Source organism: Leiobunum rupestre, chromosome 4, assembly GCF_980474605.1.
Source record: "Leiobunum rupestre chromosome 4, qqLeiRupe1.1.hap1, whole genome shotgun sequence".
NCBI classification, from domain to species: domain Eukaryota; kingdom Metazoa; phylum Arthropoda; class Arachnida; order Opiliones; family Sclerosomatidae; genus Leiobunum; species Leiobunum rupestre.
In genome coordinates this window covers 43,994,558-44,138,736 of record NC_143387.1, presented here as the reverse complement: position 1 = coordinate 44,138,736, position 144,179 = coordinate 43,994,558, and the positions used below count along the sequence as shown (strand labels likewise).

Genomic DNA, 144,179 nt, shown 5'->3' with positions numbered 1-144,179 from the left:
AATTGACTATTATAAAAACTCGTTTCGTTTATGAAGTTAAACAACTAGGTTTAGGATCAAACTAACCTCGCATTAATTTTGAGTATATAGTGTGTTATACATTTGGCTTCCGAACTTACGATTTCTCAATAACTCAATGACAGACTACATTAACTTATGTCTAGAGTGTTACTTTTTTTAAATTACACTTTTTCAATTTTTAAAATTAAATTTTTTTGTGGCTGTTTTAGTTAAGAGATCTAAATAAAAGCGCAATCATGGTACGAACTCTGTAAAAGTGTTATTTATTTTTGTTTTTATAAAATATTCATTAACAAATAAATTTGAAGTCAATAATTATATTAAATTATGTTAAATGAATTATTAAGTTTTGGGATGCATATATTGCCGAAGAATCATATAAACATCATAACAAGGGGTTGGTGTGACCCCTCCCCACCCTTGGGTGTAAATTTGACTGTACTCACGTTTCACCCATCGTCGCCGCCCTCCGAACTTTCATTTAAAGGGCAACGCAAGTGACCATGCAGGGGGGTTAATTATCTTACAGATAAAAAGAACGACTGCGCATGCGCTATCTAGCTGCCTTAGCCTTTCCCTCTGTAAAAAAAGCAGAACCATATTTGCCTCGAGCCTGCCTGGACGAACTTGTGAATACGCCACCGTGTCATAAACCACAGTAAACTGTTGATCAATCAAATAAGCAGTTAAGCCAAGCACCAGACGGTAGTTCTTGAAACATCTTGACCAGAAGCGTATATTGCTTGATTATAATTATCATCATAAGTAACATTTAAAATATTTGGATAAGAAAAATCGATAACGTTTAAAGACAGATTGTCACAAAACGATAGAGAAGTGGAAACTTTGGAACCCGGTGTTCGTTTCTATTGAAAGAAACAACAGTACCATTGTGGCATTGAGTATCTTTTATCGATATTTTTCGAATAAAATCATCTGGCAGACAAACCTTTGCTATCCTATAGCATTCATCCGCATAATAACATCAGAGATAAACGTTGAAGTGTTTCATTGGCTATAGTCAGGGAGAAAAGTAAGATGCAATTTCACGTAGAAGCAAGCTTATAGGAGCGTCGTAATTGAACTTTGGAAATGTCAAATCCCGGAATACCTAGGTTTTAAATTATTATCTAACATTAAGGGAAATACAATAGTGCAATAAATTTCTTCATATCATTTTCCCAAAAAAGGATTTTTTTAAACAGATAACGTACCTTTTTCAATAAGAGAGGCACCAGAAAAAAAATGTAAGGAAAATAGATTTTATTTCCTAATGTTCAAACATTCATATTTTTCACAAACACATTTTCTATCGTTAATTTATGTTCCTGGATTCGATAGGGCCTGCTAAAGGAATATTATTTTCAAGGAAGTTCGAAAAGAAATGTTCGATAGACCAATTATTTTATTGTTTAATAACATTTGAATTATAATTTTGGAAATTAGTTTATTTAATTGACTGCATATTCTACACATAACGCTTAACGGTAAAAATCCCTTTTTAGATCTATCGAATCTAGAAACATCTATTAAAACTTAAAGACTAGATTTATCAATTGACTAATGAATTTTTTTAAATCACATTTTCACTAGATATGTTTCTAAATAATTTAGTCAATGGTATTTTTATTTTTTTAAATTTAAATGGAGGATATGTTTACTGAAGGCTGTAAATAGTCTCAAGTTATGTTCACACTGTGTAACTTTTCTGGGCCAACTTTGTTTTCACAAGGATGGCTAAGCGTGAAAACGTTTGTCACTGCAACACAAAAATTTATTTTCACAATGTATTTTAATTGTTGGACAAGCTGGTCGAAAAAAGGTTATGAAGAGTGAATCTGCACAGAGAGAAAAAACTACTCGTAAAACAAATTTGAAATTCAATAAAATTACTTCGCCGCGTAGACGTTAACAATTAGGGCATATATAAAAAGAAATTTAACGAAATAAACTAATTGACAGAAGAATTTGACGGATTTGATTCCATTTAAAACATATAGTCAAAGGACCTTTTTGTACCACATTGGTTGTCTTTTTTCAAACTAAACAAGCGTGAGATACCTTGAGCATATATAAAAGGGTTAAAAATATAAACAATTACGTTGTGTATAAAAATTTTTCTTCAGAAATCAAGCCCATAAATGATTTCGGGAGAATTTTATGCTTGATTTCTTTTCTTTCTTTATCTCTTCTCTCTAAATTTAACACTTTTCTTCTTGACACAAAGGGTTTTTACTAACAAATTTGACGTGCCTTTACCCAACGCTGTAGCTACAACATCGAATATTTGGTATTGTTATAGAAAATATATAGCGAAACAATTCCACCATCGTAATATTCGCCACTGAATTCAACTAAACCCAAATTAGGAAACAAACAATAACTAACATGAGCGTAAAAATATTCGATCAAGAAATCCGTCTTAGATCCAGCCTAAGAGATAACCCGTTAATGATGATAATTTTTTCCATAAAATATTATTGAAATAAAGTATCGAAAACGGTATGATTAACCGCGTTAATTGAAACAATCAATCAACGACATTTTTTAAGTAATCTTTCAACGTTATACATTTTGATTTAAATTTATAGTATTTAATTCATCATATTTTAGTCTTCTTCAAATACCAACAAAAATAGACAATTTGCGGTCTTTGGCACTAAATTAGAAATATCACTTATTGGAAAAATATTTTAAAATAAATTATTGCGGCTCGATTAACAAAGGTATAAATTTGTACATTTATCACAGTTTTCGTAGTAACAGCGAAGTCACTCTTTAGGAGAGACGCAGTAACAGTACTTTCTGAGTTTGGCATCAGAAACGCAGGACGATTGGTTACCGTAAAGATTCAATCTGGAGACGTCTCCCAAAAGAGTGTGTTCGTGTTTGTAAGGCACAAAGCGAACGGTACCCTCGAATTTCGCCTCTCCAGGCAACGTTTCGATTTCGATGGTGTAATCCAGAATGTTACTAGTGGGTCTTCGTTCCGCGTGTAGCTTGTTCTTGGGAGTTCTTAAACTGGCTTTCAGCACCCGACGGAGTTTTAGTTTTGAGCATTCGGGATGTCCGACGAACATATCGTTCAATTTCTCTACTAGAAATTCGGATACATGAATAACCTCCTCGTCCGTCACGTCTACGGGCTCGGATTGGTGGCAAGTGCACCACGCTTCGTCTATGGCCGCGGCTTGACAACTCCGATTCACCCGTATGGGACCGAATAGTGATTTCGCCCGCTTGACGACCGCAGCCCGAATCGCTTGAAGATGAGTGTCGTCCGCCACCGATTCCGGAACCACGATAGATGCGCTTCCTCGGAAACGCAGGATATTTTGAATCGTGGCGTAGAGATCAAATGGTGTTACTAGTCGGTTGCCGTTATCTCGCAGATTACGAAACAGTTCCGGATACTTACCTTTAAAGTTTTTGGGCGGGACCATTATCAACATGGGCAATCTTTCCTCTAATCTGCCAATGTGCGTCTCACGAATTTCCCCCCATCGAAGTCCGTGATCACCCATCAGGATGATAAACGCGTTATCGAGGTGAGAATTATTATGGAGGGACTCAAAAAAGTTGGCGAAGAAATGGTCTCCGGCGGAGGCGCTGTTCAAGAAGTCGTGGCTCATACTATTAATCCATGACATTGCAAAATAATTCCTGAGGAAAGATACAAAATTGCTTAAATGTAATTTAAGAGGTAATTTCCCTTGACCTGCCGTTAGGTTTAAGCCCTCGTCATAAACAAACATAAAAGTTTGGAACTTCAGAAAAATTATTCAACAGGATATTAACCGTTAAAAACTTATATACTTGAAAATTTTAGCTGATTTACCTGCTTCCGAAATTGGATACAAATCTTTGAGCGTAATCTAAAATAGCTTCAGCTTCGGCCATTGCTCCAACGCATAAATGACAGTTCAGACGTTTGTCTCGTCCAAGATCATCTTCGTAAGGGTGGATCATGGTACGATAGTAATAGTCCGTCGGTTGCGTGTGGAAACCAGGTTTTAAATAATTAAAAGTTGATATGTGTGGCGTATCTTCCGCGTAGAAAGTGCGGTATCCTTCCTCCGAAAAACCGTCCCAAATGAAAGTACAAGCATCCATGGGATCAGATCCGTTTCTGCAAACCTTGAAATATAATAAAGAATAGACAATTGCAATCAGCTATGATAGAATTAAAACTTTACGTGGTTTTATATTTTACCTGTGGTAATTCTCTCTCGTCCACTCCCATCAGAAGAGGAATTAAATTCGGAAAAGTGTTGTCACCAACTTTATTGAAACCTTTCATTTCAATACCACCCATTGTCTCGGTCAAATATTTAAACGTTTTCTTTAATTGACGATGCATATTTATTCGGGACATGGCATCGGCACCGACTATTACTACGTTGTACTTATCGAATTTAGCAGAGTCAGAGGTTCGATTTTTCTCTTGACAACGTTGTTCCGTTTTCGGCTTGTCCATCACGAAACTGTGATAGTTTTTGAACAATACTCCCGGCGTACCTTCAATCCTACAACGAACTAGGGCGAACTCTATCTTCATTTCTTCCCCACTTTCAAAAACGGTACAGTTTTTCGAAAACCTGTAGGGAAAAAGAAAGAGCTTTAAACATACAAAATATTTGGAAATATGACTACATTGTAGCTATATAATTTGTTTCGCGCCAAAACAACGGGGCCATTTCTTCTCACTGTGTCCTTGAATGTCCATCAAATAGAATTGTTTGTAGGAGGTGATCAGTGGCGGCGTCAGGATAGTTTTAGTTATAGGCTATCACGGATCGAACCGAGCCTTAGCCTGAGGACTCGGCCAATTAGAAACATTAATATTGCCTAAATTTATATAATGAAATTTTATTTTCCTCCGTATCTAAACTATCTATTAGGGTTTTTATTAACTGTTTTTTTTATTCGATAAATAAAATACAATTGGTCGAGCTCTAAATGAATCTATATTTTGTTGTATTCTTTTTATGTATAATTTGGAAGATTTATGTATTTATTTTTGCACATGATTTTGCGACCCTAAGTTAAACTGTTGCATCGGCCTCGGTGCCGAGTCGAACATTTTTAAACCCTCGGCCCGAGGGAGTTTACGAACCCTTAATCGATCTTTGTAGGCTAATACTTTTTGTCAATTATGAGCACCTAATACATTTTTACTATTTACACCAAATAAAATGAGCTGGCATGGGCGCCCACAAAATAGCTCGAATTCTTTCTTTGTAGTGTCACCTGAATTAATGGCTTTAAAAGTCGCTTGATGACTTAGGCCTAAGGTGGTGCCTTGGGTATTAGACAATAATAATAATAATAATAATAATAATAATAATCAGTTAGGCTAAGTGAAAAAAAATAAGTTACGTGATTTTTGTAGCCTACCACTTACGCCTCCACTAGTGATGATTTTGAAAAATTAATCCTACAGCAATCCGACATGATTCTATACTAATGGGCAATTGGGCATTCCAGTTTTAAATGTAGATACGAGTGAAAAACGCTTTCTCATTTATCGGGTAAAAGTTTTTCAAACCAATAACGATATGTAATTAATTTTGTAATAATTTCCATTTATAATATTGCTATATTTTGAAGCATACTCTATTAACGTTACCTAATTACTGGAAATCGATCTTCTGGTTCGAGATTTAAATATACCAAATTAAAGTAGGAAATGCGTTTTTTGTTGCTGTAACTAGATGGAAAGAAAAATATACAGTTTTCTAACATAATAGCAGTATTTTCGGTATTTTTTTTTAAATGGATTTTCCCGAGTAAGAAAGTCTATAGACTTAATTTTAACTTTGAATTAATAGGTTTAATTTATTCTTTACGGAAAAATATTTTTTATTCTATCTGTCCCGGAAAGAGTAAAGTGCTGCTAGCGAACCACATTGCTAAGGCACTGCACACAAAGGGTTCATTAAGGACCTTTTATTAAACTGTACGTGACTTACTACGCTTTCCTTCCCCCTTTCCTCCCAAAGCGGGAAAGGCTGGAACCTCATTCATGATTCCATTACATCCTCATTGGTACAATACGCCTATTTCAAAACATATTTTGAACAAATAATGTGACGTCATTAAAAAATTCCATGGTTGTAAAAGGGGGAATTAATTGCACGTGATATTTAAAAAAATAATACATCATTTCTATGAGAGCTGAACAAATACTCTACTTAAGCTGAATATTGCTTGGTCTATTCATTTACATTTAAAAAATATTGTAATAAAAACTTCTGTTATGTCAATTTAAATCTATACCATGCGATATATGACTCTGAATATTTAAATTAAAATCAATATCTGTCATACCAAGAAACTTTGAAATATTTATAAACCAGTTGTTCAGTGGTGTATTAAATTCCTATCATTCGAGATATAAATCGTTTGAATTAGAAGTTTGCCCAGTCTGGGGAATATAATGAGAGCCAACTCAGCCAATTTCTTGAAAGGTTCCTGGTAGAGCTGTATAATTTTACGCTCCTGATAAAGAGATGCCGTTAGTTCTTGTTCATCTGCTTTTGCAATTTACAACCAATTCGCTGATTCGCGCTATCGGTATTTTCAGAAATTTCCATACAAACACTTAAAAGGCAGAGTTAGTTCAACTAAAAGTTTCTCTCTTACGATAGAAGTACCATCTACGCCAATAAAATGAAACAAGTACCTTCGCAACCTCGAGGATCTTTTCAATGAGTTAATATTTCCCGTCGACTTGCGGATAAATACAACATATCACGGTTCAAAATATACCACGTGTATTACTCCGTCTAACGACGTAAATTTAAAAATAGCACTTTAGATATATAAAAAAATCATCGAATTTTCCGGTTTTGAATTGCTTTACAAAGCGCCTATAAGACGTATTTCGGCCAAAACTCTTGTTTGTTCCAAAACGTATTTTAAAATCAGCCTGCGAAGGTGGGTGTGTCAAGTAAATAGCATAAGCAGTGTAGGAGATGTAGACTTCTCTCGTGTGTTATAGACTGAATTTTCTACTTATTATTCATCCACGTAAATATCCCGTAAATTCGCGCTTCTGTAAATTAACGCGGTCAACTACCCACCGAACTTTCCTTTCATTTTAAAATTCAGTTGGTTACTAAATGTAGTCGTAGTTGCATTCAATGGAAATATACAAGGTGTTTATTTAATTTAATCAAACTTCGATGGAACTTACCCAACCGCGTTATCCGAATAACCGTCGTTGGCTCTGAAAACCTCGTGGTAGCAGCAAATTAGGCTGCCGTTGGCGGACGTCATATTCTCTCTCTTCTTCCAATAGTCCACCAGAGATTCGTTTATTCTCAAAGCGTTTCCGTTGACGTACGTCAATGGCAAATAGTTTTTGGCACAATCCAGCGGCGGCGAGGTGGCGATCAATTTCCGAACCGTGGGATGATAGGGGTCCACGTCCGGTATCTGACAGGCGTCCGAATATACCAAGAAACCTTTTTTAACCTTCACCGAGGACGTTTCATTAAGTTGGCTTCCCGCGGTGGCAGCAATCTCCTTCGAGCCTTCGTCGGAGGGAATCGTGTAATTTTCCTTGGCTCCGACTAACTCCAAGGTGAACTCTTTCGAGGGTGCCCACTCCCGCTGGGGCATAGCCGTCGTAACATTGTGACCGTGTTCGAGTTTCGATCCGGCGTCCCTGGCCGGATTGTCGTTCCCCACCGTTTCGCTTTCGGACGATTGCCCTTTGGGGCGATTAGAATCGACACGGTAGAAATCCTTCCCAATCTCCGGCGGATCCACTCTATTTGACTCGGAATCCCTCGACTTTCCGGGGAGTTCCGCCGTGTTTACGGCCCCGATCTGAGATCTGTAGAGAAGCCCCATAAACGGCCGACGCATCGAGTAATCCTTTTCGAAGTCCACAGCCAAGAAGAAAAGCACCACGGAAAATAATATGACGAAAAATATCAATCGGCGTGAAATGCCGTGAGTGCCGCAGAATTCTAAAATGAAAAAATACTTCGAATTAATTCGAGATAATAAAGTCGATTTAAAAGCGCATTTCGTGTTTATTACGAAATCACTTCAATCGCGTGATTTATTATCGTATGCTTTAAACAGTTAGCTAGGAAACAGACTTACTTACGATACTCTTCAATTTATAAACAACTTGTTCGAGAGCTAACATTTTCGAAATTTAGATCGTGCAATAAAAAGAAAGATCAGGGAGACTATTCTCTAAAAATGAAAAATGACAAGAAAATCATGATTCGTCAAAAATGACAGTGCTCGAGTGCAGAAGAGGCTGCTATCGAAATATCAAACTATCGATAGTATTGGTCAAATTCAAAATCCTGGCGGTCTATAATGCCGACGTAAGTGATTTTAATGAAATGCTTCGACATACGGTCGATGGTGCCAATTTAAGCCTTGGGCACCAAAAATAAACATTTACGTCCTCTTAAGCATTTACTTTATGATTTGACTATAATACCGGATATAGCGTAACATACTGCCACTACTTAAAACTGAACTTACACAATCGATAATTTGATATTTCAATATCCGCCCCTTCTCCACATGCGCATTGCCATTTTTGACGAATCGAGATTTTTTTGTCATTTTTGATTTTTACAGAATATCACTCCAAAATTAAACCGTAGTTCTAAAATTATTACCAACTCAAAATATGTGATGCTTGATTGTAGAACGTAAACTAACTAAATATTAAAAAATTATACAGGAAAATATGTTACTTATGTCAAAATATTTTACACCAAAAAGTCGAGATATTATACCCTATTAAAATTAACAAATAACTGCTTTGGAGAATTGCATTTAAAATAAAAATTAAAAAATTACACTAGATAATTTTTTTAATGATGTAACATTGAAAATTTTTAAATCAAAGGTTTTTCTTGTTTATGGCATAATCGAGAAAGCAAAAATATTTAAACCTTTTAATAATTAAAAAACCATGTACTCTATGCAGTTCAAATTTCCAAAATGAAAGTCAATAAAATACTGACAATTGGAAAGAGAGATTAAGTATCGTGCAATGAAACGTGTCGGGAGAACGCGAAAAGCAAAAAAATATCATTACAGTCATAAAATTAGTTTCTTTGATTAACACGCTTCATTTCCTAATTGAGATTATTTAAAAGAAATTTCAAGTTTTAAGCTATGTAGCGAGCTGCCTACACGGTTTAACGTAGTGCTTATTTACCCTCCATTATTGATCAAAACGTTCCAAAGTGTAAACAACGTGATTCGTACCTGTCATGATTGTAATTACGCGAGCCAATATTCCCAAAAAATGCGCTCTTGCGCGAAGATCCGTTTCAACTTTATTAATCAGCCAGCCGCTCTCCAAACTCGCAATTATACGTAAAAAGAACGAATCGGAATTTATAGTTTTAACTTAAGCCATTGTTTGAACCGCTGTGTTCACAAAAGAGCGACTGACACGGATCGATCTTCCTCATTCGAATGAAACCAGCGAGCGCGATTAAAGATAAAACTCTTAATTATAACCGCGTAATGCTTTTAAACGGGAGTTAATGATAGGTGCGAACGGAGTTTTGTAGACCATGGAAGCTAAACAAAATCAATACAGATGCTTAACACACGCTGGAAGGGAAACACTGATGCACGCCGACCCGTTTGGACGGCGATAACGTCCACTTTCGAAGGTGGCAGGCGAGGGAAATAGGCCTCCGCATCCATTCCGTTGCCCATTCTAGTTCTGATATCGAAAACAGAGCGTAGCTGGAGAAAATAAGACCAAACACAAAGGCATCGCTAGAGACTATTATAACTATCGCGTGAGGGGATCGGAATCATGGACGGAGAAACCCGCGGATGAACTCGCCGCTTTCTCTCTGAAGTCGTACAAAGCAAATATCATGGCTTGTTCTACTTCGTTTCGCGCACATGTGGCTGGCCTAAAATCGAGTACAGCAGCATTATGTTAAAACACATATATATTTTGTATAGCGGCTAAAGCGGCTTTCCGATTTGAAGACACGTATACCGTGACGATAGGACGTAATTACTTAGTCCCTCAGAAGAGATCTTTGTTCGTGATGTAGGCGATATACCAGCTATTTAGAGTGTTCAGTTGGCCTTTGGTTTTATTGCGCCTACATAGACACCAAAGACGTTTCCTTATTGATTAGATGACAGCGAGAGAATCGGCTCTTTCACAATCTCGTCAATTTATATTTGTTAACGCCATACAAAGGGCAGCCTCTCTACAATGAAGAGTTTTATTGCTTTTTGTACCCTTATTGCGATAGATCATTATTGTTTTATTCCGAGCAAAACAAAATGTCGTTGTCTTATCCAGCAGAAATTATTCCTTTATCTGCAGAAGCAAAAGCATTGACTGTTTCGCCTCCGAACGAGAACTGCGCCTTTAGCGCCATTTCCTCTCGCTGTCTCCGCCATTCCCCGTCATCTGACATTATTGTAGATGGTGATTTTGGAAAATTCCTCCTATAGTCCAACAAACCGGAGTCTGTTAGAATGATTAGCCCCTTTAAATTTCTTGTTAACAAATCATTAATTGTTTAAACAGTAAACTAACGAGTTCTCATTTATTGCATAAATATTCCATTTATAATATTTCTAAATAGAAGAAAAATTATCTTCTGATTTGCGATTTAGAAATGTCTTGCTGAAACTAGGCGCAACGAAAATATACTGCCTACTAACAAACAGCCATGAAATCAAAGTTTCCGTTCAGGGTTTTTAAAAATGGCGGCGCCCACTTTTTATCGCGAAAGTTTATTGACAATGGCTATAAAGATTAGGCATGTTTAATAAAACGCGTGCAATCGTTCAATACAACTTGTACAATTAGTACATTTCATTACACGAAATGAAATGTTTATGATTATTTCTTTATTGGTCCCTGAATGAAATTTCCCATTAAAAGCAAGAAATGGAGATAGCTACGCGCTCTCGGGACGCGTCTAATGGTCGTGTTTAATCTCGAAAAACGGCAACCGGCATTCTTCCACTTATGCGAATGTTGATAATGCTTTTGGGGGCGGCTCTGATATATTTCCGTTTCCTTTTTTATAGCGAAGAACGATCAGGAAACAGATACATGTATTTACAAAGCTACGATTCACTAGAATTCTAGACTTAAAATTCAAAAACGAAAACAATTTAGAATGCATTACTTTTTAAAATGAATGAAACGACGAAACTACCTTTATTTAGCGTCATTAGAGGACCTTTACTCACAGAAGGGTAAGACTCTTATGGTAATAAATTAATAAATTGTTTATATTTTTGATATGGTTAAGTTTCTTCTCATTATTTCTATTCGTGACCGTGTTTATTTAATCGTTGTATCAACACAATATATTTTATTATTACATTTTTTAGCAAACAAGTATCACTAAAAGATCAACTGCTAGTATTAAAACTGCTATTTTTATACCTAGAACTATACCACTATATTATTCGTTGGTACAGTCCGTAATGTATTATTTTCAAATTAAAAATTACGATAGTACCAAACGATGAATGTTTCTTCGACGCAAAAAGTTTGTATTGGGCGTAACGGAATTTTTTGCACCGACGCTGTCCGTCGTGTCATTTAGCCCTAGTGAAAACCAGCCCTGGTAAATATAATGACACCAGAAGTTACTGTTTCGGGTAACGGTACTTTTTGTGACGATGAACTGTTGTGCCGTAAATGACTTGGCACTACCTTTCTAAGCATTGTAACTCGGGCCCTTGGAATAATGGCAAATGTTACAAGTCGTTGAATAACTTGCTATTGCGAGGCCTTAGGTATTAGCCTAGATAATTATCAGTGGCGTAGAATGGGGGAATGGAAAATATTGCAAAGCGCCAAATCGGTTCGAAAAGGGCATCTAATGGAGTTGGGAAACTGCTAAAATGCGTTCTACGTCGCATAAAATCGAGCTGTTGCTTCCACTCGTTTCTCGAAGCGTCTGACGAGACCACACGAGCATCCTTTCCTTTCTATATCTCATCAGATTGTGACGTCAAGTGTTTGTTTCATCCCTCTCCTAAAGTTATCTCCCAAAAATTCAACAATGGTTTGTTGTAACTTTTTTACTATTGTGTCCTTAGGACACCAAAATCAATATCTATCCCCGAATTCCAAATTTGTTATTGTTAAATACGTGTAGGTAAATTTATGAGTCATGAGTTCAATAGCGTAACTCGGCCAATGCACACAATGCAATATATTAGGGCCAGCGTTATTTATAGTTGACCACAAGCTTAGCCATCCGCCACGACGGGTGAACCGTCAATAACGTATGTATAGAGGATTACCCTTTTTTACACTGGGCCCAATTTTTTCCCTACGCCACTACGATAGTTTATTCTTAATTTCTAATAATTACGCAAAATCGAATAAGTACCAGATAGGTCTAGCTTTTGTAGCCGGTGACCTTAGCGTTCTTTGCTCATGGGACTTTTCTCATTTGGCGTCTTTCCCGCTCAAGAGATGATCGGGCAGATCCTGAATCTAATACCGACGTCACATTTTAAGGCAGACGAGTGCGACCCTAGCGCCATCCTTTCCCAGCGGTAAAACGTTTTTACCCGATCTTTTTTTACGTTGTCCATTAGGTAGAGCGAGGGGAAACTTTTCGGTATTGGTCCAGGGACGATTGGTGGCCCAACATTATTATTATTATAATTCTGGGGCCCTAGACGTTGGCGGCTTTAGAAATTCCGGGAGCGGTAGGTAGCTAAACGAGTTACTGACCCCAGCAAAAAAAATACGAAGAAAGTGGGACACGGAGAAGCTATTCATCTCAGAAAAGGTTTAGTTTGGAAAGAAATGTCACCTTAAAAGCTACACTCGTATTAGCCCTCGATTGCTACACTGTACTTGATAAAAGTGGTTCGCACATACATACATACATACATGACGTTTCCTATAAGTAAAACAATTTAAAAATTAACCACTCATTTTACAATATTTAGTGAAATATGACTAAGAAAACAGTAATTTATTTATTTATATACAAAGACCACTAAGCCACAAGCGACTTATGTGCGGTCCGAAAAAGGGGGTGGGGGATCGATAGTATATATGCATAAAGAAGGAAACAGAAAAAAAAAACATAATATAGAACAAACAGTCAAGTAGATAAACAACAATTAATTTTGAAAATAATGAAGAGGAACAGAATTAATGTGATCAAATTTGCAAATCCAATTGGTAACAGCCTTTCTAAAGACCGTTTTTGACGGCGATTGTAAAATCTCCAGTGGCAAAGCATTCCAATAGTTAATCACTCTACACGCTAAATGACGTTGACGAACAGAGCTTTTAACTAGAGGTTTAACTAATTTAGCAGAGTGACCTCTAGTATGGGTATTGGGTGACAATACGAATAGCTCTCGAAAAGGATCGCAACTTGGCAATTTCAGTGAACGCGAATACAAATCAAACACGTAGACCAGATCATTAATGCGGTGTCGAGTTATCGGATCTAAAATTCTGAGGGCATTGTTTCGGTCTACTGGGGACGATTTGTAGGTCAATTCGGAATGTCAGTGGATGAAGCTTTCCTCCCCCATATCTCGGGAAGAGTCGTTTCCCCTACGTCATAGTGTCGTCTTTCCGTGGCACGGTGGGAAAGAAGACGCCGGAACGGAAAACTGACTTTTGGTATCGACCTATTCCCACCGCACAATCTTTTAGGAAAATTTGCTTGTCAGTTTTCATTTCGACGCGGAATTTGAAAAACCGGCCATGACGATAGTGTGTCAGCGTTTTGGAAATGTTATAGATTTCGGTTCTCAAAGTTTTTAATTTTCTATAAGCCACTTCACTACTTAAAGGTTCATTTCAGTTCACGTTTAAATACGAATTTAGCCGTCTGTTTATATACAAAGGTACTATCAGAAATTTCCCAGACGTACTTTGGATTGATTAATACCCTTTTGTTTAACGGTCTCCGTTTGGTACGTACGGCACATTAATTTAATGGAATTATTGATTTAATACAGGCAATCTTTTTCGTTTTTTTTAAAGCCTCCACGTGTTCCGCAGCTTAGATCGCGATAGCGAGATAAATTGTCCAAACATCTGCGAAAGTTTCGTAGACGTCCGTACGTTTCCTTCGAAGCTAGTGCCAGAGCTTAATCTCTCCATAGAGCCTTACACGCGTATTAAATAAAATATTTATAATCGTGTAGAAGACCTTCCTTTTTAGGAAAGTATAACGGAAGTGGTTGTCGAAGCGCTGCCATGTACATACATTCGATAAATATAATAAACATATATATATATATATATATATACGGATCAAGGTACAGTTGTGAATGGATTGTAATTTTAATAAATTATTCAAATACATATTCAAAATAGTGGGCAAAAGTACTTACGGAAAGCGTTGTGAAGCATTCTTCTTCTTAATTATATCCGATACCCAGCTCAGTTCACTAGCTAGTTACGACAACGATGGACGTTTTATACATTGGACCGATATAAACAAACAAATGTTTTAAGTCATGGCGAGTAGAGCGTTAGGCTTCAGCGTACGACGCTTCCTCGCCCTGTGGCCAGCGATGGTCAAGACACTGTTCGTCGAAAACGCGAGTGTATTACGAGCACCCGCGGATGCAGACCGTGAGGAAAGAAGCTACTCCGGCAGCGGCAACATCTCTCCGGCTACTTGGGACGTCGCGCCTATGTGTTTAGAGAAGTACGAGGCAGTTTCCATGGCAACGCTCGGAGAGCATGCGCTCGGATTGTCGATCGAGCTACTATAAAACTCTTTCGGAGCCCCCCGAAAGCTTCGGATCGTAATAGCTGGGAACGACCAAATACAATATAGCCTTATGCCGTCAGTATTTATTCTTGGCCAAGAGAAGGTGGGTAATAGATGAAGGCTTGGATTTTTATCAGTTTCTTTTCTTAAAGATAAAAAAATAAATAGCAGATTTTATTGATCATGCCCGGCGTGCGACTCTACTGAATTCCCGCACTTTATCAAGGAATTTTTTTATTTGGATTAGCTTGTTGCGTACAAGCGAGTGCCTATGAAATAAGTTCTTGGTATTATCAAAAGCGGATAAGAATTGGGGGAAGTTGAGCCGTCGGGGTTATTTGTGGGGGGGACTTTAAAGCTAGTATTTACACAGCCAATCACGAAGCTCAAAAAAATAATTTACGCAGCGCAGATTTCTGGTAAGAGAACGAAGGATAATGCACAGAGGCCAAGAGTGGTTTTCTTATAGTGTCTTATTCGTTTCGGGTCTAGGAGAAGAATATTTATTTCGCCGAGCTCCTTGATTGCATGGTACCCAAACGGGAAAAAAATAAATAAAAGCAAGAATAAAACTTAAACTTTAAACCGCGAAAATAAAAATAATCGCTAAGCGATAACTTAATAGTTTTAGACTTTGAACAAATGATAAAGTTTAATAGTAATAAAAGTAAATCAGAGAAAAACGTGCCTTTAATTTAATAATTTTAACATGGACGTAAACGTGAGCTGTATGGCAGAGGGAAATAATACAGTACATTTAACACAAGACAGATATCCCGTACCTATCCCCGTAGAGAGTTTGTCATTCTCAGCTTCCGAAAACGCTCCAAAATTACGTATTTCCACTACGTTGAGAAGGCGTGTTTTTGTTGTGGATAGCTGTCATGTTACGTTTGCTTATGTACGTGAAAATAATTAAGCTTTTTAATTTAACCCGGATATGTTTTATTTCATATTTATACTAGAATTGTGTTCCAAAACGTTTCCGTTGAAACAGTTGAAGAAATTTCGAGTCCATTTCTATTTTATAGTCAGAATGTATTGAAAAATAAGCTGAACTACATTTTCCACGTATGGCGACCGCTATCACTTCTTACGGCCACGTTATCTCGTGTAATAAAATTGAATAGCTACATTCATAAAAGAGAACGAAACTCGGTAAATGGCAACTCATATTTCAGCATTATATTATTGTGTTCATTAGAACGACGTAAATCCGTTCATAATTTCAAACTATATAGTCCACTCGGCAAACCTTTGCAGCTATTGTAGCTACATTTCATTTTACGGAATAATGCGTGTGATACAGTTTCGTAGTTAGAGTTAAGGTAAGTTGGTTAGCAGTGACCCTAATATTCTCTCAAGTGTAGTAAAAACGTTGTCATTGCTCGTTTCCAAGGTAACTCGCTGTGTTTTCATCGCGGGCTGCTGCGCAGAAGTTCCCAGCGGAAGCTACGAAAGTCAATACGCGTGCCATTGTTGCGCGTTTAAAGTCATTCCAGTTTCATTCTTGAATTTCACTATCCCGGTATGTACCGGTAGTCCTTGGGATTTGACAATGGCTTACGCGGGAGATAGGCGCGTATTGCAAATGAAAGAAGACAAGGTTCTGGTAAGTCAAATTCGAAACACGCTGACTTACCCTGGATAACATATTTTTCACGAATCTAAATTTCACAAGTATCGAAAAACGTAAAACAGTTCAGAGAGGCTTTTTGAGTTACCCGTTGAATACTACACGCTTTTGTTTGTTGGACATTTATTTTTTACAGAGGCGAGTTTATACCACTTCAGGACACTAAGAGCAGTGTAATTATGGGGCCAATTTGCACCCCTCTCAAGATCTTACCAAAAATATCTTTAGCCCCCCTCCCCCTTGAATGAGCAGAATGGGGCCCTTAATAATTGGGGGCCCTAGGCGCGTGTCTAGTGTGCCCAGCCGTAAAATAACCCCTGTATTTATGTCAGCTTTTAAGTTTCAAAGTGGTTGTTGAAAATATTTATTCATAGATGTCAGTCTTTTATAATTTGAAAATGAAAAATGTGTTCCTCAATAATATGTATTGCAATTAAATACATCTACCTATTTGCTTTGTATTGAAAATAGGTTCATAAGTAATAGCAAAACGCTTACTAAATGTTGCTAAAACAGTTTAAAAAGTATTTTGATGTATGATCTAGGTACCTCTATCTCGATTGAATTTATCCTTCGGACCTCCAGCGGATGAGTCCCTTTCGATACCGAAACTGAGGTTTACTCCTGGAAACTACACCGACACTCGACCACGCGTCGTAGGAGGTGTTCGGCCAAAGACCTTAGTACGAGGATTGGTAAGCTACGTTGTCGCTTACTATTTACGTATTTTCCAATAGTGTATTTGACCTATATTCCGAAAGGACTGTGATCAATAAGATCTCTTAAACTGCTAGAAACAAAGATCTAGGGATCCAGACTTGAAGCGGAGGGCCGAAGAGTACATGGAAAGCCGTTTTCCGTCGTTCAAACAATCTCGATATTCCTCGGAGCTTCCGAGAATAGAGGCTCCATCGGTCACATCGGCTCCCCGGAGAAAAGATAACCAAACAGGGGCACCACCACGAGCGAGTGAGATACGCGAACCCAAATCAACGTACGGGACATGGTTGTTCAACGACAGGAGAAAGGTGGCCCATAAAAACTCGTCTTATTCCAAGAAATCCGAACAGTCCAAAAAATCGTACTTGACAATTCGCAAAGAAAAGGAACAATTCAGAATGAAGATCCTCGAGATATTAAGGTTGGAAAAGTCTTACGAACTAACAATAATAATAAATATAATATTTTTTTTATCAAAAAGGCCGGACAGAAATTGCGAAGGCAAAGAATCGAATTGCAGCTTAACCATGAATGAAAAGGATAAGCTGGTAAGAGACCATTTAGTAGTATAGGTTTTCCAAATAAGAGTTAGTACTCCTACATTTGACGGAACAAACGAAAAGTCACGAGACGGTCGGTCATTTTCGGTTTTCTCACAAAAAAATAATCTGCTATAGTGCTCCGTCAGACCGAAATCTTCAACCAATAAAATTGAGATAAACTCGCTATTAAACATGGTTTAGCAAAACAAAGTATCTAAAAAACAGAACCGAATTTTGGAGAAAAAGATTTGTAGCTAAAATACCTATAGAATTCTCTATTTTTGACCGAAACCAACCAAAAACGTCTATCGACATAATTTGACGCGTTTGCTTTAGATACCGAAAACATTTCTCAAATGAAGCAATAAGCTTCGCTTTTAATTTCATAAAAAAGATAAAAAGTGATTTTGTACGCAGCGTTACTACTACTACATCCATTGTGGAATATCGGCAGAATTGATCTCTCCGATGCAGCACTCTTGGAAGGAGAATATATTACATTTCATCTCTCACGCGTTACAGGTATGAATGATCGATCACCAGCGCTGCTCTAACGAATACAGAAAGTAAAACGCGCTCCCCTCTTTTGTGTTTTTGCGTCGCAGAGCGGCATGTCAGCCGAAATTGCACGTATGATGAAAGAGGTTTCGGACGATTACTTATTTCACGTCAAAAAGGCAACGGGTAATTTTCGATAATAAAAATTAAATTAAATTCTCTGAAAAGAGGGAAGTTAATTATGGGGAAATTGTTGATAAAAATCTATAAAAGTTGTTGAGGGATAAAAAGTTATAATGAAATCTCTCAAGCTGTCCAACAATTTCCATAGAATGATATAGAAGAGGAATAACAAAATTAATATAGCTTCGATAAATCTTTGTATTCTATCTGGCGGCTTTAAAACATGGGTTAACACGTATTACAAAATAAACTTAATAGTCTTTAAGAACCGCGTGGAACGTCACTTTAATGTGACTTTGTACTATTTACTCCGGTTACCGCGGGAATCTGGAATCCTGCTATGGAATGGATGGGAATCTGAATATTGGGATGAAAATAGTAATTTTGAGTTTACGAACTCTTCTAAGTCAGTGGAAAGGATCGAACTGCTCCTTGGCCTCAGCCTCGGCCTCGGCCCGATGGTCTTCTAAATGTAGCCAATTAGGAACCGAGGATCATACGCGCTTATTAAAAACATGAATATTGCCTTAATTTGAATAGTGAAATTTTATTTTCCTGCGCATACTCCTTGGTTTCTATTAAGGGCTATTTATTAACTTTGTGTTTTAAGTTTTCTTCTAACAAATGTGTTTTTATTCGATAAATAAAATAAACTTGGTCGAGCTCCTAATAAATCTATATTTTGTTTGGTATTCTTTTTATTTATTTATTTGGAAGATTTATTTATTTATGCACACGATTTTGCGACCCTATGTTCAACTTTTGCTTCGTCCTTGGCCTCGGTGCCGAGCCGAACATTTTTAACCTTCGGCCTCGGCCCGAAGGAGTTTTCGGACCCTTGTTCGATCTTTGGCCATGGCTAACCCATATACTAAGGAAGAACCTTCCATAGTCTATAGTTAACCAGTGGCGGTGAAAGGAAAATAGTTGCTGGGGTACAAAAGTAAAAATCCGGACCAGCCCACAGCGCTCCGAGAAAATTACGTTCTTTTTTTAATTCAAAAACGCTGATGATTTCGTTTTTTTTGTTTTTGTTTTTTTTTTTAAATTTGTATAGCATATGGGCTAGTTTTCAAATAGAAACTATTCAGTATTTAATGAAATCATTTTCTTAATTTAACTGTTGTTAACCGAAACGAAACTTTATTGACAGTGGCCTAGGTCTTGAGTTTTTCTTTTACAATTCATAAACATTAAACAAATCCTTACCATAATGGTTGAAATTTTTTGTTTCGTGAATGGGAACATCTTGAATGGATGGGAATGAGAAAACTTTGGTAAAATGGAATTGAGCGGAAATGGAATAAAAATGCTAATTTTGCCAGAAAGAATGGCAGCGTCTCTGCTTCAAATGTAGCTCTCTAAGTCAGACGATAACTCGATCTAGTAACTATTTCTCTTCTATATTTTGTAAGCGGTTACCAACCAAAACATTAACTTCTTTGGAATGGCAAAATTAGAGTTATTTCCCGAGTTTCTAAGAGATTCGGGAGAAAACCTAAAGGTTTTGAAATTCTTACTCAAAATTTGTACTGAATTATTCAAATTGTCCGAGTGTCTCATTTCATATTTATATATACGTCCTTATATCAAGTGGATTTGGCTCTCAACAACCCGTATTACAACCCGGATAACCATCCGTCCACATTGGCTTCCAATCAACCTCGCCTGCTGCCCGTCCCAAAATCTTGGCGCAAGGGAATTACCGCCAGCAAAAAGGCTTTCCAAAGTTTCGATCATCTAGTAAATCCTTTCCTGCACCACTTAATGGGAGTTTGGGAAAAGCATTTTTCATCGTTTAACTTCTTCGAGATGGAGCACTTCGCCGACTCCGCAACGTCCTTTTCGTTGAAAATCTTCCTGACCGATATTAAGAAGCAGATTGCGGTCTCTCACAATACTCTGCTCAGAAAATGGATGGAAATAGTCAAGGAATCGATTCTGAAAGGCATCAGGCTCAACCGAATTCCTGGTCCCACCAGAATCCACCAGATGGTCGTCTATTTGGATTACATAGACGCGTTCCTCACGCTACGGCTTCAGACCGCTTGTCTAACTAGCCTCAAAATGTACGAAAATCTCTTGCTTTTGAAAAAAGTAAGAACGATATTTGAATAAAGTATTTGGTGGCGCTAGAAGCTTGAATGATCAAAATGGTTTAAACTTTCTCGCGAAAAGAGGTCAATGTTCGAAGTTTTCCTCTCAGTCAGGGATAGTAATATCCATGTCAATCCCGAATTATCACTTTTCGAAGAGATTATACTCGAAGTTACCAACGACATCGTTGAATCAGTTTCGAACTTACCATCGGCCAAGTCAATGATTATCAATAGCATGGTAAGAACCTACGCTCAACATTTAAAAATTATAATATAACAATATAATAATATGAAAATTATTATATAATTATGACAAAATAATAATCGTATTTTATAAGCTGCATTGTAACCCGTGCTATTTTCGAATAACAATCATTTTAATCAATCTATTTGGAATTTTTCAGGAAAATAATGCTCAAGAAATTAGAATTGTTCTTCAACCGACTGTTTTGCCCGAGATTCTGGAGAAAATTAAACAAAATATAAAGCTAGTTATTATAGAGGAATGGAATAAAGCGGAAAAATACACACTCGAATTCAATAAATACATATTTTTATTAAATGGCGACGTGAGTAATCCCAGAGCTGAGCAATACCACCTTTCAAAATGAAGCTTGAATTTTCGTTCTTTTTTAATTAAAAAATATTTACAGCATTTTTATTGGATGGTATTGATTAAACAAAAATTATAATATTAATAATTTAAGCTGGTTTGATCATTAAGGCAAAAAATATGGCTACAGAATTTATCAGAAATGAACCAACCTTCCAAGATTTACTCGAATTTATGAAACGAAAAGAAACATTGAAATCTAAACTTCTCTACAGCTCTGGAAGAGTGGTAGAGTTAGGAGTCATGAAACTCAGTTGTATCGAGCTTTTAGATACACTAGCAAATCACGTAGCACTTATCATAACCGACGTGTTGCAATGTATGGGACTTATGTTTAACAACGAAATGAAAAGGTAACATTAGAAAGGTAATACCAACACATGCCTAACTATTGCTTAATTTTATTTATGTTTTTAGTCTTTGTGAACAGTACAAAGCTATAGTTTCGAAGGCACTAACCGTACCTTCAAGTACTAAAGAACTGATGGACTCCAAGGTTTAATTTTCTGTTTTATTTATCAAAGCCTGTTGATTTTGGTCGATGTCAAGAACGAATTTCATTAAAGGCATTTGTGAAAACTGCTCAAAACACGCAGCTAGCCCGACTTGAAGAAGAACTGAGAGTCGCTTGCAAACATCTGGTGTGCTTAGCCGAGAAACGTAAGCTCACGGAAGAAGAAATTGAACTGAACGCAGATACATTTCATTGGCACGAGGATATGTCCGATGTCTTGGCGAAACATCAAGCCATGTGCGCTCATAAAGAAGTTGAATTTCAAGACGCTCTAAAAGTGAGTCGACCATCTTTAATAATATTTACGTACATGTACACGTAGTAAAGTCCACAAAATTCGTAGGAAGCTAGGAAACGGCTTTATGAAGAATTAGATAACTGCGCGTTGGATATTCAAGGTCTAGAAAAATTAGGGCAAGTAGAAGAAGTTACAAAGTATTTGAAAACGGCGAAACTAATCGAACAAAGATTGTCTGATGCTGCCGTAACAATGGATAAAATAAATTCAGAAGAAGAAATGTTTGGTTGGGACACCAGCCAATATTCTCTCAGAAATCAGTTGATCAATAAAATGAACCCATATTTGAAACTATATCAGACTGCTGTAGACTTTTCGATGAAACATAGGTTAGTAAAATTGGTTGTAAACAACACACGGATAAATTGGTAATAAACAACTGATGGATAAATTAACTTTTATTTCTTCAGTTCGTGGCTAGAAGGTCCGTTGGAAGCAGTTAACCCAGATCTTGTGGAAAACGAAGTTGGTAATTTCTGGAGGACAATTTATAAATTGGAAAAGATATTCTCAGATATACCGGCACCAAATCGAATTGCGCAAAAGGTAACGTAGTTTTCAAGGTTATGAGAGGTCCTTCTAATAAATGTAGTTCCTCAAGTTAGGAATATTCAACTGCCATTTTGTCGTATAGCGAACGCGATACGTCGCGCAAATTGAAGCACACGAAGCCCCATTGGTTAACAGCTAAAATATAATTGAACCTCCGCCCTTAACCCATGGTGTGAAATTGTGAAACTAAATGGGTGCTGGAAGACGTGTGGTAGTCAACTAAAATTAACATAATAATAAACATTTTATCAGCGACTTTTCAATTTTACCGATAAACCAAAGGGCCAGAAACGATCCCTTTATATATTTTATCAATGACGTCTCCTGTTGGCATGCGGTTGTCCGATGAACAAAATTGAATACTCTTATCTTCATGGAACTGTACAACATCGCGATATTTAATTATGAGAAACTCGAGATATTTTTATTTAACAGTATAATTAATTTATTTGAAGATAAAAAGAAAAATAGAAATGTTCAAGGAGCATTTACCGTTGATCCAAACACTATGCAACCCTGGTCTTAGGGACAGGCATTGGGAACAAATATCTGATGTAATTGGTTTCCCACTCCGACCCAACTCATCAACGAATTTCGCAAAAATACTCGATTTAAATTTAGAAGACTATATCCCGCAATTCGAACTCATTAGCGAATCAGCGAGCAAGGAACATAGCTTTGAAAAGACGATGGATAAAATGGTCCACGAATGGGACGAGGTTATTAAATCACGAATATGCTTCCGGGCTTTTAAAACAGATTGAACTAATATTTTACATCACGTGATAAAAAGGTGGAGATCGCACCAGCTAGTTACTCCGAAAGTGGTACCTTCATACTGTCATCCGTTGACGATATTCAAGTCCTGTTGGACGATCATATCGTAAAGACGCAAACTATGAGAGGATCTCCGTTCATAAAACCATTTGAGAAACAAGTCAAGTAGGGATTACGCTAAAACTCAATACCGTAATTCCTTTTCAATATGGTTACCTCAACATTTTAGAGAGTGGGAACGAAAACTTCTACTATTGCAAGAGATTATTGATGAATGGCTAAAAGTTCAATCCATGTGGCTTTATCTAGAACCTATTTTTGCATCGCCGGACATTATGGCGCAGATGCCAGAGGAAGGAAGGCAAGCTTTTCGTTATCATAAGCAGAAGAATAATTGGCTTTACGCAGTAGCGTCGCTATGGGGTGAGGTGACTGTGAACTGTGCCGGGTGTCATCTTCATAGGGAGTGGCAGCACCTTCAGAATAAATGAGAATAAAATGACGAGGTTGAATCTGCTATATGTAGCTACTGAATCAAAATCTTGTCAGGACCGTATATGGTGGGGCGCCAGGGGATACTCAGCACCCCAAAATGAATACTTGAGCATCCCCGACCCGACCGACCCAAAAAAATATGTATTTCTCAACTACGAATTAATACCATATAACATCGGTTACCTGTATTTTTAATAAAATATTATGTTTTCAACGAATTTAAAAGTAACAAAATAAAGCCAATTTCGGTATATTTACTAATTTCAGGAGTGGGAGTTAAAAATTACGATTTTTAGTATCACGGCATTGGCGCCCCACAAAAAATATTTGAGTGACCCCGAGTTTTGGTGGCTGGTTATGGGCCTGAATCTAGTAAAGAAATTCACTCCCTTCACTTGATATTCCAATTAAGGATAAAAACGGTATACAAGTAGGTCCATGCAATGACACCCTTGAGCTACAGCTTTGTGTGATACCGACCTTAGCGTCACCACTGCCTTTATGTGTTTATATATAAATGTATAAACACTGAAACACATACGACACGAAAAATTATCGCGATTAAACGTGTAAGCGAAAATATGTGTCCATCTTTTCACTAACGCCCCCTAAAAATACAAGATGTCACGGACATTTAAGTACACACAATCCCTCCGATGTATTAACTATATTTTAAATATTAAATTTAAATTTGAACAACTTTAACTTAACAAACCCAAGAGGAATTTTATCGTAAATTTAAATTAATTTTTAGACAACACGAATTTTTCGAGTTACTTGGTTTTGGAAATAAGGTAGCGAAACGTGAACAAATTTGTTTGGTGTTAGATGACGCCTAAGTCAATTGGTACGACATCCAAATATCACAATAGCTCGTACGCGGGTTGGTTGGGTCCCGCTAATTGGTCAGAAATCTCACTTAAAATTAAAATTTGTTAATGCAACCAAAAACGTAGTTAAAAAATAATCAGTACTAACTAAAAATATAATTTATAACAATGTCGGATTTAATTTAAAAAAAGTTATGTACATTTCAAGTCGAAAATCGCCTGAAATAAAATTTCCAACAATTACTAAAATGGGCAAATGCCCCACTTCCGGGGCCCCGATATCACAAATGTTAGCAATGCCGGTGAGGATATGATATTTGCAATCGATTGACGTATCAAGTGTCTTTGTCCCTCTACCGCCCCGCGAGAAATCGTGCGAACACTGGCGGCGGCGGACACCATACGTTAAACTAATACACACAAATCCTTTTGGATTGTGTAAAAACCAGTAAATTTCTCTTATAATATGAACCCCGAGGTTAACAAATGTTTTATTTCATACACTACGTAGACGATTTACAACTGTGGATAAAAATTGGAGGGATATCATGAAAGTTGTCAACCAAGACAAGCACGTAATGATAGTTATAGAAATAGAGAAACTACTTGAAAAACTGAAGAAATCAAACGAAATGTTAGAGCTTATCCTAAAGGTACAACCGAGAAAATTTAAATGCAAGAAAAAAACGTCTAACGCAACAATTGACTCTCAGGGTCTGAATGATTACTTGGAAAAGAAGCGATTGTATTTTCCAAGATTCTTTTTCTTGTCCAACGAAGAGCTTTTGGAAATATTGTCCGAAACCAAAGATCCCAAAAAGTAATGTGATAGCTGAATGTTCTTCCAGGTGCTGGGAATAATTGAAATAATTATGGTAGAGTTCAGCCGCACTTGAAGAAATGTTTCGAAGGAATAGCCGAACTTGAGTTCAACGACAAACTCGAAATAACTCATATGCGTAGCAGCGAAAACGAAGAGATTGAACTAATTGATATCATTAAAACGTCAGACTCTAAAGGACAAGTAGAAATGTGGCTTTCGGATTTGGAAGACTCTATGAAAAACAGTATTCACAAAGTAAACTTGAATAATGTTATATTCTTGTAAGTGGCTCTAGTACAACCTTTTTATCCAGGTTACCAATGAAGCTGTTCTGGAGTATCCTCTGAAAAAAAGACCCGAATGGGTAAACAACTGGCCAGGTCAAGTTGTTCTCTGCGTTTCTCAAATTTTTTGGACCGCGGAGGTCCACGAAGCAATAAGACATGGGAAAAAAGTACTCCAATATGCACAACCCCATATCAAACGTTGCACATAACCTTATTAAAATTCGCACTGCAGATACATTTATCATTTTTAAATTACTGAAATTATAACAATTCACCAGGCGTTAGAATCATTCGCGGAAAAATGTACGAAACAAATAGAAGACATCGTTGAACTAGTTCGGGGTCCCTTGTCCACTCAAAACCGTATTACGTTGGGAGCGTTGGTTGTACTCGACGTTCATGCCCGAGATGTAGTGCAAACGTTGATTGAGAAGGGCGTCACTTCGGAAAATGATTTTTCGTGGTTGAGTCAGCTACGTTATTACTGGGAGGTATCATACAATCATTTTATTCGTTCGATTTTTAAGAAAAAAATTACAAATACGAGAAATTTAGGAAGGCTGTGTTGTGACCAGAATGATTCATTGCTCTCTGAATTATGGTTACGAATATCTTGGAAACACCACTCGGTTAGTCATTACTCCGTTGACAGACCGCTGTTACCGAACCCTCTTCGGCGCTCTACATTTGCATCTCGGAGGCGCTCCCGAAGGTCCAGCGGGGACTGGAAAAACCGAGACCACTAAGGACTTGGCTAAAGCTGTCGCCAAGCAATGCGTAGTATTTAACTGTTCCGATGGGCTAGATTATATAGCTCTGGGAAAATTCTTTAAGGTACCAAGAAATATTACGGGAATTGAAAATGACGTAGTGAACTCTCATTTTAACGATTTTTTATAGGGTCTGGCATCTTGCGGGGCTTGGTCTTGCTTCGACGAATTCAACCGTATAGACTTGGAAGTTTTGTCGGTGGTAGCTCAGCAAATTCTGACCATTCAAAGAGCCATTAACGCTGGAAACAAAACCACCCTGTTTGAGGGCACAGAAATTAAGTTGGACCCCACTTGCTCCGTATTCGTCACAATGAATCCCGGATATGCCGGGCGATCGGAGTTGCCGGATAATCTCAAGGTTATATGAAAAAAATAAATAGAGTATTTTTAGGTTATGTACCGTAAATCATTTTTATCTTCTCAGGCGCTATTTCGGTCAGTGGCCATGATGGTTCCAGATTACGCCATGATAGCCGAAATTGTACTTTATTCATTTGGTTTCGTAAACGCTAGAAAATTGGCCGTGAAAATTGTGGCTACCTATAAACTTTGCTCTGAACAGCTGTCCTCGCAAAGTCACTACGATTACGGCATGAGAGCCGTCAAAAGCGTCCTAACAGCGGCTGGAAGTTTGAAGGTGAATATGTCTTCTCAGCAACGGTTATCAATTATCCTAACATTCCTAAAGAAACATAGTTGGCCAAAGAGAAATAGCAATTTCTGAAATAATAAAATAATAGTAATAATATTCAGATAGCTAATACGAAAACGACTTCTTAATGCCATTAATTAACAAAGCGGGTGTGAAATGAAATGATATAAAATAATGATAGATTCCTATTTCAGTTAAGGTACCCAAACGAAGCCGAAGATATTCTAATTCTAAGATCAATTAAAGATGTGAACTTGCCAAAATTCTTGTCCCACGATCTACCCCTCTTCATGGTTCGTGTTTTCTATATTTTGGATTCATTTGGAGCGAAGACACGAAATTTAGCACCGTGTTTTTTGTTCACAGAGTATAACATCGGATTTGTTTCCCGGTATTAAATTACCCGCGCCCGGTTACGAATTATTAAATAAAGCCATTGAAGTTAATTGCAAAAATATGAATATACAATGTACTCCAGCGTTTCTGGAAAAGACACAACAAATTTACGAGATGCTGAGTGTTCGTCACGGGTTTATGATAGTTGGCCGTTCTTTTGGAGGCAAAACGAGTGCCTATAGGGTACTAGCTGCTGCGTTAGGAGACCTTAACAAACAAGTTGGTGTTTATCCGCGAAAAACGCTCTCCTATACCAAGTGCATAGTGATATGTTGATATATCTTTTATCCAGGGTCTCATGAACGAACAAAAAGTTCAAATATCAGTTATGAACCCAAAAGCAATAAGCTTGGGTCAACTATACGGGCAGTTTGACCCAGTTTCACACGACTGGTCAGATGGTGTTTTGGCCGTCAGCTACAGACAATTTGCCACATCGAAGGTAGCGTATTATACAGGGTGCTGCGTTGCCTCTTGGACTAGCCTGCGCTGCCACTAGCCCTTGTTCCATGGTTCTGTTCGAATACGCATTTCAACTTCAGGATGATCCTAATGTTTTCTACAAACTTACACTACATCGGATAGTTATGAGGAAGAATGGGCCGGTCCAAGGGGAAACCCAGCAATAACTATTTTCGCGTTACTACGGGAGTCGACGTAAATACGGTATAAAACACATTGGCTTAATATAGAGTCCGGATCATAAGTGGCTGGTATTCGATGGCCCTGTTGACGCTGAATGGATTGAAAACATGAACACCGTACTTGATGACAATAAGAAGCTCTGTTTAATGAGCGGCGAAATAATACAACTGTCGCCATCGACCAACCTGATTTTCGAAACGATGGATCTCGAAGCAGCCTCTCCAGCCACTGTTAGTTTATCAATTTTGCCCCACTCCCAACATTGAATACGCGGTACATAGCATTTAAATTATATTATAGGTCTCCAGGTGTGGAATGATATACATGGAACCAACAGCTCTTGGATGGCAACCACTATTTTCGTCTTGGCTAAATACATTGCCTCCCGCGATTAATAAGAACCACAAGAAACGTTTCACTGATCTGTTTAATCATTTTGTACCTCCGCTCCTATTGCTTGTAGAGCAAAATCCAAATTGGGTAAATATATTTTCTCAAAATATCCGTAGCAATCCATACCATTATTGCAATAAACTAAGCTTTAGTCTAGATAGTACACATTACTTTTAATGCCATTTTTCATTTTTATATTTAAAACAATTTAGGAATTGTCCTCCACGTCGACAACAAACCGCGTGAAATCCTTGATGAACCTAATTGAATGCATGTTCAGTGAAATAAATGACCCCAAAATATTGAAAGGAGTGAGCAGTGACGTCCTGCAAGTTTGGTTGGAGGTAAAGTTTAAAGATGACGCTCTTCCTTGACGACCAATTTTAACTAAGAAGCGCTATACATATTTCATAGTGTTTCTTCCTATTCTCGGCTGTTTGGTCATTAGGAGCAACAATCATACACGCCGGTCAACGAATTTTCGATTCAATCTTTAAAGAGCTAATGGTGGTAGGTTTAATTTTGATTAACGTTTTCAGATAAATTATAGATTTTAGACACTATAGTAATATTGACTGACTCATTAGGCAGTATAAGCTTTCGAAAACGTGGTGTGGAACTTGTAAGAATTTTATTGCATACGATAAAGCTGCATGCTACTTATAAACGTTTCTAAAATGTCAAAAGAAACTCGAATCAAATAATTAACAATTTGAAATAGTGGAATATGAATCGAATGCTGGAATCGCGTATCAAAGCGGAATTGAGAACCGAATCGAAGGATTTCCCAAGATTCGGTCAAAAACGAATGCAACGCTGTCGAATTATCGACTATTAACTTTTGAGATTAATTGGTCCAAAGCTGTCAAAAACTACTTTTACGCTATGAGGTGTAAAAAACATTGTGGCATGTCCACCCCTTTATTTTCGCCACGAGGGAGGGTGAGATCTAGACATACAAATAAAAGTTTTTAATCCTTATATTTTCGACGGACTTATAGAGTGTAACGAACCCACACATAAAATGATTTAGTTTTGGGGCTTTAACATATAACATTGACAAGTAGGAGTTTCAAGTGTCAACGATAGTTATTGAATGTCTTCGAAACAGGGTGTAGCATTTACATAGGATTGATTCATACGAGTAAACATGGGTATCTCAATGTTTTCTAAACCAATTTTTCTTTTTCGTAGTCGTATCTAGTTCTAATACGATAATATCCTTCAACAGAGGCTTAACGAAGAGTCTCTTTTTGAGTGTGGCGAACCTTTCGCCAACTCGAGCCCAGACGGGGTGCTGTTGTAACATTTAGGAGTTCGATACTCAAGTGTGAGGTCCTAATTTCCATTTCGTCATCACCTCAAGTAGTATTAACGTGCCCCTGTATACTATTGTTGTAAATTCCAGCTAAATCTGCGTTAATGAGATAGATTTAAACCTTTACCAGCACCCATACGAATTTACGAAAGCGTATACGTGATTCGATTGTTCATTATTTGGGTTTTATTTTCGAGTATTCGCTTCGTACACATTTGTGAAATAAATTTGATATCGTATTCGGTTCGAGTATTTTGAATCCTGAAGGTCGTCGTATCTTGGATTAATTAACGCATTGGGATATTCCGGTTTAGAAAAAACCTGGACACCTATGCTATTGCGAGAATATGCAAAGCTATATCTGCGCAAGCGTGAAAAACGGAGCACAAATATATTCAGAAAGTACGGACACCTGCAGTTTATTTTTCGAACTAGTTTTGGCGTCTAATTTGAAAGTAGATATATTAACGGGTGGCGTAATTTACGTAGAAAAAAGTGTGCCCTGTTTTTTGCGCATGCGCAGACATTGTCACGCCTGTCTTTCCCGATAGAGCTTCATTAGCACCGGATTTTTCGCCAGCGAAGGGAATTTCAGCGAAACAGGAATATCCCTATTGCGTTAATTAATCCAAGGTCGTATCATCGTTGCAGATTTAAAATTACAAATTGAATTGCAAGTTCGGAACAAATAATGTCAAATAGTCAATAGAATATTTTCAGGGCAAATGCATTGTGAAAGTCCGTATAATGAGAATGCTTTCAGTGCTCTAAATATCTAACTTTGTAAATTGGGAAATTCCATGACAGATTTATGCAAGTGTCCCCCGCGATTTTTCTCAAAGATTGGATCTAGCGACTAGGGCTATTTAGTAATCATACCTTTTTTCGAGCTACAGTATATACTATTAGGATCCTAAAGTCGTTGTTTTGAACGGCTTGGAGTAGAGACACGCGACTTAATTCATTTTGTAAAAAAGAGAGGCACGCAATAAATGTTCCATGTTATTATTTTCTATTAGATAGAAGGGTTTCAAATGATTGACCTTTGACTTCTCAAAAAACCGAATTTTTAATAGGATTTTTATATTTTTATTTGGATTTCCCGTCATTTAATTAAATAGATTATAATATCAAGGTATTATTTTTAGTTCCCTAGTAACCCTAGAAATAAATTTTCATAAAAATATATGAGATCGGATGTCGTTTAAGCTGGAAAAATATTACCCAAACCATATGAATATAGTGCCTTTTCAATCTAAAATATTACAAACCAATACATATATTTTCAGAATAAACTGAGTTCAAAGTCGAGAGAGTTTTTGGAAATGAAAACATCAACATCTTTAAGTACGAGCCTCACGTATCCATTGCCCTCAACGGGATCGGTGTATGACTTCGTTTTTAGAAGGAAGGTAAAAGATTCAAATTCGACCATTGTCGAAAACAAGGAAATAAAATTTCCCGTTCCGGAATTAAAGGATGGGGTTAAGGCGCAGTGGGTGTTATGGAAGGACGAGATTGCCGAGTCCCCTGCTATTTCCAGAGATTTACAACCTCACCAGGTTATTATACCCACAGTAGACACGGCGCGATATACAGCCCTTATGTCGTTATTGGTCTCCAATCAAAAACCTACCTTATTCGTTGGACCCACTGGTACTGGAAAATCTGTCTACATTACGGTAATCACAAACCTTACGAACGACTCATACTTTGACGTACACTTACTTTTTATTTCAAGCACTTCAGTGGGTGAGCAACGATTTATATTACCATTAATGTTACAGTTGAGGCTTATAATACGGTATATATACAGATATGGAAAATAAACTGTATTTAACATAACCAAGTCGAAACCTGGTTTTATGAGACTCGTCTGAGAAGGTATAAGGGATTTAGCTCACCACGTCTTAGTACTTGAAGCAACAAATTAAGTTACGTCCAAAGTACTCATCGCATTTTACTTGCACTTTAAAAAATTAAATTAATACATTTGAACAAGTGTTACTTCCAAATTGAAATACTGTAACTTCGAAAGGATATAGATGCGATGTTACGAAAATAATGAATTTTGTAAGTCTATATAGAGTTTTATATTTATAAGACTAGAAGTCTCCCCGTAAAAATCGCCCTTTTTATACGTTTTTGCTAAAAATTCAAATTATTGGTTAGCTAATTTGATAAGAACTTAAAGTTAATTTTTGCTAGGGAGTTAAAAATTATAAAAGATAATTTGTACTTAATAGTCAGTACATTAATACTCTTAATTATTATCAAAGTAAATTTGGAAGCAAAACTTTACTGATCGGATTCTACGGCGTTTTGGTTAATTCTAAAAATAATTTCAGGATTTTCTATTGACAAAAATTAATAACGAAGTATTCAAACCTCTAATTATAAATTTCTCGGCTCAAACGAGCGCCAGTATTACCCAGGATATTATAATGGCGAAGTTAGACAAACGAAGAAAAGGGGTATTTGGTCCTCAAGTAGGAAAAAAATTCGTAGTTTTTGTCGATGACCTAAATATGCCACAGTGTGGGAAATATGGCGCGCAACCACCAATTGAGCTTTTGAGACAATGGTTAGATCATGGAACGTGGTATGACCGCAAGGAGGTAACCCCGATGCAATTAGTTGATTTGCAACTAATCGCGGCTATGGCACCCGCAGGTTCGTATTCCTATTTACATCGCCTTAGACAAATAAAAGAAGCTAAAGAAAAGCCCGTTATTACAGTTGCTTTCTAATTCTATCTTTATTAGATGAATTGAGATAATGTTGTTGTAGAAGTGAGAAACAGACATAGTATTCTTTTATTAATCCATGGCACTTAACACGTTCTCTAGAAGAGATATTATATTTTTCTTGTTTTTAAGGAGGTGGAAGAAATTTCGTTAGTCCCAGGTTTCTAAGACATTTTAACACCATTGTTATCAACGAATTTAGCGATGACACCATGAGAACGATTTTCAGTCGAGTCTTAGCTTGGCATTATGATTGCAGGTACTACTGTCTTAAAGTTCGTTAGCACGTTGTAGATGCTAATTTTGATAAATATCTTGCAGAGGTTTTAGTAAAGATTTTGAATCCGGAGTGGATGAGCTAGTGGAAACCACTTTACAGATTTACAAACAATCAGTTGCACATCTACTGCCAACGCCCGATAAATCTCACTATCTTTTTAATCTTCGAGACTTTTCTCGAGTTATGCAAGGATTATTACTTTCACTGCCAGAGACTGTTGAAGACATGACATCAATGAAAAAGTTGTGGATACACGAGGTACTAGTTTCAACTCATATAGTTATTGTATCAGAGACCGGATTACCGGTATATAAATGTACTTATCTTTAATAGATATACAGAGTTTTCTACGATAGACTTGTCGATGATCAGGACCGAAGCTGGTTATATAATTGCGTTTTAGAGGCGTCTGAGATAAATATGAATACTAACCTGAACCAGCTCCTAACTAGCATTGATTCGAACGGCGACGGTATAGTTAGCGAGGACGATATGCGATCTCTTATGTACTGCGATTTTGCTGATCCTAAATCGGAAAATAGAAATTATATGGAAGTGCACGATTTGGCGCACTTGAAAACAGTTGTCGAAGGATTCCTCGAAGAATATAATAACGTCTCGAAGAAACCAATGAATCTAGTATTGTTCAGGTAATGTTTTTAAACTATTTCAACGAAAACCGTTGAAATAGAAGCCTCTACTTCTACATCGCTGATACGATAGAGGTACGCTCCGCCGTAATGATATCGAGATTAATAACAACTCTAAATTACGTAGATTTGCCATCGAACATTTGTGTCGAATTTCTCGGGTGTTAAAACAACCTCGAGGACACGCGTTGTTGATTGGCGTTGGTGGCTCTGGCAGGCAATCGTTGTCCAGATTAGCAGCCCATATCGCCGATTACGAATTGTTTCAAGTAGAGATCAGTAAAAGCTACACTACGATGGAGTGGAGAGACGATCTGAAGCATATTCTGCTCAGATCGACGGCTGGAGACCAGCACGGAGTGTTTCTATTCACAGACACACAAATAAAAGAGGAATCATTTCTAGAAGATATTAATAATCTTCTCAATGCTGGAGAAGTGCCGAGTCTATTTGCTCCCGATGAAAAGCAAGAGATTTGCGAAAAAATGAGACAACTAGACAGGTACCATCAGTTTTGTTTTTGTCCGCGAAGAATGTACTGCAGCTCAACTTTTCTCTTTTGCTGAAAAGTATTATGTAATCGACTTCTTGTAGTTGGAATCGATTTCAATATTTTTCCACGGGGAAAAGTGTGATTATATTTATTTGGGGTGTATAGACTTACTGGAGACAAATGAAATTCAATTGAATCATGTTTTATCCATATCGGAATAAAGGCAACGAGAAAGAAATTTGCAGACGGATGGATCTCCAGTAGCTTTGTTCAACATGTTTGTACAAAGAGTTCGCGAGCAGTTACACGTCGTTCTCGCAATGAGTCCTATAGGGGAAGCATTCAGAGTTCGACTTCGAAAATTCCCGTCAATCGTAAACTGTTGTACGATTGACTGGTTTCAGGTGTGTGGTTGAATAACTAATTCATTCGGTATTCTTTTATGGGATATAAAAATTAGCAATAACATAATTTCTTTTTGTAGGCATGGCCCGAAGATGCTTTGGACGCGGTAGCGCGTCGTTTCCTGGAAGACGTCGAGTTGACGCCCGATGAAAGAGTTGGATGCATAAATATGTGTAAACTCATACACACGTCTTCGATAGATTTATCGGAAAGATTTCTAACCAAGTACCACCGTCACAATTACGTTACCGCCACTTCCTATTTAGAATTAATATCCACATTCAAAACCCTGTTAGCCAAGAAAAGAGGGTATGTTCAACATTTCACCAACCTCTTTAATACTCGTGTACATACATATTAAACCATTCCAACAGAGAAACAGTCAAACTACGTAAGCGTTACGAAGTTGGACTGGACAAACTGGCTCACGCTGCTAGCCAAGTGACGCTGATGCAGCAAGAGCTCACTCAACTCCAGCCACAGTTGGTAGAAGCTAGTAAGCAAGTGAACATAATCATGGCAGAGGTGCAAAAAGAGTCGCTTGAAGTGGCGGAGGTTGAACGAATCGTTAAAGCGGACGAAGAGATAGCCAATTATCAGGCTCGAGAAGCGCAAGCGATTAAGGACGACTGCGACGCGGACTTGAGTGAAGCAATCCCAATATTGAATGCGGCACTCACAGCCCTTAACACACTTACTCCAGCTGTATAGATCAATCACAATAATTCGCATAATTCGATTTGGTATTATTTATTTTGTGGGCTTCTTTACAGGACATTACTATAATGAAAACAATGAAAAACCCGCCATCCGGAGTGAAGCTCGTAATGGAAGCTATTTGTATTTTGAAAGGACTGAAAGCTGACCGAATACCAGATCCAAGCGGAACCGGTTAGAATATTTACCCATATCAAGAAAAAAACCATAGCTTCTAAAAAATTAAATAATTTTAACATTCAATGAAGGCAAAATGATGGACGATTTTTGGGGACCATCTAAACGACTTCTAGGAGAAATGAAGTTTTTGGAAAGTTTGACAAATTACGATAAGGTATGAGAGGAATATTTACAGTAATCGACTGGTTGGGACAAAAGAAGATATCAAGACTTTCATTATATTATTTTAATTGCTAAAAAAATTGCAGGATAATATACCAGTTAAATCCATGAAAGTCATAAAAGAGAAATACACATCTAACCCCGATTTCGATCCTGACAAAATTAAAACTGCTTCAACAGCCGCAGAAGGTTTATGCAAATGGGTAGTTGCCATGGTAGCGTATGACAGGTAATAGAGTGGTTTTTGTAATAATTACTGATATATAAAAAGACGAGACAAACAATGAGGCATAAACTACTAACCTTAAAAACAGGGTAGCTAAAATCGTCGCGCCGAAAAAGGAAGCGCTGGCAAAAGCTGAAGGAGAACTAGCAACGGCCATGGAAGAGCTCGAAGCCAAACGAGCCACGTTACAAGAAGTTCAAGCCAAACTAGCTGCACTCCAAGAAACTCTGGAAGCGAACAAGAGAAAGAAGATTGGTACCATTTGAATGCTATAATTGACCTTCAATCACAGAACAACTGACGATTCATTTTCAGAATTGGAAAACGAGGTCGAGTTGTGTTCTCGAAAGCTCGAACGAGCGGAACAACTGATTGGGGGTCTGGGTGGAGAACGGGAACGTTGGACGTACAATACTCAATGGCTGGAAGAACTTTATAACCATCTAACTGGAGATATCCTGGTCGCATCCGCTACTGTGGCTTATTTGGGGGCGTTTACATCCTCTTTCAGAGAAGTTGGTTTTAGCTTATAGTGGTTGCTTTAGTAAAATAAAATCCAACTTACAGTACTTATTTTAGGAACAAATCCTCGAATGGATAAAAATATGTGAAAATCAAAATGTCCCACACTCGCGAAACTTTAGTTTGACCGAAACGTTAGGAGACGCCATCACGATACAAGCGTGGAATGTGTCTGGTTTACCCACGGATTCATTTTCAATTGATAACGGAATTATCATAACGTTAGTTTAATTACCCTCGAAATATACACCTAATAATAAAAAGTAAAATGGTATTTATCTGCAGCAACGCGAGACGGTGGCCATTAATGATAGATCCTCAGGGACAAGCCAATAAGTGGATTAAGAACATGGAGCGAGATAACAACCTTCACGTGATCAAATTGTCCGATAGCGATTTTGTTCGAACTTTAGAAAATTGTATTCAATTTGGATATCCCGTAAGCTATCAATTTCAAAGGTTAACTGCTTGCATTTAATACCAGGGTATGTATTCGCAGGTGCTATTAGAAAATATTGGAGAAGAAATTGACCAAGTTTTAGAGCCTCTTCTATCGAAGCAAACATTCCGACAAGGAGGAGCGATTTGTATTAAGCTCGGCGATTCTTCCATCGAATATTCGGCCAGTTTCCGGTTTTATATAACGACCAAGCTTCGCAATCCGCATTATCTTCCAGAAATCACGGTTAAAGTAACCCTCGTTAATTTTATGATTACGTCCGAAGGTCTTCAAGACCAACTGTTAGGTATTGTGGTAGCGAAGGAGAAACCGGAACTTGAAGAAGAAAGAACCGCCTTGGTTGTGCAAGGTGCCGAAAATAACAGGTAAAGAAAATGTTTACTCTGAAATCTCTATCGATCGTATATTAACCGTATAACGTTTTCTTCTACGCCTTTCAAAATTCATAGACAATTGAAAGAAATCGAAGACAGAATTCTAGAAGTTCTTTCCACCTCGAAAGGTAACATTCTTGAAGACGAAACTGCTATTAAAGTATTGTCATCATCCAAGACATTAGCTAACGACATTCAAGAAAAACAGGTAAGGACTATATGGTTCGATCACGCCCTGATAGGTGAGCAGTAACTGAAATAAACGTCTTATTTAGTTGAGCAGCAGAGACATGGAAAAGCTTCTAAGCGAAACGAGAGAGGGCTATAAAGGCATCGCAGTTCATTCTTCTATTCTCTTCAACACTATAAGCGATTTAGCCGCCATTGACCCGATGTATCAATATTCGTTGCCGTGGTTCATCAAACTATTCAACGCTTCCATAGAGAGTTCCGAGAAAACAGAAATCCTGTCGCAAAGATTGGAAATTCTAAAAGACCATTTCACTTATTCCCTATATCTGAACGTTTGCCGGAGTCTTTTCGAAAAAGATAAGGTTAACGAAACGATTATTAATTACCATAATATCAAATACTGAATTTGTATTCCTTTACAAATAGCGCTTGAAATATTCACAATGTCGGTAAAAAACCCAAATATATATATATATATATATATATTTTAATTTTCTTCTATAGATTTTATTTTCGATCCTTCTCTGCGTCAATATTCTGATTTCTCGCAATGAAGTAAATGAAGAAGACTGGCAGTTCCTGCTAACGGGAGGAATAAGTTTGGACAACCCGCGAAAAAACCCGGCTTCTCATTGGTTACCAACTCCAGCTTGGGATCTAATTTGCAGATTAGATAACTTAAGCGCGTTTTCCGGGCTGCGACAAGATATTGAGGAAAACCCTGATAAATGGAAAAACATCTACGATAGCATGGTACTATCAGCCTTTTTTGTGTTAAATGATATCAATAAGTCTAAATATTATGACATAACACGGCCAGATTCCACATGAGGAACGCTTTCCTGGTCAATGGCAGGAAACGTTAGATCAATTTCAAAAGTTGGTAATACTACGATGTATTCGTCCCGATAAAGTCATTCCCGGGGTGCGCATATTTGTCAAAGATAATCTTGGCGACCGGTTCGTGGAACCACCCACGTTCGATTTGGCTTCCGCTTTCGAGGACAGTCACTGTTGCGCGCCACTAATATTCATTTTGTCTCCCGGTGCAGACCCAACGTCGTCGCTATTTAAATTGGCCGACGAAAAGGTAAAAAAAGATATCTTTGACGTTGATGCCCAATATTTTTCAATACGAATACCTAATCCAAAGGGTTTTGGAGGGAACCGTCTTCAAACGCTGTCGTTGGGACAAGGGCAAGGGCCACGAGCTTTGTCGCTAGTCACGGACGCCCGACGAAACGGAACTTGGGTCTTACTTCAAAATTGTCATTTGGCCAAATCGTGGATGGATGCTTTGGAAAAAGTTGTTTTTAAAATAGTATAAGCTTAACGTGTTCGTGTGTTTTATTAACCTCTTGTTGTAACAATAAAGGTCTGTGAAGAATTAAGCGAGGATAACACCCACCCTGAATTCCGACTTTGGTTAACGTCGTATCCTTGCAATTACTTCCCTGTTTCCGTATTGCAAAACGGAGTGAAAATGACCAACGAACCTCCAACTGGCTTAAAAGCAAATATACTAAAATCCTACTTATCCGACCCCGTCTGCGAGCCTACGTTCTTCGACAGCTCGAAACAACCGGTTACTCGATCATTTTCTCGCTTTCCATTAATCGATAATATTCATATTGACCTTTCATTTTAGATTCACTTCAAACGACTTCTATTCGGACTCTGCTTTTTTCACGCGGTAATTCAAGAACGAAGAAAGTACGGCGCTTTAGGCTGGAACATATCTTACGGATTCAACGACACTGACTTGCAGATAAGTATTCAACAACTATCAATACTTCTGAATGATTACGAGGTAGGGTTTCTATTACCTGAAGCATAAGTAACATAATACTGATAATAAGTATGACACTTCCTATTGCTTAAATGCTAATATTCTAACCGAACCTTTTTGCGGCACTGATACTCTCTTCAAGCTGTAACTTGGACTCACGACTTACCGTTTTGGATGACTACTTTTTGATAAAAATTTAAGCCTAATATCGGAGAGCACGTTCTGGAGTCACGAGGGGCTTTGGCTTTGTTTTGAAGCCCGCGTGAGAATCATGGGTGATAAAAAAACATGAGCTCGTGGCGCCGAGAAAAAAGTTTTTAATTTTTATCATTTTAGCCTAATATTCCACCTATCTATCGGAAACCAGATATTTCGGCTTAGCGGAAGTCTCGCATATTTTAGACACTAGAGGGCTCTGGGCTGAGAAAACATCTTGATTACGCAGTAACTATGAAAATCAGTTTGGTTGTAAATCTCGTTAATTGTCATAGTTATTGTTATTATGTTACTTATGCCTGAAGTAATCTTTCCGGAGATTTCGTATAACGTGCTATTTTAATAGCAAAATGTTCCGTTCGACGCTTTGATTTACCTGACGGGCGAATGTAACTACGGAGGTCGTGTGACGGACGACTGGGACCGAAGAACTCTAATGACCCTTCTGCAACAGTTTTACTCGTCCGATGTTATCAAAAAAGACAAACATCGATTCGATAGTTCGGGAACGTATTATTTACCCACAACAGACAGCGTACGTTGAATACATTAAGAATAAAGAAATACAATTACACGCTAACGGTATAATACTCGAACAGTACCAAGTTTTCCTCGAATACATCCAAGGACTCCCAATGGTAACTAGTCCCGAGGTTTACGGATTGCATTCCAACGCTGACATTTCCAAAGAACAATCGGAAACTAAACAACTGCTGGATGGAATTCTTTCAACACAAGTATAGCTATTTTTACAATACTTAAATAATGTTGAGCAAATAAAAGTTATAAGGTGTTTTTACCATAGGGACGTTTGATGAGCACCGCGGACCAAGACAAAGAAACTTTGGTTCTTGACGTTTCCCGCGACATTTTGACTAGATTACCCGAAAATTTCGATTTAGTTAAAGCCCAGCAAAAATATCCTGTGTCCTACAAACAGAGTACAAATACGGTACTTGTCCAGGAAATGGGAAGGTATAACACGCTACTAACTACTATAAGGACATCCCTTCAAGAATTGGAAAAAGCTTTGAAAGTAATGAAACTCGTTCGAAGTCTAGTTTAAATAATTTTATCATTAAAATATGATTTCCTTTTTTCAATGGGAAGGGGCTCGTCGTTGTCTCGCAAGAAGTGGAACAAATCATGGCTAGCATTCTACAAAGCCGAATACCAGCACTGTGGATGTCTAAGTCGTACCCTTCCAAAAAACCTTTAGGTGCTTATATTTCCGATTTGTGCGAAAGACTGAAGTTCTTGCGGGTGAATTTGACCACAATTACCTTATTTGTTCGTTCGTAATGGACTCATTTTATTCCAAACTAAAAAGGACTGGTTCGATCACGGCCAGCCGACGGTGTTCTGGATATCGGGGTTCTTCTTCACGCAAGGGATTCTTACAGGGGTGTTGCAAAACTATGCGAGAAAATACACGATTCCAATTGATTTGCTGGAATTTGATTTCGAGGTGCTAGAAGATAAAGAGTACGATTCACCACCAACGGATGGTAAGTGCCCAAGATTTTTGCCAAATTTGAATGACTCGAGAATGATAAATGTATCAAAAGGCTTAAGGCTATGTTGGAACATTTTTATCACACGCTATAGAAATTAAATATTGCGATTGTTTATTTTTAGGTATTTTCATACGGGGATTGTACTTGGAAGGGGCCAGATGGGATAAAGATAAATACCAATTAGCAGAATCGCTACCAAAAGCTCTTTATGACAAACTACCAGTGGTAAGCATTAATATTTTACTAAAAGTATTTTGCCTTAAACATTCAATTCTTGAAAATACCTCTATCTCGGTTAATTATGGGTGCTTAAAACAAAAGCAATTCTTAATTTCACTCGTGAAATTCGAGATAGTACTCACTCGGAAAAAATGTACACCTAATGAGGTTCTTGAAATTATTTTAGATAAAAGGGGGCGCTGCACAACATTAGGGGACCGAATCTGCCTTGGGTTTGTATAAGCCGCACGAGACATCGCGCGCCGATAGGGGCGAAGCCTTAGGGGGGCAGGGAGGAGCCACCCCCACCAACTTTTTTTTCAAGAGTTGGCAAACTAGGCATTTCAATCTTAAAGTTGCCAAACTTAGAATTTCTATATTTCGAAGTAACAGGATATTTTTATTTAAAGAAACTTCAATTCGTTAAAATATGTTTAAAACGATCTTATATCTATAACTATAAGTCTTAAAGTTTGTCCTTTTATTTATTTATTTGTTTATGTATTTATTTATTTATTTATTTGTATGTCATGTTTCTAAAAACTCGAGAACGGTAAGCTTTGAAATTTTAACTCAATGTTCAGGGCCTGATTTCCAACTAAAATGCGCCTATTTCCAAATACCTGACAAGGTTATTAGCTAATTCAATTTTACTCACAATTCAAATTTATTTTACCTCTGCTTCCCTTATCTCATCCTTTGAGTTCCTTGCGCCCGTCCCGACCTTTAAACTTTTTTAACGGGCTAGTGTGAAATTCGTAGAAGGGGAGTTAGTGTGAAAGAAAGGGATGCGTGTTACGTGTGTTACGTTTTTGCTACGCGTGTTGCGTTTTTGCTACAGCGTTTACCTTTCTTACGTACAAATCAGATCTAATTCATTAAAAGTAAGACCCCGGGCGAAGCCGGGTATTAAAGCTAGTATATACTTAAAGTCTTAAAGTTTGTCCTTTTATTTATTTATTTGTATGTCATGTTCCTAAAAACTCGAGAACGGTAAGCTTTGAAATTTTAACTCAATGTTCAGGGCCTAATTTCCAACTAAACGCGCCTAATTCCAAATACCTGACATGGTTATTAATCTAATTCAATTTTATTTTTATTTTACTCGACTTTGGACTTTCGCCTCTTTGCTTCCCTTATCTATAGTTCCGGCTGGTCGCGGCTTTCAATTTTTTTCTCGACTTCCACCCCTTTGCTTCCCTTATCTATTATTCAGGATGGTTTCGACTTGCACCTCTTTACTTCCTTTATCTATTTTCGGATCAATTTTTTTTTGAAGTCGCGTGGTCGCGTCGTTATTTGTTTTAAAACGTCGCCTGGTTTGTTTTCCTCTCTTGAGTTCCTTGCGCCCGTCCCGACCTTTAAACTTTTTTAACGGGTTAGTGTGAAATTCGTAGGAGGGGAGTTAGTGTGAAAGAAAGGGACTTCGTAGAAGGGGAGGTTTAGTTGGGATTTTTAAGTAGTTCAGGACTTTTTGCTACGCGTGTTGCGTTTTTGTTTACCTTTCTTACGTAAAAATCAGATCTAATTCGTTAAAACTAAGACCCCGGGCGAAGACGGGTATTAAAGTTAATATAATATAAATTTTTGTCGTTCGTTCAGATGCATTGGTCCCAAAATCCCAATATATATTTAGCCTTTTTCCCACTCTATCCTTACTAAATTCCCAGCCCTGTTTTTTATTTAATTTCCATAGACAAAGTAGTGCCATCGTTGAAACTGTTTTTGGTCGTATCTACGATCTCTAAGCTTATTTGAAAGTAGTCGCACGAGCCTAATGTTATCCTAGGTGGAGGGCTAGTATTTTTACTACAATACGGGACATGACGACGGAATAGAAATCACGAATTATAGTCCTATGAGCTTTTTATTATAATTGTCTTAGCCGTGTCTAAACACTTTTCATTTCTTCGTGTACCCCGGTTTAGCGCAAAAATACCTCGAGAACAGTGTTTCCACATTGCGGGAATAAATCCCGTTTTCGGGGAAAACTGACTAAGAGAGCTGCAAAATATTCGAAAGCGGGAAAAAGGGAAAAAAGCGGGGAAAATCACTCAGAACGGGAAATTTAGCGGGAAAAGTTAACGATGCTTATTTCCTGACCTTTTCTGAACTCGCTAGATTCACTGAATCACTGCGCAAGGTTGTTAACTGCGTACTCGAATCAGCTCTTGTTCTAGTTAGAATCGGCCTTGTCGTTACCCCAAGGATCCTATCCTTGGTTACCCGTATCCTTGCCGTTACGCACTTCCGGGCCATATCACTTATTCATTTTGAAGTCCAGACTCGGAGAGCGCCTGAAATCAGAGTATAATAGAAAGCAGCGGCACGAGTAACTTTTACGATTTACATTATATGATAAGAGCGATGACTAAATTATAACAAAATTTTACACTACTTAGAAATGGACGAAGAGTCAGAAGAATATTCCACTAGTGAGGAGGAAGCTGCCAATCGAATAAAATCCCAGAAATTGGAAAAAATAATAATTTCTGCAGCGCACGCGATGTTAACATAAGTGCCGTCGTGTCGGTTAGAATTTAGCGGGGAAAATTGCGAGAAAAACGGTTTTCGAAAACGGGAAAAATTAATTTATCCGCTCCAAAAATAGGGAAAAATAAAGTCGCCCGTGTGGAAACACTGCTCGAGAATGCTCTATCCGTCGGAAGTTCGTAACTACTCGCCAAACCGAGCCGCCAAACACTCTTAAAACTGGGTTTATACCAAATATTTCCCGTAATCCATTAGATTTTTTTTATTTTTAGTGAAATTATTAAATCAAAGCCATTTATTATGAATGTAATGAGTTGGCAAAATTGATCTCCCCCCCACACAGGGCCGGATTAACCAATAGGCCGATTAGGCCTGGGCCTAGGGCACCAAGCCTACAAGGGGCACCAAGAGGGTTCGAAAAAAATAAAAGTACAAAACTTTAATCATTTGCTTTTCACAAAATATTTCCCGGAGTTATTTTAGTAAATGCGTCCACCCCTATGAACCAAAAACGTTTGATTGTCACATTCTCTGACGGACTGCCGTCTAGCCCCTGACGGCTCACGACATACTAAATCTGGCAGCAAAATTAATTTTCCTTCCATTTCTCAATTATAAATTGAGGAAGCGCCTAGCTCACTTCGCTATTGAAAGGGGGGCACCAAAATTAACTTGGGCCTAGGGCCCCATAAAGTCTTAATCCGGCCCTGCCCCCACAAACATAAGTGCTTCGCTACGAACCTGTTCGCCGATTTTTGTTATTTATTACACGCGCACTCTCGAGGCCGCGAAGTAGCATATAAAACTGAAGGCTGATTTATTAACCCCCTTATGTTGTGCAGCGCCCCTTTTATCTAAAATTATTTCAAGAACCTCATTACTAATTTTCGGTGATTTCTCTCAATATTTCTTTGTTACTACTTGATTTCCACTGATTCTTATACTTTTAAGTTATTTCACGTCTTTGCTCACAATTTGTAAGTCACTCGATGACTTAGTCATAAGGTGGTGCCTCGGGTTTTAACCTAGCTGATTATTATTATTATTTATAAATGTTTGTTACTCTAAAACTTTAATTTTAAAAAATCGGAGTTTTATAATTGTTTATCGAAATACCACTTTCCTGACAATTTTTGGGGAAACCACGTAGTCAATTTTAATCTACTTTATAGACTTTGTTTTAGAGTTGTTAATTTTCCGGAAAAATTAAATAAAATTTTCCCGCCAAATGGGAAAAATAAAAATAAATTAAACATATAATACTTTTTGAGAGTTTTTATTCTAGCATAGTCTATAGGTTTAGTTTTACTTTCAGATTCGACAAAGGAGACGAAAGGGGCGCGTAATTTAAAATTGCGAACAATATTAAAACCTTTTTTTCCGAAAAAATATGGAAAATTTTCCAAAAAAAGTCTCGGTAATATTCCGGAAATTTTCCCTTCACTCTGTCCATCATAGTGAAGTTGTTGATTTTTATAAATTCCTCCCCGATTCCTATATCTATCATTAAGGCACTTACTCGAGTACGAAAGAGCAAAGGTTGGTTAAATTTTAAATAAATAAATAAATATAAGTGCAAAACCCACTCCTTTAGCGGCTAACCTTTTTAACAAACCACGGTTTAAAGTGAAATAACATTGTGTAAATATTACATTTGTAATATTTTTATTATTTAAATAACATTTTCTACATAAAAAATTTAAATCTACTCGTTACTCGCTAGTGAATTAGAAAATACCCAACCGAAAGAAAGAAATGATATTTCATTTGCTGTAACTTGGTACAATACCTATTAACAAACAACATTGGCACAGTAACCCAAAGGTCGCGGGTTCGATTCCTGCCCGAGGTATGTGATTGTTCACTCTTTGGTATGGAAAGTGGTTTCCTTGATAAACAAAATTATTATTATATTGAAATTATTCTTAGGCCAAAATAAGTATTAATTTCAAATAACCATGTAATCGGTGTTGTCGGTCAGAGTTTATTCAAAATGGCGAGTCCCAACTTTTTGTGCACGAAACAAAATCTATTTATTTATCTTGAAAAAATCGTATTTGAGATCTACTTTTCTTTTTAGGTTTTATTGAAGCCCATTAAAAGAGACGAAATTCGACAATATTCCTACTACGAATGCCCAGTTTATAAGACCAGTGAACGCAAAGGAACACTGTCAACTACGGGACACTCAACGAATTACGTCATGGCCATCAGCCTTCCCACCGACCTTCCCGAATCGCACTGGATTTGCAGAGGAGTAGCTCTGCTCTGCCAACTAGACAATTAGAAGCGTGACGAGAAAATTTGAATCTCCGTGTATATATCGTCGTTAAGGTCGTTTCAATACGACCGTCCTTGATTAGAAATTCAGTACGACAGTATTTTGGAGGATTTGGATTTGCTGTTGTTCCGTTATTGTTAAATAAATGTATATGATGTACAATAGATTCGAAATAATAAAATAGCATTCGTTGTAACGAACAAGGTCGTTATTGAAAATTTCATATTTTCATCTTGATGATTTTACACGATTCTCTAATTTTTTTAAGAAGAGATTATGCTCTCAGGAATATCATAAACACGGCTATTTGTCATTTCTTAAAATTATAATACAACTGCCGAACTTCTACGTAGAATTTTTTGATAATGGAACTGAATTATTTAAAATGGGGAAAGCTAGGTTCGCTTACTGAAAGCGATATTTATATCGCTGCCGTCATAGATTTACGGAGAAGCCAATTAAAATAAACATCTTACGAGATGCGTTCGCACTTGACGGATACTTTGATTAGCTAAAAGCGATAAACGACAACATCGAGCGGAAAATTATTTCCTATTTAAACTGCTTGAAAAGTTTAAAAAAACGTATCAACGAACATAAAAAAAGATCTTGAGTATGAGAGCGGGAAATACCTCTATTGGGCATTTACAGTAATATAAAACCATGTAATTAATTTTGAAGGAATCGAATAGATCTTAAAAGAAATTGATTTGAAAAACTTCAACGGTTCATTGTATACATTGGCGCGCGCTGGTTCGGACTTGGGACAATCTTATTGACTAAGACAAATGCAGATAAATATAGCTAAGCCCACGTGATTAGATTTTAGGATCAGAATAAATAATTACACGTACGACGAAAAAATGCGTGTTATCATCGAGATTCACGCGTTTTTAATTTAAAAACCCTTCCTTTTGACGGTTTTCATTTTTAAGCTAATTATTCTTTTAGCGTCTATTAACCACTGTTAATAATTTTTTACATCTGAATATCTTTGTGGATAAAAAATAAAACTAAATAAACAACAAACGTAAATGTATATAAAGTAATGTATTCTTCCTTTTTGTATTGATTCCCAGATGATGGCCTAAACTATAGTACAACTAATTTTTATAGTTTTAATATTGTGCACAATAAAAATCCGTTGTTATATATTTTTAAACTGTTGCGTTAAAACTAGCTATAAAACTAATGTTTTGATTATTACAAACATAATAGCATTTTACAGTAACTCTTGAGTATACTAACTTCGAAGTGGTTAAATTGTAGTGTATTTCTATAAGTATTTATCACAATAAGTTACGATATGTGTTTCCGGAATGATAACTGATGTACCATTGAGTGAAACTACCGTCCCATGGGTCATTTAATTAGGTTTAAATTAATAAAACTTTCAACGTATCAATGTCATACTGTCCGAAATTAGACGATCAATAATTGCGATGTGGATACGTTAAATTATTTCAAACTAATGTCGACTTGTGTGGAACAGATTTCTACTAGACGCGCCGACCTAAATTTTAAGAAACGGTTTGGTAATATTTCCACATGATATTATTAGAGCGACGAACACTGGCCAATAATATGTAGCTATAGGCTTCACCGTTTTTAAGATTTTGATTCCGATGAACGCGCATTCTTTTTAATCTAAAATAATCCTCGTTGTAAATTAACTTCCAAAGATTGTGAAATATAACCCATTTTTTTTTTAAAGGAACCATAAAAACTTGACGTCCTTGCGACATAAAAAAAAGTCCAGTCTCATTCTGCCCCTTCCCCCGCCTGTCGCATTTCGAAGTTGTGTCGTCTTCGGAATTATTAAAGACTAGAACGGCCATAACGGTACCAGGTACTTCGAGAAAATAAAATTATTCAAAGATGGCTATCTTCGAAATTTTCAACCTTGATTTTGGAGTTATTACTTTATACGATTTACAGCCGTATTTCTGTTGGGTCAGTCGGCTAAAAAAGGTTAAGCCCTGCGCTAACGATTTAAAAAAATAGATTCATTAAACCTTATTCGAAGCCACGATTTTAATCTCTTATTATGTAAAACAGGCTACTTGAATATTCTTGACAAACAGAGATACGTTGTTAAGCGAGAGAAGTATCATTCCTTCAATTCCCACCCTGCAGCCTTCTAGCGGAAGTCGACATCTTCACTTAATTTGATATCAGCACGAAACAAATTAACCCGAGGCAAATCAAGCAATTTCGAAATATACCAATATATAAGTAGCCGCCACTAACAAGGAGACTACCCGAGGTGGTTATCTCCGATTTAGTTCAAACTCGGGTGGTAAGTAGACCTTCATGTAACTTGAAAATCCCTAAAAGGGTGGACAAGAATGGGCTTTCGTTTTGCCATGGCAACCAAAAATGTTTTTCACAACTTAAAAACTGATTTTCTCTATGAAAATTAACATGGGAAAATCGAAGTTTTTAAGGGTCCCCCCTAACAATATTCTTCAAAAAATTAAAAAAGGTTCGTCAATTAGATACATAATTCAGATCATGGCTAAATCTGGTACATTTGGACCAATATACGTCAATTTTTGTAAATATGAGTAAATATACATATATTCAAGAATGTATTGAAGTTACTACATTCTTGATATATTGGGTAAATACGAGTAATCAGTTTTTAAGTTGTGAAAAACATTTTTGTTTGCCATGGCAAAGCTAAAGCCCATTCTTGTCAACCCTTTTAGGGATTTTCAAGTTACATGAAGGTCTACTTACCACCCGAGTTTGAACTAAATCGGAGATAACCACCTCGGGTAGTCTCCTTGTAAGTACGCCCATTTGCTTCAAAAAACTGACTTATAGACGAAAATCCTCGGAAAAATTATCTTTCTGAGCTTAGAAAATCCACTACTTTCTTAGCTACAGACAAAACAATATTATATTTTCTTAGCTACAGGCAGAAAAATACTCTACTTTATTAGCTACAGACAAAACAATATTCTAGTTTCTTGGCTACAGACAGAAAAATATTCTAGTTTCTTCGCTACAGACAAAACAATATTATATTTTCTTAGCTACAGGCAGAATAATTATCTACTTTGTTAGCTACAAACAAAAATTATCTGCTTTAATAGCTACAGACATCAGTTGTGAATTAAGGTTCGAATCTTGGGGAGTCAGGGTGACACCCTGCACTCATAAAACTTATTTCTTGGCAAAGTTGTGACTCTTGAAGAGAAAAGGAGGGGTATTTTATGTCTAAATTTTATGATGTCAGAGGTTATCAATCTCTGTATATCTCTTCCATAGAAGTTAGTAGTGTCCTTCGGAAGATTTTGACTACCGAATGTTTTAGGGGTGTTACCGAACCATTACTCCACAAAACCGACGGGTGTTTTCCCTAACTGCAGACATAGGGTTCAGTTTCCAAGTTACAAATCTCGATTTCTTTGTAAAAAAAACAATGGTTTCTATTCAACAGTTACATCGATGAATAAATAATTTGTAACTTCGCTCTATACGAATATTTTGGCCAACCTATACTAACATGTCATAGAGACATCCATCGTGACAACCTATAGTAGCTGATCTAACAAAGAGGTTAAGCAGCTGACGTTATGAATAAGAATGTTATTTAACGCTCGCATAAAAAATAATAAAAACTCAGTGTAATTCCGAACCGTTTACTTAATATCTCTATTTTAGGGTGTTCAAACTTGTTAGTTTGAACGGACACGTTATTATACACACTAAGAATGAAAAATCTGTTATTTGCGAGACTCTTTCTGTTATTTTATGAAGCTGCTTTTAATAATAATAAACCAATAGCAGGGAATTTAATTTTAAACTAGAAGTTAGATTATACCAACAGACACTTTAATAAAAATCTTCGAGAAAGTCAAATATAGAGATTATGCTACATCGACTGGACATACAACCGGTTTGTGTATGGTTTCTGTTTATATCTCCAAAGCCGAGCTTTTCCCGTTCAATTCTTGTCAAATAGCATAAACTATTTTCCCTTTTGAAACATATTTATCCCACTAGTTGGTAAAATTTTCAAAAGATAAAATAAATAATACGCCACTCCACATCTTGTTTTAAGTAACCACCTAACTCGTTCTTAACAATTTTGATTACTTGGACAATAATAAATGCGCGTCCGTAATTAGAGAAAAGCTTGGTCCAATCGATACTGAAATCGTAAGTAAAATACGAATGGAATTTAAGCATAGCACGAATATCGAATTTATGAAGTGATTTTGGAAACTGGTTTGCCACTACGTCGTCCTTAGTCGATTTATGAGCGTGTAGTCTAGTAAAAAAAGTGTCATCTATAAGGATTAGACATCAAATACACTCATTTAAGGAGCAAAAGTTAAAAGTCACGTAAAATATTACCCCCGCCGAGTGTGTTTATTCTTATGAGAAGCGATAAAAATATGAGTTCGTCGGGGTTAAATCGTACCGTGAACCAGTCAGACGGAACAATTCCTTACTAAGAAAATCAATGGCTCAAAATTCCCTTCCGCTATCTTGCGAAGACTCACTTCCTGTACGTCATATCTTCGTCTATTTTGTTGTCTTCTATGCTAAGCTTAAGGGATGACGACTACGTTATGACGTAGAACAGTGAGTATTCACAAGATAGGAAAGGAATTATTACCCACTGGCTTTCGCAACTGACCTATTATAGGATAACAAATTTAGAACATTTTTGGTAGCGACGTTTCGGTACGTCACCCGTCATAAAAACAAATAGTCCAAATGAAGTAAAACAATTAATGGTACAATTTGATTCCAATAAGGATTCAACCTTCAAAGGTAGATCTACAACCCGTCATTAATAGAAATTAAAACTGATCATCCGATTATTGTCAAGCGAATTTCACCTACGGAATGCGAATGTTTCGAAATACAGCGAAAAGTGTGCATCCCGGCTAAATCACGATTAAATCTTTGGCATGGTGGCCTTCTTCACTCGTCCTATCAGTCGTTAGTGATCAGTTTTCGATATTATTATAGCTAAGCGCATACTAGCATCTGGTGTAGAAAAGAAAAAATATAGGCTCTCAAAATTTCCGATTAGAGCGACGTATCTGTTATTGAAGATTCCACATTTCCCAAATTCCGATATCACAATTATTTTAAATCGAAATTTTTCGGCGTTAAAATGCTTTGACCCGATTTCTAGAAAAGTCGAGAAAAGGAAGATGTTTTCGGGTATCGCTTAAATGACAACCCAATACTGGTTATCACTTTCGCCCTACACCTACATTGCGAAAATGGTATTTTTTAAAAGGAAATATTTTTATTCCTTCCAAAATATATATTTTTTTCTAAAACATTAAAAAGAATCAACTGTCCGATTTAAAAAAAAATTATAAAAAAACCTTCTAATCGGACGGGCGCCATTCCTTTTTTTGCATTATCCACTTTTATTTCTCTTCGTACAACTCGAATTTTTCGGAGAGAGTTATGGTTTTCTTCAACTTGTACGATTCGCAAAGCTAGATGCTAGAATGCGTTGTATTATAATTACCATATCGGATGGAAAAATTCCTAAATAAGACGAGTCAATGCTGTATATACGCAAAAAAAGAAACAGAAACCTTGCACAACTAATTGGATTATTTTTATTTCATACATAAAGTTTAGATGGTGTCGCGAAGCGTAAGCACCAAGTGTCAATACAAATAAAATGTTTTCCAAAAATATGCTGCTGATTTCATCCTTATTTAAGCTAGCAAGTACTTATCTCCAATTTTTCTCAAACTGGGGTTTAAGTAGACCTTCGTGTAGCTTGGCAATTCATTTTGCACGTGATAATACCTAATGATCGCGCGCAAAAACGTCATTTTAAAATCGGTCAATTTCTAAAGAAGAAATTTAAGCTGAGTTTTCGTTTTGCCATGGCAACCGAAAATTTGATCAAAAACTATTTTAAAAGTTCATTTAAAAAGAGATGGGGAAACATGAACCAATTCTAATATTTCAATTAAGAAAGGAATTCCACTTTTGTATAAAACAGTTTTATACAAAAGTGGAATTCCTTTCTTAATTGACCTATATGTTTAAATCAACTTTTTATCAATTCAAATATATTTGGGTAAATATACTAAACAGAATAGGATATCACCAGTACGAGTCTTGTCCTGGTCTATAAAGCTTGGACGGGCAAATACTGTACACGAGTACCTTAACTGTTATTCCAGAAGGGCTGAAGGCTATAGCAGGAGTTAGAATAAATATCTTTCACTGAAACGTTTAAAAGGCGTCTCATAAAAAACGAAAGAAATAAGGTTATTTGAAATACCTTGAATTCTTTCCGATCAGATTTCTTTTGCAGATGCGACGGAATGTGAAACTATTATGACGATGGTCAGCTTGTTTGCTTTAACTTGAATATCTGAAAAATCAAATCCTAGATATGTCACTGGTTCTTCTCCACGATTTACAGCTAACGATCGAAAAGTTGATTTCGTCGACGTTCTAATCACCTTCGACTTTCTGGTGGTCCCATCTTGCATAAATTGGTTCCGAGTTCCTGAGGCAGACTCTCGGCTTTCTTATTTACGATAATCACCGATACTCGTCGCGACATTGGTAGGCGTCGCTAAGCCGATTAATGATGCCTTTAAAGTTTCACACGTACACGTTGATAAAGTATACGTCCTGTCATTGTCAATCAAGTATTTCTTGTGATTGACATTCTGACCTACGTTACACGAGCGACTAAACGTAGCAACAGTTCCCAATGTTCATTGCTTTTAATAACCTCACTGTTTCATATGTTTACAATTATCACCCAAACTCTTTTTTCTAAATAATTGACATGACATTTATAATATAGAAATGTAACCTTACAATTTCTGTTAATTTCAACAACAAAATTGGATAAAAGCTAGTGAATTCGTAATTAGCGTCGAAACCTCCTAAACGAGTGCAGTCTTGCAAAAAATGCGCGATTGTGGCCTTAATCATGGTTCGACGTTATCCAATAATTTATAAATGTGGCGCTGGGATTCCTAGTCTTAAAGAAACTATCGAGCAAATAATATTTTGTTTCACAAAGTGATATAACATAGACTTTGTTTCCTGCAAAAAAATATGAATATCGATTTCCTCTCTAACTTAGGCATCGCAATGGATGTTTTAGGCATTGCCGACATAAGCCGAAACTATAATGATGTAGATAAGTTTTCACCAATAAAGTGGCTCATCGCCAACATTTATAGTTTAAATTTCAAATAAGTTTATAACTAAAAATGTTATTAAAAAACCCAAATTAACTCATCATTCGCTCTGTAAAAGGTACGAACTTCCAATTGCTCAACAATTATTCTTAGGAAGGCATTTCGTTCCTGGAACACGCTACTTCCGGGACATCACTTCCATCGTCTGTAGTTGGAGACGTTTTTGCCAATAAAGAATAGCAAGGGTTAGTTATGAAAATTTCCTATATCGTAGCACAGCAAACTTGTTTGTAGAACGTGAAATACTATAATGTATGTGGTTTTCATATGTTAAATGCACAGCATACCAAACTGAATTTTAGGTCGAATAATGTCAATTACTTAAGCAATGTCTATAGTAAACTCTTTTCAACGATTTGCTCTTCTTAAAAGCCGCGCTAAATTAAGTCATAGTAATGTTTTAAAATACTAAAATTTCTTGTTAAATGATTAATTTTAATTAGTTTGCCGTTGAGATAATTGGTTTAAAATACCTTATACAGGTACACTTTAAAAGCGATGGGTGAGGCACTAAATAGTCTACAAAATTACATTGAACCTTTCTATTAAGGTTTTATCTAAGTCTTAAAGTCGCACTCCAGGAGGGTCTTTAAATAATGTGTCTACAACACCTACCGTGGCAGGGATCCGGTAAAAATATGGATCTCGGATCGCACTCAATAGAGTAATGGCACTGTGACGTCCTAGTACGTCACCCATTCTCTTTCCTATAGATAAAAAATTTGCGGCCAAAGCTACGGAGTACTACTAATCTATAGTCCTCAAATTATCCGAATGAACGTTAAGAATCATCATTCTCTTATTTGATACCCAAATTTCTAATTGCTTACACATAATATTCCTACGTATGAGATATCTTGACATTTAATTGCTTTCATTCAGAATTAACTAAAAAATCATGTAAATATATTTGTATCATCAGGAATCACACTTGTTTTTTCCATTTCCTCCCCCTTCGGTGTTTTTCTGATTATAACAGGCAGGACTACCGGCGTTTAAAAAGTTCCGTCAATTAGCGGAACACCGAAAAAATCATTCGCCCTTGACCCAAACATTCCTTAAGGAAGACGACACCAATCCCGTTACAGCGAATTAAATATTTAACTAGGATTTTTTACTTCTTCCTTGATTCAGTGAAAGTATTTCAATCTCACCCGCGAGGAAAGCAGACTTTTTTCTTCGATTTCTTTTTCTCTGTCGTCCTTCCTAGGAATGTTTTATGCTAAAAGAAAGAAAATGGTGCAACATGGCCACCAAGAGGCTGTCTCTCGGTGGAAAGGGGTTGGCCGCTGTCTTCGGAATGGTCGACGGGAAACTATATAAGTCTCGCTGACACCCACTTCCCCACTTAGTCTCTCTTGGTCTTCACCAGGACAAGCCGAGAGAAGAGGAGTGAATTCATGAATAGTGTGTGCGGTTTCTCCACAACGCAATTTCCCAAATTTTAACTTGAGCAAGTAACCGAAACAGTAAGTTGAATTTCTTTTGACATTTTATTCCGACATTGTTGGAAATTGATTACAGGGTTGTCTGATATTTTAAAAACTAATAAAACCAATGTTGTTCCGAGTGGAAGACATTACCACAACGAAAAAATGGAAAAATAAAAGAAAAGGTCTATCTGTCGAAGTACCACGTACTTTCCTTAGTAAAAAAGCTGTTTTACCTCCAACATTTGCCTATTTTCCATTTTCGCGCAGTCAAATATTGTTACCAGATAGATGCAATAAACTCATTAAACAAATTTCGTTCGATCAACCCGCCCGTAGTTCTCGAATTAACCTCCTCTAAGATAGTACGGGGCTCTGAATTGGATAAATAATCGAAGTCCTTCACACCGCAGATGCAATAGAGCAATATTATATTCGTGTCTTTATTACCCTATACCAAAGGGGAATCACTATAAAATATAGAACCCTAACATACCAGAAAAATATAATGTTATTAAGAATTCTCAACCTTAAACTGCAGGGCCTGTTCCAGAATAATTTGTGTTCTAGGCAAGGTTAATTATTTGCACCCCTATCCTATCTAAAAATTTGTAAAGGCAGTAATTTTATACGTAAATGCTAATTACCCCACCTTCCCTGTCACCCGAAAACAATCAAAGTCAAAAACTGTCAAATAAACCCAAACGTCAGAAGACAAAACCGTCCAAACTTCAATTGAAAACGTCCTAAATGTCACTAAGTCTCTACTAAATAGAATTTTCCACAAAAGATTAGTAAAACCAACTTTCTCAAAAGGTACTAATATACAAAATTTCCCAAAAGTTAATAATATACAAAATTTCCCAAAAGTTACTAATATACAAAATTTCACAAAAGTCACTAATAACCCCATCTTCCCCAAAAATCACTAATAACCACATCTTTCCAAAAAGTTACTAATATACAAAATTTCACAAAAGTCACTAATAACCCCATCTTCCCCAAAAGTCACTAATAACCACATCTTTCCAAAAAGTTACTAATATACAAAATTTCACAAAAGTCACTAATGTACAAAATTTCCCAAAAAGTCACTAATAACCACAACTTTCCAAAAAGTTACTAATATACAAAATTTCCCAAAAAGTCACTAATAACCACAACTTTCCAAAACGTTACTAATATACAAAATTACCCAAAGTCACTAATAACCACAACTTTCCAAGCTGAGTATTTCCACAAGAGAACAAATTCGGTACTGATTGAAACGAAGAATGTGAAATATAGAACGACAGGGGTTAAAAGTTGAGAATTTTTTAAAAACTTGACAAGAGGAGTTTTTGGAGTCCCGTTAAATTTGTCATAAAAGTTTTTATTATTTCTATCATCCAGTTATTAAAACTGAAAGCTTTACTTGTAAAATTGAAAAAAAAAATACGAATCTACTTTTATTTTTTAACTGAAAACTGGTCTATAGGGTCGTGTCGAAATACGCTAAGTGATCTTTGGTGCTCCCGTTGGCCCGTTCCCTGTTATCTGTAATTTGTACAATGTCAAAATGATAAATGACCAAACTAGCTACTCTACCTTTATCAACGTGTGTCAAATTATGTTTCCACTAAAGAAACTGCTAAGCAAGTATGAACTACCGAAGTTGGCAAAATAATTCTGTCGAAACATTCAAATAATTTGTCATTTTAAACGTTTAAGCCCTTCTTTTGTATTTTTGAAACCGGCTGTTTTGAGGACGAAATATTATTCGGAAAGTGAATGAAAAACAAGTTGGTAAATGGAGGATCATGGTTACATTAGCTCAGGGGCGTAGGAACCGGGAGGGGCAGGGGGGAAATGCCCCTCCCTAGAATTTTGCTGGGAGGGGCAACTAATGTTATTGCCCCCTCCAACCTTTGGTCAGTTGAAATCTTCAAAAGGCTCAAATTATCATTTTAAAAGCATATACAGTTTATAGAACCGCAATTGTGTTAAAATTTCAGTCCTTTCCCGCCAATTTACATAGTAGTAACAAGTATTCGGAGAAGCTACACTCCATTAAAAATTAAAAACCATTCTCCAGACCCCTTTTCGTTTATCTTTGCCCCCTCCAACTTCTAGAACGTTCCTACGCCCCTGCATTAGCTGCCCCGGAATGTTAAGATGCACATTTTACAAAAAAAAAATATTTATACCTACGGTTAATGATGTTTAGACGAATTATGGCGTTTTTTGCAGTCAACCTATGAAAATCTAATCGTATCTGTGTCTCATTAAAACGTAAGTTTGGAAGATAGGAATTATTAATAACTGGTGCAGATAATATTACCTCGTTTGAAATTTTATGGAGAAAAGGGCTCAATAGAGAGATTAAATCTGTAAAATGAAACGTATGGGGAAGAGAGAGGTTTAGTTTGTACGCAAGTAGGCATGTTCTCACTACAGTCTTAATTTCTTGAAAATCCGCTTCAGTAAGGTAGAAACCAGAATGTATCAGATTAATAGGTAATATGTGCGCAGCAGCCTATTATCCATGTAGTTCCCGGAAGAAAACCATGCCCCTCCGCCTTTCCTCGTTTAATCGTTTCCCCTTTCTCCCGGTAGTGGGGAAGATACTCGGGTACGACGGCAAGCTTTATCTCTGTGTAGGCGGATAATATCTTCCGGATATCCTGAAAACAGAGAGTATACTCTTGGTAGAAACCTCGCTCACTCCTATGTGCCAAAGGCTCCACTACTGCCCCCTTCTTCCTTAAAGTCTTAAACAAAAGATAGGCAACGTTATATTTAAACCGATATTTATCTGATTGCCGTTAACTATAAAAATTCTAGTGTTTAGCTTAAAAAGATAGGTGTTAAAAATTATTAGAACAATACCTATTTTATCAAAAGTAAAAAATAAGATATATTTAAAATAAAAGCGAAAAGTCCTCCAGAAAATTTTAAAATAATTTTAATGATAGTTATTTAGATATTTAATATCGAAACGAACAGGTCCTCGTATATTTTTTCTAATTAAATGAAAGAAACTATGAAATACTAATAAAATAAAGAATCCTGAGAATGAGAACTGCGCCATATCTTAACCCATTAAGCTATAAAAAAACCCGGTGACCTACTAAGGGAAAAGTTACGATGGTAAAAGTGACATCTTCAAAAACGATCGCCCGGGGGCGCTCGTTGAAATACGAAAAGGTTTTTTTGCTCTTCGCGGCCGTTGGTCTACCTCTATGAGATTTCTGTAGATTGTAAAAACCCACGAACGAATAAGAAAAAATATTATCTCGAGAGAAAAAAAAGGTTTCTTAATTTCGAAAGATAGCGCACCCTGCTAGTATTAAAAGAACTCATTCTCCGACAAAGTTCGAAAGTTGAATGATGAGTTGATGGCCTATGAGCTCAGCATCTTAATCGATTTTTAAATCCAAAAAATATTTCCGTTACTTCTCAGCAAACCCTGAGCGACGACCAGTCTGGCCCATAAATTAAGCCACATATCGTTCCTTTCTGTCGAGGTTCGAAATATTTCAGGGATTCACCGCTTTTTCAATCTTTTTTTATACACTTTCCACGTGACATCTCCCATTTTCTAACCTTTTCCTTTTTTTATACAAAACAAATCGGAAATGAAAGGAGATTTTCGAGGGGCTTCTGAATGTACCTGTGCTCAGACATTGTAGAATGTCAAGCTAAGCTAAGGGCTAGGCGTTACCGAGATCTATCCAAAGTTCTATATAAATATTTGGATACTTACGGAAAATGAGTGGAACAATAAACTCGTACCAAACTTAGATGGAGATATAAATCAAATTATTCTGCACATATTTAGAATAATTCAGAACTTTTTTTTTTGAAAGCTAACAACGGGGATTTTTATGCGAGACTCAGTCACTCATTAATTCAGAAACATTTATAAATAAACCACTTATATTACCGTTCGCCGTTGCAGAAGTCCAAGAGTATTAAAAGAAACTGTTTCCCCTATGCATTAGGCGCTCTCAATTTGGAATATACCAAATGACAAAGATTGTTAATGTAATTTCAGATACTGGAAGATGGGCTTACGCTACATCTGCCTGTTAGTTGTTGGCATAGCTGTAACCAATGCGCAAGAAACTGCGGTAATTGATTCAATTGTCATAGCTTTTATTGTATGAGCGCCTAACATATTAATTTATTTTCCGATTCCTTTTTAAAGGATCGTCGTCGTGATGCTCGTGATTACGATGACGGATCGTACAAGCCTCTCGAAGTAAGCCACGAAATATTTCTTTAGATTTTATGAGCATGGAAAAATAAATATTCTTTGCAGAAATACGATGACGGTTCTTATAAATTCAACGATGGTCGATACTACGTAGGTACAGGAGAACCCGGCGTTGAGTACCCGAATTACGAAGACATACCTCAAACCAAATTCAAATGCCAAGAACAAGAGTTTGATGGTCACTACGCTGACTTGGAAACTAGATGCCAGGTAATTTAAGAACGCGATAGTAAAATTTGGCTGGCTTTAACTTACCTATATCGTAATAATTAACAGATATACCACGTTTGTCATCACAATAAGAAGACCAGTTTCATGTGCGTTACCGGAACTATATTCAATCAGAAAACGCAAACATGTGACTACTGGTACAATGTAAACTGCGAAGACGCGCCCAGTCATTACCACCTCAACAGCCTTTTGGGAAACCTTGACGAAGAAGATAGAGAAGCTCAGGGCTCGGACAACGTTATCAAAATTAGAAGCGCGCTTCCCCCAAGTCCAGGTCTATTCGCTAGGAGGCAATATTCCACCTTAAAGGAAACGAATTCTGACAGCCAGTCTTCGTTGCCAGCAGTTCAAGAACAATCAGAAACGTTTAGCCGTCGACCAGCTGCCGAATCAGTAGTCTTATCAGAACCGAGAGAACAAATCAGCCAAAGACAAAACTTGCAGGGATCGGACCAACAAACCATTCCATTATTAGTAGCGGTGGAGCAGGATACAATTGGGCTTCAGTCGAATGGACCGGTAGAGCAAATTAGCCAAAGTGCAGCAGCACTTACGTCAAGTTTCCTAGAAGCCAGGACGTCAGGTCCTTCAGTACAAGACTTGAATGCAAAATCAGGTGGAACTTCGGAACCACAGCAGATCAGTCAAATTCCTCTTTCACCCTTATCCCAAGTGGCTGATTCTAAATCACCAACTACTCTAGAACAAATCAACCAAGGTCCATTATCACAAGATTTACTATTTTCCGGACCAATTAGTCAAGGGGCTATTGCCGGATCTACTTTACTTAGCCAAACACATTTATCTCAACAAGCGGGCTCGCAATCCTCTGGCCCACTAGACCCATCGTCTCAAAGGAAATCTTCTACATCTGCTGACATTATTACCCAAGAAAGTGATGCTCTGTCATCTGGCCCTCTTGAGCAAATCAATCAAGGAAAACTGTCACAAAAATCTAGTTCCATTGGTCCATTAGAACAAATAACGCAAGATGATACACAGTCCACAGCACCCGTATTAATTGTCAATCAAGAAGCACTGTCGCAAATATCAGATTCTCAATCCAGTGGTGCATTGGAAGAAATAAGTCAGGGACCATTGTCTCAAACAAATGATTTCTCGCGGTCAGCTAGCCCACAAGATAACATAAGTCAAGTACCATTGTCTCAGAGGGCGACGTCAAGTACACCGATAGAACAAATTAGTCAAGGATTTATTATAGCGGAGCCCGTGTTACGATCAGTACAGCCAATTAGTCAAGAACCCTTATCCCAGGTAGCAGGTTCCCTATCCACTGACCAATTGGAACAGATATCACAAGGACAAAGTGCTGACTATAGCTCTACTGGAGCATTAGAACAAATTAGCCAAGGATTAATTTTAGCGGAACCCGCTTTTAGATCAGCACAGCCAATTACTCCAGAAGCATTATCGCAGGTAGTAGATTCCCAATCAACTGGCCAATTGGAACAGATTTCTCAAGGTGCTGACTCTAGCTCTACTGGACCACTGGAACAAACTAGCCAAGGATCAATTTTAGCGGAACCCGCCTTGAGATCAGCACAGCCAATTAGTCAAGAAGCATTATCCCAGGTAGCAGATTCTCAATCAAATGGCCAATTGGAACAGATTTCTCAAGTTGCTGACTCTAGATCTACTGGACCACTGGAACAAAGTAGTCAAGGATTAATTTCCCAAACGTCCGGGTTGAAGACTGCTATTCCGATTCAAGTAATAAGTCAAGAACCTGTAGGGCAAATCGGTTCTCAATCCAGTGGTGCATTCGAACAAATAACTCAACAAGAATTATCGCAATCAGTTCAACTTAAGACATCCCAGACAAGTGAAATTAGTCAAGGACCATTATCCCAATTAAAAGACGCTCAATCTATTCAGCCAATTGAACAAATCAGTCAAGGACCATTAGCCCAATTAAAAGACGCTCAATCTATTCAGCCAATTGAACAAATCAGTCAAGGACCATTAGCCCAATTAAAAGACGCTCAATCTAATCAGCCAATTGAACAAATCAGTCAGAGACCAGCTTCACAATTATCCGGACCACTTGAACAAATAATTCAAAGTTCTATAGTGAGTGAACCTGACTTCAGGGGACCAATTATCAGAGACCAAATTATTATTGAACAGCCCCCTTACAGGGGAGCTCCACGAAATTCTGAATTATTGCAAGAAAAAATTAGCGAATCTCTAAGCAATTCGGAGACCTTGAGTCAATCAGCTATTTCCGGTGAGCCCGCTATTGTAGCCAAAGGGGGCCTTACCAGTAAATCTCAAATTACAACCAAAACTATAATAGCTGGTCCTGCACTTTTGAGCAGCACAGGTCAAATTTCTACAAAAACAACTCAAGCAGATCCAGCTTCACTAAGAAACGTACAACCGATCTCAACTAAAACCTCATCGGGTAGGTCGAATGCATTAAAAACAAGAGCTCAGCAATCGATCAAAACAGTTACTTTACCAAGTAGCGCTGGGCCCCTATCTCGATCGATTCCATTAATTCTTGGGCGTGCTCCCACACAAATTCAGCCTATTGACGCTCCTTTTGCCCAACTTTCAGTACAACCAGAAGCGGAACAGATATTGTTAGTTCAAGACCAACCAACAGCTCAGATTTATTCTCTTCAAGGAGGACCAACTTCGGTAAAAACTACACAAGGCAGTTCAGCAAGTTCACCATCATTAAGAACTCCTGGAAAAACAAATTCCAGAGAATCTACATTATTTCCATCACTACGAAGCTCAGGTAAAACCACTATAACAGATTCTTCATTAGCTCCCGTTTCCAGAGGTTCTACCAAAACCAATATCCAAGATTCGGCCACTGCATCTCTTTTAAGAAGTCTGGGTAAAACTAGTGTCGGTAACTCTGCATATAAACCAAGTCTTAGAAGTACAGGAAAAACTAACATCGGAGACTCATCGGCTGTTACTCTAAGAAGTTCAGGGAAAACCTCTCTAAGAGACTCTGGATTTGCTTTCATTACACAGAATCACCAACCACTTAGTCAAGCAATAAACCAGCCCTCAATACAAATCCAACCTGCTGGACAAGCATTGGAGCCACTCACATTAGTTCATGTGGGTCAACCGGAACCGGAAACAATCTTGGTGATTCAAGAACCACAAATTTCCCAGGAACCTGCTATAATAGATCAAAGACCTAGAGATTTTCTTAGGATTTCAGCACCAAGTTCTTCATTAAGTTCCCCTACCCTTAGAAGTGCAGGTAAAACCAGTATTGGTGGTTCTACATCAACACCAAGATTACGAAACTCTGGGAAAACCATTTTAATAGACTCTTCAGCGGCACCAACCTTGCGAAATTCAGGTAAAACAACTCTTGGAGATGCTTTATCATATCCCAACCTTAGAAGCGCCGAAAAAACCATCATTCGAGATTCAGCACCAGCACCGATACTGCTAAGTGCAGGAAAAACCATCATTCGAGATTCAGCCCCAGCACCGACACTGAGAAGTGCCGGCAAAACCATCATTCGAGATTCAGCACCAGCACCGATACTGCTAAGTGCCGGCAAAACCATCATTCGAGATTCAGCACCAGCACCGATACTGCTAAGTGCAGGAAAAACCATCATTCGAGATTCAGCCCCAGCACCGACACTGAGAAGTGCCGGCAAAACCATCATTCGAGATTCAGCACCAGCACCGATACTTCTAAGTGCAGGAAAAACCATCATTCGAGATTCAGCCCCAGCACCGACACTGAGAAGTTCCGGCAAAACCATCATTCGAGATTCAGCACCAGCACCGACACTGAGAAGTGCCGGCAAAACCATCATTCGAGATTCAGCCCCAGCAGCGGCACTGAGAAGTGCCGGCAAAACCATCATTCGAGATTCAGCACCAGCACCGATACTGTTAAGTGCCGGCAAAACCATCATCCGAGATTCAGCCCCAGCGCCAACACTGAGGAGTGCAGGGAAAACCATCATTCGAGATTCAGCCCCAGCTCCAACACTGCGAAGTGCAGGGAAAACCATCATTCGAGATTCAGCCCCAGCTCCAACACTGCGAAGTGTAGGGAAAACCATCATTCGAGATTCAGCCCCAGCACCGACACTGAGGAGTGCCGGAAAAACCATCATTCGAGATTCAGCCCCAGAGCCAACACTAAGGAGTGCAGGAAAAACCATCATTCGAGACTCAGCCCCAGCACCAACGCTTCGAAGTTCTGGAAAAACCTCCATTGCAGATTCTGGTTTGGCACCAACACTGCGAAGTGGCGGGAAAACCATAATTCGAGGTTCAGCAACAGCGCCAACTCTGCGAAGTGCCGGAAAAACCTCTATTGCAGATATCAGCTCAGTACCAATAATACGAAATTCTGGGAAAACTGTAATACGTAACTCAGCTTCCTCGCCAGCTTTACGAAACTCCGGAAAAACAGTTATTAGAGATTCGTCCTCATTGCTAACGTCACGGTCCTCTGGAGGTGCTCCAGTGCAAATAGTGCGAAAAACAATACCTCGAGGCTCATTGTCAAACATACCAGTGGGAAACAAAACTCCCACAAGAGATTCACTTTCTAGAACCACGCTACTTAATGCTGGTGTTGCAACTCCTCAAGCTGGAACTCAAAGATCAGCTTCGCCCATAATTCGAAAAATACCATCTACTGCTCCAATACCCTTTACTGGGATAATCTCAAACATTCCAAGATCTTACGTACCAAGGCCAATTGCCAGACAACAACCCAATAATTTTCGATTAAGGAGCAACACTCTGCAACCCGTTTTACTTCCGCCACAATATGAACAATATATTCCAGTGATTCCAAATGATCAGAGACAAGTAGTAATTGATCCAGCTACTCAAACTGGACCACAAACTTTATATTTTGATGGACAAGACGACTTAGATTTCTTAGGCGGACCAGGAAGCGCAGATTTAGGAAATATATATTATGATCTTACTTCTCAAGGTCAAGTGCAACCAGTTAGACCAGCTTTTGTAATTCCACAAAACGTCATCAGACCATCTATTGGAATTGCACGTCAAACATCCTTACCAAGAACTCAAACATATTTTCCAGCTCAACCTCAAGCTATTTCACCACCAAGATCTCAAACTACCACTCGTTCACAATCACAGATCAGATTACCACCTCCCGTCTCTCCACGTCAAACATCTTTACCAAGACCCCAAACATATGTTCCAGTTCAACCTCAAGCTATTGCACCATCCAGTTTTCAACCTTCTATTCGTCCACAACCATTGATCAGATTACCAACTCTCGTCGCCACACCCCAAACTTCAACAGGAACCGTCATAATCCAACAGAAAGATAGTAGCCCTCTCCACCAGCAATCAAAAATTAATTTAGAAGAAATAGTACAAGAACCAGCTTTTCCAACTTCATTCGAATCTAATCGACAAAACAAACCAACTGCTTCCAGTCCAATTATACAACAAACAGAGAGTACATCATCACTAGAGCAACCCAAGATAGTCACTTTGGCTGAAGATCAGGTTTCGCAGGAAAAGTCTGGAAGTCCCGCAATAGTAGTTGTTCAAGAGAAACAAAGCATTGTTGATTCTAGAGTACTATCCCAAGAAATACAACAATCCCCCATTGTAGAAATACCGCAAGAACAAACACCACTGGTTTCAAAAACAGCCTACATTTCTGAACTTTTAGGAATTCCAGTTCGCAGCTCAGCTGACAGATTATCTCAAGGAAACCCAAGCCCACAAACCAAATCGAATAAGAGCATAAAAGCATAAAAGCATTTTGGGTACAATTATAGTTCATTTCTATTTGGGGAAAAATTGATAAAAATAATATACATTAACGGGTTTGGCATAATTTATAAAAGAAATATTTCTCTTAAAATGTAAAAAAAAAATTATCTGCAAGTTAAATCTTTAAATTATATTTATTAATTTTTTTCTATTCCTTTTGGAAAAACTAAAAACAGAAAATGTAATACTTCAACTTCTCAATAAAATTGTTTAAAGAAATTTTGAGCATTATAAATTTAAGGCACGAGAAATTCATTAAACACCCATAAGAAAAATTAAAACCCATACCCATAGTTGCCATACTATACCCAATTGCAACCTTTAATAGCATATAAGACAGTTATTTACATAAAATTTTAAATTCTACATTAATAATTTTGTGCAAACTGTACTAGAATTTATATGCTTCTAAGAACGCAATTAAGTACATAGTTTGATTATTGGCATGGTAACGTGTAAACATCAAATTGACAATTACCTCCACCATGTTCACAGAGTTTTATTTTGAAAATACTGCTTAATTACTACACATTTCATTAATAGAAAACGGAGGAACTGTAAACAGATTTATTGGAAAGAAAAATGTAAAAACCATTAAAAATTGTAAAAACTGTGTGTACCTATAAATTTAAAACACAGTAATAAAAGTTCACTTATCGTCAAAGTTTATTAACAATATTATGTACAGAATATTTATACCAGAAAACTGTTTACAGAAAATGCTAACTAGATGTTTTGGACACTTCCTGGCGAATGGCATTAACTAGATCTTGGTTGATTAAGAAAATAAATCTCAGACCTGCAAACTATTTAACAAATATTACAAATTTATACTTATGTTACTCATTATTATTGTCACAAGTAAATCAAGCTTTGTGCACCTACAGCTTTAAGTCTAGTCGTATGTTTATGGCTAAAGTTCACATTAGTTAGTCACTATCTTCCACTTGTAAAATTTTTACTGAGAATCATTTTTAAGTTCACCCCAAATTATTATTGGACTTCAATTTATAAGTGTTATTTTTCTTGCTAAAGGCACTTATCTTTTATCTTATTTTCATCTGACACACTTATGAACCAAAATTATAGACTTATGGAACTAGTATTTTAGTTGTGTTTGGAGTCACTTAGAGACACTAACGAACAGCAAAAATCACATTACATAATTCTGCTGTAATTATTTAAACATTTTCATTTCATTGTATTTTATGGCAAATTAGCAATTACAATATTACGTAATTTACAATTTTTTTAAAAGCAGCATATTGAGAAAGGAACCGCCTCTCAAAGAGTTTAAAATGTTTACTACCTCAAAAGCAACGCTTTTTGTAATAGAAGCTATTTTTTATTAAGGCAAAACAACTTAGTCATGTTTAGAACTCAGGCTTAGCTAGATCAGTCATTTGTAGAACTGAATAATTTATAATAAATAATGGCACAATAAGAATTATGAAAATAAGGTAAGAGCTTGCTACTACTTGCAATAGCCAGTAAAATATTTCATCTCAAACATAACTAACGTAAGCTGTGTATATAAAAAATTCAGAGAAATAACCTTAAGAAATCTGGAGAAATAATAGAAATCTAGGGTAATCCACAGAAATATTGAAAATTTCCGAAATATAATATAATATGGTCCCAGAAGAATTCTTCTACTTGTATTAGCACAGTGTGTAAGTAATAACACAAGTGTATAATATTGTTTCATAAGTGTAACACTTCCTATTCTTCACATGCAAAAGTTTTACTGAGAGCTAAACAGACTGCATTACGGGCTTCATCGCCGTTTTGCGTCTGCTTGCTAACACGTCACATGTAACCTTTGACAGCGCCTCGCTAGGGAAGATTTCCTTCTTGTGATGACGCCATTCCGTTACTAGCTCTCAGTAAAATATTCCCCAAAGTGACAAACTTATGGAACAATATTATAGACTTATGGTAATAAACATAGGTGTTAGGAAAATTTAAAAAAAACTAACAAAATGGAGTAATTTCCATCTAGAGCCTACGGTATTTTAAAAGTACTTTATAATAACCCCATACCTCAATAACAGAATTGGTGTTCAATTTGTATTTGCTTTCAGGCAGTACAGGTTTTCCATCAACAAATATAGATCTCTTTCCTTCATTAAATATGAAAAACTCTCCACTACTCTTTAACTTAATAGTCCCTTGTTGTCGAGATATTTTCCATGCTGGTCCTTCCAGTGAAAGGTCAACATCCACTTTGCAAACCTTAGTGTTGCGGCCAATTGTAATCTACAAATTGGTGGCGTTAATAGAATTGTTGAGTTCAAAAATTGTTATAAAGCTTCCTTGATTTTTCGAAAATATTAAGGGTAATTTTTCCATTTTATTTGAAAATCTCCTTGCGTAATACTCCAATTTAGGACCCTGATCCGTAAGCAGAAAGCTACTTACAAATAGGTAGGAAATAAGTAGGTAGAAAACATGCTCTCTAAGCTATGAAACTTGTAAAATTTAAATGTGTATAAGATCATTTTAAAATACTGGCAGCTCACTTCAAAATACAAAACAGCAGAAGATAATCTACTTACTTCTTTTGATCTCATTAAGTATCTCACTAGACGACCTCTTAGTACTGCTAATGTTTGATTGTCAAAATCGGGAGGACTCACACCTAAAAATTATAAATTCAATAAAAATAGATGTCAGAAAAATGGTGTAAAACCAAATAGAATAAAAAAACTAAACTTACCTGTTATGGTGTCAACAAGAACTTGCCACTTAGGAATCTCATTTTCCAGTTTTCGGATCTCCAACTTTGCTTTACGATCAATTACAGCCAGTTCTAATAAGAAAAAAATAAGAGCGCTTATAATAAAAACATACTGATTAATAAAGCATCTGATTTTACAATTTTAAAATATTTTGTTTCAACAAATCTTTACAAAAAAGGATTTGGGGAAAAGGACAGTAAGTTTTTGCATAATATATCAAATTTAACAACTTAAATTTATAGTTAAAGTTAAATTTTATTAAAATGTGAGCCTAACATTTCAACTGCCAATTTCATTTCATACAAACTCACCAAGTGATATCACCACATGCAAAGGGTTTGCTTTTTAATGTTATTCACATTTTTGTCTACATTCAAAAGTACCATTTCTAAATTTTGGATAAAAAATAATAAGTAGTTCTTAAAGTTAAAATACCGAATTATTAAGAGGACCCTGCAAGTTAAGGGTACATTTTTAATGTGTTGCTACTGTGGTGTGGAGCCTGTACTTCTTTCAAGAGGCAAGAATCCCACAAACTGACCCTTTTGTTCCCTCCCCCCTGGCCACACCTCTGAGACTGCTATAGTGGCACTTTTGTGTACTGTAATCGACTTGAGCCCTATCATATTACCAGATCAGTTACATGATAATTTCATAAATTTTGAAAGGAATCTACTTTTATCTCCTGGGGTTTACTCAAAAAAGGGTAATTTTAAGCATAGATACTGTATAGGTGATTTTTACAAAAAGTTTAACCTTTATCGAGTTAAAAAGTGGTTTTTAGTTGTAGAAGTATTATTTTAAAATTTTCAATTCCAAATTGTGTGGGCTAAAAAAAATGGCCATATCATTGGAACAAGGACACAAACCCTAAATTTCTAACAGTTTTTGGATATTTCAATAAGTATAGTGAAATAAAAAGGTTATTTTTTTAAATTTTCAAAATAATCAAAATTTACTAGGTAGCTTAAAAAGCTATTTCCTTATTGCATAGCATACTATCTACAAAAAGAAAAATAAATTATGTATCTACATCAATAAATATGAAAAATACAGAGGGGGTTAGAATTTGTAAAATCCGAAATAGTACGTTGAAAATGTCAAAGTTAATATTTCAGAAAATTGGCAATCTATTTAAGGTTAAAAAAACCAAGAAACAGGTTTTGAGCCAATTTTAATAGGGTAGATGCAAATGTTGATGTAAATTCAATAAATCACCATTTCATCTGGACATTTTCTGAATGGCCTATTGTATCCAATAAACCCAAAAAAAAATCAGAAATGAAGTATTGAAACATTTTACTTGGATAACCTTTATGATGAAATATATTATTTAAAAAAAGGGGCAATTGTAGCTTCACAAAAAAATTATTCCAATAGATTATAAAAATTAAAATTTACCATGTTCTAAAGCTTCATCTTTGGCATCCCTGTAATTTGAAAAAATCCAAAAAATGCTTTAAATACTAGAGCTGGAAGACAAGTAACTATTTAAAAAAGTTGTATGGATTTATAGAGGTGCAAAAAAGAAAACCTAACTAAAATATTTTACAATATATTAGATAAATGTTGAAAATGTAATAGTACATTATATTTATATACAATATGTTCCATTTCAGCCAGTGAAGGGAAAGTATATTGTATAATCATGCTTCAAAACTATTTTTTAGTTTTCTAATCTATGCTTATTCGAAAGCCTTTCAAAATATCTGTAACGCCAGCAATCTTCTCGAGCTTCTGCCGGGAGTGGGTAAGCGCTTTGTTACAAAACTGTAAACCTCAACTGGAAAGCTCTTTTTTAATCTAAGGTACAAGGTCTATATTATCTTTGCTACAACTCAACTAATAAAATGAAGCTACATCAAGTGAGAAGCACATTGTTAAACAATACCAAACAATGAGATTTTTTAAGTATCATCATCAAATTAATTACTGAAGCTTAGCAGATAAAAGTATAAACAATGCCACCAAATAGTCTAACATACTGCAGTTCCGAGTCTTCCAACATATCTTCGGCATCAGAGAAATTTGAAAGTTGATCCCCCTTAGGAAGTGGTTGCACTAAAATAAAAGGCACATAACTATTCTGAAAGCCAGCTCTGTCGCAAATCACACAGTTATTTTTATAAAACACAGACCTATTTGATCTGGTAACAAATGGTACTGCTTCATTAATGTCCAATGAGAATACAGAGATTTAGGAGTTCTAGTTGCTAAAAATATCTCAGGATGTTTCACAAGCAGATCTTGAAATGTGTCAGTTGTTGGTTGGCTAGTCTATTGAAGAATATTTAGTATAGTTGTAGCAGTGGTATTTACAATTATTTTGGAGTACTCTAACAAATACTGCTTATTGATATTCTAAGACAGAACATGAAATTTTAAGTGAGCAAAGGGACATATTTCTTGACTAATTTAAGAAAATAAGGCATTGCATTAATGCAGTCAAACAATCAAGTGCTTTCGTTGTGAAACCCTTACCCCTTTGAAATTTTGCACTTACGTCTTAATTGAATTGCTTTTGAAATAACAACTAGAATACCGAATTAGTCTGAAAACCAAACGAGCTCCAAATTGTTGTAAATCAAAATTATAGTGAAAATAATAATACACTGTTTTCATTGTTGGCTGGTTTAAACCACAATGGTTTAAATCATGGTTTAAACAAAGTGATTTTAAAAAAACAATGGTTTTCTAATAAGGTTTTTTAATTAACTAAAAATTATTCCAAAACGTTTGCACATTTTCTTACCAAAGTTATTACATTTCTAAATCATTTACAAGGTGACAACAGTTCCTATATTTTCAATACCTTCCTATAAATTCCTTAGGTTTTCTCATGTAGTATATAACCCGAAAACATTCCGTCATCGTACCCTTCTTCATCCTATATTTCACTTTATTTTAGCTACCGATTTTCATTATTTGCCTTTAACCCTTACCAAAAAATAAGTTGGATTTTAGTTGGTATACACATTTTAGTTGACGTTAAGTTGGTTTTAAGTAGGCTCTAGTGGTCCGAATATTTCAATAAACTAGTTAAAAGGGGTAATAAGTTGTAATTAAGTTGTTATTAAGTTTATGGTAAAATACTTTTTTCTTTAAGTTGGTAATTAGTTGGTTTTTAGTGGTCAGAAAATTACATATTTGTAAATTGGTTTTAAGTAGGTTTTAAATTGGTATTCAGTTGGTTATAAGTTGGTATTTGTTCCAAATACTAACTTAAAGTATTTCCTAGACCACTTATTTTTTGATAAGTGAATTCACTTGAAAATTTCCTATTATTTCTATAAAATTTTAGAGGCATTTTCCTGGTCACCCTGCGTTTATAAAAAATCAATAATGAAACTGAACTGAAACTTCGTTCTGGTGAGACTTGTAAAAAACGATACCAAAACTAAAACTTTGTTCTGGTCACGAGAGGCTTGTAATAATACTCATATTAATTTTCAGTTGATTTGTAATATGTATGCATGGATAAACAAAAGTGAAAATTAGCTTAAAAGTATAATAAAGCAGTGTTTAAAAAAAACCTGATTTCCCTTACCAAAAAATAAGTTGGATTTTAGTTGGTATTCACATTTTAGTTGACATTAAGTTGGTTTTAAGTAGGCTCAAGTGGTCAGCATATTTTAATAAACTAGTTTAAGAGCTAATAAGTTGTTATTAAGTTGGCTGGAAAATACTTCTTTTTTTAAGTTTGTAATTAGTTGGTTTTTAGTAGTCAGAAAATTACATATTTTTAAGTTGGTTTCAAGTTGGCCTTAAGTTGGCTCCATTAAGTGAAATTGAGTTGGTTTTAAGTTAGTATTTAGTTGGCATTTGTTCCAAATACCAACTTAAAACCAAGTTTAAGTAGTTCTTAGACAACTTATTTTTTGGTAAGGGTACTCTTTCGGATAATTTATGAAAGTACAGTTTTGTTTTATTAGCTAACCAATATTGAAGCAGCAGGCTACATCAATACCGCATTTCATTTTTATTGACACTAAAAATACTTTTTATCAGGAGCAAAATGATTCACTCCTAACTCAAATGCTGATTTTTAGCAATAGTTAATAGGTAAAATAAGAGGTGATAAAAACAATATGGCACACGCCATAATAGCAGCCTCACTCCTGCCCTTTAATTATTATCGTAATTGTGGGCTCTGTGGTCGCTGAGAAATCACGGGCCCAAATATACCCCCTTCCCAAGGGCCCATACAGGGAACGCGTCTGAGAGAGTTTTTCATACCCCATTTCATATTTGTCACCTCAGTAGTTTTTGAGAAATTGTTGGAAAGTAGGCGGATAAATCAAACATGATTGCTAGTAACAGGTCTATTATTATTTATTCCATTTAAGTAAAAGTTTAAAATATCATACATTCCCTTACCAAAAAAATAAGTTGGTTTTTAGTTGGTATTTAGTTGGTTTTCACATTTAAGTTGGTTTTAAGTTGGTTTTTAGTTGGTATTTAGTAGGTTTTCACATTTAAGTTGGTTTTAAGTTGGTTTTAAGTAGGTTCAAGTTGCCAGCATATTTTAATAAACTATTTAAAGAGGTAATAAGTTGTTTTTAAGTTGGCTGGAAAATACTCATTTTTTGAAGTTGGTTTTAAGTTGGCTTTAAGTGGTCAGATAATTACTTATAATTTTTAAGTAGGTTATAAGTTGGCTTTAAGTGGTCTTTATTAAGAGGTCTTTTTAAGTAAGTTTTAAGTTGGTTTTAAGTGGTCTTTATTAAGAAAGCTTTTAGTTGGTTTTAAGTTGGTGTAAAGTGGTTTTTAAGTAGGTTTTTAGTTGGTATTTAGTTGGCATTTGTTCCAAATACCAACTTAAAACCAACTTAAAAAGTTACAAGACCACTTATTTTTTGGTAAGGGTTATTTACATGTTGAATTAGTAGTGACCACTTAGGCCTATGTTATACATATTAGATACTTGGGGCCTAAAAGTAACTTTTGCATTCCCTTCCATAAACTGCAACCTAATACCTCTTCGTGGTGGAGGGGTGACCTTTCATGCTAGCCAACTAAGGCTCTGTGAGGTATCGTGCTGAGGACCGAGTGGTACCAGGGAAGCGAAATTACGGTATCGTTTAACGATCCATTCGAGGCACCCGGTGACACCCCATTGTATTTTACCCTTCCGCCCGGACAGAGAATTAAGGGCGGTGACCTTTTACTTTCCTCTTTTATGAATTCCAATAGAAAAAAACAAAAAACCATCTGCCAAGGGTCTCTCTTTGACAGCACCCGGCTCTAACCAGGGGAAGGGTGTATCTCAGGATACTACCCTCTCTTCAACAAGTTCAGGTCGAGGGTTAGTCTCGGAAGATACCGAGCCCATGTTGCTAGGGTCTACCCAGAATTTGGTGCAAGGGTCTACAGTAGACAATACCCAGACTAAAGGAAGCAGGGTAAGTGCTTCTAAGGCTCGCAATCGCAAGCGGAGCGAGCGCCGAAAGATTTAAGAAGTTGGCAGAAGACCCTGTAAAGGGCAACTCCTCTTCAAATAAGAGATTAAGAGAGTCAGACCATGACTCGCCAAGCTTCCAAAAACTGGCTGCTAAGAGGTCTAAATATCAGACTTTCAGTGAAGTTGTCGGTTCGATGAGGATGGCCATCATAAAAGATGGCTTTCCCTCGAACTGTCTAACTGAACAGGAAATGGGAACCCTTCAGCGTGGAGGTCTGGAGAGGATAGATAGGATACCCTCGGGTAACCCTCTTCCTCGATTCTGGAAATTCCAGCTAAATGGGGGTGCCTTAATCTACTTGTGTAAGGATCACTTCACAGGTAATTGGTTAAGTCAGGAGTTCAACCTGAACGCACAGGTTATCCAGGGAACGAGGCTTTTGGTCAAAAAAGCCAGTGACCTGCCGAAACCTTTCAAGGTTGCTCTCTGAACATGGGACGTCTGGACAAAGGACCCTAAAGTCCTTCTGAGGCATCTTCAGACTTTCAACAGTGCATTAAACACAAACTGTTGGAAGATGTTGGGCAAAACAGAAGAACTGACTTCCATCTGTTGGATCTTTCAAACGGATGGTGAGTCGGTCGACAGGATTTGTTGCCGAGACAGGTCTGGATAGGTGTATCTTTAAGATATTTGTTGCAGAAGGTGTAGTTAATCCTACACCTGTGGCTGAATCCGAGTCTAACGACTCTGTTATTTCAGGTCCAGAGGACTTAGAGCCTATGTTAGGTGACAACTCGGAAGAGGACACGCTAACAGAGGACATCAGAGACCTCTGCATATCAGACGGTGAAGAGGTCCAAGGCATGGTGGCTCAGCCAGATGGAGCAAAAGTGGAGGAGACTGGTGGAACTAACCTAACCAGCAGGAGTGGTGTGGACTCCACACTCACCACTGGGGGGGCGGCAACACTAGTCAACCTCCAAACTAGGCTCGTCGCAAGAGCATTAAGGTGGTGCAAATAAATCTTCACCACTGCAACGCAGCCTCCGCTGTACTTTGTCGGAGGCTTGCTAAGGAGCAAATTGATGTTGCTCTAATTCAGAAACCCTGGATTGCCAAGAGGAGGATCCTTGGTCTTAATAGTGCAGGTAATGTCTATTATGACTATAACTCCGTTTCACCTAGAGCTTGTGTATTGGTAGGCAAGGACATTCATGCCCTTCCGCTCTAAATGTTTAACTCCAGGGACAATGCAGTGGTCAAAATAATTTCCTCCTTTAGTGATGGGAATGATGAACTCACACTGGCATCTGCTTACTTCCCTTTTTTTTAATAATAATAATCAGCTAGGCTAATACCCAAGGACCACCTTATTATTATTATTGAAAGGGGGCGGGGAGGCATGAATGCCCAACCATGCACTTCGAACTTAGGTCCATTGTGCACCCCTGACCTATGACTTAGAAAAGTCCTATCTTCGGCACAAATATCGAGCCTAATTGGTTAACCACTGCGAGCGGTCGGGAAGAAACTCATAATCGGATGTGATGCGAACGCTCACCATGTACCAAACTTCATATTCTCAATGAGAACAATGAACCATCCCTTACCAAAAAATAAGTGGTCTAGGAAATACTTTAAGTTGGTATTTGAGACAAATACCAACTTAAAACCAACTAAATACCAACTTAAAACCTACTTAAAGCCAACTTACAAATAATATGTCATTTTCTGACCACTAAAAACCAACTAAATACCAACTTAAAGAAAAAGGCATTTTCCCACCAACTCAAAGAAAAAGGCATTTTCCCACCAACTTAAAGAAAAAGGCATTTTCCCACCAACTCAAAGAAAAAGGCATTTTCCCACCAACTTAAAGAAAAAGGCATTTTCCCACCAACTTAAAACCAACTTATTACCAACTTAACTAGTTTACTGAAATATGCTGACCACTTAAAACCAACTTAATATCAACTTAAATGTGAATACCAACTAAAAACCAACTTATTTTTTGGTAAGGGCAACTTTTGTTACTCATAACAGAAGTGAGGTCATTGATCTCACGCTGTGCACAGATAATGTTGCAGCACTAATTTCTGACTCGCAGGTGTCTAGTAAACCGTCATTGTCGGATCACAGACACATTTGCTATACAGTCAGGATGAAGCTGGTTCAGGTTAATACCGAACTTCTGGGCCGTATAGTAATCGCAGCTACAGAGTACATGTGAGGCAGTTTCCTCCTCAGCTAGACAAGCTCTGCAAATCGGGTAAAATGTCTGTTTAGAGGGCAATGGCCTGTAAGTAAGCCAATAACCGAGTGTCAGTGCCACCAATACTGGTGACCTTAGAGTCCGGAAAGTGTACATCTAACATATGTGTCAAAGTGGCCTTACCAGACGTGGAAAAACTACAATCTTTCAACCTAATGATGTAAAGATGCTTAGTATTTTCGTGTGCCTAAATTTCGTTAATTTGGCCGTACTGGGAACATCTGCTATGTTCTCACAGAAGTTCCTCCACAAAGCCTTCTTAGCATCACGGATAGCCTTGTGATAGGTGGTAGGGTGCGTTTATAGGCATCCCAATCACACCCCTTTTTTGCCCTATTAAAGAGCCTCAGAGTTTCTTTTCGCAGCCTGCCAATCTCTTAGCTTAGGTCGGATAATAGATCAAGCGGGATTTAAATCCAGAATGGAGGATAAGCTCTCACAGTAGTTGACCAAACTGGCCAACCCCCTTGAAGGGGAGGGGGAGAGCATCGTCGTACACTAGGTATGCCGATGCCATAGTATCCACCCCACCACCGTCCGTGGACGAAATAATGAGTTTTACCGTGGCAATATCCCTAGAAGTGTACATTGAGAGCGGAATGAATGCCCTTGCGTATCGGTGCACAAGCCCTGGGTGTCGGTTGTCCGTGCTACGAACAAAAAGTATCTTAAAGAAACCCCTGTCCAAGCCGGTTTCAGCTCTTATGACCCGCTTCTTGATGGCCTTGACCGACTCTCCATCCATCTGAAAAATCTAGCGGATGGCAGTCAGAACCTCAGACTTGTTGACGATCTTAAAGCATTGCGTATTAGGCGCGCTGTTGAAAGTCTTAAGTCTGCGTAGAAGGACGTTAGCGTCCCTCGTGTACACATCTTTGGTTCGGAAGGCGACCTTGAATTGTTTCGGCAGGTCTGTTACCTTCATTACTGAAAGTAATGACCCCCCTGGAACCAACTCCTTCTGGTCAAACTCCTTCCCCAACCATTCTGAAGTATACACATCCTTACACAGGTAGTGGACTGTGCCTCCTTCCAGCTTGAAATTCCAGAATCGAGGTAGAGGGTCACCTGAGGGTATCCCATCTATCTTCTCCAGAATCCCTTGCTGGATGGTGCACATCTCTTCTTTAGAGATGGTCTTCATGGGATATCCATCAATAGCAATGGCCATCTTTGTGGAACTTAAGGTCTCACTATAGGTCTGGTCATGGACCTTAGACCTTTTGGAGACCTGAGAATCCGGAGTTTCATTCCCCCTTGGTCTCTTACCTTGCAGAGGAGGGGGGGGCGTCTTCCTCATCGGAGACCTCCTCCTTTGCTTTTCTCGGCGGCGTCGATTTCGCCTAGGTTTTTATTTAGGGAAGTTTCCCCATCGATCCCTTTCTTCGCCAGCTAGGCCGGGTTTGGTTTGGGGAAAGTCCGATGTCTTAGCCAAGAAGTGAGCAGAGGCTGGGTTCTTTGGTCTTGAACATGCCATTCCTATTCCCTCTAGTATAGTGCGTGGCCTTATCTCTAAGCTTTGGCTTGAGATGGATGGCCAAAGGCAGGCTAGAGAGTTTATCCCGGGGCCCCTCTAGGCAGAGAGCTAAGGAATTGCTCTTGCTCTCCAAATCTAATATTAGGTTGGTAGTTGGCCTACTAACAGGTCACAGTCTTCTTAACAGACATCTTTACTTGACTGGAATCAATGATGATCCAATCTGTAGGGCATGTCAGGTTGAGGAGGAAACCGCCTAACATGTGCTTTGTAGGTGCGATTATTACGCGGCCCAAAGATTTGAGCATATGGTGGCCAAGAGGATTCTCCGTTTTGTGTCGGATATCGGACTCTTTAAGTCATAAGGTTAGGGGTTGCACAATGTACCACAGGTCGAAGTGCGCGAATGGGCATGTTTTTAGCTCTTCTCCCCTTTCATTAATAAAAAAAACTTTTGCATTTGTGGGACATCAAAACCCCCTTTGATTAATAACAACGTTGCTGCTTTGGCATGATTAGATAGAGGGAACTAATACCAACAACGAATCAATAAAATTTTTATCAAGTGGCGTTGATGAGTAATCAACTTTTAATGGAGTCCCTTTCGGAGCTAGTGCCGTGGTGTATTCACCACCATCACCGATAACGTCAAGAGTGAAAATAACAGCCTCAATCCCTCTACAACTAGATAGGTGAGGCTAAAAAAAGCTAAAAGAGTTATCTTTTTAGTCCAAGAGTAATAAGCGAATAAGTTCTTCCTACACACAAATATAACAATTTGGTTTACTTAATATATTTCTTTCTATTGGCAAGTTGGGGACTAACAACCACATAGTGGATGAATAAGTGAAATACAGACTTACAGACATAATACTGCTTAAAATTTTCTCTTCCTCTGCACTGTATAGGGCTTTACTTTGAACTTGAGCGATACCATCAGGATGTAGTTGTTTTATAGCTGATAGAGCCACCCTGGATTTTTATTTGGAAAACCAAGTTATTTTTACAAACCCCAAATAATTTTATTTACAATGTCCAAAATAAATTACTTTGAAATAGCCTGGTCGTAAAGTAGAGCATACCACCTTTCTTGGATCTCTTGCAAAGTAAATCGACACGAAAACTTAACACCTCGATGAACTGCTTCCAAATCATTTGTCTAATATGTAATGATATCAAAATTTAAAAACTGTTTAATAATTCTTTTAGTAACAATACCATGCGAAGTAATATTTTTTTTTAATGTTGTATAGATTCCATTTCTTTCAATGTTTTTTTTCCCCAACTAAAATGAGTATAGAGTTTTAGGGCTAACCAATGAAAACTGTAAACAAGAAAATAGACAACTTTTGATGGGTTGCGTACTCCTAGTGTGGGGTGCTGTGATGTTGCTCCTAATCTAAGCTTATCGGGATTATAAAGCTTATCAGAATTTCTTAAATTTTTGAAGGAAAACAATATAGGGTTAATTGAGTTTAGTTGAAATTACTCCTAAAATAAAAATAGCACCCTCTTAAGAATTGGTAGTTTGGTACCATTAATATGGTCACTTTATCCAACACAACTACGAAATCAAATTTAATTCAATTTAACTCTGTTACTGATCACACTTACTGCCAAAATGTGGAACAAGTGTGATAGGGGGTTGGGTAATTGTGAAAACGTGAAATCCTTGACCAATCACAATGAAATGACATATATGGTGTCCCAATAAAGCTATATTTATTCGTAGCTATAAAATAAAATCTTTTTAAACTAAAGTATGCAGATGCTTATATAGCTAGCTAAAGCTTAACCTTTCCTTTTTTAATAAATTTACATCAAGAAAATTTTAAAAAGTTGTCTAATAAACCATAAATTATTTAACCAAAATTTAACTGATCACACTTACCCCACAATTCAAATTTAGAAAGTTTTTCCAGATTAAATTTTGAAAACCTCAAATTAATAGCAAAAAGTTCCAAAACTTTTCTTTTGAGCATAAAATCTCTAAACACAAGTAGAAGAGTATAACGTTTTTTCAACTAAAAGTTTTAAAAACTAAATTTAATTTAAATTAATATTGAAAATATACAAAATGTGTATAGTTAAGTATATTTCAATATCCATTCATCAAATATTTTATTCTAATAATATTTGGGGAAATAATAGGAGGTGATCACACTTACCTCCATTGACCATAATTCTTCTATTTTCCAAAAATAATGTTCAGTATTTTGAATAAATTAACTTTAACTTTTAAATTTCTATTTAATTTTATAGTAATATATTTGCGAATTTATGATATGAAAAGTAATTTCAAAATAAGGCAAAACATTTCTATGGTAAACGACATCGCACTTAATATTTTTGGGGGAAATAGTTTTCTACGGATTTATTCAAATTAAAATTGTTGTTAAGCCTGGTCAAAGCTGGTCAAAGGACCAAACTTGTCCATTGCCAATTTTCCCTAGCTCCTATAGTTAGCATAGTCTTTTTGTTAAAAAAATAACAGTATATTGGTTCGAGTTGTAGTCTTGATATTTTAAAGAAATAAGATTTTTTGTTTGGGCATGATCATAAAAGATATGATAAATTGTAAACTCACTCACCCTTTGAACTGATAAAATAAGAGCTAAATCATCTGAAGGTTTCCATCGTCCTAAATCTTTTGTCAAAACTGATTGTGCAGTCTGTAAGAAAATAATAATTCAATACTTTCTTGTTGTATCTTTATTTGGAGTAAATACAACTCATTTTTATACTATACCAAACTATTTATTAATATTTTATCACACACTTTTTACATAACAAAAGTGCGAGGTAGAAATCAGGTCCTCTCTCTTGAGAACTGACTACTGGCGCCGTCTATACAAATATACAACACTACCTTTTTCTTTTTGTTTTGTTTTATAGTTTACAAGTCCATTAAAATGCGTGGTTTCATGGTTCTGTTGGAACGACGTAATTGAGTACTCGCTTGGGGTGTTTGGGTAGTGGTAACATCCTGAACTGAAACATTTGAATCTAGCTGACCAGATGGTAAAGGTTCCGAAGAATGGTTGTTACTATTCTCTCGAACGTCTGATTCGTTTCCATTTGTGATGGTCGTATCCGAATTCAATTCACAGTGACGTGTCGGTTCTTCAAGCGGTGTACGAGGGCGTATCTGATCACGGTGACGTCGAATACTACCATTTGGTGTTTGGATATCAAACATGGTGTTTCCACGATTTGCTGATATTTCTCCGCGAAACCATTTGTGCCCTTGACCGAAATTTCGGGCGAAAACAGTGTCACCTACGTGGAATTTTGACTGTGACATTTCATTGCCAGATGGTTTAATTTGTTCCCTTGGCTTTGGCTTAATAAGATCCAAACGGCTTCTAAAAGGGTAAATCAACATCATGTCGGCCGGAGATAGTCCATTTGGCGTTACGGGAGTTCGTCGATAGTTTAGAAGTGCACGACTGAGTTGCGTTCATAGATCGTCTGTATGTAGCTTCGCTATACCCATTTTCATGGTGCGGACTGCTCGTTCTGCAAGCCCGTTGGAAGCTGGGTGGTACGGAGCCGTAAATATTAGCGTTACCCCATTCTTCTTTAGGAATTGAACAGTTTCGATACTCGTAAATGGCGTACCATTGTCCGATACTACCGTTTGCGGTATTCCAAATCTAGCGAATAACTCCCGGAGCTCGATAACAGTTGACGTGGCTGTGGCTCAATGGACAACAATTGCTTCGATCCAGTTGGAATAGGAGCCTGCGACAATTAGAACCATTTTTCCGTTGACTGGTCCGGCGCAATCCATGTGAATCTTCTCCCACGGAGCCTTAGCTTTGGGCCACGGAGAATAAACATTGGCTGGAGGCATTGGTTCGTATTGTTGGCAGCTTTCGCAAGTTTGTACCCAATGTTCTATATTCTTGTCAATCAGTGGCCACCACATTTTCTGTCTAGCGAGTTCTTTCATTCTTGTCATACCTTGGTGCGTGCTGTGCAATTCTTCCAGCAGCTTTCCTTGGAGTGTGCGTGGTACAATTATTCTCGATCCCCATAATAATACACCATGCATGACAGAAATTTCACCACGTTTCATCCAAAAATAACGAATATCTTCCAGCTGTGTAGGTTGTTTCTTTGGCCACCCCGTTTTAACATACGTCAGTACTTGATGAAGTAAAGGGTCTTTATCCGTTTCTATGCGAATCGTGTATGCTGTGACTATAGGACTGTCGTCCAAAGATTGAAAAGGTAAAACGAGTTCTTCCGGGATTGGAGGGTCATCATCGAGAGTCTGCAAAGGTAAACGGCTTAACGCGTCCGCATTACCATTGTGTTTGCCTTTGCGATATTTTACTGTTTAAGTATACGCCGCGAGAGTCAATGCCCAGCATTGTATTCTTGACGCTGCGGTTCATGGTATTTGCTTTTTCTCCGATAATAATGAGACTAAGGGTTGATGGTCAGTTAAGAGTGTAAACGATCGCCCGAGAAGATAATCGCGAAACTTGGCTACTCCGAAAATCAAGGAAAGTGCTTCTTTTTCCAACTGAGAATAATTCTTCTCCGCTGGTGTTAAGGTCCTGGACGCAAATGCAATAGGACGGTCGGGTCCATCAGTACCTGGATGTGACAAAACTGCACCCAGTCCATAAGGAGAGGCATCACAAGCTAATATAAGCTCTTTGTTTTGGTCATAGTGGACTAGTAACGAAGAAGCCTTTAGTTTCTTTAGCCGTCTGGAAAGCTAATTGTTGTTCACTGTCCCAACTCCAGGGAGTGTCTTTCTGAAGCAGTTTGTACATGGGCGCGAGTAAAGTAGCTTGATTAGGAACAAATTTACCATAGTAAGAGAAAAGACCGATAAATGATCACAGCTGTTCCACCGAAGTAGGAGCGGGTGCCTTCATGATAGCATCCATTTTAGATTGAAGCGGGTGAAGGCCTTCGCTGTCAATCCTGTGTCCCAAGTGTTCGATTGAGTCTTTGAAAAATTGGCATTTATCCAATCGCAATCATAGTCCTGCTTCGTTCAGTCTTCGTAGGATTTCTCTCAAATTTGTAAGGTGTTCGTCGTCGTTCGGTCCCGTGACCACAATGTCGTCTTTGAAATTCGCGCTACAGGGTACTCCCTTAATAAGTTCTTCCAACGCTCTTTGGAATATCGCCGGTGACGAAGAGATTCCAAAGGGTAGTCGTGTGTAACGAAACAGACCTTTGTGGGTATTTATTACCACAATGTTCTTCGAATCTTCGTCCAATTCTAATTGGTTGAATGAGTCTTTTAAATCCAATTAAGAAAACTTCTTTCCCCCAGCTAGTTTCGCGAATATATCATCCACTTTCGGTATTGGATATAATGCCGTATCCAAGTTTGGGTTTACGGTAATTTTATAGTCACCGCAAATACGGACTTCCTTACCTCCTTTCTTCAAAATTTTCACCGTAGGCGTTGCATATTCAGAATGTTGAACTGGTTCAAGGACCCCTGAGGCACGCAATCTGTCCAATTCTTGCTCGACTAATTCTCTTAGCGCGTAAGGAACCGGTCTTGCAGCGAGGAACTTTGGCGTTGCGTTTTCCTTACGATCAAGGTGTGCCTTGAAATGCTTGAGTCGACCAAGTTCATGTTTGAAGAGGTCCGGGAATGCATTCAAAATTGTTGCTAGTCTTGTATCTTGCTGCTGGGCTGAGATGTTAGAGGTTTTGCTATCCAAAACGTTCACCGAATTCAAGATTTGTAACTTTGAATAAATCCAATTTCTACCGCAAATATTTGGGCATTCTTCTGGTGAAACTAGCAAGTCTAACTCTTCAGATTTGCCTTGGTACGTAACCAATACCTTCGTCACTTTGAGGCCTTCGACTCGGTGACCAGTGAATGATTTTAAATTCAATTCCACCGGTTGTAAATTACAATCGGGTAGGTTAAAGTTACTCCATTTACTCCATGAGATTAGAGTGTAAGCTGCGCCTGTGTCAAGCTCCAGATTAAATGGTATTCCATTAATCAGAATGTCTAATACCACTGGTTTTGGTGCAGGTGGCATTGAACGTAAATGAAACAACGTATACTCGGAACTTAGTGAGTGTACTGTTCCACGTGGTTTAGTAGCTTGATCGGGGCTATTTTTAGCTCGTAATTGATCCGTGAAACATTTCTTCGCTAAATGACCAATTAGTTTACATTTCCCGCATTGAGTAGAAATGAAAGGGCAGTTTGAAGGAATGTAATCTTCCACATCTAGAACATTCTTGGGTAGCACGATTCTTAGCATTTCGATTATTTTCAGTACTTGACTTCGAACATGATTTCTTATTACCTTTCTGCGATTGGTTATTAAATTGTTTCTGCCGACCCTTTGGCTTAGCTGACGTTGATACTGCGTTAACATGAACGTGTGGTCCCTTAGTACCTGATTGGACGGTCACAGATTGAGCATGTTGCGAAGCCGCTTCAATCGACTTGGCCAAAGCGATAGCCTGGTCGAAAGATATTGACGTGGTTTCTTCAAAAAATCGTTCTTGAATCCGCTTGTCCCTTACTCCAATGACCAGTTGATCACGAAGCTCTGTCCAAAAATCTGTCGAAGTTGCATGTGGCTACCAGTCTTCGCAAGCGCGCAATATATGTAGAAAGAGGTTCGTTGGGTTCTTGGTGAGCAGCATGGAATTTCTAACTCTCCACAATTTCCGAAGGTTTAGGACAAAAGTGGGCGTTTAAAGCATCAATTATGTCTTTATACGTCTTATTCGATGAGTCGGGTGTGTCTGGCGCTAGGAAATCGTGTAGTAAATTAAAAATGTGTGGTCCAGCTGACGTTAAAAATATTGACTTTTGCTTATTCGCATCGACAATGTCGTTTGCAAGAAAATATTGAGTCAAGCGTAGGCATAATGAACTTAGTAGCGTAGTAAAGCAAACAAAAGAACGGCCTCGTAAAGCGGTAATCCTTAAGCCTTGGCTCTCAACGAGGGGAATGTTTAACCGCAACGAAAAACAGCTATAACTTACAAAAATAGCGTGAATTCGTTTCAAAATCTGTCGCCAATTGTTGTATCTTTATTTGGAGTAAATACAACTCATTTTTATACTATACCAAACTATTTATTAATATTTTATCACACACTTATTACATAACAAAAGCGCTGGTACTGCCGTTACCGAACTGCCAGCTTGTATTTATGCGAGGTAGAAATCAGGTCCTCTCTCTTGAGAACTGACTACTGGCGCCGTCTATACAACATTTCTGAATATGCCAAATATATGAAAGTTCTCAAAAAGCCCTGAAATGATTTCCTAACTTCAAAATATTGAAGCATGCAGCGTCATTTTGGGTGGTATTTAAAAAAGTATGATAAATCTTAGTAAGCCACAGATATTTAAAAAAAGTAATATTTAAATATAAATTTTTATTGCAATTTTATTTTGGTGGTTTCAAGAGTACTTACCTTGCTTTTCTTAAGTCTTTTAGGAGTGGACTTGGAAGGCTAAAGGTAAATGAAAAAATATATGAAGCACACTTTAAAAGTTTAAATGTACAAGAATTGAATTGGTGAAAAGGCTATCTTACCTTCTTTTTCTCTGCAATTGCTGGAGTTGGAGCTTCCTTAACCAAATTATCTATACCTGTACTTAAAGTACCAGTACTATTTGGAAACAGATCTACAGTATTTCCACCAACCCCCACCATGCTTCCAGGAAGGCCACTTCTGCTGTTACTTCCAAGGCCACCACTTGCACCACTACCACTGCTACCTCGAGCAGTTTTAAAAAAGCTACTTTCAACCAATTCATCATCAAATTTTTTTCTTTTAATAGACCGAGATGAGCTCCTTCTCTTTTGTAGTAAATCCATGTTCGTTACACTTTGGTTTGAGAGCACCAAACCAGTCGCTTGAGGCAAACCAGCTCCAGCAAAGCTGCCACTTAAAGTAATGTTTCCAGATCCCCCACTTTTAATAGCACCCATCGTTACACTTGGCGAAGAGTCTGAAATAAATATACTAATTTATTATGTGTACTATTTTACTTTCAGTGGCGTCACTAGGGTGTTTTAGGTGGCGCTTTTGCCACCTGTAAAATTTCCGAAAAGCGCCTCCTTAAATTCAGAATTTTTCCAAAGTTTCAAAAGTTTCTTGGGCATCAAAAATTTAATTCTTCCTAGTCGGCCTCAAATTCCTCAATGTTTTAGCTTTACAAACCATTTTGGGAGCCCCCCCTCCCCCATATCACTCAATGGGACGCCCCTGACCAGTGTTTATGGCTTAAGCGCCACCAGTTTTGAAATGCTGGCGACACCACTGTTTACAATGTACAGGCTTTTTAGTTATTATCTAAAAAATATTTTTCCAATAACACACCTACGAGAAGTATTATTTCAATTATTTTTAATACCAGAAATTTCTGATGGTGTGTCATCTCCTAAACTAAATATTGTTAAGTGATCAGAACAAATGGCTGGTTAAATTAAATGTTTTAAACATCTTCAAATACAGCCTGTGTCATCCTACATATATAGAAGAGATAAGGGTACACTAGCCCTGATAGTGAAAATGTCAAATACGATACATCCATCAAAACAATGTGTTCCAGACAAAAATCTGTTTCCTATTAACAGATTAATCAAGCTTCATATAAGTATAATTTATTTAATTTAAAATTCCTTCAGAGCACAATGATTTAATTAGATTTTGCTGTTACATGGTTAGCCCCACCGACTAATAAACCTTGTGAAATTCAATGAGTACTTAACCTTAGTGTTTTCCCCATTTGGTCCTGGAGAAAATGTAAGGAATTATATTACAATTTTTTGTATTTTGTTACCATCATGCTAGAGAGGATTGGGGTATAAAGTAGTGTTTGTACAGGGTCTAAATTAATTCAAGGTCGGGGTTAAGCTATCCCCGAAAAAAATAGTTTGGATCAGGTAAGGCCACCGCCAAAAAAATATACTGGCTTATTTATACCTAAAAGATCAAAATAATTTCGTGGAAAAAGTTTTTTAGTAAAATAAATGACCAAATAAAAAATTCTACAGTATTTAAATATTTACATAATAGGCTCGTTTATAATTCCAAACTTTCTGAAATTAAACTCCGAAACGCAACACCCCCAACTTTATTTTTTATCTTCGGTAGGGGTTGGGGTTGGGGAAAAATGTCAGGGTTTTCAGGGTCAGGGTCCCATACGAACATTAGTATAAAGTGGTTTTTCATAAGCACTGAAATCAAAATGAGTCAATTATCTACTAGCTCCTTAAATTTCACATGGTTTCAAAACAGACCTTGTTTCAACCTTTTTTTATCAAGCTGCATTATCCAACATTCCAGTAACACAATCATCTTTTCTCCACAATTTGGCCTAACATTGTGCAAAAATATTTATCATCTGTTTTGAAGGGATTGTACTTGACCAGGTAAAAAATCTTGAGGTTATCATGTTAACATTTTGATTTTAAGATATTCAATAATTGATTAACAAAAAAGAAACTTTCTGCGGGTGCCCCTGAACGTATGAAATGTTAAAATATAAGACACCCAAGTAAGTACCAACACCACGAAGATTCACTATTAAACGATGCTAGTAAGCAAAACTATTAACAAATAAATGATCAGAGCTACATCATTACTAATTTCTTCCTTTGTGTCCAAGAAAAAAGTTGCTTGATGAACCATTTTCCATACCAGCAAAGTCATTGTTTTGCAACTAATATAAACCGATAGTTTATACTACCAAAGCTAAGGTGCAGCCTGATAAATAAAATGGTTTTTGATTTTAAATTGCTCTAGGGCCTGGGCCAGTATTTGTTAAAATCTATAATGGAGATTATAAATACAGAAAAGGTATTATACCTGGGGTATGTCCAGTACTCGTTTCACTTGTACATGTATCTTGGGAGCTGTCAGTACATGTGGTTAAAGTGGATGCCATATTATCGTGGTAAAATCAAACTACTAATTCAGTACCTATAACTAACATTAGAAAATTTACCAATATTTTACATAGGAAATATAATTGCATGTGGTAACTGACAACATAATCGCTATTGGATGAAACCCCTGCTCAAATGCTGCATCTTTCTGTTCTTTCATAGGAATTTGAAAATTTTAAACTATCCAAGTTAGTAGACGCGACGATAAATCACGTAAGTCGTACCATAGATTCGAAATAGCTGCCTCGCGTGTTAGGTGGTTTCTTTTCGCCTGTTCTCGTAACCCTAAAACGTTATTAGGATAATTACGCGCACCATAAACCATGGACCAAGAATTTAAGGGGACTCGCTTTCCCAATATTTTGACACGGTAAGCTTGGCCTAAATCGGAACTCGGAAGGCTAACTGAGGTACCAGTGCTTCCACTTCAAAAAAATTATTTTACCCAGACATAAGCTGAAAAATACCCACTTTTACCCTGCTTTTACCCCATAGAAATCTCATAGGTAACTAGAATGCTGCCGTATAACTGGCAAATGGTCCAAACGCCGTAGCAGATGAAGCCAGATCTCAGCCAAAAAGAGCTTAAAGAGTGGTTCTGCCAAGAATTTAAGGTCACCAGAGAGAATGACGTCACCTAGCTCCGCGATAGTAGCGGAACCAAGGAGGATTATTATCCTCCTTGGCGGAACCACTCTACGGCTGAAGGTTCAAAACGAACTGGCGACAAGCTCGGCCGTAGGCGGCAGCATTCTAATTACCTATGAGATTTCTATGTTTTACCCAATAAAAAATTCAAAAATACCCTTAAAATTCCCACAAGAATCAAACAATAAAATACCCACTTTTACCCATTTTAAATTTAAAAATACCCTGAAAATTCCCATAAAAAACAACGATTTAAAAAATGTAGTTTAATTATACAGTTTTTTCTTTAATTTTTACAAAGAAAAAGACAGTAATTTTAATGGTAGGTATGCAATTCACTTACTAAGGGTCGAAAACAATATTTTTGTCTGCTCCAATCATAGATATAAGAAATGTAGGTCTAGATAAATTTCGGGGCGTCTAAGCAAAGATAATATAACTACGTACCCTAGATTCGAAATCTCGGCGTTTCTCGATAACCCGTTTTCTCGTGAGGCTTTTACTGAGTTCGCGCCGGAAGTCGGAAAAATCGGGCTCCATAGCAGGATGAGAAATAAGGAATTTCAATAGATAAGCCAAAATTATATTACTCCCCTTTAGTTTTCTTTCGTTTAGAAACATTTTTAGAGCTACTAGGCATGATCCATTATTGTTTTAAAACAATATAACGCAAAAATATCTGGTATCTTGAAAACCGCAAGTCAAAAACCACGGCGTAATTTTCACTAAAACTTTACGTTTTAACTATATGTCGGTAGCCCTGCCAGCTCCATGGAGGCAGTTTTTTTCCGAGGGGTCCGTCAATTCGATGAATCGTGTACGAGATTCCAAATCAAGGAATCTGGAATCAAGATTCTTGATTCTGCTAAGATTCTAGATTCTAGCCAGGTTCCGTGATTCCGCCATGATTCCTTAATATTCCGTGATTCCACTCTGGATTTTTTTATTCTTATTTGATTCCGTTATTCTTGTTCAGTTCCGTGATTCTTGTTCGGCTACACACTTGTAGAAGGTTCCTTGATTCATCTATTCGCAACCAAAACCAATCTAGCTGTTCGAATATTATAGAAAAGGCGGTGTGACTAGACAAATGACCAGTTAAAAATTGTCTAGGTCAGTTTAAAAATTAAATCGAAGGTGGTCAATTGAGGGGTCAGTGGTTCACTAGCCCACTTAATAAAAGGGTGTTTGATACTCCAGCCCGAAAATCGAGTCGCAGGTGACTTTTCATTCCCTACGTCATAATTTCGCACCGGAAATTGTAATAATTCGAAGGCCGGTGTGGCCTTTAATTCAACTTGGCCTACGGATACATATTATGGATTAGCTCGGGTATTTCAGAGCACGGGGTCGAAGGCTAAGTCGATGGTCATTACCACTCACTGGTTCACTTTAAAAAGTTCCTTATTGCCCACTCTGTAAAGGGCTTACTTTATTTTCCATCTGCTTGAGATTCAAACCTCACCCTTCAAAGTTCCAAATTCGAGCCAACGCCGGGAGTAGTGGCTCACTCCTCTAATCCCAAGCGTCCGGGAGGCAGAGTTTGTGGATGGCCGTGTGAGGACGACCACCAATCCCCCAACATGTGGTCGGCTTACTTCCGCCACTGGTGTCCCCACCCTTGTTTCCACGTATCCCCCGTTGGCGTGGCCGTTACACATATCTCGCCCTGATTAATCAAATGGACGAGAGGACTGAACTATCCCACACGTTACAATCGAATAAAAAAAAATCGAGGCAGCCAAATGGTAATCGATTGTAATACGCCCGAGAATACGACGAGCTAATACCGAGGCTAATACGCTTGGTAATTCGAATACGATTCAACTATAGCCACGTTCACACGTACGCGATACGTCTAAAAAGGTTTCGAAGCTCTTCAAATCGTTTTCGACCATAAGTGTGAACCTAGTTAAATCAGAGGGATTTTATAATATTATAATATTATAAATCATCTCTGGTTAAATCGCCTAAAACGGTTTCCAATCACTAAAAAACCGTTTTCAGCCCTAAAAGCAATGTCCCGAGCCCTCAGCCAACGAGCCGTCGGTATAGATGACTGTAGCGTTCTTTCCATGAGGTTGTAGAGCCGCGAGGAAAAGATGTCGCAGCATATCCGAACTGTTGTCGTCCTTAGCGGTAGTGAGCCAAGTCGAGAGAATCGTCGCGGCGGGCTGTTGCCAGGACGGCGAATCCTTGAAAGACAAATGGCGATGGGAGGTATTGAAGAGCCAGCTCAGGTTGTTAGCCTGTGCCAAACGCTAAGCCCTGAGGAGGAATGGTAAACGTCCCAACGGGAAGCAATGTTCCAAAGTCTCGATAGGAGACAATCCTTCCCTCAAAAAGGAGGTCTAGTAAGCAGTGTGTCAGAATTTATAGCCCGGTGTACCTAGTAACAGAGACCATACCACCGGAGGTCTATCATCATAGTGTCCTACGCCAGCGTCCACCGAGCCCGGACAGGTGACAAACCCAGCATGGGTAGTAGTACCCTACTACTGATGGTCGCACCTTTGACGCAAGCCACTCAACCCAGCAGAAGGTGCAGCAATGGGTGGACCATTTCCCACTTCGCATACAGCTGCCGTGGGATTAAGAGTGGATACTGTAGCAACAGAAGTTGAAGAGCGTCCGGAATCTGTTTGATCATAGATAGAACCATGTATTTGCATTTCAGCGGCTGGAAGTTTAGGCCCCATCTTACGCCATAGGACGAAACATTGTCCAGGGCGACCTACATGGTCGTATTTAGACGCTCAAAGTTCCTAACGCATATCCAGGCGGTGATATCATCTGTATGTTCACCTTGGTCGACTGCCCTGGGACATAGCAAGGGAATCCCATCCAGCATGATTCTGAAGAGGAGGGGACTTACCGAGCTGCCCTGAAGGACGCCCTGCTTAACCGTAAAAGGTCCCGATATCTCTCCGTTGACTCGCACTTGGGAGGTACGATCTGTTAAAAAGCTTTCCACCCAGCTGAGAAGGTTGCCCTCGAGGGCGCAACGTTGGAGCTTCACAAAGTTCATTTCCGATAGCGTTGGATATCTTTGTAATATCCACCATTCTCACGCGAGCCCGAGTTCCTCTTCTGATAAAAACATTTGATTTTATCTGAGAGGAGAAAGTGAGAAATAAAACCAGAACGTCGGTATCATCGGAAATGCATATTAAAGTTGAATAATTTTTGGAAGCGTGTTGAGCGTGTAAAAGAAGGCGTGTATCAGCTTCCTCGTGACTACATCCCAGTTCCTCGATCTCTTTTATATCGTGTTTTGTTATTTTAAGGCATTTGTCTAAGCATTTGACGTACATAACTACGTCTCCGAGCAATTCTCTTCGATTTTGATCTTTCCAGCTTTCCGTTAAAAATTTTATTAAATGGTTTTTGGTTCCAGATCCTCTCTACGCGTTCTTAATAGAACGCTCTCTATAGATGTCGAATACTACGTCTATCCGTTTGCTGTTTTTAGCAACGTGAAGAATCTGTTTGAAAATTTAGTTGGACAGCTCTGAGCTCTTCGAACGTATGGTTCAACCCTTGAAGTTTCTGGATAAGGGCCATTGCATCAATTAGTGAAGCATTCATTGAAGGTATTACTTCAGCTGGAGCTACTTTGTCTTCTAGATACTTCCCCAGAGCAGATTTAAGGGTCTTTTTGCGAGTGCCACCCGGATTTGCTAGAGTCCAGGGCAAAGGGCCTAACGGATGACTAAAAACTTCTTGCATATTAAGTTTTCGGTTATCAGCTATTAAAACCATATTTGCGAAAAGTCTATGGTCAGATTTAAAAACAATGTCTTTATTTTTTACTTCCCCAGAGCAGCTTTGTTGGTCTTTTTGCGAGTGCCACCCGGATTTGCTAGAGTCCAGGGCAAAGGGCCTAACGGATGACTAAAAACTTCTTGCATATTAAGTTTTCGGTTATCAGCTATTAAAACCATATTTGCGAAAAGTCTATGGTCAGATTTAAGAACAATGTCTTTATTTTTTCCCTTAAAATGGTGTCGTGAAATCCGGTTCTGGTTTTCAATCGATTTTCCAAAAATAATTGGTAAGCTTCTTCGCCTTTTCTCCCAGCGGAAATAAGGTCTTTAGGAACCTCACTCGTTGCTGCTGCAGCAGTAGAAAGATTTACGATGTCGCATGCAACGCCGTCAAAAGGATTGGTCAAGTTACTCTCTAGAAACTCGATGATAGAAGAAACGTCTTCTTCGTCCCTTTTTATTCGACTTTTCCCCAAATATGGGTGAGATATTCCTGGTTCGTGTAGAGAGATTTGTTCTCTCAACTGTCTCAACGCATCTGCTCTGAATTCGGCAGTGAGGTAATAACGGGAAACGGTTCCAGGTTTGAGACTAAAACCTCGAGTTCCACCAGCAGTTTGAGTATCTTTATTTACTGACTCTTCAGTAGCCTAAGTCGCTTGATGACTTAGGCCTAAGGTGGTGCATTGGGTATTAGCCTAGCTGATTATTATTATTATTATTATTATTATTATTATTATTATTATTATAGCGATTCGGGCAAACGGGTTGTTTGGCCTAAGCTGAACTGAAAATCCGCCGTCGTAAAAATGTTCAAACAATTCCGGAAACGTTTTATTGAGCTGAGTCATTTGGCAGTAATAAACAGGTAAATATCGAGAATAGTTAGGTTTATCCATGGCAAATATCCATGGAATGATTTCTCGGATCGCGGATAGATGCAGATACCAATTACTTTCTCTGTCAGCCCGAAGGAGTCGTAGTAAAATTGCAACCATATCTACGTAGGTCATCCAGAATTTTGCCAGAGTGCCTCTCTCGTTTCGCAAGATACTAATAAATTCAATGAATTTATTAATAATTAATTCGCAGGACTCGTTTACTACTATAGACTCGTAGGTATTTGGAGATGGGTCCATCTGAAGTTCTTGGAATACATTCGTGGCTTCTTGCATTTTATCGGGTTGCTGACCTTCGTTTTCAAACCACACAACGAAAGCTTAATTTCCAAGCTAGTCTCATTAACGCTTCAAAGGTAAGTTTATGAAAACGTACGGATCTGTTGTAATGTTTGCCTTCCAGTAACTTAGTAATGGAACCTTCAGCTATAACTCCAGATTCCACAGCCAGATCACGTGGTCCGGCGTCACCGAACATTTTGCCAATCACAGACATAAAATTGCATATTGTATGAAAGTTTCCCATCATCAAAGTTACATCTTTAAACATTTCTTCGTTTATCCAAACTATTTCCGCCACTTTCGCATATAGCGCTTGGTCGCAGACCACGGCTATGCTATTCAGATTTTAAGTAGATTTAATACGAAGACAGTAGCGCAAATTTCTTGGGGATAGTTAAATTTCTGGCTATTTTAATTTGGCTTTTTAACGAATTCAGGTCAAATTGAAACCGATTATAAGTGTTACAATGGGTTACGATATCGTTTTCGTTAAGAAAGTTTTCCGAGTTAGGGTCAGACGCCATTATACCTTTGAAAAAGCCAGAGTTTTCCAATAGTCGAATTTTCATTTCTGAAAGAAATTTATCAACTAATTCGAAATAGGTGGACCTCAACTGGTCAATCAGGGTTTTTGCTTCCGTTTCCCTGCTACCCGTTGTACTCGTTACCACACTATGTTTTAATCTCTTGTTAGGGATTATTTTACGTTTCCGTAAAGCTATCGGTTCGCTGTTACGATTTTAGTAGCTTCTACCCAAATCAAAACGTTCCGAGTTCCTACATTCTTCTAAGGTCTTAACGGTAGCTTGGCAAATGGCAACGGCTTCCGTTAAAATTACTTTCGAACTTTGCAAGTATTCCGACAGGGAATTCGTTACGCCTAATACTTCGTCTAGTGCGACAATTAATATTAAGTTGTTAAAGTAATGTAATTGGGATATATACCCACGACACTCAGCAGCTTCCTCTGGTTTTCCGTTTTCAATTAGATTCTCTAACGTTAAAACTACGGAATCGAGTCTATTTCTAAAATAACTAACACCTTTTTTTTTACTCCACCACCGAGTGTGGCAGCTTTGTGGCATTTTAAGTATCTCATAGCCCAGATCTTTTTGGGAGTTTTCAAATATTCACTTCTAATAACCGAATTGCTTTGAAAATTGTATATGGCCTGAACCAAATTACCGAGTAGTTCCCTAACTGCCAATATTTTGGAGCAACAGTCAACTAAAACTAAATTTAAGCGGTGCGCGTAGCAATGCACGTACGGACAATGTCCGCATACTGCCTCTTCTACTTTCACCCTCACTCCTTTTACGTGTCCGCTCATTACACTTGCCCCGTCATATGTCTGTCCAACGCAATTCTCCAGTTTTAAACCACCCTCTGTCAAAAGATTTATAATTGCCAAGCTGATATTCTCAGAATCGAACTTATGTAAATCAGTGAAACCTAGAAATCTTTCTACGACACCTATTTCTATTCTAGTATATCGAATACAAACGCTTAGCTGCTCCACCCCTGCATTGTCTCGGGTTTCATCGGCAATTACAGAGTAAAACCCACCGGATTCGATGACCTCTTCGACAATCATTTTCCTTACTAAATTTGCACAAATGTTAATTATTTCATTTTGTACAGTGCTGTGAATATATTTTGCATTATTGGGCATACTCTCGACTTTGGCTTTCAAATCAGGACATTTTCTTTTCAGAAGTTCTAAAATTTCAATAAAATTTCCTCTGTTTCCAATTTTATCGGCAGATGTATTCCCCTGAAGTGCTAAATCTTGTTGAGAACATAAAGTTATGACTTCCACGTGTGCAGATAATACCTCTCTATTTCTAATTACGTCAAGTCTATGGTGGCCATTAACCTGACACGCTATTGATCCACGAGATTTTAATTCAGTGTAGTCTAAATACATTCTATAGGCTAGTTGGTGGGAAAATTTATTCGAAGTGAAATGTTCTTCGAATTTTTTCGCCATATTTTTCCAATCCGAAAATCCGTTCACAAATCCAGTATTTCTACTGCCTAGAAAATGACGGCAACAAAAGCAGTAAACTGCATTTTTTGCAACTGAATACTCAAGCATTCGATATTTGTCGTACCAAGAAGAAATGAAACCACGATTTTTACCACCCATTAAAGTTTTAGGAAAAGGACTGAGTTTAGGCTGAACTGGAAGGCAATCTTTATCTAAACTAATATCCAATTCGTGTAAGCGCACTTCTGTTAAATTAGTTAAATCTTGCACATCGGCAGATATAGTAGGGTTTCTAATAATTTCGGCTTCATTACTTAGTGCAATGTCTAAAGCAGAACTGACGTTTGGAAGAACCTCAGAAATATTACCACCTTCGAATTCTAAACCTTCTTTATTTCCCAAGCTTTCCCCGGGACTATCATTATGACTCTTGCCTGACGATTTCAAAAAACGTTCCATTGCGCCTTTCTGACTACTAACAACACTATCTTCTCTCTTGCGCTTCTGGCGTTTTTGGGCCCCAGATAAAAACTTTCGGGTGGTCATATTTTAAAACTTAATTTAAAACCTATTCTAAACGAAGCTTGTAATAGCTTAGTAGTCTCGAAAAGACTGTTTGGATAAAGCAGAGCTATAGTATATGTAAATATAATAGCTAATTAGGTTTCAAAAAGGCAGTGGGAAAATCAGCTATAAATAGCAAATTAGCCTTGAAAAAGGCTGTTTGGAAAATTAAGCTACAAATAGCTTATTAGCCTTGAAAAAGGCTATTTGGAAAATTAAGCTACAATAGCTTATTAGCCTTGAAAAAGGCTGTTTGGAAAATTAAGCTACAATAGCTTATTAGCCTTGAAAAGGCTGTTTGGAAAATTAACCTACAAATAGCTTATTAGCCTTGAAAAGGGCTGTTTGGAAAATTAAGCTACAAATAGCTTATTAGCCTTGAAAAAGGCTGTTTGGAAAATTAAGCTACAATAGCTTATTAGCCTTGAAAAAGGCTGTTTGGAAAATTAAGCTACAATAGCTTATTAGCCTTGAAAAGGCTGTTTGGAAAATTAAGCTACAAATAGCTTATTAGCCTTGAAAAAGGCTGTTTGGAAAATTAAGCTACAATAGCTTATTAGCCTTGAAAAAGGCTGTTAAAAAATCAACTATTAAATCTAGTTAAATTATGGCCCAAAGAGACTCGAAATTGAGAACTATCTTGCTCAGGAGACGAAAACGAAATGACGATTGACGAAACGCGAGGCCCTAATCACTGACGGACCCCGTTCGATGGTCACTGAAATCACGTGACTTCGCAAAAGAAGGAATAAGGGGAAACCCAAATTCCTCAATATTTTAAAGAATAACCCCTTCCTATCAAAGCAATAGGCTTGGGCTTTACCTCTGCTGGGACGAGAAAGAGAGAAATCCAGTTTTGGCAATCCCCCCCTCCGGTCCTCTTCACTGACGTCGTCAAATTCCAAGAAACTCAATGTCTTTGTTTTGTGTATTGTAGCTTCTCACTGACACCGAGGCAAAAAGACAGGTGTCCCTGCACTTTGCGGCCTAGCATGACGTATTTCCCCCTCCCGGCGTCACCATCTCTTATCAGTCAATTCAAAAGAAAAAGTTTTTTCAAGGGGAAAATCTATAATCACGGACAGCGTTGCCAACCGTACTTTAATTATAGTACATTTCGATAAAATTAACTTTCGATTTTCTTCGTTTCCAATCTGTTATATTACTCTCAGTAGGCTAAAAATGGAAATATCAAATCTTATTTTACAAACTAGTAACTAAAAATATTGAGGGTTATAATAGGCACCGTTTCAAAAATTTAGAGGCCCCCAAAGTAGGCCTACACTTTTTCGACGTAGGCACGTGCTTACTTGTGCCTATTGCTGGCGGGGAGCTGTCGCCCCGCTGCCGGCGTTTTGAAAACACGGGCTGGCCGGGGGGCTTCCTAAGTTCCTATCCTTCTAACATATAGGATGCTTCATTAATTATACAGGAAAAAAGAGGCATTGTTTAAAAATCAATAAAATCAAAAAGTGTCAACCCTGATAGCTTGGCAGTCTGGTTAACCTAGTACTTAACATTTTAAATAAATTTAAAAAAAAATACATTTTATTTTCATTTAACTTAACAAATCTTTCTGGCAAATAACATGTAAATATTAAGGAAGATGTGAAAATTTAAAGATTGCCATTTGGTGTCCAAGAATGGTAGCACCATAAACTTGATCAGAAATGTGAACTGAAGTTATCCAATAGGTTTTAATTTTTAAGAGGCAATTATCCTAATGCACAGTTTGTGGTAACCTTTCTCTAACTAATGTTAAATGGTTCTTACACGTAAGTTTTCTCCATACCCATGCATTTGAGATGCTGATATTTTCAGTTGCATACCTTTTCCCTCTGGTGGATTTCATTGAAAGAAGGAGGACCCATAGGGACTATTATATGTCTATCCAAGAACTTCAGTCCATTTACTTTTTCTTGTGAAATGATACAATTATATGTTGAAACCTTTATGGCCCCAATAAACTTATTAAAAAAATTCTTATAAGAAAACAACATTTAAAGCAAAGCCGTTGAAGGTTCGATATACTAGACGACACCAATTTATAATTTTGGGCGTTATAGACTTTTAGCGAAAGTGGATAAGACTTGTTATTTAGAAATTGACCTCTAATGACGTTGCTCCTGTCAACTGTGCATCAATATATTTGGTTCAAATCAAAAGTTCAGTTTTTCTTCTTCTCTCCATCTAGTTGTAATCTCAGGAAAACCAAGGACAGTAGATACAGGGACGAGAAAGTGTATTCGCCACCGAAAACTACAGCTGCGCCACCTAGTCACACTGCCTAGAACTATATTTGGGTGATACGGGTAATGGCGTTATGCGAAAATGCGCGTTTTATAACATCAATTAAAACATTTTACTAACGATATTAGCATATTTTTTAAAGCGTGTTCGAATGTTTTGTATTAACAAAGGTGTATTTACGACATTTATTTATTAATTTTGAACTGTCAATAGGTATTGAATTAGTAAATATAAGTATAAATATTCGAGTTTAATAACACTATGAGTAGGCCTTGGAGAATTCATACACGGGTCCTCACGGGATCAGTTTCAAAGTTTTAAAGGTATGTAGGAAATTTATTATTATCTTCACATTAGATCAAGCCCAGATTGTTCTAATTTCATAGACTAGTATCTTCAGCATTTTGTATAATGTATAATGTATTTTAAATAATTTTATTTGGTATATTAGTGAATCGCTCCATGCTTGAAATTTTTAAGTATATTGGAGAGTAGTCTTGATCCATAGAATAAGGTGCGAGGATGCTTAAAACAAAATTTGAAGTTGGTGATGGAAAACACAGCATTGAAAGTGTCCATTGTTCATGCAATAGTGGGTAAATATATTTTTTATTAAAACCCAATTCTTTAATGTAACCTGTTTTACTTATTTTTCTAGAAATTCAGGCTTTTGCAAACATGCAGTAAATTGCTGGTCTATTTTATATATAAAGATACTGAGAGCTATCCCAACTTTCTGACTTTAGAAGTGGGGTAAAATGAAGGAAAAGAACTAACTGTGCCTTCGGTATTGTACGGTAATAAAATGGTTAGAGTTGCGAGGGTTAAATTTGCCTAGCTCAAAAAGGTTTATGTACTCTTATTTGGTCACTTAGTTAGTCTCAAAAATTTATTTCTAGCTTTTAGAGGGGATGAAATATTTGTGGAGAGTCCATTTGTAGCGAAGATAATATTAATTGAAGAGGAAGTGGCACAAAATAACTAAGTTGGAAAGGAAGGAATCTACTGGCTAACGACTGTAGAGACTACTATGGAAAAATTCAGCTAGGCCTTTTCATTTTTTGTCTATTCTCTCAAGGGCTATTTTTAATTGATATTAAGAGAGACTGACAATATTTGAAGAAAAACGTTGTCCAAATATATAATTTTTATTTTAGTTTTAGTTAAAGAAAAGTTATAATTAAATTTACACGTTCCTATTTTAAATTTTGACCAATTAGTATTTGTAGATAACAAATGAACTGAACTATTTATGTTATGAATTTTCTACTCAAAGCCATGTTAACTAAAAAGGCAAAAACAAATGTATTATAGAATGAATTCAAAGTTAAATGCAATTAAATTCATTGAAGAAACCACTTAATTAGAAATTACAATAGAAGTGAATAAAATGTTAAGATATGCAAATAAGTATTAAAAATAAAACCATTTGAATTTACAGTATTATTTTTAATCATATTGGGATCTGCGGCAATAGCTCGAAATGTTATTAATCAACTCGAAAACTCATACCGAACCATCAGGGTGGCAAAGATAGGAAAATTGGGGTCCAATACAAAATAGAAAAATTTGCCCTTTTAACGCATAATTTTGTGGGCCTCAATGTAATATTTTCCAGCGATAATGACAATCGAACGGCTTGACCTAAAATTAATTTAATTCATTAGCATTTCCTTATTTTGCAGTATATAATAAAACAGATCACCTTTAAAACGATTCACAAAACGTAGGGTCCTCTCTTTTCATTTATTTACAGTGGATTTGTAATAAGTCTACATGGTAAATTATTGCTTGGAATGGCACTGCATTTCATGCGTCTCTTGAATTATCTTCATCTAAATGACAGTTATTATGATATATATTTAATAATATTAACTTTAAAATCAGTAATAACAAGTAAAATTTGTGTCTCACCATTTCTTTCTAAAAAGTCTTTATCTTTAAAATGGGCGCTGCAAATTTGTGCCCACTAACTAGGCATCTTCCCTGATTTTATATTAGTTAACCACACATTAAAAAGATTTTTGCATTTCGGAAAATTGTGAAACGATAACTCCAACGTTCTTTTCTCACCATTTACTCGAATTGTAATATTTTTAAAGGCAGTATTACTACAAAAAGGCAATTTATGCCACCTCTGCGCCTACAATCCGCCATATTAATCGTTTGTTTTGATCAACAAAGTACGCAGACAAACCAAGCTGCAGGGGTAGCGACAGTGGCGCCGCCTATACCCGTTTCGCTAGCGAATTGGCGGCCTCTGTTGGACCTAAACGCAAGGAGAGTTAGTTGTAAACAAAAAAATGGCGGTCACCTAATTTTAGCGGTTCTTGACGAGGCCTAAGTGTTCAAAACAAATGAGCATTTTTTATTTACGCTCGTAGTTTTATTTTTAATTTAACATCAAAATGGTAAAAACTAACTACAATAATACTGTCCATGGTGAACCACGTCTTAACAATGGCCGCGGTTTGTTTACATCTAACTCCCCGTGAATATGAAGACGTTTAAAATCGAATTTTTTTTCCCTGCTTTCTCGTCCCTGTATCTACTGTCCTTGGGAAAACCTCCCATTGGGGACGCTTAACCTTGGCTGTGCAAAGTGCTCCCTCAACAGGGTGGGAAATAAGGATTGTTTTTAAAGTGGACAGGTGACCAGTGACCCCCCCTGGCCTAGAATAAATAAACTGGACCACGACCAGAGCACGTCGTCTGCTACATTAGAATAGTGTTTTAACTTTTAACCGTTTTTAATAGCTTGAATTGAATTCCAATTTCTAATGTACTAACATGCCGCAGCCGTCGTTACACAGACCTTCAAATCCAAAGACTAATAATATAACATTTGGACCTACCAATTTCAAAATCTTCACCTCGAATTAATTAAGTAGTCCAGTGGGCCACTAACCCCCCTCCGATTTAATTAATAAACTGGTCCGGGCAATTTTTAAACTGGTCATTTGCCCACTGCCACCGCCTTATTTCCCACGCTGTCCCTCAATGCTTCATTGAATGCTGTTTCCTTATTGTGTTATGACTATTTTTAATAGAGACCTTTCTCTGATGTTAATTATTCTTGTTTTATTTCATAAGCACTGTTATTCATCAGTTTCCCATACAATAAAATTAGATGTTTTTGGGCATTAGGATAACTTTGGGTTAATGTTTTCTATTTTGTTCTTTCAAATTTTAGTTTCTTAATTGAGATCACCACGTGGATACTTTTAGCTTGTTCTGGGATTTTGGAGTAGGGTAAGAAGAGTAACCCTATGAGGTCATTTGACTCCGATTCTGTGGTGGCGAATAGTTTGAATCTTTTCCCATAATGGCTGCCAGACGATTTTATCAGTTTACTCTCTTTACAAATTACAACTCCTTTTTAGGAGGAGTAAAAAGTGTAGCCCCAATAATCTAAACTTGACAAATATTTAACGGTTGTAGAGTAATTCTCTCCACCATACTTTAATTTAGCATAAAATGTGTACTTCCTTTGTTCCAGAACAAGCTAATACTTTAATTTAGCGTAAAATGTGTATTTCCTTTGTTCCATAGCAAGCGAAAAGTATCCACCTATTAATGACACATGTGATGAAATTAATAAAACAGCTGCTAGAAAACAAACTCTAAGTTTTAAAAGATCTCAAATTTACGATACTTGTATTATCAATAGGCACCAAGTGGGTTGAAATATATCAGTAAATTATATTCCGTTATGTATAAAGATGGAATGCTTGCGGCTTAGTAGTCTTAAAAATTAATTCAAGTTTGAGATGTAGGAGTTCATTTCCATGGTACACGGTACCATAGAATTAGATTGATATAATCTAAATTTGAAATCTTATTGCATGTTAACAAACTAGTAAATCAACAGTTACATGTTACGTTATAGATTTAATGATGATAGATATTCCACCAATGGGAGGACGTTAAGCAAAAGTTAATTACAGCAACCTCATCTGGTTTTATTTTTTTTAGGCGGATACGATAGAGTTTGTCACGTAGATAGCGTGGGTATTTTTTATTTTTGGCGCAAATGATTATTTAATTTTTTATTTTAATTTAAAAATGTAATTCTCACGTTTTTTGTTGTTATTATTTTGTCGTGTGATAGACCTTGTCACGTAGATAGCGCGGTTATTTTTTATTTTGTCCGCAAATGATTATTTTTTTTTTAATTAAAAAAATTTAACATTTTATGTTATTTTCACGTTTTTTGTTGTTATTATTTTGTCGTGTGATAGACCTTGTCACGTAGATAGCGCGGTTATTTTTCATTTTGTCCGCAAATGATTATTTTTTTTTAATTAAAAAAATTTAACATTTTATGTTATTTTCACGTTTTTCGTTGTTATTATTTTGTCGTGTGATAGACCTTGTCACGTAGATAGCTTGGGTATTTTTTATTTTGTCCGCAAATGGTTATTTTATTTATTTATTAATTGAATTAATTGAACTTCTTTGGTATTTTAAAATTTTGTTTTGGTTATTATTTTAGTCGTGTGTTCGCCGACACCAGGCTGTTTTAAAAAATTGCTAAAGAACAGTTTTTAGTGATAGTATAAGTATTGGCGCCTGACGGCGCCGCACGTTCACTACGCTCTCGTGCTGGGGGCGCGCGTCGCCGCCCCCAGCCCCTTACTAAAAAAAGCGATGGGCCTTCTATAAAGCAACCTAGAGGACAGTACCTAGGCATACCCTTCCAAGTATTGTCGGGCGTGTGAAAAATTTGCCGTATATCGCACGGCCAAGGGCAAAGTGGGGTACGCGACTGGAATAATTATAGTAATTGTTGGATTAAACTGAACTCAAATATTTAAAAAAGCCTTTAATATGCCAAAAAAATGAACAAATCGTGAAAAGGCCAAAAAAGGGGAAAATAATAAAATAAAAAAATATAATAAGCGGTTGCGGCCAAAAAAAGGCAGCACAGTTAGAAATGTCACGTTGAGATTATGCGAATCAACAACGCAAATAACAACCTGTGTTGCCATTGTTTGAAGAGTGAAAATCCCACAGTCGGGTTACCAAATTTTCAGCCAAACCCCCAAAACGTTTTTAGCCACGCCCCCTCCCAAATCTCAGCGAAAAACATATAAAATATTTTCTACTTTCCTATGCTAGCGCGAAATAAAAAATTATATTAAAAAAAATATTATAAAATACAAAAATCTTAAGGCGATATAAAATACACAAATAGGTAAAATTGATATTTTTTTCGGAAATAGTGCTTTTTCTCAAATAATTTAAAGCAAAATTTTTAAGGTAAAAAATCCCACAAAATCAATGATTTTCACTTAAAAATCCCTTTACCCCACAAAGCCCAATAAATCGCCAAAAATCCCTTTACCCCACAAAGCCCAATAAATCGCCAAAAATCCTTTTACCCCACAAAGCCCAATAAATCGCCAAAAATCCCTTTACCCCACAAAGCCCAATAAATCGCCAAAAATCCCATAATCTGGGAATTATCCCACACATTGGCAACACTGATAACAACAAGAACGTAGCGCAATATCACGTGGAAATTATTCGTAGTGAACAACACGGCTACCGAAACTGCAAGTGTCGGCGAACACACGACGAAAATAATAACAAAAATCGTGGAAAGGCCCAAATAAGGAAAAATAATAAAATTAAATAAGCGGTTGCGGCAGCACCGCTAGATAATTCTCAAAATTTAGAAAACTTGTAATTTATGTAACCGGAATACCACGTGGAAAGTATTTTTTTACAAACTACCGGAATACCACGTGGAAACTATTAGGGCTGAAAAACAAAAATAACAAAAAACCTGAAAAAACAACAAAATTTAAAAAAATTTAAATTAAAATAAAAAATTAAATAACCATTTGCGCCAATAAAAAATACCCACGCTATCTACGTGACTCTATCGTCTCCGCCTGATATAATTATAAAACAAGATGAGGTTGCTGTAGCACGGCCCCCTGCACGCGCTCACGCTGCTCGCGACGATAGCGGCCCCGGCAAAGAATTTCCTCCCCATGTATTTTCGCGACAGCGATTTTCCGTCGCTTGGAACGCTGGTGTAACAACCGGAATCTATCAAAGAGGCGGGAAGTTTAACATACGTTTCAATGGCGATGAATTTGCATTAGTTAAGTTTTTTTCCAACTGTTTTATTGAATTTGGAGAAGTTTGTAACAAACAATTAGTAATTACACTTTTTAAGTATGTAAGTTTTCATTTCAAAATTTTTTTTTAATAAATATCTCAATATTTTGAGTGGTAACATTTTATTGCTAAGCCTAACCATAAATGGTTTAAGTTTTGTATTGGCAATGAGTTTTCAAGTTATTAAAAACTGTATTTTGTAGTTATTTAAGACTATAATTATGATAACTGCTCATAATTGTTGTCATATTCACCAATCTTTGTTCTTTATAATTTGCATAAGATAAAACACTAATACTTTGCTCAAATGCTATTACCCTGGCTGCGTTACATCCTGTTTTTTTAATAAGTGAAAATTACCGGGAGGGGCAGGTCACTTCCATTTTGGGTGCGTCTTAATCATAATAAAATTATTAAATCAAGGTAATCGTGATTAAATCATGGTAATTAAAATTAAAAAAATTGTTGAAGTTTTCAACAGCAACACGGAGCAGAGCGCAGATACCGAAATAAATCCAGTGACATCAGCTACAAGTAATGAACGGTTTATTTTCGACTTGGTTAAAATATATATGTACATTACAATTAATGAAACGATGGTAGTACAACAGAAAACTGACTAGTAAGAACAGACTAGGACTGTTGAATGACTTTAACAAAAATTAATCAAAATTAGAAAATCTAATCACGCTTTAAATGAGATTTAATCATTCTAATCAGGATCTAATCTTTTTAATCAGGATTTAATAATTTTAATCAGATTTAAACATTTTAATTAGATTTAAACATTTTAATCAGATTTAAACATTTTAATTAGATTTAAACATTTTAATTAGATTTAAACATTTTAATCACAATTTAAACTTAATCATGATTTAAACATTTTAATCACGATTTAAACTTAATCATGATTTAAACATTTTAATCACGATTTAATCAATATAATCGGTCGAATCGAGATTTTATCGAGCGCGGTAAATACGAAATAATAATTCTAATCATTTAGTAAATTATTCTAATAAGCTCGATAAAATCACGCACAATTATAATCATTCCAATCAGCAATATAATCATTCTGATTCTCGTTCTAATTTCTAATCGCGATTTAATCATACTAATCACGATTTAATCATTTCAATCATTTATATCAGATTTAATCATTTAGTCATGATTAAATCAGATTTAAAAATTATATTAATTAATTAAACATGATTTAATCAACATAATCGTGATTAAATTTAATTTAATCAAAATAATCACGATTTAATCTTTTGAGAGATGTGTCGTTAATCAAGGAAGTGACCTGCCCCTCCAATTTACCCATATAAAAAATACCAGCATTGTTCTGTTCCATTGTGTTCATCTACTTTTAAGAAGGCCAAAGTGTCATTTCATCAGTTACCCGCTGATGAAAATTTATACAAACTGTGGATTAAGAGCATCTCTAGGAATTATTTTGTAGTCAACGAAGCATACACTTCACATGGAAGATTGGTTTGTGGTTTGCATTTTAAGGAACTTCAGTTAATGATAGTCTGTTGTGAGGCTAATGCGTAATCGTAGGATTTGGAACCAGATGTACGTCACTACCTATTACTTAATTGGTGGCATTACATGTGAGCCAATATACGATAAGGTCTCAAATTCGAATATAACTACCATCAGAAACGAAAAGAATGTTTATCCACATCATCCAGCATATTTCAACATCATCCCGCATATTCCTACATGATGAATTTTACTTAAAAAAAGCTGATTACTTTAATGTGAGCGTGGGACTACTAAGTTATCGAGATTCTTAGTCAGGAATGGATTAAAGGTAATTAACCAAAACCAATTTTAACTTAAATTATGGTTAAAAAAAAATGGGAATCTCTACATTTAGGCCTAACCCATATTGTGATTTGTGAACTGTGAGTGAGAGTAGTGAGTCTGTGATTTAGAATGCTTACATGTCTCATACATATATTTTCAGCAATCTTCAACATTGTCTGACTTTGTTAACTGTAAAAATAATATTCTAGTTTTATAATCTGCATTACATTTACTACCTATTTACTTAAATTGAAGTTAACTTTGTAAATATTAAAACAACTTACTATCAAAGAACTCTAAGAATAAAATCGAAAAACAACAGCTGATAAGCGGACACATGACTAGTTCTTTTGTTTACATCTTTAACGTCGACAGCGTCTTCTTTGTCTGGTTTTCTCGGCGCGTATTTTGATTTAAAAAATATCCAAACGTATTTTACTTATTTATTAATAAGTAATTTAAAGATTACGGAAAGAAATTATAATCCTAAAATTACACAATTAGTAATAATTAATGAAACTCGAAAAATTGGAACGTTTTCGCCATATACTCCAGCCATTTCTTAGTTGTTACGTCAGCGCCAAAGGTCGATGTAGGAAAAAAGTTAACTAATTTCACTTTCGCAATTTTCAGTCGATCGCCGGGGCCGCTATCGTCGCGAGCAGCGTGAGCGCGTGCAGGGGGCCGTGGCTGTAGTTAACTTCACCCACGGCCAACTTAGATATACTCGCGTACTCGCACATAGAGGCCAGCTAGCTTTATTTAGCGCCCATGTTAACTAGCGTATAAAAAATTTACGATTTACCTCGCTTATCGCCGCTTGGAGCGCTAGTAAGAGGGAATGCCTCTCCAATGCTATTCTATGGGGAAATATTTTTTAAAGTGGCTTACCTTTTAAATAACGTTTTGTAATTTTCGCGTTGTTTTCCGAAGCTGAATTTTAAGTATAATTAAAAGTGATTTTCAAAGATTATTTTAAAACCAATTTCATAATTTTAGGCCGGTTTGTTCACTCACAATCTTTTTCTAAAATCGGTACAAATTTTAAGGCGGAGAAATTCACCAGAAGAGAGTTAAGCCTAATATCTGTATTTTAGCGCGAATAATGATGCGATATTTGAAAAACCAAAGGGACTTATTAAAACAAATTTAAACAAGTTTAAATTAACAACTTCAACACTTACAGAAGTTTTTTTTAATTCCAGTTCGGAATAGCCTTGGATTCATAATAATATGTTATTATTAATCCAAGATTTCTGCAAGTTGACGACATTCATGGATTTTTTGACTCCCCTTAGAAGGCTTAACTCTCTTCTGGTGAATTTCTCCGCCTTAAAATTTGTACCGATTTTAGAAAAAGATTGTGAGTGAACAAACCGGTCTAAAATTATGAAATTGGTTTTAAAATAATCTTTGAAACTCACTTTTAATTATATTTAAAATTCAGCTTCGGAAAACAACGCGAAAATTACAAAAAGTTATTTAATAGGTAAGCCACTTTAAAAAATATTTCCCCATAGAATAGCATTGGAGAGGCATTCCCTCTTACTAGCGCTCCAAGCGGCGATAAGCGAGGTAAATCGTAAATTTTTTATACGCTCGTTAACATGGGCGCTAAATAAAGCTAGCTGGCCTCTATGTGCGAGTACGCGAGTATATCTAAGTTGGCCGTGCTTCACCCGATATGGCACCAATGGGAGGACATGCCAAAATCTAGAAACTCACAAATTTTTCCACTTTCTTTCAATTTGTTCAGAATTCTGTAAAATTTTGGGCATGTACAATTAAGTGCTATTGCATAAGTTGTCTCTTATTAAAAATTAGGTATATATATTATGACCAAGGCTAAATGCCAAATTTTATTTCATAAATTAATATTGTTATATATTTATACAGTTGAAATATTAATAGTACAACTTTTTAAACATTAATTATAGTAGCACAGGCATGTTTCCAAAGAATTATGATTAATTTTCTTCTCAGATTTACCAGAGTAATAGCTTAAACTTCTTATATGGTTGGTAAAATTAAAATTATTGCAACTATAACTATATTCTATCTTTTTGGTGTAATACAAAAAAGCATGAAAACCTTTTGCTTTAAATTTTCAAGGTGTTCTTAAAAAAATTTGCATTTCATAGACAAGCCAATGAAGCCTATAAACATTATTTTTAAACTAATTAATTAGCTCTCAAAACCCTTAACTGTCATGTTAGGCATTCCATGTTTATACATAGATAATTATTGATATACATTTTAAACCTTGTCATTTTTGTTAGGAAATCTTTTGTAAAAAATAAGAAATATATATCCAATATTTACACAAATCTTATTAAGGCAGAATGGTTCCCTGGCCTACCAAAAATGGGCTATCTTGTTCAAGTCTCACACCTTTGATTTAGCTTTTATCACAAAATATTAAAAAAAAATGCTATGTCAAAACTGTTTTATGATTTTTAATTTCAAGAATAAGCTTCCTTTTTGATCAGGAAGTTGACTTTTTTACATCATAGAGGAAGATTACATTACACAAAATTAAGGAGCTTTCCCACTTATAATTAATAATACCATGTCACATGTTAACTGTAAAGGCAAATGTCACTATTTAATTAAAGCACCTAGTGTTGTGTGGTGCCATCTTTGGCATAGTCGGAGGATCATTTCTTTAATTTTAGTTTATTGAATATATGTTAAAGATTTGAAGAAAGTGTAATCTGAATTTTTTGTGTTGATGCAAAATTAAGTGTGATACTGGAACTGGAATTCAGTAAGGCACAGGCCGTGGTACCCTTCCCCCTTAGAAATTTTTATTTGATGGCTCTAAACACATCTCTTTATAAAAGCCCTTTACAATATTTAATTTATCAATAAAATTTATCTGTTAATGATGTGGAAAAAGTCTTCATCCTTCAATTTACTTAACCAATGTTATCTTCATACTTTGACATAGTAAATACATTTCATTAGATGTAATTTATTTTAATAGTTTAGCTTTAAAGTATTATTATCAAATTATTTGGTTAATCCCGATCTTTGTACCTGATAGTTTAGCTAATCTGGATATTTAAAATTGAAAAGATATTTCTTTTTGAAACAATTTTTTTGGTAATTTAAGATATATTTAAAGGAAGTTTAATATTTGCATTTAAAATATTTAACATTTTTTTAAGCACCAATATTAGTGTACAAATATGCAATTGGAAAAATTCAGCCGATTAAATTGTCAACTGAATAAGGTCCTCCACTATTAAACCTATTATCAAATTTCAGAGTGTAAAATTAAATTAGATTACCAGTTAATGAATCTATTATAATAATAATCAGCTAGACTAATACCCAAGGCACCACCTTAGGCCTAAGTCATCAAGCGACTTTTAAAGCCATTATTTAGATTTGTACCATGTACTTGATATAGGTATGTGATTTGATTTAAAACTAAGGTATTAGATTAAAAAGAATTGAACAATTTTTCCACACCACAAACAAAGTTAATTTCACGCATTAATTCCTTGATTATCATCCAGGCCAGATTCATTTATAGATAAGTCATTTTCCTGATCAGTTTCATCAACTGACATGGCTAAATCGCAGCTATCAGCTCCAAAATCATCTGGGTTATCATCAACTTCTTCGGCGGAGGCTACAACCTCTGCCATTGCAATATTAACACCCATAACACCAACCACAGCGCCTTGTTGACCCATATGAACAGATGTCTTCCTAGTTTGATGAGTTTTCAAATGTTTTGATAAATGATCAGACCGCATGAATCTTTTTTTGCACTCTACACACAAGAATCGCTTTTCTCCTATAAAGTTCAAATAACAGCTAGTTATTTTACATCTTAACAGACTCTAGAGACAAATCTTTAGGGCATGCTATACTAGCAACGAAGTATGGCACGAGAAACCTTTAAAGGGACTGGCTACAGGCAATTGGATGCAATGTCGCTATGGTTGTCATAATCTTTGCTTTTTTTACCTAAAATTCCTCTACTGACCTCACCATGCACATATTAAGTGACTATGTATAATTTTTTTTAGGGGGGGAATTAAAAACCAAAACAATTCAGGAATTTTCAAGTTCCCTCAGGAATTTTTATTTTCCCAAAAGTATCCTAATGATCTATTTTTTGTTTGTACATATATGCCAAAAGCTCTTGTTGAAATCAGAGTTTCAGTGTCCTACCTATGTTATTATACTTATGGTGATAAATAGATTTTGAAGTTCTTACCCGTATGTGTTCGTCGATGCCTCTGAAGCTCATCGGATCGTGTAAATCGTTTTCCACAGAAAACCCAATTGCATTCAAAAGGTCGTTCACCTGTATGCCACCTTAAATGAGCTCTCAAATGGGATGTCTTTCCATAAACTTTGTTACATCCTGGAACATGACAAATGTGTTGTTTCTTTTTTGCTTCACTAACCCTGGAAGTTGGAAATGAATAATTAGTAGTTTTTATATCTTTTAATATATTAATGTAAAAATTTTGAATAATAAACACGAAAGAATTGAATCACCTTTTTTCGACTCAAAGAGGAAAATATAGTTAATGGCACACTGTTTAATGAAAACACAGTACGATTGTTACTTTTTGGCTTAACCTGTTACAAATTATCTTCCTACAAGTTGCAGCGTAAAAGCTTCAGCTGAAAAACCTCATATTTGACATCTCACAATAAAATAAAATTTCCATCTATAGCACTTTTCACTATGGTTTCATAAATGTAATGTTTAAAGAAAAAGATATATTTGATGTTCCATTTTATAATTGAGATTGCAGTTTGGCAACAAGTATAGCATACTCGAAGAGCAGTAAATCTAATAGGAAGCTCAATAAACACACATAATTATAGTTTATTTATATTTAAAAGCTTTAGAAGGGATATCTTTGTTTTAAATTGATGTAAAAAATTAAAAATTATAACAAGACCTACAGAATTTCTCTAACACAGTATTTATAGGCAGCTAATTTCAAACCACTTATTTTTCTTACTATTCCGGCTTTAAAAGATATCCTGAAGCGGGTGAAGTGAACTTCAGCGGCCTCATTGAATATTATATTAATTTTGGTTGCGCCTGATAGACCTTGTCACGTAGATGACGAGGGTATTTTTTATTTCGGTCGCAAATGATTATTTGATTTTTTAATGTAATTTTAAAAATGTCTAATTTTTGGGCATTTTCACGTGTTTCGTTGTACTTATTTCCGTCGTGTGTTGGCCGACACCACAGTTTCGGTGTCCTAATAATTTCCACGTGATATTCCCGATATAAAATCAATTACAGTTTTTGTTCATTTTCTAGGTGTTTTGTATTTTTGGGCCACAAAGTGATATTCCCGTACTTTATAAAATCAATTACAGGTTTTGTTCATTTTCTAGGTGTTTTGTATTTTTGGGCCACAAACGCTTATTTCAGGTTGATATTAAAAGTATATACTTGATGCGTAAGGCTTGGTACTGTCCTCTAGGTCGCGTTATAGATGGCCCATCGCTTTTTTTAGTATGGGGTTGGGGAGGCACCGCGCGCCCACAGCGCTTGAGCGAAGTGAGTGCGCGGCGCCGTCAGGCGCCAATACGGGGAATCTCAAAGTGCGTCAGGCGCCAATACGGGGAATCTCAAAGTGCGTCAGGCGCCAATACGGGGAGTTACTATTAAAGTTGATACGATTTCACTAATTACGATGCCACTAGGTACGATTACAGAAGGCCCACCGTCAATGCTCGGAATGGGGCTGGGGCGCGTCAGAAAAGTTGTCGATGGATACACGACGGAACTATTTTTTAGAAAAACGTTACTAATCCCCTAAATTGACTATTTTTTTTAAAATCAAGTTAATTAAAAAAATTATCATTTGCGGCCCAAAAAAAATAACTTCGTAATCTACGCGTGAAGCGCTACATTCTCCGCCCCAAAAAATACAAAAAACGGTAATTCCCTATAATTACTACTTTTTTAAAATTAAGTTCATTAAAAAAATTATCATTTGCGGCCTAAAAAAAATAGTTTCGTAATCTAAGCGTCAAGTGCTACATTCTCCGCCAAAAAAAAGCAAAATTACATGAGGCCGCTGTAGTTCAATTTTGCCCAAGAAGCTATGTCAAATGTCCTAACTTCTGCTATAAATTGGATTTAATGCAAAATTAATTGATGAACAAAACATTTCATGGATGTTAAAATCATGAATAAAGGATAGCCCCCAGCAAGGTCTCTTTTTATGGTATTCTTGTATAGAAAATGACAAGCAAATTTTAAATCAAGCGGCTTTCAGCAACCTCCCGAGCTATTTAGGTGCACACAGTAAGAAAATTGTAATTTTAAGAATAACTAAATCAAAACTTTTAGAAAATACATTTTATTTGCATTAACATTACAAATATCTTTCTTGGGAATAACATGTAAAGCAGGATGTGTGATCTGTTCACTATAATTTAAGAACAACGTATATAAAATTAGCTAAACAAAGAAAAAATTTCAACAAATGAAAAATTTATACATTACTATTGATTTAAATGGTGTTGTCAATATTTTTACGGTTATTTAACAATATTAGAAACCTTTCTCTGTTTTCCATTCCAAAAGCTGAGCAACACCGAAGAGTTTTCATATCCTTGTTTAATACGTTAAGTAGTGTCATGACTAAATGGGTATGTATAGCTCAATTGTGAGTAATCAAACTTTTAAATTTAATTTTCTTCTTGATGCAAAAATAATACACTGCATTAGAAGTTGGTAATACGTCTGATATGAGAGATGTATCAATCTTTGACATTGTAATAAAATATGTGCCTATACAGGCTTGATACAGATTCCAATGGTGGGAAATTTTTGCACAAATTCGCAAACGTGTCACTTAAAACCTACCTTGTATTAATTTACTTGACTATGTAAAATATAAAAATTACAACACACTTTTTACAAACAATTTTTTATAAGTTTTAAATACTAAGTGAAACATTCAGAAATTTTCTGTCTTGCTCTTCTACACCAAGGTAACCAACTCTTTTTTATACTTCGGTTTTGCTCAGCTATAGTACATGTGCTCTGTGCTTATTTATTTAATTCTTATGTACACATGTGATCCAGAAATATAAAAGTAGTGCTGAAGTGGGAAACAAAACTGTATAAGTAAAATCATGTTTTCCTTTATTTACTCTACCAGTGAAAATATATGGAATTACTTAACCAAATCTTAAATTGTCAACACTGCTCTATATATATATTCCCAATAGGCACTAAGTAGATTAAAATAATTTTTATACACTCTTTAAACCCTGACATTTTTAGTATAGACTTTTTGGTGAAAAATAAGAAATATATATATACCGAATATTTACATGAGTTTGTATTAAAGATTTTGTTTCATGGCACGAAACAAATTTATTTTATAAAAGCCCTTTACAATATTTTTCTATTAAAAATATTCTTTCTGTTAATGAAGTGGAAAAATAGTTTAATTTATTCCCAAGTGAACAGTCACTTGAAAATTACTTTTTAAATTTAAGATAATTTTGGTCTACTTAAGTTTTTTTTAAATTTCCGCTGGAATACTTTTTCAATATTATATTTTCTTTCATATTTTGTATATGATATTGTCGTAAACCAAATAAAAAGTACGGTAACATATCAAATACCTCGGGCTGGCTTATCTATAAGAAATTATATACACTGATGAAAAAATGTTTGAGATAGTTTAACGATAATGTGAATGATGTTACCATACTTTCCTTTCACTGTAGTTAACACTAAAGATAAGGTTATTTTAATAATAAAACCACCACTGACAAGATAGTATTGTATAGTAGGAGCCAATAAAATGTAAGTAAAATATTCAATTTCTGAAACTTTGGACAGATAACATAACACCAGTCACGTGTTTTAGTATAAACAAAAGATATACTAGTTAAACAGAAGATTACCAATGATCATTGGTATAAAAATGCAACCTGACAATTAAAGAAATTGTCTTATATAAATTTACTCTGATTATTGACTTTAAATAAGGTTCTCCCTAATAAATACATTCACTGATGAGAGTAAGTAAATAAAATGTTTTTATTAAAACTTTACTTGTAATAGCCCATTCACAGTCACCTTTTAACACAAGTTTCCATAATTATACAGCCTGCGTGAATAAAAATTTATTTAATTTTAGCAATCCATCTCTGATTTGTTAAATTAAACAGTTGGATGTTGTGAATGGCCCTTAACTTAACTAATTAATGGCCCTTTTGATATATTAAGTACATTCAAAACGAAATACTTTTTTATAAAAAATAAATGATAAAGATTTAAACCATTTTTCCACTTCATGAACAAAGTTAATTTCATGCACTAATTCCTTGGTTACCATCCAGGCCAGATTCATTTATAGATAAGTCATTATCTTGGTCAGTTTCATCAACTGACATGGCTAAGTCGCAGCTATCAGCTCCAAAATCGTCTGGGTTATCATCAACCTCTTCGGCAGAGGCTACAACCTCTGCCATAGCAATATTAACACTTACACCACCAACCACAGCTCCTGGTTGGCCCATATGAATGGATGTCTTCCGAGTTTGATGCGTTTTTAAATGTTTTTGTAAATGATCGGATCGCATAAATCTTTTTAAGCACTCTGCACACTGGAATCGCTTTTCTCCTATAAATTTATAAAATGTATACCCCAATGCAGAAGATTTTAATATACAATATTTTGATTTGACTCTAATGTTTAATTTAAAATGCAATAGGTATTTTTTACTTTCTTACCTGTATGTGTTCTTCGATGCCGCTGAAGCTCATCAGATCGAGTAAATCGTTTACCACAGTAAAGCCAATCACAAACAAAAGGCCGTTCGCCTGTATGCCACCTTAAATGAGCTCTCAAGTGGGATGTCTTTCCATAAACTTTGTTACATCCTGGAACATGACAAATGTGTTGCTTCTTTTTTGCTTCACTAACCCTAGGGGTGAAAAATAAGAAACTTAAAGCCCACATGCAAACTCATATACACGTACATTTTCTGATTAGGCTTACCTGGAAAGTTTTTGAACAATGATTTATTTTTAAACCACTAATATTTTGTGCAAAACGTCAAAGATGAAAACATATGAAAGTTTATATACCGTAATTTGGGGTATATATACCACAGTCCCTAAAATTGGACGTGAAAAAGAAAGTGTTTGATGCACCGGCATTGACATATAAGCACTGCCTAATGGTATGCGAATAATCTACGATTCTATCACTATCATTTTACTATTGACTGTAATTAGATAAATACTTCTCCCTGTTGATGACAAAATGCGAAAAGCAAGATTCTCATTGCCAGATTGTGTAAACTACGCTTTCCGGTGGACAGCATGGCGAAATAAGGGCTCCAAAACTGGATTGTGTAAGTAAATCTCCCCATCGCTGTCCCCAAAAAGAAAAAAGTCGTGAGATACGCCATATCGAAAATTAAGTAGTTCTATCAATTTTATAAGGTACCATATAAGAAGCGGTGTATCTACCTGAAATTACATAATTCATCCACCACACAAAAATTAATTTTAAGCTTTGTGGAATTTTGGTTTTCATCTTTGAGGTCAAGTTACACCTAAAATTATTTTTGTGGAACGATAACAAGATCTATCTGGCGCGTCTAGCGAAAAAGCAACATAGAAGTTGCGTAAAGAAACATACCAGTAATTCCAGACTAAATACATTAAATTTCTTGGTTTAAATCACCCCAAAAAATAATAGAGGTTGCATTTGGGTTTAATTTTTTTTTATTGCTAAATTAAGGTAAAATTTTTCTAAGACAAGCAGTCAAGCACAAGGGTTTTGTGCCTTGGGTATAAGCCCCTAGACACCATGTTCCAAAATGGCCTAGAAGGTACACCAGATGATCATTCCAAGTTACGTTATAGATAGGGATCGTACGGGGAGAGATTTTAGTCAGGGACGGGGTCGGGGAGATAAAAACCCCGGAAAACGGGGACGGGGTCGGGGTCAGGGATAGTTTGCATTTGTAATTATTAACAATAATTAAATTTTGAATGTAAATATTAATATGTAATAATGTAAAATTGTAAATAATTGAATATGTACGTATTGCCCAGACTCCTTTTTGAACAGGCGCAATGAACACTAGCTGTCTGCGTCAGTTTTTTTTATTAGTCTCGACATTTAGAAAACGATAATATTTCTTTATTCGAAAAAATAAACCCCAACTTTTTTTTAAAAACCCCGACTCAAAGATTTCCCACCCTGACCCGATCGGGGACGGGGATGAAAACCCCGGGATCCCCGACTGTCGGGGTCCCCGTACGATCCCTAGTTATAGATTCCTTCATGCAGACGAATTACCATCTCCCTACAACATTAGAAAAACTTGTGGAAAAGCCACTCCAGTGTTTCTGTCTTTATACTCATTTGCCAATGTGTGTTACACCATCGTAAGGCTTTCACGGCTGTAAATTTTTTTTCCCACACCAAATAATCATACCTAAATGATACTTGATAGGGTTGTGTCAGTTGTATGTCTTGTTTATGGGTCAATCCATGTCAAATCACCCAAGGTCCCCAGGCTTCCCCCTCCAATTTTAGTGAAACTTCTCACCAAATTTAATTGCCGCCTGTTTAGTAAGAAATACAAAATTTCAGTTCTGTATTCAATATAGCTCTAGAGATACGGTTTTGAAATTTACCGCTGGACGCGGTTGAAATTTCAAACCTTTAAAAAATCCCATTTTTAACGAATTATATTTCAGGAATGGCTTTGCTCTCCACAATGATTTATTTTTATTTTGATAAAACAGTTGCTAGAGTCCAAAATAAAGGTGTCACAATTGAAAAAAAGTTAGTAATTTATTTTATAAAAATTTTCAAAGATGCTTGATAAATCACGGTTTTTGTTCGACAGATTTATTTAAACAATTTCCCAATTCCGAACAGTAGATATTATATTGTTAATTATGAATATTCGAATTTGAGATCTAAATATGTTTTGGCTGATATATATTGCCACAAAAGGATAGGCAGTGTCGAATTTCGTTTTACAAATCCTCAGGTTACGCTGCTTATATACACAACCACTTTGTGAGAGACTGTCATTAACCGATATCACTCAGTGTCATTCTTATGTTTATTATGTAACTTATGCACATACTAATTAAAAGTAACTGTAATTTACGTGAACGCCACATTCACCAAAAGCAAATCAGTAACGAGGGTGCCTGATTTTAGTTGCGAATTGAGTAGCTTGTTTCCAAAGCGGTTCTAGGGCTGACACTTATCACATAAATATAGATTTTTACCGCTATTTGAGAAGTTATTTAAAGTATCAAGGAGTTGTAAACAAAATGAATTTTTGATATGTTTTATATGAAACCCTTATCTTTCCAGTGGTATTACAGTTTTTTGCAATTTTTGTTTCTCACAAACCCAAAATCGCAACCAAAGACCGCTTCGATTTTGCAATTTTCAAAAAAAAGCCAATAATTAAAGTGTCGTATCTCCACACCATGACGTCATTAATAAATTTTAGTTCTATTTTCGTGTTTCCCGACTCTTTTTTACCTACTACAAGTCATAACTAATAATATAATATCTACTGTTCAGAATTGGGAAATTGTTTAAATAAATCTGTCGAACAAAAACCGTGATTTATCAAGCATCTTTGAAAATTTTTATAAAATAAATTACTAACTTTTTTTCAATTGTGACACCTTTATTTTGGACTCTAGCAACTGTTTTATCAAAATAAAAATAAATCATTGTGGAGAGCAAAGCCATTCCTGAAATATAATTCGTTAAAAATGGGATTTTTTAAAGGTTTGAAATTTCGACCGCGTCCAGGGGTAAATTTCAAAACCCGTATCTCTAGAGCTATATTGAATACAGAGCTGAAATTTTGTATTTCTTACTAAACAGGCGGGAATTAAATTTGGTGAGTTTCACTAAAATCGTATGGGGTGGCGTGGGGACCTTGGGTGATTTTGACATGGATTGACCCTTATGGTATATCCAAATGTGGTGGAAATTGAAATGCATTCATTTCTTTATGCAAATAATTATAGTTAAACCTAAAATTAAGGTGTTATCTTGATTGTACATACATACATACATACATATATATATAATGCAAGACTTGTAGCTTTGGTTATACTATTTTTTTAAACAATTTTGCCAATAATTTCCATGGGTTCTATGAATTTCTTACTACTGGTCTGCAATGATTCATTAATGTAATCTAGATCAATGGGACACTCTGCAGATCTTATTATTTTTTCCAAAGGAATACATTATTTTAACCCCCCCCCCCCTTTTTGGTAATTTTTTTCCAATGTTAGCTCCCTAAAATTATTTTAAGGCCCTAAAAAAACTCCTATTTATTCCAAATAAGAGTTATAAATCTACAATTTTTTTATATAAATTTGTATTTACTCACTTTCCTTCTCCATCCCTACAATATGGGCATGTACAAGCGACTCGTCTCACTCTCCTTGCTCCAGTACTGGATCCTCCGTTGTTGTTTGATACAGTTGGAGTTATGGTCACTTCAGTAGCATTAAGTGACTGAGAATCGGTTGATGTAGACTGAGATGATTGATTAGACTGAGGTTGAGGAGTGGACGGATGTGAGACTGATGAAGTCGTAGTTCCAGTTGCACCAGCAGCAAGGGCAGCATTTATTTGAGCCACTACTTGCCATTTTGTAGGATCATTGAGATCTGGTTGAATTTGCTGGGCTGCACCAAATAATTCTTTTTTAAGATCATTTAAAAATTAATGCCAAAGAATTAACTTTATATATCACAAAGACAGACATTACACAAAGATAAATTGCTTTTAAACATTGATCGCTGCAGATGCAAGTGTACATAGCCTTACCCAGTTCTCTATTGAAATCAAATACTTAAATACTTTGTTCTAGCTCAAAATGCAATCAAGAACCAATATATCACTTTTAACATTATTTTCTTGGCAACAAGCATAGAATTCTGTAAATTGACTTCCCTTAACTGTATAAAAATTCAGGGCCATTCAGAAGTGGACAAGAAAAGTAAATCCTCAGGGCTTGGTATAATAATGGCCCACAAAGTTAGAAGCAAAACACCACAATCTTCACATAAGAAATTTCAGTCAAAAAAGGGTAATTAGCCCCAAAAGCAGATTTTTCTCTACTCAGAACTGCAAGAATTGCCTAACAAAATATTGTTTAGCAGAGATACACACACTTACTGTAAAAATAATTATACGTTTTTTTAAATATTGTTTAGAGCGCATATTTCTAATTTCACCATTAGGTGAAAATGTTTTGACTACTAAGGGGTAGTTTACCCCCAATTAATTAACAAGTTACACTCTTAAATGGAAGCAGTTGTTTGTGGTGTATGATTGACCCAAACTTAGGGCAGCTTCCATTTTATAGTAGTGTAATAAAATTTACAAAAAAAAAATCAAAATTGATCACATTTTGATCAATTTGAACCAAATGGGTGAAAATGAATCGATATGGCTTAAATAGGAAAAATTTCCATTTTATGTTGTCAAAAACATTTTTCGTTGCCATGGCAAAACCGTTGCTTGGTTTGGTTCAAAGAAAGTTCTGCTAAACAACTCATCGGGAAATACTATAATTGTCATAGCGCATGATAATCTGGATTTCACCAAGTGTGAAATGAGGATTTAAAATTAAATTAAAAATATTATTTCGTACCAACTAATTGCGTTCCGCTTATAGTTTGTACTGCTTGCATGGGACTTAGTGGAGCAACATGTTGTCCAGCACCAGTTGCCATGGGAACTGCTCCTGTTGCAATTATACTCGCTCCAGGAGGTAAATTAAGCCCCTGAAGAATTTGTTGGGCTTGAGCACCACCTTGAAGCTAGGAATACCAAACAATAAATTATACTTGAAAGATAGTTTCAGTGTAGCTTAAACTATAAGGATCACCAAAATCTAATAGACCAAACTTAAGATATAGGTTTTAAAGGCAAATTAACAAATCCAAAACTAGCCAGTAAACCCTTTTTAAATGAAACATCTAAATACACATTTTCCTTATAACATCCTCAGGGCTGGTTGTTTTAAATAGAGATTTTTAAAACCAATCATTGATTTAAATCACATTATGTATTATGTAACAATTCAAATTCAAAGAAACTTTAATTAACATTTAATTTTACTTTGTCAACCTGATAGAAGCAAAGCATCCATCAATGAGACACTAATTAACAAGCGTTAATTGTAATTGAAATATGAAAAATTCTATTTAAAAATATATCTAGCGATTTGATTTTGGAAAAAAAAGCAAAAACAAAATGGGCATTATCATAAGTAACAAAATAACAATAAGGATGACAATTAACGAGATTTACAACCAAACTGATTTTCATAGTTATTGAGTAATCAAGATTTTTTCTCAGCACAGAGCCCTCTAGTGTCTAAAATATGCGAAACTTCCGCTAAGCCGAAACATCTGATTTCCGATAGATAGGCGGAATATTAGGCTAAAATGATAAAAATAAAATGTTTTTCTCGGCGCCACGAGCTCATGTTTCTTTTTATCACGCATGATTCAAATGCGGGCTTCAAAACAAAGCCAAAGCCCCTCGCGACTCCAGAACGTGCTCTCCGATATTAGGCTTAAATTTTTATCAAAAAGTAGTCATCCAAAACGGTAAGTCATGAGTCCAAGTCACAGCTTGAAGAGAGTATCAGTGCCGAAAAAAGGTTCGGTTAGAAAATTATCATTAAAGCAATAGGAAGTGTCTTACTTAGTTATTATGTTACTTATGGCACTATGTTTTCTCATAACGTGTGCAATAAACAATTCAAGGAGAATAGATATAAAAAAACTAATTAAGATACTACAACAGGCAACTAGATCTACATTTTTACAGTCAAATAAGACGTTACCATAAATAGGATTACGCCATTCTAACAAGGCAAAATAAAGAGTTGGATAATTTCCCTTGGGGGTTATTAGAAACTTCTGCTTTCACTTAATATAATATAATATAATAAATATACATATGAAAACCATCATACATAACATAACATAAGAAGCAGAAATTAAAATAGGGCAGATACTAATTTTTTTAATAAATAATTATGTGGCTAAGTACTGAAAACCACTCTGCAAGCTGTTACTAGTCTTTCGAAGTGTCACGTAAAAGTGCCTTTGAAAATTACGCCAGTGAGCCATAAGCCAAAGCTTATTGAAAATTAAAACACTTTGAACAATAAAAGTAACATTTACTTTGACAAAATTATGATAATTTTGCCAATAAATTGAGTAGGTGGCTACAATTTATCATTTCCCTAATTTCTTCCCTTTTGCGTGATATAGATTCCCCTCAAAATCGTAATAACATGGAATAAATTTGTATTTTGTTACTTCTTCGCGTATCTAACTTAACTTGCATGTATTGATGCTCAAACAAAAGCACGTCCTTATTGTTGAGGCTTATTGAGCAGATGTAAATTAAAAGTAAATAAATAAATATTTAACTAAAATTGCTAAGTTACTTAGGATACTAAGCATAAAAAAGGTTACATTTTTTTTACAATTACTTTAAGGGGATGTATACTCCCTTGAACATCTTGAATGTTTTATAATGAAATAATTATAAAATCATTTCTTTTAAATTTATCTGCTCTTCACGTTCTATCTGCATGCCTTATTGTAAGAACTAATCTCTCTATCAATCTATGAATGTTATAAAAAAAAATTGTTATGTGACTCAAACTGAAATTTAATCTGCTAAATTGAATTTTTACTAGGGATATCAGCCTATTTTTCTAATATCGGTATCGGCCAATATCGGCTTAAAAATTAGAATAAAATGGTATGACACTGTACTGAACCGTCTTTTATAATGATTTTATCATACACACTACTGCTATGATAGATAACTTTGTTAATATCGTTCATTATTACCGCTGATTTTATCGGCCACGAATAGATGATATATCGGTGCATCCCTATTTTTTACATTAATATTAATTCTAAAGAAAATATGCTTATGTCTGTTATAAAAATGTTGGAATTATTATGAGTATAGATTAAATTAATTTTGAGAAATTTTTAAGTTAAGCATTCAAGGCACATGTATTGATTTGAACAAGCGAAAATCTTTAACTAGCAAAGAAATATAACTGAGAAACAAAAAGCTAGGCATTAGAACTTGGTGAACTTTAAAGTTTAATTTTATATTGAATGTGACAATCACCTGAATTCCTTGTAAACCGCTAGGTATTCCTTGAACCTGAATGATATTAGATGATCTCATACCTCCGAGTTGAGACATATTTATTGCTCCCATAGGCCAAAATGTAGATCCCGCACCCAGTAATTGTCCAATTTGTCCTTGAATTATTTGACCATTGGGCAATTGTAAACTAGCCATTGCTGTTAATGGTTGGCCAAGTAACGTAGCGGTGGAAGCTTGGTTGGAATCTGCTTGAGTGGTTGTAGAAGCTTGTGCCCCAGTTGTAGTTGTCCAGGTCGTGGAAGTAGAAGAGCCTTGAGACATAGACTGATTAGGTTGGCTAGTAGCAGCTTGTGTCATTTGAATTGGAGTAGCAACTTGTAATTGCTGAAGCTGACTCTGTGTAGCCATCTGAAGAGACAAACCCGAACCAAACTTTGTAACCAAAAAAGGGGAAGTTAACAAAACCAAAGGCGGAGTAGTAATGGTATATTTAAATTATAATTGAAAATAAACAGGTCAAGGAAAAATTACAAATATCAGAATTAGTATATTTTGAAGAAAAGCCAGAATACTTGACAGTCAATATAAAAAGTTATACCTGAGCAACTTGTCCTTGCATTTGAGGTGAAACCACTTGAGCCGTCATCTGTCCTGATGTAAGCATGTTTCCTGCTGATACAGTCTGCATTGTTTGCACGGGTAGATGTATTGTTTGGAAGATAGTTTGGCCATTTGAAGTAGATATGGGCACTTGAACTGGAATGGTTTGTTGAACAGCGGTTGCTCCCATAGGAAGTTGTACAGTTTGAAGTACATTTCCTTGACGGATTGCCACATTTTGCCCTCCAATCTGAGCAAAGGTCATGTTGTTTCCAATTCCCATATTTTGAACCACCGCTGTACCCCCAGCTTGACCATTCGCTTGGACGGAAGATTGAGAAGCATTCGCTCCCTGTTGGGCAGTTGCTGCTCTGATGAATGTTTGACCATTAGGCCCAGTAAAAATGGTTTGGTTTCCACCAATTTGAATAGTTTGTTGACCACCACCTGAGAATGATGATGGTATGAACAGAGCTTCTTGGCCGTCGATTTGTATATTCTGAATTTGCGGTATAACATTGTACGTTAAATTCCCCCCCGCCGTTTGTGTCGCGTAAACTTGACCGTTCACATTTTGGGCGGCTGAGGTAGGCACTGTGATGGTCTTCAGGGTTGCACCACCTGTTTGATTTCCTCCACCCGCCTGCCCACCGGCGGGATGGCTAACACTCGTGACTGGGGTCACGGTACCGTCCGGGTTCAGCACTCCCACAGTCTGCGATTGCACGGGGACGTAGTGAGCTGAACCGGCGGAAGCTGCGGCGGCCGCGGCTGCAATGATGTCACTGGACTGGATAATTTGATTTTGTCCAAAAACTTTGACACTTGATAATCCTTGGGCGGCTCCTTCGTTCGTTGGGGAACCGATCTTACTGCATGTAGCGGCTAAGAGTGCCAACGGGGACGGCTGGATCTCCTATGAAAAGGCGGGGTCAATGCCAGGAAGGGGTGTGAAACAAGACGAAACATCCCATCGCCATATTGTTTTCGAAAAGACCTACTGAGGTCCGCCCGTAAGCAGGAGGGAGTACCCGGAAACAAAATCAAGCCCATCAAACTTACCTGTGACGTATTAGCGGGCATATCTTTCAAAATCCTCCGTTGACTATCAATGATCCGAACATTTCCGGATCATTTTCGCTACGCATCCTCGAGAACATCATCCTTAAACGGCGGCCATAATCACCGAGATTGTAAGCCTATGAGTCTGTAAATTCCGCGTAAAGCTCTCCAGATTACTTTCCTCTCTTTCGAGTGCGAAACCTAATATTCCTCCGCCGAATTATATAGTTCCTATTATATTCTCATCGATGTTTAAAATAAAAATTATCCAGTTTAAAAACGATATTATAACTCGATTACGTCTGTAATATCCTAAATTTAAAATTTGTAAATAACGATAAAATTCCTCTTGAAAGAATAAGTAAAATCGATATTGAGTCTAGTTTTCGTGGTTGAAATCAATTCGCGGAGTTTTAGCTCTACGAAGCGTACGAACCGTACGATATGCACATTTTGGCCGTGGGAAGGCGTGACTGACTAGGCGGGTCACAAAGAACTCTGCGCGCGCTGACGCCACACTGCCGCCCCCCTTACGGGAAGGGAAAAATAAAAATGAGGCTATTGAAAATTCGGGAGGAACAAAATAGGGGAGTCGTGACCTGGAGAAACCCGCCCTATAGAGTGTGATTCAATGTAGAAGTAGTACAAAAGAAATACAGCTACTACCCTCACAGGAGGAACCCTGCTTTTGGAAACTCGGGAAGTTGCAGATTTTCTACCAGCTGCCTTCTGTTGTAAATGTTTATTTTTACAAAAAAGGGAGGAAAATGGCGGGAAAACTTGCCTGACCACTTCTTCTTTAGGGCGGATACGAGGCTGATTTCGAGGATTATTTTTGCTTATAATACTTATTTTAGGCAAGGCCTACGTACGAAATATTGCAGTCCCCTCTAATGGCACGACCCACTTCTGAGTATTGGTATTATGCTTAAAAATGTCTAAATTGAAACTTTTATTTAGTTTAATATTAAATTAAATTATTTATCGTTTAAGGATCTATTAGAATCTAGTTAAAAATAATTAATTCTTGAAGACCGTGACTTTTTTTATAGGAATTATTAAAAAAATCAGGGTCATTATTTTAATGTTAAACAACATGATTATTGGAAAGTCGAGCAGTTGCGTGTCCAAAGAAGAGTAGGCCATGCTCTCGAGAGTTGAACGTTAATAAAGATGCTAATTGGAGGCGGAAGAAGGGCTTCGATGGTGAAAGTAGATTGTCTAGAAAGCTAAAGAGACACGCCCGAACCTAGAGGTCGAGGCAATGGTGGTCACCACCCACGCTTTACAAGGGGGAAGGCCAATGCGATGCCGAGGTTAAATGGGGTAGGCTTAGAGCGGAATTTTTGGGATAAGACTTAGACGGGTAGGCCCAATTGATCGATTTTTACAAATGTTGCGACACCTAGTACCATGGAATAATATTATAGACTAATGCTAGTACGATACTTGTGTATAATTTCAATTAAAATTATCTTTAATTTTACAGTAACATAGTGTAGTTTAGAATTATAAATATGAAAATAAAAATTGATGTTTCAATGCCCTTCTATAATGTAACTCAACTGTTAACATAGTAGCATACAGGTAGTAGTTTGTCCATGATCAAACTCATAATATAGAGGATTAAAAACAACTACATCGCCATCTGGTTTCGGACCTAGGTTCGAGGTTCGTATAAGAACTAAAAGCATGGTGGTGAGACTGCGAGAACTTAAGTGAAATGAAGTCGTCAAAAATCGACGTTTTTTGTTCAGTTAATTGTTAACTAATACAGGGACTTCTTACTGCGTATAAATAATTTAATTGTTAAGTTTCATTCCTATACCTAATAATATAGATGGCAACATGATATTTCCTTAGTTTCGTAAAATTATCATCCAATAAATTTCGATCTTTATTACGTAATATTTCTTCTAAAAAGTTAGGCGATAAATAACTGGCGTTTTTCAAACTCGCGGCTTCGTGTGCTTAAACTGCTTATGAATCAGTTTTAGTAGGCGCTTAAATAAAACCTCTTCAATGAAATCGTCAAGAAGTAGTTTTTCCGAGAGCCAGGACCTGTAAGATACTGTTTATATATTGCTTGTTGAAATAATGGAAACTTTTCACCTTTAATGCTACAAGTGTTTCCTTATAACCAGGTAGCTTTTTTGACATATTAAGGCTTAGCAAAAACACGACGTTCTGATTACAGTTGAAAAGTTTCCATAATTTCAACAAGCACCAAATAAACAGTATCATTGCAGGTCCTGGCTCTCGGATATATTACTTCTTGACGATTTCATTGAAGCACTTATTCTATTCGCGACTGAAAACAATCGCTACACCCCCTTAAATTGGTTCTCCATTGAAACCTATTGATAGGTATATAGCGGCTAAAGCAGACGCTAATAATTTTTCTTAGGTCGCGTTAAGTAACAGCAAACGGTTGGACCGTTGAATGCGCATTCGCTACTGTACGACCTTTTTCACTTCCGGGATTGACGTCACGTTTGCAAACGGAGATCAACGGGTAATGGACGCTTCAATAAAAGATACTCGGTTTCTACTCCCCTTTCCAAATTCATCTGGGAAGGAGCTATTTCCGGTCGGTCGGTTAAACGGTTAGACTGGCTAGCCGAAAAGTCATATTTAAGCCAAATAGAGACTAGATTTTGCCCTCATGATAATTTTGCGTCAGATAAGAAACGCGTCAGCTCACGTGTATAAGGAACGTACTAATGTTAATTTTGGATAATATATTTTAAGGTAAATTATATAATGTTACTAAAACTAAGTATAAGAAGATAATATTATTATTATTATCATCCTCTTATTGTATAAATAATTAAAATTATATGTAATATTTTTATAATACCGGGGAATTTTAAAGCTTCTCGTGGAGGCAGAGTTAATTCTTTTCGTATAAAATTATATTTTGGGAAAAGATGAAAACTGATTCCTTTAGAACTAAACATTACTTTTGCAGTACGGTATGCAACAAGTGTTTCCTTTTAACCAGCTTAAGGCTTAGCAAAAAACCGATGTTACGTTCGAGAAAGTTTCCAGCTTTCTAATATTTCAACAAGCACTATATAAATAATAACTTATGAGTCCTGGCTGTCGGAAATATTACTTCTTGGCAATTTCTGGGAATATGTTTTATTTAAGCGCCTATTCACAATTTCCCTTCCGTTGAGCGTCACTGAACGCGGCCTTAGTCGTTATAACTTATTCTTAAATTTGACTTTATAAATAATGATACTTTTCCGGAAATTTTTCCGCATTTTATTTTTCAGGAAAATTAACAACACTAGTTAATTTTTAAAAAATACGTTCTTATGACTGGTCTGTAGCAGACGCTAGATCATAGGCGCTACATTGGAAAAGCTAGCGCTGCTACGCCACCTAAGCTCGAATAATTTTTGAAATGGGCTTCTCTTGTTATGTCCGAGCTCATTAATTTAAATGTTGCTCAGCTCCTTGTAGCTGCTCTGATTCAAAGGAGTGTAATTCCTATTTTGGCAAAAAAAAAAAACCTTTCCGACTTTTAATTTACTTCCCAATTTACAGACTTTCAACTCTAATTTTTTTTTATATATATATCCCAATAGTCTTCCAGGGAAGCACCCGGCGGGAAGGTGTGCAACACCGAAGCGGCATTACCGCGTTGAACGGCGGTCGCGATGCGCTGGATCAAGTATAAAACGGAGCGCGGTTCACCAGTGACGGAACGAATCCTACGGCCTATGGCGTGGATCAGCGCCAAACCCTCGCGGCCGAAGGAGCCAAAGGTTTTAATGGCCACCGGTTTAAACTCTAAAATGTACAATATAATGACACCACTTGGTTGTATTTAAAGACTGTTCATTTTGAACATATATCAGTTCTGGGTCAGAGGCTCAATATCGTTGAGCCACAGCAAGCGTACACAACTTACAAAAAACATTCATCAAAATCCAGCGAATGTCAGAGATGGAACGAAGGATTTGTTATAAAAAATCTGTGTTGAAGCAATTTTTGTTTTCCTTATTAAATGAAACAGATTTGACTAACTCGGAGGTATTTAATTGAAAATATTTGGGAAAAAATAACTAGTAACAGGTGCATACATAGAAATCTCATAGGTAACTAGAATGCTGCCGCCTACGGCCGAGCTTGACGCCAGTTCGCCTTGAACCTTCAGCCAATGAGAGGCCGTAGAGTGGTTCCGCCAAGGAGGATAATAATCCTCCTTGGATCCGCTACTATAGCGGGAGATAGGGGACGTCATTCTCTCTGGTGACATTAAATTCTTGGCAGAACCACTCTTTGAGCTCTGATTGGCTGAGATCTGGCTATCGTCTGCCACGGCGTTTGGCCCATTTGCCAGTTACACGGCAGCATTCTAGTTACCTATGAGATTTCTATGGGTGCATAGAAGCAAAGATAATATAACTACGTACCCTAGATTCGAAATCACGGCGTTTCTCGGTAGCGTCTAGATTATCTTTGCTTTTACTGAGTTCGCGCTGGAAGTCGGAAAAATCGGGCTCCATAGCAGGGTGAGAAATAAGGAATTTCAATAGATATCCCACGATTATATTACTCACCTTTAGTTTTCTTCCGTTTAGAAAATTTTTTAGAGCTACAGGCATATCCATTATTGTTTTAAAACAATATAACGCAAAAATATCTGGTATCTTGAAAACCGCAAGTCAAAAACCACGGCGCAATTTTCACTAAAACTTTACGTTTTAACTAGATGTCGGTAGCCCTGCCAGCCCGCCGGGAACTCAGTAAGAGCCTGCGTTACGTGAAAGGAGCTTGATTTCGAATCTAGGGTACGTAGTTATATTATCTTTGATAGAAGTAATACAGAAGTTACGGACCAAAGCGGGCCTGCTTTGAAAACCTTAGGTTTTCCATCTTTTGTCCCCGGGAAACGGTTTCCAAAACGTTGGCCACTCTGAAATGAAAACGCTTTCGACACCATAATCAGTGATGACAGATTGAGGGAAATTTCCCACATATAGGTAAAATTTGACCCCCAAAAACGGTAAAAAGGGAAAAGGGAAACCCGACCAAAAATTAGCTAAATCTAGGGAAATTCAAGGCGAAAAATTATTTTATTCAAAGCTAAAATAAAAAATGGCACACTTTCATTAAATTACTCCGAACAACATTTTCCCGCTCTAACCATAGAACAAACAAGGATTCTATGTGTATCCTTGGTACAAAACTGTAATTTTTATACTGGTTAAATTATTGTTCCTAGTTTTTATTCATTGCGAGATGAAAATAAAAGTCTTATTTTCTTCAGGACATTTGTTATTTTTCTATTACAACATATCAAGTAATTGTTTTACGCAAATATATAATATAGTGTTTTGGAAAACTAGGAAAATTTTAATCCGAAATGGAAATTTCAAGTGTCAGAAAGGAAAATTCCATTTTCGCGACCTGGCATCACTTCACTGACCGTAATGCGAAACTGAACACGGTCTGGAAATTGGGCTTCACTATGGTTATATATTCATTAATATGGCTATTATGCCTAATTATTTTCACATTGTTAATTGAATGTAAGTTTTTAAGGCGATTTTTGTATGCTCCACTTAACGTACAAAATAAACAGAAACTAAGTTGGATAACTTAAGCAGTTCGAAGACTAATAATATATCAAGTTTTTAGGATAGCTAGCTAATTAGAGCTGCGCTCCCAAAGACATTGTCTGACGCTATGGTCTATGATATTTAAAAGAAAAATTAATTTTTTTGGCTCTTTGCTCTTAGTACTTGATAATTTTACATCAATTCCAAACTTCTAAAGTAGTTCGCTGTTTATAATTGGAAGAACCTTTTTATTCTTATAATAGCATTGGCTTTGGATGATTTTTATCACTTGAAAGCTTGTTACCCATGGTTCAGGGCACCAGATTTGAAACCTGGGAAAAATAACTGTACATTAGGATGCAGTTTACAAATGGCCTATTCTGGAATATCACAGCAAGAAGTGGCAGTTTGCTTGAGAGGTTTGCAAATAACTTCAAGCAGTGGCGTAGGCAAAATTCCACCTTGGGTGTAGTTTTGATATTTATATATATGTAGTCTGACCTTCCCGTTGATGAATTTTTGTCTACACTGCTGACTTCAAGGTTCTCTTTTAATAGTTGGTTTGACAGAAACCCTAAATATGACAACTTCAATTTGTAGATGGAAGGACTGGTATATTGTGCCACAGTGATTCTGATTGTAAACAAGTCGTGCCAACGTCATATTGTAAAAAGGCATTGTGTGTGTGTGAAGAACAGACCATGGATAGATCTTATTCAACTATTAACTCAAATCTTGCGCAATCAACTTTACATTTTTGCGCTGGTACTATTTTCTTCTTTTTAATAATTAAAAACATTTATCTATCTCATTTTTTAATTCATAATATTACAGATATTAGAAATATTCACATTCCATTAGTTCTATTTCCTTGGAAAACACTGATGATTATTTTTTGTACATTGGTCATGACAGGTCTATTGTTAATGACTCTGAAATGGATTACTCCTATGTAAGAAAAAATATTCCTCAAATTCCTAATTTAAAAATATAATCCCTTATTCCCCAACTTAGAATTAGTACAATAAGAGATTTCCAAGGCTCGGAAATAAATCAACAAAGGCGTCATAGAAACGATATTCTTGTAGCAGAAGCTTTCCAAAATAGACAGTCTCAGAATGTTTTTCAAGCAGCTCTTCCAGATAAACCTCCGCCTTATGAAGCCGCAGTACAGGTTAATATAGCTTACCTAGAATGTATTTTTTTATACTAAGGGAAATGCCAATGTTGCTCCCAATTCACCTCACAAACTTGCATCTTGCAGCGTGATTAAAGTACACAACATCAAGGTCATTCAAAAACTATCGAGAACCGTTTGGTTTAGAGGCTAGGTTCCAATTAGAAAGGTATGCACCATCGCATTTTATGAATAAGTGGCTCTGAACTGATGTAAATTGGTCAATAGGAAACTAAGAAAATTAACACCAAAAACAAGAAGATCATAAATAAAAATGTTCAATAACTAATTATCAACATTAAAATTTATTTCAATTAAGCTCAGATTAGGTCGGTTAAAATAAACTTGGAATGGCAAACACTTTTCAAATTGGAACTGACCTTCCAAACCTAACAATTTTCGAGATATATTTTGTATGATCAACTAAATTTTAATAGCATAAGATCTTACCAGAGTGAATTTGTCCTGAAAATGTTGATGCCGTAGCACAAGTACTTTCTAAATTATTAACAACTAAGCATGATCTCTTTGACATTTTTATTTATTACCTTCTTGATTTTCCTGGCTTCTTATTGGCCAATTTACATCGGTTCAGAGTCATGTGGATATGAAATGAGTTGGCGCACACCTTTCTAATTGGAACAGTCTCTAAACACAATGGTTCTCGAGATAGTTTTTGAATGACCTTGAGGACATGGTTGAAGGTCATCGAGTTTGGTTTCCTCTAATGACCCCCTGTGTGTGCTATAGGATCTGAAAATATGAAATTCCTAGGAAAATTAGTTTTCCAATTATTAACTCTGGATCGTTTTTTAGTTGACAACATGTATAGAGCCAACTGCCTTAATATCCGTCAACTAAATATGTGAAGAAATACTAGACAATTTTTTAATTTCAATGTTTTTTGATTGAAACTTTCAGCTGTTGTACAAAGAGAATTTTGAGTGAGCAGATAGCTTTCATACATTCAACTTAAAACTGGATTTTTAGGCGTCTATACTCGTGACCAAAATTTAAACCAGACGAAGCCTATAAACACTTTGGTAGAATATTAATAGGGAAACTTCAGTGTAATTGATGGAGTTATAATTATAGCTGACGATTTAGGGTGCAAAATACTTGGTACAACATCGGGAGGTTTATAAATGATTTTAGCCTATATTTTAAGGACCATTAAGTGCCTCTTTGGGTGGTTAAATAATGGAATATAGATATGGGCATAGTCGTTTACGAGGAATTTTTTATCTATTTTCCACCATGAAGTTAAGGAAAAGGTCACGCTGAAAAGCTAAATTAGTATTACCTAGATTATGTACAAAACATTGATTACAAAGAATTTGAAAAACTACTGAACACTGACTAAGATCTGCGAAGATTCAAGTAAAATGATAAGAACTTAAGGTCTGTGATTTTTCATGGTTTAATCAAATACCCTACTATAGGCATCTAATTCTTTTGGAACGTCTCATTGTGAATTATTAATTTATTATAAATAACAATAAGTGTGATACGTCTCAAGAAATTAGATGCTAATTGGTATAAACAGTGCCACCGAGAGCAGGCCCCAAGAGAGTCGTTTGCTCATACTAGGGCCCCTAGGCTGCATAGGCCCTGGTTATATTTACCAGCTTCCCCACTCTCTTGTTGGGCTGGGTATAATTAGATACTTAAAGGGCATGAACCAATGAAGCCCCCATTTGGAATGCACCTTAACGTACTCTGAAGTTTTGGATACCAATTATTATTTGTGACTTGAGTATTTTTGAAACTTGGGAAAAAAGTTTACCTATTTGCATTGAGTTGCTAAGGAATTTCCTTGATATCTTAATAATTTAATTAATGCTTATATCAGCTAACAGATTTCTTGCCAACTTATGAAGAGGTTCACAAAGCTAAATGCAACGAAGGCAATGTGTCAAATGCATCACCATCATATTCAAGAAATGATAACGTCCAAAATACTACAACACCAACAACTGCTTCCAATTTATTACTAGAGCAATCGAATTCCCGAACGTTACCTAAAGCTATAAATGTTGAAAATGTTTAAGATGTTTCCATTTTGTTTTTTTCTTGGAGAAAGTCAAAAGGTTCTACTATATGGATTCCAAGTATCTAAAGATCAAAATAACAGCATACAAATATTTACAAACTTAGCTATGCATTTTGAATTTCAAGTACTAATGGTAATGACAAAAGTAAGGTCATAGATAGGATAGTTTTTGGGTTCTAAAAATACTTGGAAAAATTGTAGCATTTGACAAATCAATTAAATACTTATAGTAATCCTATATAGAGATCTTCAACTAGTAACATATCAAAAGCTATTTTACTAACATAGAATGTTGTGTCATTTTATCTAAAGGAAGATATCTTTTAATGCATAAATTCAACAAACTTGTCTGTTTTATCATTGACAAAAGTGTGTAAAAGCCGTATACTTCCGTGGTAAAGTAGTTCTGGCATGTTTTACTGTTTGTTGAACTTTGTTTAAAATAGAGCTATTTTATTGAAATAATAGTAGTAGCTCATGTAAATTTTTTCACTAAAAACAGGCATGTTTTTGCTCTGTGTGGCTGAGACTCATGGGTCCAGGGGTTACTGAAGTTATGAGATTTTAGTATCGAAAGATATATTTCCTTTTTCCTTTATACACTGATAAATTTATTAATATTTTTGTATATTATTTAGTATTTTCCTAATGCAGGTTAGTTGACATAAAATAAAAGAATTTATTTTTTTATGAAATATTTTTTTAGTTTTACAAGAAAAAGTTGCACAAACATCTTAACGATAATTTTAATACTGGTCAAATGGGGCAAAACTTGTGTTGTGGTACTTGGAGGTTAACCACATCCCTGGGTGCACTATAAGCAATTAGAGGTAGATACTTTTTGCATGTTCTGGGATTTGGGAGTAGGGTAAGACGAGTAACCCTATGACGTCAATTTACTCATATTCTGTGATGACGAATATTTTGAGTCTGGGTAAAGACATTTTCCCAAAATAAATTCTGAATAAGCAATACTTTGACCTTGACGAATATTTCTCGGTTTAGAACAAGCGAATAGTTTAACAGAAAAGGTTCGTTTTATAGAAAATAGCGGGGGGTTTGAAAATAGTCTGATACCCAGGGGTGTAACTGGGTCAGTACACTCCAATGCAGAGGGCCTGTGGTGTTTTGGAATCCACAAGTTAAAAGGAGGGGGGGGGGGGCGCATTCAGAAAACGTCATCAGTGACGTCAAAAACGAAACTTTGGTAATATACAATTTACAATCCACCACGGATGATCTGTCAGCGGGGTCTATATAGAGGGGAGGCAATTCCCTTTTTTGCATTGGGGCTCCATTGGTGCCCAATTTTATTAGCTAGGCCACTGCCAATCCCACCCTAGGTTGGTAAAAATTAACTACAGGTCCCATAGCATTAAATATTATTTAATTACATCTGTAAATTCGTTTTTTAATCACTAGGTGAAAACTATTCGCCAGTCCGGAACCGTTGGATGAGTCCTCACAAAAACTATTCGCTGAAAAAAAATCCAGAACCGTTCTAAAGCAAAGTATTCGCTCGCGGGAATCGATTATCAGACCTTTAGGAACTGTTCAAGCAGTACTTGCTCGAGAGCAGTACTGGTACTATCATGAACCCAAGACTGAGCTCTCTTAATTTCGTCTGCAATAGTTTTTTTTAGACTAGTTATATAATACGTGCTTTTAAGATGGAATTTCGACTATTCTTACAAGTTCTGAACTGTCCGGGACTTTTTGGTGACGTCATAACATAGTCCGAATCAGTTCTTTGAGCAGTTGCAGACTTACGAATAGTTTCACCTAGTTTAGGCTAGTTAGCACGCGGAGATTCCTAGAACCGTCTGAATTAATCTAGAGATGGCGCCATATTTGTATTTTAGGGTGCTTATTAAAGGGAGTATGAACTTTAACATTTCTGCCACCAGGTATGACAGAAGCTAGTTACATCAAAAACAAGTCGTTGTGCGTGTTAGCAGATTTGCATTATTTAATATAACAATTGCTCTAATTAACGTTTATAGGAGCGGTTTTGATTCGGGATGAGCTTCAATGTTATTCCATCCTTCCACTCCTGCGTAGAGATTGCTAGTACTCTTCCCCCACTGGTTAAAGGGGTTTTCCCTCAAGTTCTTCGGTTTCCCCTTTCCATAAACAATTGTAGAGGTTAAGGGTAATAGTTAGCATAGGGAACTGTTGGCTCGCGTGGCATGAAGGGCTTGCCACCACCCTCCTACGCATTGTAACCCTGCCACCTGTTTAAGGCATTAAAAGTCTCTAGATGACTTGGGCCTAAGGTGGTGCCTTGGGTATTAGCCTAGCTGATTATTATTATTATTATAAGTAATTTTAAAATATAGGATAATAATAATTTTAGTTACAAATCAATCAATTCGTATTATATCCATGTGTTGCAGATTACGGTATAATACAAGAACAATGGTTTTATATGGTCCGTGATTTCTCACGCTTGAAGAAGCGCCTCGTTGGGCCATGCCCTATTGAGATGAAATTTAAATCTACTTTCACATCAGTCGGTTGATGATGATACCTTTACGGTCAGTCAGGGGAGGGAAGGAAGTCAAAGATACCTTTCACGCCAACCGGAAGTTTGTGACCCCCCCCCCCCCCCGTGAACCCTACTTGTTTGTTATTATATTTGACTCTTAGTGGAAACGCTCCATTCTCTCTCCGGGTTTTTTTTAACGAAGGTATTCCATTGCCTTATCACCTGCGCGTTTTTCACCTGTGAGATTTGACGGCAGCGGCAGAATATCGGTTCCCGCAGAGGTACATGATCTAACTTTCGTTATTTTATTCTGTATACATGCGACGGGTAAAATAGGGCGTTTCCGCGCGATGACATAGTTTCATTACCGTACATTTTTTTAAGCTTTACCGAATTTCAATTGTCAGCAACAGCAAGACTGATTCCGGAGCGTATTGAGATTATTAACTAGAGGAAAACTTTAAAGTTTCTCAGCAATGCGAATTAACTGCCTCCGACGGTAGGAAAATAAATATAAGATTACATGTACGACTAGCCGTAAACCTAGACAAAACTCGTTTCGTAATTACATTGTTATTAGATAAGTCGGTTTTTGTTCCAGCAGCGCGGTTGCACGTGTCTGTTGCGCTTTCGTGCATGGTTCTGATTTCTTCTTCTTTTGAAGGCTATATTCGATAGAGGTAAGTATGCTTAATTTAATTTGCCTAGCTCTTTTATTTGACAATTTTTTTAAATCAATATATACTTCAATGAAATTCGATATTAATTTTTTTTAAATGAAACATTTTCACAATTAAGATAACTTAAGCTTAAAATAATTAAATGGATATATTATAACAGTTGTAAATCTTAATTATTTCGATAAGCTATTGGGTTAATTATCCGAGTTTAATTTTCGTGCTTTATCCTGGGCTACCGTACCAGTATTTATAATTATATTTGAACAGCGACCTCTTCAAATCTAATGATATTCTAGTTTTCATAAAAGAGCAAATACTGCTGAATCTCATAAAAGAAGAACTACTTAATAGATACGTGGAAAAATATCGTGCAGGTGCTTTTAAAATTTTTACTGAAAACTCTCGAAATGACTTTTATAAAATATTTAACCTATATTCTCAAATTTTTGTACTGGTAATTCTTTTCTTATTGTTGATTTATTTTAAAATTAGTGCGTAGATGATTTATTAATAATATTTAATTGTCAAGACTCGAAATTCTTCCGTCTTTAAATCGAAATTAATGTCCGTTTGTTAAAAACGTTCGGTGTTTACTTAAACTCCAATTTAGATATTTCTAAAACAGAATTGATATCCTGGTTACGACGTAATCATACTATTTAAAGAAATATTTTATTATAAAAAGCAGTGCAGGTGTATATTTCATAGCAAATTTTGGTTATTCGTATATCGCTTCCTTCGTTAAAGCAAGCGTCCAGAAACTTGTACCTTATCCTTAGTTACAATCTCCATAAAATGTCCTAATCAGCCTCGAAGCCAAATACGTTTGTCATGCAATTCAAAAGCGCGTTCGTTCCGCCTTATTGATAAGAAAGTTTACTTTCGCGGAATTAACGTAGCCTAGTCGAATTCGAATTGTAATATATTGTGGCAGGCAAAGATACGCCCACATACATAATGCTAACCCCAATTATGAGCAATGGCAGCCTCATCAATGGGTTGGACGAAATGAGAATATAAAGAAAATCTCTATGAAATATTAATATTCTACAAAAACACCTTCCATCGTAAGATTTTCAATTTCCGGGTGCTGTTTCTTTCGTAGTAAAAAAATGAATATTTTTATGGTTTCAGGCATTTTTAAATTTATGAATATTTAACTTTACGCGAGAGGTTATATGCCGAAAATTGAAACTTGCTAAACCTGAAGATTCTAATTATATTCTTCAAAGATTTGTATCCAAATCGAGCTCTGAACTTTAAATTTAATTTTCGCATTTTATCACAAAGGAACACGTTGCGAGCAACCGCGCCGGTTATTTAATTTATAATTTAGTCAATGACATCGACTATAAAATCACTATAAGGAAATAAATATATTTCTAAGGGGGAAGAGCTCGAGAAAGGTGATAAATAGAAAACTAAAACATTTCGTGAACCCTATCGCGTTACCCTGCGAGCTATTCACATTTGTTTAACCCAAATACCGTTTGACTTGAACGATATTTAAGAATTTGCGGGGTCAATGAGCGACGGAATGAATAAGTATCATTGTCAATTAACGACTCCCTTTGAGAAGTATATACCGTATAAAGAATACCTTTTTGGTTTCAAAAATGTTCGCACAATTGCGCATTATACGTTTGTCAAAGTGTGACATTTCTTGGCGTTGAATATTTTAACTTTGACATTTACATTTTATGTTACAGTACGTTACTAATTAACGATAAAACTAATCGGTATCCGTTGACATTGGGCAAATGAATATTTATGCGCTCGTGATTAGCAATTAAACACTATGATTGACATTATTTCGAACACCAAAACCAAAAACGTTTTTTTGACACTGACTTACACCCTTACCAATAAAGTGTATGGCATGTAAAATATTGCTGTAATTTGAAATGTTACTCAAATTATCAAGAGCTGAGCAAGGTTACGCCTTACATTTACAGTTCAACTAACTTAACATGTTCAGTCGATATACGTGTTCTTGCTATAGAATAGCCGTGGAAGTATATTATTTTTACTGGACTATTTCACAAATTAGGTTAGATTGCTGGGATTCGAACCCTGTTGTACCCAAGCAATCAAATCCCTGGTGGCACATGAACCAAAAAAGACAATTGAAGCCATGTCCGGCGGATTGCGATTTCGGCATGAAGTGATAATGAACGTTCAATTGTTGATTCGCACTTATTAGTGGACCCGACTTTGAAAGTCTTTGTTTACGGATGATACTGAATGCATCGCAGGTATCCGTGCGTAACGAACCGCATCTCCTCCAATTTTGCCAGTTATAAGGCGACAGCACGGAGTAACTGTATAGTCTTGGTATTTATGTGCAGCGCTATACGTGCAATGTACTTGCCAAACTTTTTTCTCGATACCAGTTTCGAAATACCTCCAATGCCACGTTACATTGTCAGAGTAACGATCTATTGATTTTTCTGTTATCTTACTTCATTTTTTTGTCGGTTCGTACTCTATATACTTGCATTAACTAATTAAAACTTTACATGTTTGACAAATCTCGTGACAGACACGACATTAATGTCAACAACCATCACCGATTTTGTGGAAATTGGTGAAAATAAAGGTCCTAAAACGTATAGCTACGTTTTATTAATAAACGATTCACAAAATTAGTTTATTATAAATCTTCGTAAAAAAATTATAAACTAATGCACTAATTTCCAATTTAAATAACATTATTTGAAATAATTTAACAATAGGAAAATATTTCAACGGGCTATTATGACAAATCCATTAAGCAGTTTTACCTTGACGCTATCAGCTTATCTTTTTGAACACACAAGTATAAATCGACGTATTTTTGATTTGGACTTATTTATCTTCTCAAGACTGCCAGTATAACGAAGCGTCGCACAGCAATATAGATTGTGATAGCGCATTTAAACCATTGCTAATTCTTTTAAATTGGTTTTTAGATATAATTGGACAAACCCCAAATGGTGAGAAGTACTTAATGGGCAATATACATTTCAACGATTTTGAGTGGTGTGTTTTATTGCGTTACGCGGGTTATATTTACGTGATAGAAAAACCAAATTAAAATGTATTCATTGAATTTAGCCGTATCGTAAATTGAAGTTTTATAATATCCTGTATTTTGTTGTTTCACTAATTTTTGGTTAAATAGGAAGAAAAACATCGTTTAAAATGCAAAATTTGCTTAGTTCGGATTTTCTTCTAGAAAATAGCGCGGAACCAATTTTCTATTTATTAAATAAAACGATTTTGCTAACGACAGCTCAGACTGCGCCCTTAAAATTCTTAAATTGGTATTTCTGTATAAGAACAATGAGTCCAATTAAAAGATAAAAGGAAGCAAAATCTGGTTATTGGGTTAAACAAAAAAATGTGTGGTAAATTCACACTACTATAGTTGGGCTATATAATGGCACAAGCTTTAGCTCTGATGGCAAAAGAGCCTTCTACTGTAGTGACGTCATAAGCAAAATTATATAATAAGCACTATCAAATTTACTGTTAATAAATATCTTTATTTTTGTATATAACGGTACATAAAATGTCAGAAAGGGATAATAAAGAATTTCTTCAACATATTTTAGTTTAATTTTGCTTAAAATATTGATTTTAGAAAATGGCTGCTATTGATCCTGCGTTTAGAAATATTCCGAAAAGTTCTACATTTTTCCTGATATGGAGAATAGAGGTATTGTTTGCTTTTTCAACTTTATATTTTTCAAAAATCAAACCTTGCATTCAACAAGATTGAATACGCTACATGTATTTGCTTCAGCATTTGCATTTAAATTTTGACTTTTGAAAGGAATGCGGATGAAACGCTGATTTCGTATTGTTAAGTAAAACGTAGAATAATTTTTAAAATAAATTTTATTTGTAGAAAATGCAAGTGGTACCAGTCCCAAAAGACAGCTATGGAATATTTTACACTGGCGACTCTTACATCGTAGCTTGTGTATGTTTATGCCACAATCATTTAACTTTACGATAATCAAACTAGTTTAATTTACTATCCCTTTTGTACAGGCAACGGAAGGGAACGAAAAAGGATGGTCCCAAATGAAGGTAAGACTTCCGCGTGGTATTTGATTTGTCGATCGACTTGCCGTTCTTAAATTCTAAGTTCCTTTCTTTCTTAGCCTAGAGAAGCCAAATCATATTTAAATATTCATATTCATTTTTGGCTAGGACATGCAACATCGCCGGTACAAAAATTAATTTAAAACCCTTTTATTATCTGAAGAACCAATATAAAGTACAGATCACGTTGTTTATTGATTAGGATGAAGCAGGAGTGGCTGCTTACAAAACTGTCGAACTAGACGACCATCTCGGAGGATCTCCGGTTCAACATCGCGAAGTTCAGGGTTTTGAATCCAAACGTTTTCTTTCTTATTTTAAAAAGGGAATAAGGTATATTATAATTCTAACGTGGCAAAATGATTCGATACAATTTATACTATTATCAATAATTGGGTTTTAATTTAAAGACTTTTAGAGGGTGGTGTAGCTTCTGGTTTTAATCACGTAACGCATACATTAGACTCACAAATATTTCAAATAAAAGGTAAAAGAAAACCCACTGTTAAGCAGGTAAGAAATTGCGTTCACTCTAGATTTGTTGAACACGTTCTGTTATATAACAAAGTTTAATGTATTTCAGTTGAGTTCCATTTCTTGGAGTGTAATGAACGATGGAGATGTCTTTATAATTAATACAAATGATGCTATATTTATTTGGACGGGAAGGTTTGCTAACAACATGGAAAAAATTCAAGTACGTACCGTGTTGTTCTTAGATAGGACAATAAAAAAGGAAATGCGTCAGTATTCGAATTTCGTTGTCGTTAATAGGGTGCCAAAGTGGCTCAGCAACTGAGGGACGAAGCCGGAAACAATTCGCGACCGATTATCATCGTCGAAGATGGTCAAGAAAAGAGCCTTCACTCGTCCGAAAAAGATGTAATTCTTTTGGAGAAATGAGCATTATTATTGCTAATATTTACGGCGAAATCTAATGTATCTTTCTTGTTCCGAAGTATTTCAACAAACTCTTGCCACTACAACAAAAGAATGTGAGGAGTCACGTTGAAGGTGGTAAAGACGAAATCGCCGAAAAGAAAATTTACTCTGAAATAAAACTGTATAGGTAATTTCTCTTCCCTGGTTTTTATTTATATGCTCTTAATATTAAGAAATAACTTGAGATAACTATAGATGTTCTGACGAAGACGGCACCCTTAAAGTAACTGAAGTTAAAAATGGACCACTAGATCAAAGGGATCTGCAATCGCAGGTATACACAAAAAATATTTTGACCGGTTCAGCCGAATTACTTTTGTATTTCAAATTGCAGGATTCATTTATTATTGATAATGGCGCATCGGGAATTTGGGTTTGGGTTGGAAAACGAGCTAGCAACAAAGAAAGAAGCGAAGCCATGCGAAACGCGCAAGTATGACCAGCAATGACCACTTTAGACGTTCCTTGTTTGCTACGTGAGCATCAATTATTTTTTTAATCTCGACCAGGGTTTCATTAAGAAGAAGGGGTATCCTAATCATACCCAAGTAACAAGGGTAATCGATAGCGGAGAGCCGGCGGAATTCAAATCTTTGTTTCGGTCATGGCAAGAGACCTACCAGACCGTAGGCTTAGGCCGACAAATTTCCATTGGGAAAATTGGTACCGTTTGTCGTCATATATATTAATTATGGGACTATTATTAACGCCTAGTATCGAACGTTCGTATAGCCAAAACAGTTCAAACTAAATTTGACGCGTCAACGTTACACGATAACACCCATTTAGCGGCAGAAATGCAAATGGTCGACGATGGAACTGGAAGCAAAGAGGTGTGACATATTATTCAGCTATGAAGTCCCCCACCCTTCTACAATATATGTATTTACCTTTTATTTTAAAGGTATTTCGCGTCGTTAACTTTGACTTAGTGCCATTAGAGGAGAAAGAACAAGGGAAATTCTATAGCGGAGATTGCTACGTTGTTGTATACGCGTACACCGACGGTAAAAAAGATCATTACATGGTCTATTACTGGATTGTGAGTTGCGCTGACATTTCGGAGTTTAATGTAACTTCGAATAACCCCGTTGTATTTTTATTTAAGGGATTGCACTCCACCGTAGATGAACAAGGAACAGCGGCCATGAAAACTGTGGAATTAGACGACAAACTTCACGGCCAGGCTGTTCAGGTTAATTAAATAATTTATTTAAGGGTTTTATTAGCATATTTACAAATCACATTTTTTAGTTTCTATATTCATTTGTACGAAGTAAATTTGTATACGTTCGTGTTAATTTCCAATAATAGGTGCGAGTTGTACAGGGAAAGGAGCCCCCTCATTTCATGGCAATATTCGGAGGAAAAATGGTTATTCTTCGGGTAATTTATTGACGCTAAAGCCAATTACGTTATTTTGGTTAAACCGATTTTGCGTTTTAGGGTGGGGCTCGAAGTGGTTTTAACAACTCCAACGAAGAATCTACCACAGGACTTGGCGATAATTTCTTGTTACAAGTTCGTGGAACGACAGAATATAACACGAAAGCTATTCAGGTTGATTTTAAGGCGAGTAACCTGAATTCCAACGATGTTTTCGTGATGGGAACGATAAATACAACTTACATCTGGGCAGGAAAAGTAAATTAACCAACAATGAATTACGTTAGCTAATTTACTAAGTATTGTTGTTATATACAGGGAAGTACCGGAGACGAAAGAGAAATGGCTAGACGGTTTGCCAATGAGACTAAAAAGTAGGTTGTAGCTTTCGTGTTCCGACATAATAATAATCGAGATCTTAAGTAAATATTTCGATACAGGGACGTAATCTTAGTCTACGAAGGGCAAGAGAAACAAGATTTTTGGGAAGCTATTGGTGGAATGGAACCTTACGCAAATGATAAAAGACTACAAGTACGTTTTGTGAAAGAACCGTTCGCAATAGGTCTGTAATGTATGGTAATTATTTCACAATAGGACAGCAATTCCGGCTATTTGCCTCGACTGTTTCAAATATCAAACGCTAGTGGAAGATTCACTGTTGAAGAGATTGCGGATTTCGATCAAAGCGACTTAGTGGAGGAGGATGTTATGCTTCTCGATGCTTGGGATGTGTTGTTTATTTGGTTAGGTTCAAAATCTAACGCCGACGAACAGAAGTTCGCTTCTTCAATCGTAACTGAATATCTGAAAGTCGATCCTTGCGGAAGGGACGTCAACACCCCGATTGTAAAATTAAGACAAGGAAACGAACCCCCTAATTTTGTTGGATTCTTTGGAGCTTGGGATATTTCTTTTTGGAGTGTAAGCTCGAATTTTAAACAAAGTTAGTTTATTATTATTATTTTGTAATGTTTCTGTTGAATATTGGTAGAATTCAAAATCGTACGAACAAATTAGAGCGGAATTAGCGGAAACCAATCCTGGAATACTAATATACCACGTACGTTGGATTCGTTATTAATGCTTTTAACTTCAAGGAATTCGGAACACCGACGATTTCTCATTCTTAATTATTTATTCAAGCTCCAGTCAAATGGAACAGAATCTTCTCATTCCGAGTTTGACAAATTCCCATTGGAGGCTCTGTTAGTGAAGGATCCGTCTCAGCTCCCAGAGGGTGTCGATCCTACGCGTAAAGAGGTTCTTAGAGACTTTCATATTTTACTTTTCTCTAATTTGGCGGAAAACATTGTCTTCCAAATATGGAGCAGACAAATTTTATAAATCTAATTTACAACGGAAAAACGATAATACATAATAGCATAAGTTTATAATAAATCTATGTATGGGAAGTGACAAACTGCACATTTTCCTTGTAACATCCTTTTGACGGGATGTGAATCGCGGACGTGCACATTTCAAAAGGTCGAAAATAGAAATTTAAAGGGCCACAACGGCGTTTCCTTCCTTATCTCGTTGTAGCTAGATCCGCCCATTCATATTCTGGGATGTTTTCAGGCTGTTTTTCGGTGTTCGTACAGCGGTAATAGTAATTAGGTGTAGGGAGCTATTGGTTCGCATGGGCTTGCCACCACCTTCCTACGCATTGTAGCCCGGCCACCTGAATTAAATGACAGTAAAAGTCCTTAGATGACTTGGTGCTTTGGGTATTAGCCTAGCTAATTTTTTTTTAATTTAAAGTCCTAAAATTTAAACATTGGTGTGGCCCTTTAACTAGTGGATTTTTTGGCAAATAAAAATAACGCATTATCTTAATATATATTTAACAGCTTTATCTCGGAGAAGAAGACTTTAAAAGAGCACTTGGAATGTCATTTCTCGAGTTTCAGGCTATTCCCCAATGGAAGCAACAAACTTTGAAAAAACAAGTCGGCCTTTTCTAAATACAGTTAAAAAAGAATATTTTTCTACTAGTCACAGCCTGAAAGATTATTTGATAATAAAATTAAATTTACTTTTATCATTCTTCTACCAAGAAACATTAGACTATGATTACAACTATGAACTATGCATGACATTAATTTCTACCATACTATCGAACTATATCATTACTCTTTCTACCATCTAGGATTGGCGGTATCTTTCTGCGTTTTACTAAATCACTTAAGCAAGGAAACTATGTATGTATACACTTGGAATGTCTAAGAATCCATTGACAACTTGCTCCGAAAGTGGCTCGAGAAATGGGCGGGGCTTAAACTATGTCGAATGTTTTTCAAATTCATTGACTGGCTGCCGTCGCGAGAAGAAAATGAAGCACACTCACTTGGAAAATAGTGGTGGGGTGGCAGAGTGGTTAAACTTCGCCCAGCAAGAGGAGCTGGGTAACCTGGGTTTGATCCCAGCTTGTGGCACTGGGTGAAAACTCGGAACGTTAGAAATTGGGCCTACGAAAGTTCGAATGGGCCTACAAAAGTCTATGAGTTTGAAAAAATTCAATTTAATAAATTTCTTCTAAGAAATAGCGCCTACAAAGGTCTTAAAACAGTACTACTCCCACTAGTCTTCCCTCGAGTTCTTCGGTTTCCCCTTTCCCCAAAAACTTGTAGAGGTTAACGGTAATAGTAAGTGTAGGGAGCTGTGGGCTCGTGTTCTTCTAATTCGAGACAAGGCTTAATCCTGATAAAATAGGGACGTTTATCCTGATTAAGCAATCCAATTCCTGCCCCGACTAGAAAAGGCGTAACTAACTCTGCGCATGTGCAAATGTTTCATAAAGAGTAGCCATGTTTAAAAACCGGTTGCCGTCCAAAGACACCAAAGCAGCTGGCATCTAGGAGCAACAAACACAAGGAGAACGCAGCTAGCCTTTAAACACGCTAACGAAGGGTTGTGTACGAATTTCATTGGACGAGCGTCACGAGCCTTTACCCTGAACGTTTTACGGGCAGGGGGGAAGACAATTTCCGAATTTTCCCCTTCCGACGGCAGCAGGCGCTAAAGCGTCTAGCCAATGAAAAATGTACACAAGAAAATCCACGACTTTTGATGGGTTGCGTTCTTCTTGTGTGGGG

The 144,179-nt window shown here is 36.5% G+C and overlaps 6 protein-coding genes and 4 long non-coding RNA genes across 14 annotated transcripts; 5 read left to right on the top strand and 5 right to left on the bottom strand.

Annotated features, from left to right (window-relative positions):
- The first annotated feature begins 1,191 nt into the window (after window positions 1–1,191).
- On the top strand, window positions 1,192–5,242 carry LOC149947936 (uncharacterized). The gene is made up of 2 exons (XR_016480397.1): window positions 1,192–1,268; window positions 2,773–5,242. It is a non-coding gene; the product is annotated as an uncharacterized LOC149947936 (long non-coding RNA).
- On the bottom strand, window positions 1,306–14,680 carry LOC149947935 (uncharacterized). 3 transcript variants are annotated; one of them, XM_090172276.1, is made up of 5 exons: window positions 14,389–14,680; window positions 7,220–8,000; window positions 4,235–4,619; window positions 3,860–4,158; window positions 1,306–3,684 (listed from the first exon to the last, which is right to left on the bottom strand). In XM_090172276.1, exons 1-5 carry the CDS (start codon window positions 14,405–14,407, stop codon window positions 2,793–2,795), a joined length of 2,376 nt encoding a protein of 791 aa, XP_090028402.1. In that variant the 5' UTR covers window positions 14,408–14,680; the 3' UTR covers window positions 1,306–2,792. The 3 variants fall into 3 exon arrangements, with proteins under 3 accessions (XP_090028402.1, XP_090028401.1, XP_090028403.1); XM_090172275.1 differs by lacking the exon at window positions 14,389–14,680 and adding an exon at window positions 8,140–8,265; XM_090172277.1 differs by lacking the exon at window positions 14,389–14,680 and adding an exon at window positions 9,274–9,295 and having other exon boundaries at window positions 1,307–3,684.
- A 1,362-nt stretch (window positions 14,681–16,042) lies between these two features.
- Dhc36C (Dynein heavy chain at 36C) lies at window positions 16,043–45,936 on the top strand. The gene is made up of 64 exons (XM_090172278.1): window positions 16,043–16,102; window positions 16,174–16,386; window positions 16,956–17,105; window positions 17,205–17,551; window positions 17,612–17,678; window positions 18,090–18,194; window positions 18,278–18,356; window positions 19,948–20,450; window positions 20,532–20,690; window positions 20,857–21,021; window positions 21,177–21,418; window positions 21,483–21,561; window positions 21,632–21,856; window positions 21,923–22,206; window positions 22,288–22,423; window positions 22,885–23,148; window positions 23,223–23,371; window positions 23,436–23,567; window positions 25,043–25,184; window positions 25,245–25,351; window positions 25,411–25,609; window positions 25,668–25,808; window positions 25,920–26,132; window positions 26,197–26,475; window positions 26,542–26,772; window positions 26,839–27,051; window positions 27,261–27,359; window positions 27,433–27,681; window positions 27,755–27,904; window positions 28,155–28,337; window positions 28,408–28,587; window positions 28,713–28,844; window positions 28,915–29,010; window positions 31,108–31,500; window positions 32,167–32,491; window positions 32,698–32,824; window positions 32,887–33,103; window positions 33,179–33,495; window positions 33,623–33,997; window positions 34,212–34,392; window positions 34,473–34,702; window positions 34,768–35,098; window positions 35,167–35,284; window positions 35,359–35,444; window positions 35,539–35,681; window positions 35,767–35,933; window positions 35,994–36,193; window positions 36,258–36,421; window positions 36,486–36,639; window positions 36,700–37,025; window positions 37,110–37,242; window positions 37,310–37,588; window positions 37,731–37,979; window positions 38,047–38,316; window positions 38,380–38,532; window positions 38,602–38,811; window positions 38,875–39,036; window positions 39,578–39,766; window positions 39,831–39,968; window positions 40,037–40,267; window positions 40,342–40,494; window positions 40,562–40,739; window positions 40,870–40,973; window positions 45,541–45,936. Exons 2-64 carry the CDS (start codon window positions 16,333–16,335, stop codon window positions 45,745–45,747), a joined length of 12,264 nt encoding a protein of 4,087 aa, XP_090028404.1. The 5' UTR covers window positions 16,043–16,102; window positions 16,174–16,332; the 3' UTR covers window positions 45,748–45,936.
- A 19,376-nt stretch (window positions 45,937–65,312) lies between these two features.
- Window positions 65,313–86,843, bottom strand: Rcd5 (microspherule protein Rcd5). Of its 2 annotated transcripts, XM_090172272.1 has the most exons (14): window positions 86,587–86,843; window positions 86,406–86,525; window positions 84,125–84,543; window positions 84,003–84,041; window positions 79,157–79,237; window positions 77,615–77,724; window positions 77,429–77,537; window positions 69,550–69,688; window positions 69,397–69,472; window positions 68,813–68,841; window positions 67,390–67,482; window positions 67,229–67,311; window positions 66,714–66,929; window positions 65,313–65,476 (listed from the first exon to the last, which is right to left on the bottom strand). In XM_090172272.1, the coding sequence occupies exons 2-14, from the start codon at window positions 86,482–86,484 to the stop codon at window positions 65,393–65,395; spliced, it is 1,557 nt and encodes a 518-aa protein (XP_090028398.1). In that variant the 5' UTR covers window positions 86,485–86,525; window positions 86,587–86,843; the 3' UTR covers window positions 65,313–65,392. The 2 variants fall into 2 exon arrangements, with proteins under 2 accessions (XP_090028398.1, XP_090028397.1); XM_090172271.1 differs by having other exon boundaries at window positions 86,406–86,843.
- A 10,052-nt stretch (window positions 86,844–96,895) lies between these two features.
- Window positions 96,896–97,982, top strand: LOC149947932 (uncharacterized). 2 transcript variants are annotated; one of them, XR_016480494.1, is made up of 4 exons: window positions 96,896–97,208; window positions 97,337–97,481; window positions 97,544–97,682; window positions 97,785–97,982. It is a non-coding gene; the product is annotated as an uncharacterized LOC149947932 (long non-coding RNA). The 2 variants fall into 2 exon arrangements; XR_016480493.1 differs by having other exon boundaries at window positions 97,544–97,693.
- A 271-nt stretch (window positions 97,983–98,253) lies between these two features.
- On the bottom strand, window positions 98,254–100,328 carry LOC149947931 (uncharacterized). The gene is made up of 3 exons (XR_016480422.1): window positions 98,800–100,328; window positions 98,591–98,720; window positions 98,254–98,529 (listed from the first exon to the last, which is right to left on the bottom strand). It is a non-coding gene; the product is annotated as an uncharacterized LOC149947931 (long non-coding RNA).
- A 3,777-nt stretch (window positions 100,329–104,105) lies between these two features.
- LOC149947930 (uncharacterized) lies at window positions 104,106–105,201 on the bottom strand. Its single transcript, XR_016480481.1, has 3 exons — window positions 105,117–105,201; window positions 104,970–105,021; window positions 104,106–104,741 (listed from the first exon to the last, which is right to left on the bottom strand). It is a non-coding gene; the product is annotated as an uncharacterized LOC149947930 (long non-coding RNA).
- Window positions 105,202–106,854: 1,653 nt separating this feature from the next.
- Window positions 106,855–123,293, bottom strand: LOC149947929 (transcription factor Sp3-like). The gene is made up of 10 exons (XM_090170992.1): window positions 122,688–123,293; window positions 121,624–122,541; window positions 121,044–121,433; window positions 118,525–118,693; window positions 117,253–117,553; window positions 113,588–113,781; window positions 113,170–113,477; window positions 111,189–111,292; window positions 109,067–109,260; window positions 106,855–108,640 (listed from the first exon to the last, which is right to left on the bottom strand). The coding sequence occupies exons 1-10, from the start codon at window positions 122,706–122,708 to the stop codon at window positions 108,327–108,329; spliced, it is 2,913 nt and encodes a 970-aa protein (XP_090027118.1). The 5' UTR covers window positions 122,709–123,293; the 3' UTR covers window positions 106,855–108,326.
- A 4,849-nt stretch (window positions 123,294–128,142) lies between these two features.
- Window positions 128,143–132,195, top strand: LOC149947928 (uncharacterized). The gene is made up of 6 exons (XM_090171640.1): window positions 128,143–128,233; window positions 128,527–128,682; window positions 128,864–129,028; window positions 129,098–129,215; window positions 129,278–129,437; window positions 131,293–132,195. The coding sequence occupies exons 1-6, from the start codon at window positions 128,173–128,175 to the stop codon at window positions 131,488–131,490; spliced, it is 858 nt and encodes a 285-aa protein (XP_090027766.1). The 5' UTR covers window positions 128,143–128,172; the 3' UTR covers window positions 131,491–132,195.
- A 6,091-nt stretch (window positions 132,196–138,286) lies between these two features.
- Window positions 138,287–143,124, top strand: LOC149947927 (villin-1-like). The gene is made up of 23 exons (XM_090172247.1): window positions 138,287–138,361; window positions 138,554–138,628; window positions 138,700–138,738; window positions 138,813–138,878; window positions 138,956–139,086; window positions 139,164–139,266; window positions 139,337–139,450; window positions 139,528–139,635; window positions 139,713–139,822; window positions 139,891–139,969; window positions 140,030–140,128; window positions 140,205–140,358; window positions 140,428–140,528; window positions 140,600–140,737; window positions 140,804–140,890; window positions 141,010–141,081; window positions 141,142–141,339; window positions 141,400–141,455; window positions 141,522–141,615; window positions 141,679–142,005; window positions 142,076–142,144; window positions 142,228–142,344; window positions 142,935–143,124. Exons 1-23 carry the CDS (start codon window positions 138,290–138,292, stop codon window positions 143,046–143,048), a joined length of 2,523 nt encoding a protein of 840 aa, XP_090028373.1. The 5' UTR covers window positions 138,287–138,289; the 3' UTR covers window positions 143,049–143,124.
- Window positions 143,125–144,179: the final 1,055 nt, after the last annotated feature.

Excerpts from the sequence above, each read along its gene's own strand:
- LOC149947935 (XM_090172275.1), bottom strand. The coding sequence starts at position 8,185 with ATGTTAGCTCTCGAACAAGTTGTTTATAAATTGAAGAGTATCGTAA. Across the intron at positions 8,001-8,139 it reads TAAATTGAAGAGTATCGTAA|AATTCTGCGGCACTCACGGC; the intron begins GTAAGTCTGTTT and ends TTTTCATTTTAG. Across the intron at positions 4,159-4,234 it reads ACGAGAGAGAATTACCACAG|GTTTGCAGAAACGGATCTGA; the intron begins GTAAAATATAAA and ends TTATATTTCAAG.
- LOC149947929 (XM_090170992.1), bottom strand. The coding sequence starts at position 122,708 with ATGCCCGCTAATACGTCACAG. Across the intron at positions 109,261-111,188 it reads AATGTTAATGCAAATAAAAT|GGTTAGTGAAGCAAAAAAGA; the intron begins GTATTTTCTAAA and ends TCCAACTTCCAG. Across the intron at positions 108,641-109,066 it reads GCATCGACGAACACATACGG|GAGAAAAGCGATTCTTGTGT; the intron begins GTAAGAACTTCA and ends TGAACTTTATAG.
- Rcd5 (XM_090172271.1), bottom strand. The coding sequence starts at position 86,484 with ATGGCATCCACTTTAACCACATGTACTGACAGCTCCCAAGATACATGT. Across the intron at positions 84,544-86,405 it reads GAGTACTGGACATACCCCAG|ACTCTTCGCCAAGTGTAACG; the intron begins GTATAATACCTT and ends TATTTATTTCAG. Across the intron at positions 65,477-66,713 it reads ACACCAATTCTGTTATTGAG|TTTGCAGGTCTGAGATTTAT; the intron begins GTATGGGGTTAT and ends TTTGTTAAATAG.
- LOC149947927 (XM_090172247.1), top strand. The coding sequence starts at position 138,290 with ATGGCTGCTATTGATCCTGCGTTTAGAAATATTCCGAAAAGTTCTACA. Across the intron at positions 138,739-138,812 it reads AAGGATGGTCCCAAATGAAG|CCTAGAGAAGCCAAATCATA; the intron begins GTAAGACTTCCG and ends TTTCTTTCTTAG. Across the intron at positions 140,359-140,427 it reads AATTTCCATTGGGAAAATTG|CCAAAACAGTTCAAACTAAA; the intron begins GTACCGTTTGTC and ends ACGTTCGTATAG.
- Dhc36C (XM_090172278.1), top strand. The coding sequence starts at position 16,333 with ATGGCTTACGCGGGAGATAGGCGCGTATTGCAAATGAAAGAAGACAAG. Across the intron at positions 23,372-23,435 it reads CCATTTGAGAAACAAGTCAA|AGAGTGGGAACGAAAACTTC; the intron begins GTAGGGATTACG and ends TCAACATTTTAG. Across the intron at positions 26,773-26,838 it reads AGTTGCCGGATAATCTCAAG|GCGCTATTTCGGTCAGTGGC; the intron begins GTTATATGAAAA and ends TTATCTTCTCAG.
- LOC149947928 (XM_090171640.1), top strand. The coding sequence starts at position 128,173 with ATGGTTATATATTCATTAATATGGCTATTATGCCTAATTATTTTCACA. Across the intron at positions 128,234-128,526 it reads TTTCACATTGTTAATTGAAT|CATTGGCTTTGGATGATTTT; the intron begins GTAAGTTTTTAA and ends TTCTTATAATAG. Across the intron at positions 128,683-128,863 it reads AGTGGCAGTTTGCTTGAGAG|ATGGAAGGACTGGTATATTG; the intron begins GTTTGCAAATAA and ends TTCAATTTGTAG.